This window comes from Heterodontus francisci, unplaced genomic scaffold (assembly GCF_036365525.1).
Source record: "Heterodontus francisci isolate sHetFra1 unplaced genomic scaffold, sHetFra1.hap1 HAP1_SCAFFOLD_208, whole genome shotgun sequence".
Taxonomy (NCBI): Eukaryota; Metazoa; Chordata; class Chondrichthyes; order Heterodontiformes; family Heterodontidae; genus Heterodontus; species Heterodontus francisci.
Window position 1 is genome coordinate 2,188,468 of NW_027140125.1, and position 144,179 is coordinate 2,332,646.

The window sequence follows — 144,179 nt, forward strand, 5'->3', positions numbered from 1 at the left end:
TCAGGATCCTACCAGGTGTGTATGGGGGTTTCACAGTTTATCAGGATCCTGCCAGGTGTGTATGTTGGTTTCACAGTTTATCAGGATCCCGGCAGGTGTGTGCGGGGGTTTCACAGTTTATCAGGATCCTGCCAGGTGTGTATAGGGTTTTCACAGTTTATCGGTATCCCTCCTGGTGTGTCTGGGGGTTTCACATTTTATCAGGAGCCTGCCAGGTGAGTATGTGGGTTTTACAGTTTATCAGGATCCTGCCAGATGTGAGTGGGGTTTTCACAGTGCATCAGGATCCTGCCAGATGTGTATGGGGTTTTCACAGTGCATCAGGATCCTTCCAGATGTGTATGGGTGTTTCACAGTGTATCAGGAGCCTACCACGTTTGTGTGGGGTTTCACAGTGTATCAGGCTCCTGCCTGGTGTTTATGTGGGTTTTGCAGTTTATCAGGATCCTGCCTGGTATGTATGGGGTTTTCACAGAGTATCAGGATCCTGCCAGGTGTGTATGGGGGTTTCACAGTTATCAGGATCCTGCCAGGTGTGTATGTATGTGTCACAGTTTATCAGGATCCTGCCAGATGTGTATGGGGGTTTCACAGTTTATCAGGATCCTGCCAGGTGTGCATGTGGGTTGCACAGTTTATCAGTATGCTGCCAGGTGTGTATGGGGGTTTCACAGTGTATCAGGATCCTGCCACGTGTGTATGGGTTTTTCACAGTGTATCAGGATCCTGCCAGGTGTGTATGGGGGTTTCACAGTTTATCAGGGTCCTGTCAGGTGTGTATCGGGTTTTCACAGTGTATCAGTATCCTGCCAGGTGTGCATGTGTGTTTCACAGTTTATCAGTATCCTGCCAGTTATGTATGGGGGTTTCACAGTTTATCAGGATCCTGCCAGGTGTGTATGGGTGATTCACAGTCTATCAGGATCCTGCCAGGTGTGTATGGGGTTTTTACAGTCTATCAGGATTCTGACAGGTGTGTCTGGGGTTTTCATAGTGTATCAGGATCCTGCCAGGTGTGTATGGGGTTTTCACAGTTTATCAGGATCCTTCCAGGTGTGTATGGGGGTTTCACAGTTTATCAGGATCCTGCCAGGTGTGTATGTGGGTTTCACAGTTTATCAGGATCGCGGCAGGTGTGTATGGGGGTTTCACAGTTTATCAGTATCCTGCCAAGTGTGTGTGGGGGGTTTTCACAGTTTATCGGTATCCTTCCTGGTGTGTCTGGGGGTTTCACAGTTTATCAGGATCCTGCCAGGTGAGTATGTGGGTTTCACAGTTCATCAGGATCCTGCCAGATGTGAGTGGGGTTTTCACAGTGCATCAGGATCCTGCCAGATGCGTATGGGGTTTTCACAGTGCATCAGGATCCTTCCAGATGTGTATGGGTGTTTCACAGTGTATCAGGATCCTGCCACGTGTGTATGCGGTTTCACAGTATATCAGGATCTGCAGGAGTGTATGTGGGTTTCAGAGTTTATCAGGCTCCTGCCTGTTGTTTATGTGGGTTTCACAGTTTATCAGGATCCTGCCTGGTGTGTATGGGGTTTTCACAGTTTATCAGGATCCTTCCAGGTGTGTATGGGGGTTTCACAGTTTATCAGGATCCTGCCAGGTGTGTATGTGGGTTTCACAGTTTATCAGGATCGCGGCAGGTGTGTATGGGGGTTTCACAGTTTATCAGTATCCTGCCAAGTGTGTGTGGGGGGTTTTCACAGTTTATCGGTATCCTTCCTGGTGTGTCTGGGGGTTTCACAGTTTATCAGGATCCTGCCAGGTGAGTATGTGGGTTTCACAGTTCATCAGGATCCTGCCAGATGTGAGTGGGGTTTTCACAGTGCATCAGGATCCTGCCAGATGCGTATGGGGTTTTCACAGTGCATCAGGATCCTTCCAGATGTGTATGGGTGTTTCACAGTGTATCAGGATCCTGCCACGTGTGTATGCGGTTTCACAGTATATCAGGATCTGCAGGAGTGTATGTGGGTTTCAGAGTTTATCAGGCTCCTGCCTGTTGTTTATGTGGGTTTCACAGTTTATCAGGATCCTGCCTGGTGTGTATGGGGTTTCACAGTGTATCAGGATCCATCCAGGTTTGTATGGGTGTTTCACAGTTATCAGGATCCTGCCAGGTGTGTATGTGGGTGTCACAGTTTATCAGGATCCTGCCAGGTGTGTTTGGGTGTTTCACAGTTTATCAGGATCCTGCCAGGTGTGTATGGGGGTTTCACATTTTATCAGTATCCTGTCTGGTGTTTCCGTCGGTTTCACAGTTTATCAGGTTTCTGCCAGATGTGAATGGGGTTTTCACAGTGCATCAGCATCATGCCAGATGTGTATGGGGTTTTCACAATGCATCAGGATCCTTCCAGATGTGTCTGAGGGTTTCACAGTGTATCAGGATCCTGCCAGGTGTGTATGGGGGTTTCACAGTGTATCAGGATCCTGCCTGGTGTGTCTGGGGGTTTCACAGTTTATCAGGATCCTGCCAGGTGTTTATATGGGTTACACAGTGTATCACGATCCTGCCAGGTGTGTATGGGTGTTTCACAGTTTATCAGGATCCTGCCAGGTGTGTATGGGGGTTTCACAGTTTATCAGGATCCTGCCTGGTGTGTCTGGGGTTTTCACAGATTATCAGGATCCTGCCAGGTGTGTATGGGGGTTTTACAGTGCATCAGGAACCTTCCAGATGTGTATGGGAGTTACACAGTGTATCAGGATTCTGCCAGATGTTTTTCGGGTATTCACAGTCCATCAGGACCCTTCCAGATGTGTTTGGGTGTTTCACAGTGTCCCAGGATCCTGCATCGTGTGTATGGGCTTTCACAGTTTATCAGGATCCTGCCAGGTGTGTATGGGGTTTTCACAGTGTATCAGTATCCTGCCAGGTGTGCATGTGTGTTTCACAGATTATCAGTAGCCTGCCAGGTGTGCATGGGTGTTTCACAGTTTATCAGGATCCTGCCTGGTGTGTATGGGTGTTTCACAGTCTATCAGGATCCTGCCAGGTGTATATGGGGTTTTCACAGTCTATCAGGATCCTGCCAGGTGTGTATGGGGTTTTCACTGTGTATCAGGATCCTGCCAGGTGTGTATGGGCTTTTCGCAGTTTATCAGGATCCTGCCAGGTGTGTATGGGGGTTTCACAGTTTATCAGGATCCTGCCAGGTGTGTATGGGGGTTTCACAGTTTATCAGGATCCTGCCAGGTGTGTATGTGGGTTGCACAGTTTATCAGTATGCTGCCAGGTGTGTATGGGGGTTTCACAGTGTATCAGGATCCTGCCAGGTGTGTATGGGTTTTTCACAGTGTATCAGGATTCTGCCAGGTGTGTATGGGGGTTTTACAGTTTATCAGGGTCCTGTCAGGTGTTTATGTGGGTTTCAAAGTTAATCAGGATCCTGCCAGGTGTGTATCGGGTTTTCACATTAATTCAGTATCCTGCCAGGTGTGCATGTGTGTTTCACAGTTTATCAGTATCCTGCCAGGTGTGTATGGGGGTTTCACAGTGTATCAGGATCCTGCCAGGTGTGTATGGGGTTTTCACAGTTTATCAGGATCCTACCAGGTGTGTATGGGGGTTTCACAGTTTATCAGGATCCTGCCAGGTGTGTATGTTGGTTTCACAGTTTATCAGGATCCCGGCAGGTGTGTGCGGGGGTTTCACAGTTTATCAGGATCCTGCCAGGTGTGTATAGGGTTTTCACAGTTTATCGGTATCCCTCCTGGTGTGTCTGGGGGTTTCACATTTTATCAGGAGCCTGCCAGGTGAGTATGTGGGTTTTACAGTTTATCAGGATCCTGCCAGATGTGAGTGGGGTTTTCACAGTGCATCAGGATCCTGCCAGATGTGTATGGGGTTTTCACAGTGCATCAGGATCCTTCCAGATGTGTATGGGTGTTTCACAGTGTATCAGGAGCCTACCACGTTTGTGTGGGGTTTCACAGTGTATCAGGCTCCTGCCTGGTGTTTATGTGGGTTTTGCAGTTTATCAGGATCCTGCCTGGTATGTATGGGGTTTTCACAGAGTATCAGGATCCTGCCAGGTGTGTATGGGGGTTTCACAGTTATCAGGATCCTGCCAGGTGTGTATGTATGTGTCACAGTTTATCAGGATCCTGCCAGATGTGTATGGGGGTTTCACAGTTTATCAGGATCCTGCCAGGTGTGCATGTGGGTTGCACAGTTTATCAGTATGCTGCCAGGTGTGTATGGGGGTTTCACAGTGTATCAGGATCCTGCCACGTGTGTATGGGTTTTTCACAGTGTATCAGGATCCTGCCAGGTGTGTATGGGGGTTTCACAGTTTATCAGGGTCCTGTCAGGTGTGTATCGGGTTTTCACAGTGTATCAGTATCCTGCCAGGTGTGCATGTGTGTTTCACAGTTTATCAGTATCCTGCCAGTTATGTATGGGGGTTTCACAGTTTATCAGGATCCTGCCAGGTGTGTATGGGTGATTCACAGTCTATCAGGATCCTGCCAGGTGTGTATGGGGTTTTTACAGTCTATCAGGATTCTGACAGGTGTGTCTGGGGTTTTCATAGTGTATCAGGATCCTGCCAGGTGTGTATGGGGTTTTCACAGTTTATCAGGATCCTTCCAGGTGTGTATGGGGGTTTCACAGTTTATCAGGGTCCTGCCAGGTGTGTATGTGGGTTTCACAGTTTATCAGGATCGCGGCAGGTGTGTATGGGGGTTTCACAGTTTATCAGTATCCTGCCAAGTGTGTGTGGGGGGTTTTCACAGTTTATCGGTATCCTTCCTGGTGTGTCTGGGGGTTTCACAGTTTATCAGGATCCTGCCAGGTGAGTATGTGGGTTTCACAGTTCATCAGGATCCTGCCAGATGTGAGTGGGGTTTTCACAGTGCATCAGGATCCTGCCAGATGCGTATGGGGTTTTCACAGTGCATCAGGATCCTTCCAGATGTGTATGGGTGTTTCACAGTGTATCAGGATCCTGCCACGTGTGTATGCGGTTTCACAGTATATCAGGATCTGCAGGAGTGTATGTGGGTTTCAGAGTTTATCAGGCTCCTGCCTGTTGTTTATGTGGGTTTCACAGTTTATCAGGATCCTGCCTGGTGTGTATGGGGTTTCACAGTGTATCAGGATCCTGCCACGTGTGTATGGGGTTTTCACAGAGTATCAGGATCCATCCAGGTTTGTATGGGTGTTTCACAGTTATCAGGATCCTGCCAGGTGTGTATGTGGGTGTCACAGTTTATCAGGATCCTGCCAGGTGTGTTTGGGTGTTTCACAGTTTATCAGGATCCTGCCAGGTGTGTATGGGGGTTTCACATTTTATCAGTATCCTGTCTGGTGTTTCCGTCGGTTTCACAGTTTATCAGGTTTCTGCCAGATGTGAATGGGGTTTTCACAGTGCATCAGCATCATGCCAGATGTGTATGGGGTTTTCACAATGCATCAGGATCCTTCCAGATGTGTCTGAGGGTTTCACAGTGTATCAGGATCCTGCCAGGTGTGTATGGGGGTTTCACAGTGTATCAGGATCCTGCCTGGTGTGTCTGGGGGTTTCACAGTTTATCAGGATCCTGCCAGGTGTTTATATGGGTTACACAGTGTATCACGATCCTGCCAGGTGTGTATGGGTGTTTCACAGTTTATCAGGATCCTGCCAGGTGTGTATGGGGGTTTCACAGTTTATCAGGATCCTGCCTGGTGTGTCTGGGGTTTTCACAGATTATCAGGATCCTGCCAGGTGTGTATGGGGGTTTTACAGTGCATCAGGAACCTTCCAGATGTGTATGGGAGTTACACAGTGTATCAGGATTCTGCCAGATGTTTTTCGGGTATTCACAGTGTATCAGGATCCTTCAAGGTGTGTATGGGGGCCTCACAGTGGATCAGGATCCTGCCAGGTGTGTATTGGGTTTCACAGTGTATCAGGATCCTCCCAGGTGTGTTTGGAGTTTTCACAGTGTATCATGATCCTTCCTGGTGTGTATGGGGGTTTCACAGTGGATCAGGATCCTTCCAGGTGTGTATGGGTTTTCGCAGTGTATCAGGATCCTGCCAGATGTGTTTGGGTATTTCACAGTGTATCAGGATCCTTTTAGGTGTGCATGAGTGTTTCACAGGGAATCAGGATCCTGCCAGGTGTGTATGGGGTTTCACAGTGTATCAGGATCCTCCCAGGTGTGTTTGGGGTTTTCACAGTGTATCAGGATCCTGCCAAATGTGAACGGGGTTTCACAGTAGATCAGGATCCTGCCAGGTGTGCTTGGGGTTTCACAGTGTATCAGGATCCTGCCAAATGTGAACGGGGTTTCACAGTGTATCAGGATCCTGCCAAATGTGAACGGGGTTTCACAGAGGATCAGGATCCTGCCAGGTGTGTATGGGTTTTCACAGTGTATCAGGAGCCTGCCAAATGTGAGGGGATTTCACATTATAACAAGATCCTGCCAGGTGTGGATGGGGGTTTTCACAGTGTATCAGGATCCTTCCAGGTGAGTATGGGCGTTTTCACAGTGTATCCGGATCCTTTCAGGTGTGTATGGGGGTTTCACAGTGTATCAGGATCCTCCCAGGTGTGTTTGGGCATTTCATAGTGTATCAGGATACTGCCAAATGTGAACGGGGTTTCACAGTGGATCAGGATCCTGCCAGGTGTGTATGGGGTTTCACAGTGTATCCGGATCCTGCCAAATGAGAAGGGGTTTCACAGTGCATCAGGATCCTGTCAAATGTGAACGGGGTTTCACAGCATAACAGGATCCTGCCAGGTGTGTATGGGGTTTTCACAGTGGATCAGGATCCTGCCAGGTGTGTATGGGGGTTTTCACAGTGTATCAGGATCCTTCCAGGTGTGTATGGGGGTTTTCTCAGTGTATCCGGATCCTTCCAGGTGTGTGTGGGGATTTCAAAGTGGATCAGGGTCCTGCCAGATGTGTATGTGGGTTTCACAGTTTATCAGGATCCTGCCTGGTGTGTATGGGGTTTTCACAGTTTATCAGGATCATGCCTGGTGTGTCTGGGGTTTCACAGAGGATCCGGATCCTGCCTGGTGTGTATGGGGTTTTCACAGTTTATCAGGATCATGCCTGGTGTGTCTGGGGTTTCACAGAGGATCCGGATCCTGCCAGGTGTGCATGTGGGATTCACAGTTTATCAGGATCCTGCCAGATGTGAATGGGGTTTCACAGTGGATCAGGATCCTGCCAGGTGTGTGTGGGGATTTCACAGAGTATCAGGATCTTGCCAGATGTGTATGGAGTTTTCACAGTGGATCAGGATCCTGCCAGGTGTGTATCGGGTTTTCACAGATGATCAGGAGCCTGCCTGGTGTGTCAGGGATTTCACAGATTATCAGGATCCTGCCAGGTGTGTATGTGGGTTTCACAGTTTATCAGGATCCTGCCAGATGTGAATGGAGCTTTAACAGTTCATCAGGATCCTGCCAGTGTGCATGGGGTTTTCACAGTGCATCAGGATCCTTCCAGATGTGTGTGAGCGTTTCACATTGTATCAGAATTCTGCCAGGTGTGTATGGGTATTTCACAGTGTATCAGGATCCTACCAGATGTGTTTCGGGTTTTCACAGTCTATCAGGTCCTTCCAGGTGTGTATGGTGGTTTCACAGTGGATCAGGATCCTGCCAGGTGTTTATGGGGTTTCACAGTGTATCAGGATCCTGCCAGATGTGTTTGGGGTTTTCACAGTGTATCAGGATCCTTCCAGGTGTGCATGAAGGTTTCACAGTGTATCAGGATCCTGCCAGGTGTGTATGGGGTTTCACAGTGTATCAGGATCCTCCCAGGTGTGTTTGGGGTTTTCACAGTGTATCGGGATCCTGCAAATGTGAACGGGATTTCACAGTGGATCAGGATCCTGCCAGGTGTGTCGGGGGTTTCACAGTGTATCAGGATGCTGCCAAATGTGAACGGGCTTTCACAGTGTATCAGGATCCTGCCAAATGTGAACGGGGTTTCACAGTGGATCAGGATCCTGCCAGGTGTGTATGGGGTTTCACAGTGTATCAGGATCCTGCCAAATGTGAAGGGGGTTTCACAGTATAACTGGATCCTGCCAGGTGTGTATGGGGTTTTCACAGTGGATCAGGATTCTGCCAGGTGACTTTGGGGGTTTTGACAGTGTATCAGGATCCTTCCAGCTGTCTATGGGGGTTTTCACAGTGTATCCGAATCCTTTCAGGTGTGTTTGGGCTTTTCACAGTGTATCAGGATCCTGCCAAATGTGAACGGGGTTTCACAGTGGATCAGGATCCTGCCAGGTGTGTATGGGGTTTCACAGTGTATCAGAATCCTGCCAAATGAGAACGGGGTTTCACAGTGTATCAGGATCCTGTCAAATGTCAACGGGGTTTCACAGCATAACAGGATCCTGCCAGGTGTGTATGGGGTTTTCACAGTGGATCAGGATCCTGCCAGGTGTGTATGGGGTTTCACAGTGTATCAGGATCCTGTCAAATGTCAACGGGGTTTCACAGCATAACAGGATCCTGCCAGGTGTGTATGGGGTTTTCACAGTGGATCAGGATCCTGCCAGGTGTGTATGGGGGTTTTCACAGTGTATCAGGATCCTTCCAGGTGTGTATGGGGGTTTTCTCAGTGTATCCGGATCCTTCCAGGTGTGTGTGGGGATTTCACAGTGGATCAGGATCCTGGCAGGTGTGTATGGGGTTGCACAGTGTATCAGTATCCTGCCGGATGCGAATGGGGTTTCACTGCGTATCAGGATCCTGCCAGATGTGAATGGAGATTTCACAGTTTATCAGGATCCTGCCAGGTGTGTCTGGGGTTTTCACAGTTTATCAGGATCCTGCCAGGTGTGCATGGGAGTTTCACAGTTTATCAGGACCCTGCCAGGTGTGTATGTGGGTTTCACAGTTTATCAGGATCCTGCCAGTTGTGAATGGGGTTTTCACGGTGCATCAGTATCCTGCCAGATGTGTATGGGGTTTTCACAGTCCAGCAGGACCCTTCCAGATGTGTTTGGGGTTTTCACAGTGTATCAGGATCCTTCCAGGTGTGTATGAAGGTTTCACAGTGTATCTGGATCCTGCCAGGTGTTTATGGGGTTTCACAGTGTATCAGGATCATCCCAGGTGTGTTTGGGGTTTTCACAGTGTATCAGGATCCTGCCAAATGTGAAGGGGGTTTCACAGTATAACAGGGTCCTGCCAGGTGTGTATGGGGTTTTCACAGTGGATCAGGATCCTGCCAGGTGTACCAGGATCCTGCATCGTGTGTATGGGTTTCCACAGTTTATCAGGATCCTGCCAGGTGTGTAAGGGGTTTTCACACTGTGTTAGGATCCTGCCAGGTGTGTATGGGGTTTTCACAGTGTATCAGGATCGTGCCAGATGTGTATGTGGGTTTCACAGTTATTCAGGGTCATGCCTGGTGTGTATGTGATTTTCACAGTTTATCAGGATCATGCCTGGTTTGTATGGGGTTTCACAGTGGATCAGGATCCTGCCAGGTGTGCATGTGGGTTTCACAGTTTATCAGGATCCTGCCAGATGTGAATGGGGTTTCACAGAGGATCAGGATACTGCCAGGTGTGTACGGGGTTTTCACAGAGTATCAGGATCTTGCCAGATGTGTATGGAGTTTTCACAGTGGATCAGGATCCTGTCAGGTGTGTATGGGGTTTTCACAGTGGATCAGGATCCTGCCTGGTGTGTCAGGGATTTCACAGATTATCAGGATCCTGCCAGGTGTGTATGTGGGTTTCACAGTTTATCAGGATCCTGCCAGATGTGAATGGAGCTTTAACAGTGCATCAGGATCCTGCCAGATGTGCATGGGGTTTTCACAGTGCATCAGGATCCTTCCAGATGTGTAAGGGGGTTACACAGTGTATCAGGATCCTGCCAGGTGTGTGTGAGCGTTTCACATTGTATCAGGATCCTGCCAGGTGTGTATGGGTTTTTCACAGTGTATCAGGATCTGCCAGGTGTGTGGGGGGTTTCACAGCATATCAGGATCCTGCCTGATGTGTTTCGGGTTTTCACAGTCTATCAGGTGCTTCCAGGTGTGTATGGTGGTTTCACAGTGGATCAGGATCCTTCCAGGTGTGTAATGGGGTTTCACAGTGTATCAGGATCCTGCCAGATGTGTTTGGGGTTTTCACAGTGTATCAGGATCCTTCCAGGTGTGCATGAAGGTTTCACAGTGTATCTGGATCCTGCCAGGTGTGTATGGGGTTTCACAGTGTATCAGGATCCTCCCAGGTGTGTACAGGGTTTTCACAGTGTATCAGTATCCTGCCAAATGTGAAGGGGGTTTCACAGTATAACAGGATCCTGCCAGGTGTGTATGGGGTTTTCACAGTGGATCAGGATCCTGCCAGGTGTGTATGGGGGTTTCACAGTGTATCAGGATCCTACCAGGTGTGTTTGGGTTTTCGCAGTGGATCAGGATCCTGCCAGGTGTGTATGGGGTTTCACAGTGTATCAGGATCCTGCCAAATGTGAAGGGGGTTTCACAGTATAACAGGATCCTGCCAGGTGTGTATGGGGGTTTTCACAGTGTATCAGGATCCTTCCAGGTGTGCTTGGGGGTTTTCACAGTGTATCCGGATTCTTCCAGGTGAGTATGGGGTTTTCACAGTGGATCAGGATCCTGCCAGGTGTATATGGGGTTTCACAGTGTATCTGGTTCCTGCTAGATGTGAATGGGGTTTCACTGCGGATCAGGATCCTGCCAGATATGAATGACATTTTCACAGTGCATCAGGATCCAGCCAGATGTGCATGGGGTTTTCACAGTGCATCAGGATCCTGCCAGGTGTGTATGGGGTTTCACAGTGTATCAGGATCCTGCCAGGTGTGTATGGGGTTTTCACAGTCTATCAGGTCCTTCCAGGTGTGCATGAAGGTTTCACAGTGTATCAGGATCCTGCCAGGTGTGTATGGGGTTTCACAGTGGATCAGGATCCTGCCAGGTGTGTCTGGGGTTTTCACAGTGTTTCAGGATCCTGCCAAATGTGAAGGGGGTTTCACAGTATAACATAATCCTGCCAGGTGTGTATGGGGTTTTCACAGTGGATCAGGATCCTGCCAGGTGTATATGGGGTTTCACAGTGTATCTGGTTCCTGCCAGATGTGAATGGGGTTTCACTGCGTATCAGGATCCTGCCAGATGTGAATGGGGTTTCACAGTGGATCAGGATCCTGCCAGGTGTGTACAGGGTTTTCACTGTGTATCAGGATCCTGCCAAATGTGTATGGAGATTTCACAGTGGATCAGGATCCTGCCAGATATGAATGAGATTTTCACAGTGCATCAGGATCCTGCCAGATGTGCATGGGGTTTTCACAGTGCATCAGGATCCTGCCAGGTGTGTATGGGGTTTTCACAGTCTATCAGGTCCTTCCAGGTGTGTATGGGGTTTCACAGTGTATCAGGATCCTGCCAGGTGTGTATGGGGTTTTCACAGTCTATCAGGTCCTTCCAGGTGTGTATGGTGATTTCACAGTGGTTCAGGATCCGTCCAGGTGTGTATGAAGTTTTCACAGTGTATCAGGATCCTGCCAGGTGTGTATGGGGTTTCACAGTGTATCAGGATCCTCCCAGGTGTGTTTGGGGTTTTCACAGTGTATCACGATCCTGCCAAATGTGAACGGGTTTTCACAGTGGATCAGGATTCTGCCAGGTGTGTAGGGGGTTTCACAGTGTATCAGGATCCTGCCAAATGTGAACGGGGTTTCACAATGGATCAGGATCCTGCCAGGTGTGTCTGGGATTTTCACAGTGTTTCAGGATCCTGCCAAATGTGAAGAGGGTTTCACAGTATAACATAATCCTGCCAGGTGTGTATGGGGTTTCACAGTTTATCAGGATCCTGCCAGGTGTGTATGGGGGTTTCACAGTGTATCAGGATCCTATCAGTTGTGTATGGGGTTTTCACAGTGGATCAGGATCCTGCCAGGTGTGCATGGCGTTTCACAGTGTATCAGGATCCTGCCAAATGTGAAGGGGGTTTCACAGTGTAACAGGATCCTGCCAGGTGTGTATGGGGGGTTTTCACAATGTATCAGGATCCTTCCAGGTGTGCTTGGGGGTTTTCACAGTGCATCCGGATACTTCCAGGTGTGTATGGGGTTTTCACAGTGGATCAGGATCCTGCCAGGTGTATATGGGGTTTCACAATACATCAGGATCCTGCCAGATGTCAATGGGGTTTCACAGTGGATCAGGATCCTGACAGGTGTGTATCGGGTTTTCAAAGGGTATCAGGATCCTGCCAGATGTGTATGGAGATTTCACAGTGGATCAGGATCCTGCCAGATGTGAATGAGTTTTTCACAGTGCATCAGGATCCTGCCAGATGTGCATGGGGTTTTCACAGTGCATCAGGATCCTTCCAGATGTGTATGGGTGTTTCACAGTGTATCAGGATCCTGCATCGTGTCTATGGGGTTTCACAGTTAATCAGGTTCCTGCCAGGTGTGTATGGGGTTTTCACTGTGTATCCATATCTTGCCAGGTGTGTAAGGGGCTTTTACAGTGTATCAGGATCCTGCTCGGTGTGTATTTGGGTTTCACAGTTTATCAGGATCCTGCCAGGTGTGTCAGGGGTTTTCACAGTTTCTCAGGATCCTGCAAGTTGTGTATGGGGGTCTCACAGTTTATCAGGATCCTGCCAGGTGTGTGTGTGGGTTTCACAGTTTATCAGGATCCTGCCAGATGTGCATGGGGTTTTCACAGTGCATCAGGATCCTTCCAGATGTGTATGGGTGTTTCACAGTGTATCAGGATCCTGCATCGTGTGTATGGGGTTTCACAGTTAATCAGGTTCCTGCCAGGTGTGTATGGGGTTTTCACTGTGTATCAGGATCCTGCCAGGTGTGTTCGGGGCTTTTACAGTGTATCAGGATCCTGCCTGGTGTGTATGGGGGTTTCACAGTTTATCAGCATCCTGCCAGGTGTGTATGTGGGTTTCACAGTTTATCAGGATCCTGCCAGATGTGTATGGGGTTTTCACAGTCCATCCGGCTCCTTACAGATGTGTATGAGTCTTTCACAGTGTTTCAGGATCCAGCATCGTGTTTATGGGTTTCACAGTTTATCAGGATCCTGCCAGGTGTGCATGGGGTTTTCACAGTGTATCAAGATCCTGCCAGCTGTGTAAGGGGTTTTCACAGTGTATCAGGATCCTGCCAGGTGTGTATGTGGGTTTCACAGTTTATCACGATCCTGCCTGGTGTGTATGGGGTTTTCACAGTGTATCAGGATCCTGCCAGGTGTGTATGGGGTTTCACAGTGGATCAGGATCCTGCCAGGTGTGCATGTGGGTTTCACAGTTTATCAGGAGCCTGCCAGGTGTGAATGGGGTTTCACAGTGGATCAGGATCCTGCCAGGTGTGTACGGGGTTTTCACAGTGTATCAGGATATTGCCAGATGTGTATGTGAGTTTTCACAGTGGATCAGGATCCTGTCAGGTGTGTATGGGGTTTTCACAGTTTATCAGGATCCTGCCTGGTGTGACAGGGATTTCACAGACTATCAGGATCCTGCCAGTTGTGTATGTGGGTTTCACAGTTTATCAGGATCCTTCCAGATGTGAATGGGGTTTTCACAGTGCATCAGGATCCTGCCAGATGTGCATGGCGTTTTCACAGTGCATCAGGATCCTTCCAGATGTGTATGGGCGTTACACAGTGTATCAGGATCCTGCCAGGTGTGCATGGGGTTTTCACAGTTTATCAGGATCCTGCCAGGTGTGTATGGGGGTTTCACAGCGGATCAGTATCCTGCCAGGTTTGCATGGGGTTTTCACAGTGGATCAGGATCCTGCCAGATGTGTTTCGGGTTTTCACAGTGTATCAGGTCCTTCCAGGTGTGTATTGGGGTTTCACATTGGATCAGGATCCTGCCAGGTGTGTATGGGGTTTCACAGTGGATCGGCATTCTGCCAGATGTGTTTGGGGTTTTCACAGTGTATCAGGATCCTTCCAGGTGTGTTTGAAGGTTTCACAGTGTATCAGGATCCTGCCAGGTGTGTATGGGGTTTCACAGTGTATCAGGATCCTCCCAGGTGTGTTTGGGTTTTCACAGTGCATCAGGATCCTGCCAAATGTGAACGGGGTTTCACAGTGGATCAGGAACCTGCCAGGTGTGTATGGCGTTTCACAGTATAACAGGATACTGCCAGGTGTGTATGGGGTTTTCGCAGTGGATCAGGATCCTGCCAGGTCTGTATTGGTGTTTTCACAGTGTATCAGGATCCCTCCAGGTGTGCTTGGGGGTTTTCACAGTGTATCAGGAACCTGCCAGGTGTGTATGGGCTTTCACAGTGTATCTGGATCCTGCCAGGTGTGTCCGGGTTTTTCACAGTTTATCTGGATCCTGCCAGGTGTGTATGGGTGTTTCAGCGTTTATCAGGATCCTGCCAGATGTGTACGTGGTTTTCACAGTTTATCAGGATCCTGCCAGATGTGAATGGGGTTTTCACAGTGCATCAGTATCCTGCCAGATGTGTACAGGGTTTTCACAGTCCATCAGGATCCTTCCAGATGTATATGGGTGTTTCACAGTGTATCAGGATCCTGCATGGTGTGTATGGGGTTTCACAGTTTATCAGGATCCTGCCAGGTGTGCATGGGGTTTTCATAGTGTATCAAGATCCTGCCAGGTGTGTATGGGGTTTTCACAGTGTATCAGGATCCTGCCAGGTGTGTATGTGGGTTTCACAGTTTATCAGGATCCTGCCTGGTGTGCATGGGTTTTCACAGTGGATCAGGATCCTGCCAGGTGTGCATGTGGGTTTCACAGATTATCAGGATATTGCCAGATGTGTATGGAGTTTTCACAGTGGATCAGGATCCTGCCAGGTGTGTATGGGGTTTTCACAGTGGATCAGGATCCTGCCTGGTGTGTCAGGGATTTCACAGAATATCAGGATCCTGCCAGGTGTGTATGTGGGTTTCACAGTTTATCAGGATCTTGCCAGATGTGAATGGGGTTTTTACAGTGCATCAGGATCCTGCCAGATGTGCATGGGGTTTTGACAGTGCATCAGGACCTTCCAGATGTGTGGGGGGTTACACAGTGTATCAGGATCCTTGCCTGGTGTGTTTGAGCGGTTCACAGTGTTTCAGGATCCTGACAGGTGTGTATGGGTTTTTCACAGTGTATCAGTATCTGCCAGGTGTGTATGGGGTTTCACAGTGTATCAGGATCCTGCCAGATGTGTTTCGGGTTTTCACAGTGTATCAGGATCCCACCAGGTGTGTATGGGTGTTTCACAGTTTATCAGGATCCTGCCAGGTGTGGATGGGGTTTCACTGTGTATCAGCATCCTGCCAGATGTGTTTGGGGTTTTCACAGTGTATCAGGATCCTGCCAGGTGTGTAGGGGTTTTCACAGTGTATCAGGATCCTGCCAAATGTGAACGGGGTTTCACAGTGTATTAGGATCCTGCCAAATGTGAACGGGGTTTCACAGTGGATCAGGATCCTGCCAGGTGTGTATGGGGTTTCACAGTGTATCAGGATCCTGCCCAATGTGAAGGGGGTTTCACAGTATAGCAGGATCCTGCCAGGTGTGTATGGGGGTTTTCACAGTGTATCAGGATCCTTCCAGGTGTGCTTGGTGGTTTTCACAGTGTATCCGGATTCTTCCAGGTGTGTATGGGGTTTTCACAATGGATCAGGATCCTGAAAGGTGTGTATGGGGTTTCACAGTGTATCAGGATCCTGCCAGATGTGAATGGGGTTTCACTGCGTATCAGGATCCTGCAAGAAGTGTATGGAGATTTCACAGTGGATCAGGACCCTGTCAGATGTGAATGTGGTTTTCACAGTGCATCAGGATCCTGCGAGATGTGTATGGGGTTTTCACAGTGCATCAGGATCCTTCCAGATGTGTATGGGTGTTTAACAGTGTATCAGGATCCTGCATCGTGTGTATGGGGTTTCATAGTTTTTCAGATTCCTGCCAGGTGTGTATGGGGTTTTCACAGTGTATCAGGATCCTGCCAGGTGTGTATGGGGTTTTCATAGTGTATCAGGATCCTGCCAGGGGTGTATGTGGGTTTCACAGTTTATCAGGTTTCTGCCATGTGTGTCTGGGGTTTTCACATTTTATCAGGATCCTGCCAGGTGTGTATGGGGGTTTCACAGTTTATCAGGATCCTGCCAGGTGTGTATGTGGGTTTCACAGTTTATCAGTATCCTGCCAGATGTGTATGGGGTTTTCACAGTGCATCAGTATCCTGCCAGATGTGTATGGGGATTTCACAGTCCATCAGGGTCCTTCCAGATGTGTATGGGTGTTTCACAGTGTATCAGGATCCTGCATCGTGTGTCCGGGGTTTCATGGTTTATCGGGATCCTGCCAGGTGTGTATGGGGTTTTCACAGTGTATCAGGATCCGGCCAGGAGTGTATGGGGTTTTCACTGTGTATCAGGATCCTGCGAGGTGTGCATGTGGGTTTCAAAGCTTATCAGCATCCTGCCTGGTGTGTATGGGTATTTCACAGTGCATCAGGATCCTGCCAGTTTTGTATGTGAGTTTCACAGTTTATCAGGATCCTGCCTGGTGTGTATGGGGTTTCACAGTGGATCAGGATCCTGCCAGGTGTGTATGTGGGTTTCACAGTTTATCAGTATCCTGCCAGATGTGTATGGAGATTTCACAGTGGATCAGCATCCTGCCAGGTGTGTATGGGGTTTTCACAGTGGATCAGGATCCTGCCAGGAGTGTCAGGGATTTCACAGTGTATCTGGATCCTGCCAGTTGTGTATGGGGTGTTCCCAGTTTATCAAGGTCCTGCCAGGCGTGTATGTAGTTTTCACAGTGGATCACGATCCTGCCAGGTGTGTATGGGGGTTTCACAATGTATCATGACACTGCCTGGTGTGTATGGGGTTTCACAGTGTATCAGGATCCTGCCTGGTGTGTATGGGGTTTCACAGTGAATCAGGATCCAGCCAGATGTGAATGGGGTTTCACTGTGCATCAGGAACCTGCCAGGTGTGTGCGGGGATTTCACAGTGCATCAGGCTCCTGCCAGGTGCGTATGGGGGTTTCACAGTATATCAGGATCCTACCAGGTATGTATGGGTTTTCACTGTATATCAGGATCCTGCCAGGTATGTTTGGGGGTTTCACAGTGTATCAGGTTCCCGCCAGGTGTGCATGGGGGTTTCACAATTTATCAGCATTCTGCCAGGTGCGGATGGGGTATATACAGTGGATCAGGATCCTGCCAGGTGTGTATGGTGTTTTCACAGTGTATCAGGATCCTGCCAGGTGTGTATGGGGTTTCACTGTGTATCAGGATCCTGCCAGGTGTGTATGGGGTTTCACTGTGTATCAGGATCCTGCCAAGTGTGTATGGGGTTTTCACAGTGGATCAGGATCCTGCCAGGTGTGTGTGGAGATTTCACAGTGGATCCGGATACTCTCAGATGTGAATGAGGTTTTCACAGGGCATCAGGATCCTGCCAGATGTGTATGGGGTTTTCACAGTGCATCAGGATCCTTCCAGATGTGTATGGGTGTTTCACAGTGTATCAGGATCCTGCCAGATGTGAATGGGGTTTCTCTGTGTATCAGCATCCTGCCAGATGTGAATGGGGTTTCACTGTGCATCAAGAACCTGCCAGGTGTGTGCGGGGATTTCACAGTGCATCAGGCTCCTGCCAGGTGTGTATGGGGGTTTCACAGTATATCAGGATCCTGCCAGGTGTGTATGGGTTTTCACTGTATATCAGGATCCTGCCAGGTATGTTTGGGGGTTTCACAGTGTATCAGGTTCCCGCCAGGTGTGCATGGGGGTTTCACAATTTATCAGCATTCTGCCAGGTGCGGATGGGGTATATACAGTGGATCAGGATCCTGCCAGGTGTATGTGGGTTTCACAGTTTATCAGGATCTTGCCAGATGTGAATGGGGTTTTTACAGTGCATCAGGATCCTGCCAGATGTGTGGGGGGTTACACAGTGTATCAGGATCCTTGCCTGGTGTGTTTGAGCGGTTCACAGTGTTTCAGGATCCTGACAGGTGTGTATGGGTTTTTCACAGTGTATCAGTATCTGCCAGGTGTGTATGGGGTTTCACAGTGTATCAGGATCCTGCCAGATGTGTTTCGGGTTTTCACAGTGTATCAGGATCCCACCAGGTGTGTATGGGTGTTTCACAGTTTATCAGGATCCTGCCAGGTGTGGATGGGGTTTCACTGTGTATCAGCATCCTGCCAGATGTGTTTGGGGTTTTCACAGTGTATCAGGATCCTGCCAGGTGTGTAGGGGTTTTCACAGTGTATCAGGATCCTGCCAAATGTGAACGGGGTTTCACAGTGTATTAGGATCCTGCCAAATGTGAACGGGGTTTCACAGTGGATCAGGATCCTGCCAGGTGTGTATGGGGTTTCACAGTGTATCAGGATCCTGCCCAATGTGAAGGGGGTTTCACAGTATAGCAGGATCCTGCCAGGTGTGTATGGGGGTTTTCACAGTGTATCAGGATCCTGAAAGGTGTGTATGGGGTTTCACAGTGTATCAGGATCCTGCCAGATGTGAATGGGGTTTCACTGCGTATCAGGATCCTGCAAGAAGTGTATGGAGATTTCACAGTGGATCAGGACCCTGTCAGATGTGAATGTGGTTTTCACAGTGCATCAGGATCCTGCGAGATGTGTATGGGGTTTTCACAGTGCATCAGGATCCTTCCAGATGTGTATGGGTGTTTAACAGTGTATCAGGATCCTGCATCGTGTGTATGGGGTTTCATAGTTTTTCAGATTCCTGCCAGGTGTGTATGGGGTTTTCACAGTGTATCAGGATCCTGCCAGGTGTGTATGGGGTTTTCATAGTGTATCAGGATCCTGCCAGGGGTGTATGTGGGTTTCACAGTTTATCAGGTTCCTGCCATGTGTGTCTGGGGTTTTCACATTTTATCAGGATCCTGCCAGGTGTGTATGGGGGTTTCACAGTTTATCAGGATCCTGCCAGGTGTGTATGTGGGTTTCACAGTTTATCAGTATCCTGCCAGATGTGTATGGGGTTTTCACAGAGCATCAGTATCCTGCCAGATGTGTATGGGGTTTTCACAGTCCATCAGGTTCCTTCCAGATGTGTATGGGTGTTTCACAGTGTATCAGGATCCTGCATCGTGTGTCCGGGGTTTCATGGTTTATCGGGATCCTGCCAGGTGTGTATGGGGTTTTCACAGTGTATCAGGATCCGGCCAGGAGTGTATGGGGTTTTCACAGTGTATCAGGATCCTGCGAGGTGTGCATGTGGGTTTCAAAGCTTATCAGCATCCTGCCTGGTGTGTATGGGTATTTCACAGTGCATCAGGATCCTGCCAGGTTTGTATGTGGGTTTCACAGTTTATCAGGATCCTGCCTGGTGTGTATGGGGTTTCACAGTGGATCAGGATCCTGCCAGGTGTGTATGTGGGTTTCACAGTTTATCAGTATCCTGCCAGATGTGAATGGGGTTTCACAGTGGATCAGGATCCTGCCAGGTGTGCACGGGCTTTTCACAGTGGATCAGGATCCTGCCAGATGTGTATGGAGATTTCACAGTGGATCAGTATCCTGCCAGGTGTGTATGGGGTTTTCACAGTGGATCAGGATCCTGCCAGGAGTGTCAGGGATTTCACAGTGTATCTGGATCCTGCCAGTTGTGTATGGGGTGTTCCCAGTTTATCAAGGTCCTGCCAGGCGTGTATGTAGTTTTCACAGTGAATCACGATCCTGCCAGGTGTGTATGGGGGTTTCACAATGTATCATGACACTGCCTGGTGTGTATGGGGTTTCACAGTGTATCAGGATCCTGCCTGGTGTGTATGGGGTTTCACAGTGAATCAGGATCCAGCCAGATGTGAATGGGGTTTCACTGTGTATCAGGATCCTGCCAGATGTGAATGGGGTTTCACTGTGCATCAGGAACCTGCCAGGTGTGTGCGGGGATTTCACAGTGCATCAGGCTCCTGCCAGGTGCGTATGGGGGTTTCACAGTATATCAGGATCCTACCAGGTATGTATGGGTTTTCACTGTATATCAGGATCCTGCCAGGTATGTTTGGGGGTTTCACAGTGTATCAGGTTCCCGCCAGGTGTGCATGGGGGTTTCACAATTTATCAGCATTCTGCCAGGTGCGGATGGGGTATATACAGTGGATCAGGATCCTGCCAGGTGTGTATGGTGTTTTCACAGTGTATCAGGATCCTGCCAAGTGTGTATGGGGTTTTCACAGTGGATCAGGATCCTGCCAGGTGTGTATGGGGTTTTCACAGTGGATCAGGATCCTGCCAGGTGTGTGTGGAGATTTCACAGTGGATCCGGATACTCTCAGATGTGAATGAGGTTTTCACAGTGCATCAGGATCCTGCCAGATGTGTATGGGGTTTTCACAGTGCATCAGGATCCTTCCAGATGTGTATGGGTGTTTCACAGTGTATCAGGATCCTGCCAGATGTGAATGGGGTTTCTCTGTGTATCAGCATCCTGCCAGATGTGAATGGGGTTTCACTGTGCATCAGGAACCTGCCAGGTGTGTGCGGGGATTTCACAGTGCATCAGGCTCCTGCCAGGTGTGTATGGGGGTTTCACAGTATATCAGGATCCTGCCAGGTGTGTATGGGTTTTCACTGTATATCAGGATCCTGCCAGGAATGTTTGGGGGTTTCACAGTGTATCAGGTTCCCGCCAGGTGTGCATGGGGGTTTCACAATTTATCAGCATTCTGCCAGGTGCGGATGGGGTATATACAGTGGATCAGGATCCTGCCAGGTGTATGTGGGTTTCACAGTTTATCAGGATCTTGCCAGATGTGAATGGGGTTTTTACAGTGCATCAGGATCCTGCCAGATGTGCATGGGGTTTTGACAGTGCATCAGGACCTTCCAGATGTGTGGGGGGTTACACAGTGTATCAGGATCCTTGCCTGGTGTGTTTGAGCGGTTCACAGTGTTTCAGGATCCTGACAGGTGTGTATGGGTTTTTCACAGTGTATCAGTATCTGCCAGGTGTGTATGGGGTTTCACAGTGTATCAGGATCCTGCCAGATGTGTTTCGGGTTTTCACAGTGTATCAGGATCCCACCAGGTGTGTATGGGTGTTTCACAGTTTATCAGGATCCTGCCAGGTGTGGATGGGGTTTCACTGTGTATCAGCATCCTGCCAGATGTGTTTGGGGTTTTCACAGTGTATCAGGATCCTGCCAGGTGTGTAGGGGTTTTCACAGTGTATCAGGATCCTGCCAAATGTGAACGGGGTTTCACAGTGTATTAGGATCCTGCCAAATGTGAACGGGGTTTCACAGTGGATCAGGATCCTGCCAGGTGTGTATGGGGTTTCACAGTGTATCAGGATCCTGCCCAATGTGAAGGGGGTTTCACAGTATAGCAGGATCCTGCCAGGTGTGTATGGGGGTTTTCACAGTGTATCAGGATCCTTCCAGGTGTGCTTGGTGGTTTTCACAGTGTATCCGGATTCTTCCAGGTGTGTATGGGGTTTTCACAATGGATCAGGATCCTGAAAGGTGTGTATGGGGTTTCACAGTGTATCAGGATCCTGCCAGATGTGAATGGGGTTTCACTGCGTATCAGGATCCTGCAAGAAGTGTATGGAGATTTCACAGTGGATCAGGACCCTGTCAGATGTGAATGTGGTTTTCACAGTGCATCAGGATCCTGCGAGATGTGTATGGGGTTTTCACAGTGCATCAGGATCCTTCCAGATGTGTATGGGTGTTTAACAGTGTATCAGGATCCTGCATCGTGTGTATGGGGTTTCATAGTTTTTCAGATTCCTGCCAGGTGTGTATGGGGTTTTCACAGTGTATCAGGATCCTGCCAGGTGTGTATGGGGTTTTCATAGTGTATCAGGATCCTGCCAGGGGTGTATGTGGGTTTCACAGTTTATCAGGTTCCTGCCATGTGTGTCTGGGGTTTTCACATTTTATCAGGATCCTGCCAGGTGTGTATGGGGGTTTCACAGTTTATCAGGATCCTGCCAGGTGTGTATGTGGGTTTCACAGTTTATCAGTATCCTGCCAGATGTGTATGGGGTTTTCACAGTGCATCAGTATCCTGCCAGATATGTATGGGGTTTTCACAGTCCATCAGGTTCCTTCCAGATGTGTATGGGTGTTTCACAGTGTATCAGGATCCTGCATCGTGTGTCCGGGGTTTCATGGTTTATCGGGATCCTGCCAGGTGTGTATGGGGTTTTCACAGTGTATCAGGATCCGGCCAGGAGTGTATGGGGTTTTCACAGTGTATCAGGATCCTGCGAGGTGTGCATGTGGGTTTCAAAGCTTATCAGCATCCTGCCTGGTGTGTATGGGTATTTCACAGTGCATCAGGATCCTGCCAGGTTTGTATGTGGGTTTCACAGTTTATCAGGATCCTGCCTGGTGTGTATGGGGTTTCACAGTGGATCAGGATCCTGCCAGGTGTGTATGTGGGTTTCACAGTTTATCAGTATCCTGCCAGATGTGAATGGGGTTTCACAGTGGATCAGGATCCTGCCAGGTGTGCACGGGCTTTTCACAGTGGATCAGGATCCTGCCAGATGTGTATGGAGATTTCACAGTGGATCAGTATCCTGCCAGGTGTGTATGGGGTTTTCACAGTGGATCAGGATCCTGCCAGGAGTGTCAGGGATTTCACAGTGTATCTGGATCCTGCCAGTTGTGTATGGGGTGTTCCCAGTTTATCAAGGTCCTGCCAGGCGTGTATGTAGTTTTCACAGTGGATCACGATCCTGCCAGGTGTGTATGGGGGTTTCACAATGTATCATGACACTGCCTGGTGTGTATGGGGTTTCACAGAGTATCAGGATCCTGCCTGGTGTGTATGGGGTTTCACAGTGAATCAGGATCCAGCCAGATGTGAATGGGGTTTCACTGTGTATCAGGATCCTGCCAGATGTGAATGGGGTTTCACTGTGCATCAGGAACCTGCCAGGTGTGTGCGGGGATTTCACAGTGCATCAGGCTCCTGCCAGGTGCGTATGGGGGTTTCACAGTATATCAGGATCCTACCAGGTATGTATGGGTTTTCACTGTATATCAGGATCCTGCCAGGTATGTTTGGGGGTTTCACAGTGTATCAGGTTCCCGCCAGGTGTGCATGGGGGTTTCACAATTTATCAGCATTCTGCCAGGTGCGGATGGGGTATATACAGTGGATCAGGATCCTGCCAGGTGTGTATGGTGTTTTCACAGTGTATCAGGATCCTGCCAAGTGTGTATGGGGTTTTCACAGTGGATCAGGATCCTGCCAGGTGTGTATGGGGTTTTCACAGTGGATCAGGATCCTGCCAGGTGTGTGTGGAGATTTCACAGTGGATCCGGATACTCTCAGATGTGAATGAGGTTTTCACAGGGCATCAGGATCCTGCCAGATGTGTATGGGGTTTTCACAGTGCATCAGGATCCTTCCAGATGTGTATGGGTGTTTCACAGTGTATCAGGATCCTGCCAGATGTGAATGGGGTTTCTCTGTGTATCAGCATCCTGCCAGATGTGAATGGGGTTTCACTGTGCATCAGGAACCTGCCAGGTGTGTGCGGGGATTTCACAGTGCATCAGGCTCCTGCCAGGTGTGTATGGGGGTTTCACAGTATATCAGGATCCTGCCAGGTGTGTATGGGTTTTCACTGTATATCAGTATCCTGCCAGGTATGTTTGGGGGTTTCACAGTGTATCAGGTTCCCGCCAGGTGTGCATGGGGGTTTCACAATTTATCAGCATTCTGCCAGGTGCGGATGGGGTATATACAGTGGATCAGGATCCTGCCAGGTGTATGTGGGTTTCACAGTTTATCAGGATCTTGCCAGATGTGAATGGGGTTTTTACAGTGCATCAGGATCCTGCCAGATGTGCATGGGGTTTTGACAGTGCATCAGGACCTTCCAGATGTGTGGGGGGTTACACAGTGTATCAGGATCCTTGCCTGGTGTGTTTGAGCGGTTCACAGTGTTTCAGGATCCTGACAGGTGTGTATGGGTTTTTCACAGTGTATCAGTATCTGCCAGGTGTGTATGGGGTTTCACAGTGTATCAGGATCCTGCCAGATGTGTTTCGGGTTTTCACAGTGTATCAGGATCCCACCAGGTGTGTATGGGTGTTTCACAGTTTATCAGGATCCTGCCAGGTGTGGATGGGGTTTCACTGTGTATCAGCATCCTGCCAGATGTGTTTGGGGTTTTCACAGTGTATCAGGATCCTGCCAGGTGTGTAGGGGTTTTCACAGTGTATCAGGATCCTGCCAAATGTGAACGGGGTTTCACAGTGTATTAGGATCCTGCCAAATGTGAACGGGGTTTCACAGTGGATCAGGATCCTGCCAGGTGTGTATGGGGTTTCACAGTGTATCAGGATCCTGCCCAATGTGAAGGGGGTTTCACAGTATAGCAGGATCCTGCCAGGTGTGTATGGGGGTTTTCACAGTGTATCAGGATCCTTCCAGGTGTGCTTGGTGGTTTTCACAGTGTATCCGGATTCTTCCAGGTGTGTATGGGGTTTTCACAATGGATCAGGATCCTGAAAGGTGTGTATGGGGTTTCACAGTGTATCAGGATCCTGCCAGATGTGAATGGGGTTTCACTGCGTATCAGGATCCTGCAAGAAGTGTATGGAGATTTCACAGTGGATCAGGACCCTGTCAGATGTGAATGTGGTTTTCACAGTGCATCAGGATCCTGCGAGATGTGTATGGGGTTTTCACAGTGCATCAGGATCCTTCCAGATGTGTATGGGTGTTTAACAGTGTATCAGGATCCTGCATCGTGTGTATGGGGTTTCATAGTTTTTCAGATTCCTGCCAGGTGTGTATGGGGTTTTCACAGTGTATCAGGATCCTGCCAGGTGTGTATGGGGTTTTCATAGTGTATCAGGATCCTGCCAGGGGTGTATGTGGGTTTCACAGTTTATCAGGTTCCTGCCATGTGTGTCTGGGGTTTTCACATTTTATCAGGATCCTGCCAGGTGTGTATGGGGGTTTCACAGTTTATCAGGATCCTGCCAGGTGTGTATGTGGGTTTCACAGTTTATCAGTATCCTGCCAGATGTGTATGGGGTTTTCACAGTGCATCAGTATCCTGCCAGATGTGTATGGGGTTTTCACAGTCCATCAGGTTCCTTCCAGATGTGTATGGGTGTTTCACAGTGTATCAGGATCCTGCATCGTGTGTCCGGGGTTTCATGGTTTATCGGGATCCTGCCAGGTGTGTATGGGGTTTTCACAGTGTATCAGGATCCGGCCAGGAGTGTATGGGGTTTTCACAGTGTATCAGGATCCTGCGAGGTGTGCATGTGGGTTTCAAAGCTTATCAGCATCCTGCCTGGTGTGTATGGGTATTTCACAGTGCATCAGGATCCTGCCAGGTTTGTATGTGGGTTTCACAGTTTATCAGGATCCTGCCTGGTGTGTATGGGGTTTCACAGTGGATCAGGATCCTGCCAGGTGTGTATGTGGGTTTCACAGTTTATCAGTATCCTGCCAGATGTGAATGGGGTTTCACAGTGGATCAGGATCCTGCCAGGTGTGCACGGGCTTTTCACAGTGGATCAGGATCCTGCCAGATGTGTATGGAGATTTCACAGTGGATCAGTATCCTGCCAGGTGTGTATGGGGTTTTCACAGTGGATCAGGATCCTGCCAGGAGTGTCAGGGATTTCACAGTGTATCTGGATCCTGCCAGTTGTGTATGGGGTGTTCCCAGTTTATCAAGGTCCTGCCAGGCGTGTATGTAGTTTTCACAGTGGATCACGATCCTGCCAGGTGTGTATGGGGGTTTCACAATGTATCATGACACTGCCTGGTGTGTATGGGGTTTCACAGAGTATCAGGATCCTGCCTGGTGTGTATGGGGTTTCACAGTGAATCAGGATCCAGCCAGATGTGAATGGGGTTTCACTGTGTATCAGGATCCTGCCAGATGTGAATGGGGTTTCACTGTGCATCAGGAACCTGCCAGGTGTGTGCGGGGATTTCACAGTGCATCAGGCTCCTGCCAGGTGCGTATGGGGGTTTCACAGTATATCAGGATCCTACCAGGTATGTATGGGTTTTCACTGTATATCAGGATCCTGCCAGGTATGTTTGGGGGTTTCACAGTGTATCAGGTTCCCGCCAGGTGTGCATGGGGGTTTCACAATTTATCAGCATTCTGCCAGGTGCGGATGGGGTATATACAGTGGATCAGGATCCTGCCAGGTGTGTATGGTGTTTTCACAGTGTATCAGGATCCTGCCAAGTGTGTATGGGGTTTTCACAGTGGATCAGGATCCTGCCAGGTGTGTATGGGGTTTTCACAGTGGATCAGGATCCTGCCAGGTGTGTGTGGAGATTTCACAGTGGATCCGGATACTCTCAGATGTGAATGAGGTTTTCACAGGGCATCAGGATCCTGCCAGATGTGTATGGGGTTTTCACAGTGCATCAGGATCCTTCCAGATGTGTATGGGTGTTTCACAGTGTATCAGGATCCTGCCAGATGTGAATGGGGTTTCTCTGTGTATCAGCATCCTGCCAGATGTGAATGGGGTTTCACTGTGCATCAGGAACCTGCCAGGTGTGTGCGGGGATTTCACAGTGCATCAGGCTCCTGCCAGGTGTGTATGGGGGTTTCACAGTATATCAGGATCCTGCCAGGTGTGTATGGGTTTTCACTGTATATCAGGATCCTGCCAGGAATGTTTGGGGGTTTCACAGTGTATCAGGTTCCCGCCAGGTGTGCATGGGGGTTTCACAATTTATCAGCATTCTGCCAGGTGCGGATGGGGTATATACAGTGGATCAGGATCCTGCCAGGTGTATGTGGGTTTCACAGTTTATCAGGATCTTGCCAGATGTGAATGGGGTTTTTACAGTGCATCAGGATCCTGCCAGATGTGCATGGGGTTTTGACAGTGCATCAGGACCTTCCAGATGTGTGGGGGGTTACACAGTGTATCAGGATCCTTGCCTGGTGTGTTTGAGCGGTTCACAGTGTTTCAGGATCCTGACAGGTGTGTATGGGTTTTTCACAGTGTATCAGTATCTGCCAGGTGTGTATGGGGTTTCACAGTGTATCAGGATCCTGCCAGATGTGTTTCGGGTTTTCACAGTGTATCAGGATCCCACCAGGTGTGTATGGGTGTTTCACAGTTTATCAGGATCCTGCCAGGTGTGGATGGGGTTTCACTGTGTATCAGCATCCTGCCAGATGTGTTTGGGGTTTTCACAGTGTATCAGGATCCTGCCAGGTGTGTAGGGGTTTTCACAGTGTATCAGGATCCTGCCAAATGTGAACGGGGTTTCACAGTGTATTAGGATCCTGCCAAATGTGAACGGGGTTTCACAGTGGATCAGGATCCTGCCAGGTGTGTATGGGGTTTCACAGTGTATCAGGATCCTGCCCAATGTGAAGGGGGTTTCACAGTATAGCAGGATCCTGCCAGGTGTGTATGGGGGTTTTCACAGTGTATCAGGATCCTTCCAGGTGTGCTTGGTGGTTTTCACAGTGTATCCGGATTCTTCCAGGTGTGTATGGGGTTTTCACAATGGATCAGGATCCTGAAAGGTGTGTATGGGGTTTCACAGTGTATCAGGATCCTGCCAGATGTGAATGGGGTTTCACTGCGTATCAGGATCCTGCAAGAAGTGTATGGAGATTTCACAGTGGATCAGGACCCTGTCAGATGTGAATGTGGTTTTCACAGTGCATCAGGATCCTGCGAGATGTGTATGGGGTTTTCACAGTGCATCAGGATCCTTCCAGATGTGTATGGGTGTTTAACAGTGTATCAGGATCCTGCATCGTGTGTATGGGGTTTCATAGTTTTTCAGATTCCTGCCAGGTGTGTATGGGGTTTTCACAGTGTATCAGGATCCTGCCAGGTGTGTATGGGGTTTTCATAGTGTATCAGGATCCTGCCAGGGGTGTATGTGGGTTTCACAGTTTATCAGGTTCCTGCCATGTGTGTCTGGGGTTTTCACATTTTATCAGGATCCTGCCAGGTGTGTATGGGGGTTTCACAGTTTATCAGGATCCTGCCAGGTGTGTATGTGGGTTTCACAGTTTATCAGTATCCTGCCAGATGTGTATGGGGTTTTCACAGTGCATCAGTATCCTGCCAGATGTGTATGGGGTTTTCACAGTCCATCAGGTTCCTTCCAGATGTGTATGGGTGTTTCACAGTGTATCAGGATCCTGCATCGTGTGTCCGGGGTTTCATGGTTTATCGGGATCCTGCCAGGTGTGTATGGGGTTTTCACAGTGTATCAGGATCCGGCCAGGAGTGTATGGGGTTTTCACAGTGTATCAGGATCCTGCGAGGTGTGCATGTGGGTTTCAAAGCTTATCAGCATCCTGCCTGGTGTGTATGGGTATTTCACAGTGCATCAGGATCCTGCCAGGTTTGTATGTGGGTTTCACAGTTTATCAGGATCCTGCCTGGTGTGTATGGGGTTTCACAGTGGATCAGGATCCTGCCAGGTGTGTATGTGGGTTTCACAGTTTATCAGTATCCTGCCAGATGTGAATGGGGTTTCACAGTGGATCAGGATCCTGCCAGGTGTGCACGGGCTTTTCACAGTGGATCAGGATCCTGCCAGATGTGTATGGAGATTTCACAGTGGATCAGTATCCTGCCAGGTGTGTATGGGGTTTTCACAGTGGATCAGGATCCTGCCAGGAGTGTCAGGGATTTCACAGTGTATCTGGATCCTGCCAGTTGTGTATGGGGTGTTCCCAGTTTATCAAGGTCCTGCCAGGCGTGTATGTAGTTTTCACAGTGGATCACGATCCTGCCAGGTGTGTATGGGGGTTTCACAATGTATCATGACACTGCCTGGTGTGTATGGGGTTTCACAGTATATCAGGATCCTGCCTGGTGTGTATGGGGTTTCACAGTGAATCAGGATCCAGCCAGATGTGAATGGGGTTTCACTGTGTATCAGGATCCTGCCAGATGTGAATGGGGTTTCACTGTGCATCAGGAACCTGCCAGGTGTGTGCGGGGATTTCACAGTGCATCAGGCTCCTGCCAGGTGCGTATGGGGGTTTCACAGTATATCAGGATCCTACCAGGTATGTATGGGTTTTCACTGTATATCAGGATCCTGCCAGGTATGTTTGGGGGTTTCACAGTGTATCAGGTTCCCGCCAGGTGTGCATGGGGGTTTCACAATTTATCAGCATTCTGCCAGGTGCGGATGGGGTATATACAGTGGATCAGGATCCTGCCAGGTGTGTATGGTGTTTTCACAGTGTATCAGGATCCTGCCAGGTGTGTATGGGGTTTCACTGTGTATCAGGATCCTGCCAGGTGTGTATGGGGTTTCACTGTGTATCAGGATCCTGCCAAGTGTGTATGGGGTTTTCACAGTGGATCAGGATCCTGCCAGGTGTGTATGGGGTTTTCACAGTGGATCAGGATCCTGCCAGGTGTGTGTGGGGTTTTCACAGTGCATCAGGATCCTGCCAGGTATGTATGGGGTTTTCACAGGGTATCAGGATCTTGCCAGATGTGAATGGGGTTTCACTGCGTATCAGGATCCTGCCAGATGTGAATGGTGTTTCACAGTGGATCAGGATCCTGCCAGGTATGTACGGGGTTTTCACAGTGTATCAGGATCCTGCCAGATGTGTATGGAGATTTCACAGTGGATTCGGATACTCTCAGATGTGAATGAGGTTTTCACAGGGCATCAGGATCCTGCCAGATGTGTATGGGGTTTTCACAGTGCATCAGGATCCTTCCAGATGTGTATGGGTGTTTCACAGTGTATCAGGATCCTGCCAGATGTGAATGGGGTTTCTCTGTGTATCAGCATCCTGCCAGATGTGAATGGGGTTTCACTGTGCATCAGGAACCTGCCAGGTGTGTGCGGGGATTTCACAGTGCATCAGGCTCCTGCCAGGTGTGTATGGGGGTTTCACAGTATATCAGGATCCTGCCAGGTGTGTATGGGTTTTCACTGTATATCAGGATCCTGCCAGGGATGTTTGGGGGTTTCACAGTGTATCAGGTTCCCGCCAGGTGTGCATGGGGGTTTCACAATTTATCAGCATTCTGCCAGGTGCGGATGGGGTATATACAGTGGATCAGGATCCTGCCAGGTGTGTGTGGTGTTTTCACAGTGTATCAGGATCCTGCCAGGTGTGTATGGGGTTTTCACTGTGTATCAGGATCCTGCCAAGTGTGTATGGGGTTTTCACAGTGGATCAGGATCCTGCCAGGTGTGTATGGGGTTTTCACAGTGGATCAGGATCCTGCCAGGTGTGTGTGGGGTTTTCACAGTGCATCAGGATCCTGCCAGGTATGTACGGGGTTTTCACAGTGTATCAGGATCCTGCCAGATGTGTATGGAGATTTCACAGTGGATCCGGATACTCTCAGATGTGAATGAGGTTTTCACAGTGCATCAGGATCTTGCCAGATGTGTATGGGGTTTTCACAGTGCATCAGGATCCTTCCAGATGTGTATGGGTGTTTCACAGTGTATCAGGATCCTGTCAGATGTGAATGGGGTTTCTCTGTGTATCAGGATCCTGCCAGATGTGAATGGGGTTTCACTGTGCATCAGGAACCTGCCAGGTGTGTACGGGGATTTCACAGTGCATCAGGCTCCTGCCAGGTGTGCATGGAGGTTTCACAGTTTATCAGCATCCTGCCAAGTGCGTATGGGGTATATACAGTGGATCAGGATCCTGCCAGATGTGTATGGTGTTTTCACAGTGTATCAGGATCCTGCCAGGTGTGTATGGGGTTTTCACAGTGTAACAGGATCCTGCCAAGTGTGTATGGGGTTTTCACAGTGGATCAGGATCCTGCCAGATGTGTATGGAGATTTCACAGTGGATCCGGATACTGCCAGATGTGAATGAGGTTTTCACAGTGCATCAGGATCCTGCCAGATGTGTATGGGGTTTTCACAGTGCATCAGGATCCTTCCAGATGTGTATGGGTGTTTCACAGTGTATCAGGATCCTGCATCGTTTGCATGGGGTTTCACAGTTTATCAGGTTCCTGCCAGATGTGAATGGGGTTTCACTGTGTATCAGGATCCTTCCAGATGTGAATGGGGTTTCACGGTGCATCAGGAACCTGCCAGGTGTGTACGGGGATTTCACAGTGCATCAGGCTCCTGCCAGGTGTGTATGGGGGATTCACAGTATGTCAGGATCCTGCCAGGTGTGTATGGGTTTTCACAGTATATCAGGATCCTGCCAGGTGTGTATGGGGTTTTCACAGTGTATCAGGATCCTGCCAGGTGTGTATGTGGGTTTCACAGATTATCAGGATCCCGCCAGGTGTGTCTGGGGTTTTCACAGTGCATCAGGATCCTTCCAGATGTGTATGGGTGTTTAACAGTGTATCAGGATCCTGCATCGTGTGTATGGGGTATCACAGTTTATCAGGTTCCTGCCAGGTGTGTATGGGGTTTTCACAGTATATCAGGATCCTGCCAGGTGTGTATGGGGTTTTCACAGTGTATCAGGATCCTGCCAGGTGTGTATGGGTTTTCACAGTATATCAGGATCCTGCCAGGTGTGTATGGGGGTTTCACAGTTTATCATGATCCCGGCAGATGTGTATGGTGTTTTCGCAGTGGATCAGGATCCTGCCAGGTGTGTATGGGGTTTTCCCAGTGTATCAGGATCCTGCCAGGTGTGTGTGGGGGTTTCACTGTGTATCAGGATCCTGCCAGGTGTGTATGGGATTTCAATGTGTATCAGGATTCTTTCAGGTGTGTATGGGGTTCCACAGTGTATCAGGATCCTGCCAGATGTGAATGGGGTTTCACTGCGTATCAGGATCCTGCCAGATGTGAATGGTGTTTCACAGTGTATCAGGATCCTGCCAGGTGTGTACGGGGTTTTCACAGTGTATCAGGATTCTGCCAGAAGTGGATGGAGATTTCACAGTGAATCAGGATACTGCCAGATGTGAATGTGTTTTTCACAGTGCATCAGTATCCTGCCAGATGTGTATGGGGTTTTCACAGTGCATCAGGATCCTTCCAGATGTGTATGGGTGTTTAACAGTGTATCAGGATCCTGCATCGTGTGCATGGGGTATCACAGTTTATCAGGTTCCTGCCAGGTGTGTATGGGGTTTTCACAGTTTATCAGGATCCTGCCAGGTGTGTATGTGGTTTTCACAGTGTATCAGGATCCTGCCAGGTGTGTATGTGGGTTTCACAGTTTTTCAGGATCCTGCCAGGTGTGTCTGGGGTTTTCACAGTTTATCAGGATCCTGCCAGGTGTGTATGGGGGTTCCACAGTTTATCAGGATCCTGCCAGGTATGTCTGGGGTTTTCACAGTTTATCAGGATCCTGCCAGGTGTGTATGTGGGTTTCACAGTTTATCAGGATACTGCCAGATGTGATTGGGGTTTTCACAGTGCATCAGGATCCTGCCAGATGTGTATGGGGTTTTCACAGACCATCAGGTTCCTTCCAGATGTGTATGGGTGTTTCATAGTGGATGAGGATCCTGCATCGTGTTTATAGGGTTTCACAGTTCATCAGGATCCTGCCAGGTGTGTATGGGGTTTTCACAGTGTATCAGGATCCTGCCAGGTGTGTATGGGGTTTTCCCAGTGTATCAGGATCCTGCCAGGTGTGTCTGTGGGTTTCACAGATTATCAGCATCCTGCCTGGTGTGTATGGGGATTTCACAGTGTATCAGGATCCTGCCAGGAGTGTATGTGGGTTTCACAGTTTATCAGCATCCTGCCTGGTGTGTATGGGGTTTCACAGTGGATCAGGGTCCTGCCAGGTGTGTATGTGGGTTTCACAGATTATCAGGATCCTGCCAGATGTGAATGGGGTTTCACGGTGGTTCAGGATCCTGCCAGGTGTGTACGGGGTTTTGACAGTGGATCAGGATCCTGCCAGATGTGTATGGAGTTTTCACAGTGGATCAGGATCCTGCCAGGTGTGTATGGGATTTTCACAGTATATCAGGATCCTGCCAGGAGTGTCAGGGATTTCACAGTGTATCAGGATCCTGCCAGGTGTGTTTGGGGTGTTCACTGTTTATCAAGGTCCTGCCAGGCGTGTATGGAGTTTTCACAGTGGATCAGGATCCTGCCAGGTGTGTTGGGGGTTTCACAGTGTACCAGGACCCTGCCAGGTGTGTATGGGGTTTCACAGAGTATCAGGATCCAGCCAGATGTGAATGGGGTTTCACTGTGTATCAGGATCCTGCCAGATGTGATTGGCGTTTCACAGTGGATCAGGATCCTGCCAGGTGTGTTTGAGCGGTTCACAGTGTTTCAGGATCCTGACAGGTGTGTATGGGTTTTTCACAGTGTATCAGGATCTGCCAGGTGTGTATGGAGTTTCACAGTGTATCTGGATCCTGCCAGATGTGTTTCGGGTTTTCACAGTGTATCAGGATCCCACCAGGTGTGTATGGGTGTTTGACAGTGGATCAGGATCCTGCCAGGTGTGCATGGAGTTTCACTGTGTATCAGAATCCTGCCAGATGTGTTTGGGGTTTTCACAGTGTATCAGGATCCTGCCAGGTGTGTAGGGGGTTTCACAGTGTATCAGGATCCTGCCAAATGTGAACGGGGTTTCACAGTGTATCAGGATCCTGCCAAATGTGAACGGGGTTTCACAGTGGATCAGGATCCTGCCAGGTGTGTATGGGGTTTCACAGTGTATCAGGATCCTGCCCAATGTGAAGGGGGTTTCACAGTATAGCAGGATCCTGCCAGGTGTGTATATGGTTTTCACTGTGGATCAGGATCCTGCCAGGTGTGTATGGGAGTTTTCACAGTGTATCAGGATCCTTCCAGGTGTGCTTGGTGGTTTTCACAGTGTATCCGGATTCTTCCAGGTGTGTATGGGGTTTTCACAATGGATCAGGATCCTGCCAGATGTGTATGGGGTTTCACAGTGTATCAGGATCCTGCCAGATGTGAATGGGGTTTCACTGCGTATCAGGATCCTGCAAGAAGTGTATGGAGATTTCACAGTGGATCAGGACCCTGCCAGATGTGAATGTGGTTTTCACAGTGCATCAGGATCCTGCCAGATGTGTATGGGGTTTTCACAGTGCATCAGGATCCTTCCAGATGTGTATGGGTGTTTAACAGTGTATCAGGATCCTGCATCGTGTGTATGGGGTTTCATAGTTTGTCAGATTCCTGCCAGGTGTGTATGGGTTTTCACAGTGTATCAGGATTCTGCCAGGTGTGTATGGGGTTTCACAGTGTATCAGGATCCTGCCAGGTGTGTATGTGGCTTTCACAGTTTATCAGGATCCTGCCAGGTGTGTCTGGGGTTTTCACATTTTATCAGGATCCTGCCAGGTGTGTATGGGGGTTTCACAGTTTATCAGTATCCTGCCAGATGTGTATGGGGTTTTCACAGTGCATCAGTATCCTGCCAGATGTGTATGGGGTTTTCACAGTGGATCCGGATACTCTCAGATGTGAATGAGGTTTTCACAGTGCATCAGGATCCTGCCAGATGTGTATGGGGTTTTCACAGTGCATCAGGATCCTTCCAGATGTGTATGGTTGTTTCACAGTGTATCAGGATCCTGCCAGATGTGAATGGGGTTTCTCTGTGTATCAGGATCCTGCCAGATGTGAATGGGGTTTCACTGTGCATCAGGAACCTGCCAGGTGTGTATAGGGATTTCACTGTGCATCAGGCTCCTGCCAGGTGTGCATGGAGGTTTCACAGTTTATCAGCATCCTGCCAGGTGCGTATGGGGTATATACAGTGGATCAGGATCCTGCCAGATGTGTATGGTGTTTTCACAGTGTATCAGGATCCTGCCAGGTGTGTATGGGGTTTTACAGTGTAACAGGATCCTACCAAGTGTGTATGGGGTTTTCACAGTGGATCAGGATCCTGCCAGATGTGTATGGAGATTTCACAGTGGATCCGGATACTGCCAGATGTGAATGAGGTTTTCACAGTGCATCAGGATCCTGCCAGATGTGTATGGGGTTTTCACAGTGCATCAGGATCCTTCCAGATGTGTATGGGTGTTTCACAGTGTATCAGGATCCTGCATCGTTTGCATGGGGTTTCACAGTTTATCAGGTTCCTGCCAGATGTGAATGGGGTTTCACTGTGTATCAGGATCCTTCCAGATGTGAATGGGGTTTCACTGTGCATCAGGAACCTGCCAGGTGTGTACGGGGATTTCACAGTGCATCAGGCTCCTGCCAGGTGTGTATGGGGGATTCACAGTATGTCAGGATCCTGCCAGGTGTGTATGGGTTTTCACAGTATATCAGGATCCTGCCAGATGTGTATGGGGTTTTTACAGTGCATCAGGATCCTTCCAGATGTGTATGGGTGTTTATCAGTGTATCAGGATCTTGCATCGTGTGTATGGGGTATCACAGTTTATCAGGTTCCTGCCAGGTGTGTATGGGGTTTTCACAGTTTATCAGGAACCTGCCAGGTGTGTATGGTGTTTTCACAGTGTATCAGGATCCTGCCAGGTGTGTATGTGGGTTTCACAGTTTATCAGGATCCCGCCAGGTGTGTCTGGGGTTTTCACAGTGCATCAGGATCCTTCCAGATGTGTATGGGTGTTTAACAGTGTATCAGGATCCTGCATCGTGTGTATGGGGTATCACAGTTTATCAGGTTCCTGCCAGGTGTGTATGGGGTTTTCACAGTATATCAGGATCCTGCCAGGTGTGTCTGGGGTTTTCACAGTGTATCAGGATCCTGCCAGGTGTGTTTGGGTTTTCACAGTATATCAGGATCCTGCCAGGTGTGTATGGGGGTTTCACAGTTTATCATGATCCCGCCAGATGTGTATGGTGTTTTCACAGTGGATCAGGATCCTGCCAGGTGTGTATGGGGTTTCACAGTGGATCAAGAACCTGCCAGGTGTGTGTGGAGTTTTCACAGTGGATCAGGATCCTGCCAGGTGTGTGTGGGGGTTTCACTGTGTATCAGGATCCTGCCAGGTGTGTATGGGATTTCAATGTGTATCAGGATTCTTTCAGGTGTGTATGGGGTTCCACAGTGTATCAGGATCCTGCCAGATGTGAATGGGGTTTCACTGCGTATCAGGATCCTGCCAGATGTGAATGGTGTTTCACAGTGTATCAGGATCCTGCCAGGTGTGTACGGGGTTTTCACAGTGTATCAGGATTCTGCCAGAAGTGTATGGAGATTTCACAGTGGATCAGGATACTGCCAGATGTGAATGTGTTTTTCACAGTGCATCAGTATCCTGCCAGATGTGTATGGGGTTTTCACAGTGCATCAGGATCCTTCCCGATGTGTATGGGTGTTTAACAGTGTATCAGGATCCTGCATCGTGTGCATGGGGTATCACAGTTTATCAGGTTCCTGCCAGGTGTGTATGGGGTTTTCACAGTTTATCAGGATCCTGCCAGGTGTGTATGTGGTTTTCACAGTGTATCAGGATCCTGCCAGGTGTGTATGTGGGTTTCACAGTTTTTCAGGATCCTGCCAGGTGTGTCTGGGGTTTTCACAGTTTATCAGGATCCTGCCAGGTGTGTATGGGGGTTCCACAGTTTATCAGGATCCTGCCAGGTGTGTCTGGGGTTTTCACAGTTTATCAGGATCCTGCCAGATGTGTATGTGGGTTTCACAGTTTATCAGGATACTGCCAGATGTGATTGGGGTTTTCACAGTGCATCAGGATCCTGCCAGATGTGTTTGGGGTTTTCACAGACCATCAGGTTCCTTCCAGATGTGTATGGGTGTTTCATAGTGGATGAGGATCCTGCATCGTGTTTATAGGGTTTCACAGTTTATCAGGATCCTGCCAGGTGTGTATGGGGTTTTCACAGTGTATCAGGATCCTGCCAGGTGTGTATGGGGTTTTCCCAGTGTATCGGGATCCTGCCAGGTGTGTCTGTGGGTTTCACAGATTATCAGCATCCTGCCTGGTGTGTATGGGGATTTCACAGTGTATCAGGATCCTGCCAGGAGTGTATGTGGGTTTCACAGTTTATCAGCATCCTGCCTGGTGTGTATGGGGTTTCACAGTGGATCAGGATCCTGCCAGGTGTGTATGTGGGTTTCACAGATTATCAGGATCCTGCCAGATGTGAATGGGGTTTCACGGTGGTTCAGGATCCTGCCAGGTGTGTACGGGGTTTTGACAGTGGATCAGGATCCTGCCAGATGTGTATGGAGTTTTCACAGTGGATAAGGATCCTGCCAGGTGTGTATGGGATTTTCACAGTATATCGGGATCCTGCCAGGAGTGTCAGGGATTTCACAGTGTATCAGGATCCTGCCAGGCGTGTTTGGGGTGTTCACTGTTTATCAAGGTCCTGCCAGGCGTGTATGGAGTTTTCACAGTGGATCAGGATCCTGCCAGGTGTGTTGGGGGTTTCACAGTGTACCAGGACCCTGCCAGGTGTGTATGGGGTTTCACAGTGTATCAGGATCCAGCCAGATGTGAATGGGGTTTCACTGTGTATCAGGATCCTGCCAGATGTGATTGGCGTTTCACAGTGGATCAGGATCCTGCCAGGTGTGTTTGAGCGGTTCACAGTGTTTCAGGATCCTGACAGGTGTGTATGGGTTTTTCACAGTGTATCAGGATCTGCCAGGTGTGTATGGAGTTTCCCAGTGTATCTGGATCCTGCCAGATGTGTTTCGGGTTTTCACAGTGTATCAGGATCCCACCAGGTGTGTATGGGTGTTTGACAGTGGATCAGGATCCTGCCAGGTGTGCATGGGGTTTCACTGTGTATCAGAATCCTGCCAGATGTGTTTGGGGTTTTCACAGTGTATCAGGATCCTGCCAGGTGTGTAGGGGGTTTCACAGTGTATCAGGATCCTGCCAAATGTGAACGGGGTTTCACAGTGTATCAGGATCCTGCCAAATGTGAACGGGGTTTCACAGTGGATCAGGATCCTGCCAGGTGTGTATGGGGTTTCACAGTGTATCAGGATCCTGCCCAATGTGAAGGGGGTTTCACAGTATAGCAGGATCCTGCCAGGTGTGTATATGGTTTTCACTGTGGATCAGGATCCTGCCAGGTGTGTATGGGGGTTTTCACAGTGTATCCGGATTCTTCCAGGTGTGTATGGGGTTTTCACAATGGATCAGGATCCTGAAAGGTGTGTCTGGGGTTTCACAGTGTATCAGGATCCTGCCAGATGTGAATGGGGTTTCACTGCGTATCAGGATCCTGCAAGAAGTGTATGGAGATTTCACAGTGGATCAGGACCCTGCCAGATGTGAATGTGGTTTTCACAGTGCATCAGGATCCTGCCAGATGTGTATGGGGTTTTCACAGTGCATCAGGATCCTTCCAGATGTGTATGGGTGTTTAACAGTGTATCAGGATCCTGCATCGTGTGTATGGGGTTTCATAGTTTGTCAGATTCCTGCCAGGTGTGTATGGGTTTTCACAGTGTATCAGGATTCTGCCAGGTGTGTATGGGGTTTCACAGTGTATCAGGATCCTGCCAGGTGTGTATGTGGCTTTCACAGTTTATCAGGATCCGGCCAGGTGTGTCTGGGGTTTTCACATTTTATCAGGATCCTGCCAGGTGTGTATGGGGGTTTCACAGTTTATCAGGATCCTGCCAGGTGTGTATGTGGGTTTCACAGTTTATCAGTATCCTGCCAGATGTGTATGGGGTTTTCACAGTGCATCAGTATCCTGCCAGATGTGTATGGGGTTTTCACAGTCCATCAGGTTCCTTCCAGATGTGTATGGGTGTTTCACTGTGTATCAGGATCCTGCATCGTGTGTATGGGTTTTCACGGTTTATCGGGATCCTGCCAGGTGTGTATGGGGTTTTCACAGTGTATCAGGATCCGGCCAGGTGTGTATGGGTTTTTCACAGTGTATCAGGATCCTGCGAGGTGTGCATGTGGGTTTCAAAGATTATCAGCATCCTACCTGGTGTGTATGGGTATTTCACAGTGCATCAGGATCCTGCCAGGTTTGTATGTGGGTTTCACAGTTTATCAGGATCCTGCCTGGTGTGTATGGGGTTTCACAGTGGATCAGGATCCTGCCAGGTGTGTATGTGGGTTTCACAGTTTATCAGTATCCTGCCAGATGTGAATGGGGTTTCACAGTGGATCAGGATCCTGCCAGGTGTGCACGGGCTTTTCACAGTGGATCAGGATCCTGCCAGATGTGTATGGAGATATCACAGTGGATCAGTATCCTGCCAGGTGTGTATGGGGTTTTCACAGTGGATCAGGATCCTGCCATGAGTGTCAGGGATTTCACAGTGTATCTGGATCCTGCCAGTTGTGTATGGGGTGTTCCCAGTTTATCAAAGTCCTGCCAGGCGTGTTTGGAGTTTTCACAGTGGATCACGATCCTGCCAGGTGTGTATGGGGGTTTCACAGTGTATCATGACCCTGCCTGGTGTGTATGGGGTTTCACAGTGTATCAGGATCCTGCCTGGTGTGTATGGGGTTTCACAGTGAATCAGGATCCAGCCAGATGTGAATGGGGTTTCACTGTGTATCAGGATCCTGCCAGATGTGAATGGGGTTTTACTATGCATCAGGAACCTGCCAGGTGTGTACGGGGATTTCACAGTGCATCAGGCTCCTGCCATGTGTGTATAGGGGTTTCACAGTGCATCAGGATCCTGCCAGGTGTGTTTGGGTTTTCACAGTATATCAGGATCCTGCCAGGTGTGTATGGGGGTTTCACAGTTTATCATGATCCCGCCAGGTGTGAATGGGAGTTTCACAGTTTATCAGCATCCTGCCAGGTGCGTATGGGGTATATACAGTGGATCAGGATCCTGCCAGATGTGTATGGTGTTTTCACAGTGTATCAGGATCCTGCCAGGTGTGTATGGGGTTTTCACAGTGTGGCAGGATCCTGCCAAGTGTGTATGGGGTTTTCACAGTGGATCAGGATCCTGCCAGGTGTGTATGGGGTTTTCACAGTGGATCAGGATCCTGCCAGGTGTGTGTGGGGATTTCACAGTGTATCAGGAGCCTGCCAGGTATGTATGGGGTTTTCACAGTGTATCAGGATCCTGCCAGACGTGCATGGGGTTTCACTGCGTATCAGGATCCTGCCAGATGTGAATGGTGTTTCACAGTGGATCAGGATCCTGCCAGGTATGTACGGGGTTTTCACAGTGTATCAGGATCCTGCCAGATGTGTATGGAGATTTCACTGTGGTTCCGGATACTCTCAGATGTGAATGAGGTTTTCACAGTGCATCAGGATCCTGCCAGATGTGTATGGGTGTTTCACAGTGTATCAGGATCCTGCCAGATGTGAATGGGGTTTCTCTTTGTATCAGGTTCCTGCCAGATGTGAATGGGGTTTCTCTGTGTATCAGTTTCCTGCCAGATGTGAATGGGGTTTCACTGTGCATCAGGAACCTGCCAGGTGTGTACGGGGATTTCACAGTGCATCAGGCTCCTGCCAGGTGTGTATGGGTGTTTCACAGTATATCAGGATCCTGCCAGGTGTGTATGGGTTTTCACAGTATATCAGGATCCTGCCAGGTATGTTTGGGGGTTTCACAGTTTATCAGGATCCCGCCAGGTGTGTATGGGAGCTTCACAGTTTCTCAGCATCCTGCCAGGTGCGTATGGGGTATATACAGTGGATCAGGATCCTGCCAGATGTGTATGGTGTTTTCACAGTGTATCAGGATCCTGCCAGGTGTGTATGGGGTTTTCACAGTATATCAGGATCCTGCCAGGTGTGTATGGGGTTTTCACAGTTTATCATGATCCCGCCAGGTGTGAATGGGAGTTTCACAGTTTATCAGCATCCTGCCAGGTGCGTATGGGGTATATACAGTGGATCAGGATTCTGCCAGATGTGTATGGTGTTTTCACAGTGTATCAGGATCCTGCCAGGTGTATATGGGGTTTTCACAGTGTAACAGGAACCTGCCAAGTGTGTATGGGGTTTTCACAGTGGATCAGGATCCTGCCAGGTGTGTATGGGATTTCACAGTGAATCAAGATCCTGCCAGGTGTGTGTGGGGTTTTCACAGCGTATCAGGATCCAGCCAGGTGTGTATGGGGTTTTCACAGTGTAGCAGGATCCTGCCAGATGTGAATGGGGTTTCACTGCGTATCAGGATCCTGCCAGATGTGAATGGTGTTTCACAGTGGATCAGGATCCTGCCAGGTGTGTACGGGGTTTTCACAGTGTATCAGGATCCTGCCAGATGTGTCAGGAGATTTCACAGTGGATCAGGATCCTGCCAGATGTGAATGAGGTTTTCACAGTGCATCAGGATCCTGCCAGATGTATATGGGGTTTTCACAGTGCATCAGGATCCTTTCAGATGTGTATGTGTGTTTCACAGTGTATCAGGATCCTGAATCGTGTGTATGGGGTTTCACAGTTTATCAGGATCCTGCCAGGTGTGTATGGGGTTTTCACAGTGTATCAGGATCCTGCCAGGTGTGTATGGGCTTTTCACAGTGTATCAGGATCCTGCCAGGTGTGTATGTGGGTTTCACAGATTATCAGCATCCTGCCTGCTGTGTATGGGGATTTCACAGTGTATCAGTATCCTGCCAGGTGTGTATGTGGGTTTCACAGTTTATCAGGATCCTGCCTGGTGTGTATGGGGTTTCACAGTGGATCAGGATCCTGCCAGGTGTGTATGTGGGTTTCACAGTTTATCAGGATCCTGCCAGATGTGAATGGGGTTTCACAGTGCATCAGGATCCTGCCAGGTGTGTACGGGGTTTTCACAGTGAATCAGGATCCTGCCAGATGTGTATGGAGTTTTCACAGTGGATCAGGATCCTGCCAGGTGTGTATGGGGTTTACACAGTGGATCAGGATCCTGCCAGGTGTGTCAGGGATTTCACAGTGTATCAGGATCCTGCCAGGTGTGTATGGGGTGTTTACAATTTATCAAGGTGCTGCCAGGCGTGTATGGAGTTTTTTCACAGTGGATCAGCATCCTGCCAGGTGTGTATGGGGGTTTCACTGTGCATCAGGATCCTGCCAGGTGTGCATGGGATTTCAATGGTATAAGGATTCTTTCAGGTGTGTATGGTGTTTCACAGTGTATCAGGATCCTGCCAGATGTGAATGGGGTTTCACTGCGTATCAGGATCCTGCCAGATGTGAATGGTGTTTCACAGTGTATCAGGATCCTGCCAGGTGTGTACGGGGTTTTCACAGTGTGTCAGGATTCTGCCAGAAGTGTATGGAGATTTCACAGTGGATCAGGATACTGCCAGATGTGAATGTGTTTTTCACAGTGCATCAGTATCCTGCCAGATGTCTATGGGGTTTCCACAGTGCATCAGGATCCTTCCAGATGTGTATGGGTGTTTAACAGTGTATCAGGATCCTGCATCGTGTGCATGGGGTATCACATTTTATTAGGTTCCTGCCAGGTGTGTATGGGGTTTTCACAGTTTATCAGGATCCTGCCAGGTGTGTATGGGGTTTTCACAGTGTATCAGGATCCTGCCAGGTGTGTATGTGGGTTTCACAGTTTATCAGGATCCTGCCAGGTGTGTCAGGGGTTTTCACAGTTTATCAGGATCCTGCCAGGTGTGTATGGGGGTTCCACAGTTTATCAGGATCCTGCCAGGTGTGCATGTGGGTTTCACAGTTTATCAGGATACTGCCAGATGTGAATGGGGTTTTCACAGTGCATCAGGATCCTGCCAGATGTGTCTGGGTTTTTCACAGTCCATCAGGTTCCTTCCAGATGTGTATGGGTGTTTCATAGTGTATGAGGAACCTGCATCGTGTTTTTGGGGTTTCACAGTTTATCAGGGTCCTGCCAGGTGTGTACGGGGTTTTCACAGTGTATCAGGATCCTGCCAGGTGTGTATGTGGGTTTCACAGATTATCAGCATCCTGCCTGGTGTGTATGGGGATTTCACAGTGTATCAGGATCCTGCCAGGAGTGTATGTGGGTTTCACAGTTTATCAGCATCCTGCCTGGTGTGTATGGGGTTTCACAGTGCATCAGGATCCTGCCAGGTGTGTATGTGGGTTTCACAGATTATCAGGATCCTGCCAGATGTGAATGGGGTTTCACGGTGGTTCAGGTTCCTGCCAGATGTGAATGGGGATTCTCTGTGTATCAGGTTCCTGCCAGATTTGAATGGGGTTTCACTGTGCATCAGGAACCTGCCAGGTGTGTACGGGGATTTCACAGTGCATCAGGCTCCTGCCAGGTGTGTATGGGGGTTTCACAGTATATCAGGATCCTGCCAGGTGTGTATGGGTTTTCACAGTATATCAGGATCCTGCCAGGTATGTTTGGGGGTTTCACAGTTTATCAGGATCCCGCCAGGTGTGTATGGGAGTTTCACAGTTTATCAGCATCCTGCCAGGTGCGTATGGGGTATATCCAGTGGATCAGGATCCTGCCAGATGTGTATGGTGTTTTCACAGTGTATCAGGATCCTGCCAGGTGTGCATGGGGTTTTCACAGTATATCAGGATCCTGCCAGGTGTGTATGGGGTTTTCACAGTTTATCATGATCCCGCCAGGTGTGAATGGGAGTTTCACAGTTTATCAGCATCCTGCCAGGTGCGTATGGGGTATATACAGTGGATCAGGATTCTGCGAGATGTGTATGGTGTTTTCACAGTGTATCAGGATCCTGCCAGGTGTGTATCGGGTTTTCACAGTGTAACAGGATCCTGCCAAGTGTGTATGGGGTTTTCACAGTGGATCAGGATCCTGCCTGGTTTGCATGGGATTTCACAGTGGATCAAGATCCTGCCAGGTGTGTGTGGGGTTTTCACAGTGTATCAGGATCCTGCCAGGTGTGTATGGGTTTTCACAGTATATCAGGATCCTGCCAGGTATGTTTGGGGGTTTCACAGTTTATCAGGATCCCGCCAGGTGTGTATGGGAGTTTCACAGTTTATCAGCATCCTGCCAGGTGCGTATGGGGTATATCCAGTGGATCAGGATCCTGCCAGATGTGTATGGTGTTTTCACAGTGTATCAGGATCCTGCCAGGTGTGCATGGGGTTTTCACAGTATATCAGGATCCTGCCAGGTGTGTATGGGGTTTTCACAGTTTATCATGATCCCGCCAGGTGTGAATGGGAGTTTCACAGTTTATCAGCATCCTGCCAGGTGCGTATGGGGTATATACAGTGGATCAGGATTCTGCGAGATGTGTATGGTGTTTTCACAGTGTATCAGGATCCTGCCAGGTGTGTATCGGGTTTTCACAGTGTAACAGGATCCTGCCAAGTGTGTATGGGGTTTTCACAGTGGATCAGGATCCTGCCTGGTTTGCATGGGATTTCACAGTGGATCAAGATCCTGCCAGGTGTGTGTGGGGTTTTCACAGTGCATCAGGATCCAGCCAGGTGTGTATGGGGTTTTCACAGTGTATCAGGATCCTGCCAGATGTGAATGGGGTTTCACTGCGTATCAGGATCCTGCCAGATGTGAATGGTGTTTCACAGTGGATCAGGATCCTGCCAGGTGTGTACGGGTTTTTCACAGTGTATCAGGATCCTGCCAGATGTGTCAGGAGATTTCACAGTGGATCAGGATCCTGCCAGATGTGAATGAGGTTTTCACAGTGCATCAGGATCCTGCCAGATGTATATGGGGTTTTCACAGTGCATCAGGATCCTTTCAGATGTGTATGTGTGTTTCACAGTGTATCAGGATCCTGAATCGTGTGTATGGGGTTTCACAGTTTATCAGGATCCTGACAGGTGTGTATGGGGTTTTCACAGTGTATCAGGATCCTGCCAGGTGTGTATGGGGTTTTCACAGTGTATCAGGATCCTGCCAGGTGTGTATGTGGGTGTCACAGATTATCAGCATCCTGCCTGCTGTGTATGGGGATTACACAGTGTATCAGTATCCTGCCAGGTGTGTATGTGGGTTTCACAGTTTATCAGGGTCCTGCCTGGTGTGTATGGGGTTTCACAGTGGATCAGGATCCTGCCAGGTGTGTATGTAGGTTTCACAGTTTATCAGGATCCTGCCAGATGTGAATGGGGTTTCACAGTGGATCAGGATCCTGCCAGGTGTGTACGGGGTTTTCACAGTGGATCAGGATCCTGCCAGATGTGTATGGAGTTTTCACAGTGGATCAGGATCCTGCCAGGTGTGCATGGGGTTTTCACAGTGGATCAGGATCCTGCCAGGTGTGTCAGGGATTTCACAGTATATCAGGATCCTGCCAGGTGTGTATGGAGTGTTTACAATTTATCAAGGTGCTGCCAGGTATGTATGGAGTTTTCACAGTGGATCAGGATCCTGCCAGGTGTGTATGGGGGTTTCACTGTGTATCAGGATCCTGCCAGGTGTGCATGTGATTTCAATGGTATAAGGATTCTTTCAGGTGTATATGGGGTTTCACAGTGTATCAGGATCCTGCCAGATGTGAATGGGGTTTCACTGCGTATCAGGGTCCTGCCAGATGTGAATGGTGTTTCACAGTGTATCAGGATCCTGCCAGGTGTGTACGGGGTTTTCACAGTGTGTCAGGATTCTGCCAGAAGTGTATGGAGATTTCACAGTGGATCAGGATACTGCCAGATGTGAATGTGTTTTTCACAGTGCATCAGTATCCTGCCAGATGTGTATGGGGTTTTCACAGTGCATCAGGATCCTTCCAGATGTGTATGGGTGTTTAACAGTGTATCAGGATACTGCATCGTGTGCATGGGGTATCACAGTTTATCAGGTTCCTGCCAGGTGTGTATGGGGTTTTCACAGTTCATCAGGATCCTGCCAGGTGTGTATGGGGTTTTCACAGTGTATCTGGATCCTGCCAGGTGTGTATGTGGGTTTCACAGTTTATCAGGATCCTGCCAGGTGTGTCTGGGGTTTTCACAGTTTATCAGGATCCTGCCAGGTGTGTATGGGGGTTCCACAGTTTATCAGGATCCTGCCAGGTGTGCATGTGGGTTTCACAGTTTATCAGGATACTGCCAGATGTGAATGGGGTTTTCACAGTGCATCAGGATCCTGCCAGATGTGTATGGGGTTTTCACAGTCCATCAGGTTCCTTCCAGATGTGTATGGGTGTTTCATAGTGTATGAGGATCCTGCATCGTGTTTTTGGGGTTTCACAGTTTATCAGGATCCTGCCAGGTGTGTATGGGGTTTTCACAGTGTATCAGGATCCTGCCAGGTGTGTATGTGGGTTTCCGCAGATTATCAGCATCCTGCCTGGTGTGTATGGGTATTTTACAGTGTATCAGGATCCTGCCAGGAGTGTATGTAGGTTTCACAGTTTATCAGCATCCTGCCTGGTGTGTATGGGGTTTCACAGTGGATCAGGATCCTGCCAGGAGTGTATGTGGGTTTCAAAAATTATCAGGATCCTGCCAGATGTGAATGGGGTTTCACGGTGGTTCAGGATCCTGCCAGGTGTGTACGGGGTTTTCACAGTGGATCAGGATCCTGCCAGGTGTGTATGGAGTTTTCACAGTGGATCAGGATCCTGCCAGGTGTGTATGGGATTTTCACAGTATATCAGGATCCTGCCAGGAGTGTCAGGGATTTCACAGTGTATCAGGATCCTGCCAGGTATGTTTGGGGTGTTCACAGTTTATCAAGGTCCTGCCAGGCGTGTATGGAGTTTTCACAGTGGATCAGGATCCTGCCAGGTATGTTTGGGGGTTTCACAGTGTACCAGGACCCTGCCAGGTGTGTATGGGGTTTCACAGTGTATCAGGATCCTGCCAGGTGTGTTTGGGGTTTCACAGTGTATCAGGATCCAGCCAGATGTGAATGGGGTTTCACTGTGTATCAGGATCCTGCCAGATGTGATTGGCGTTTCACAGTGGATCAGGAACCTGCCAGGTGTGTACGGGGTTTTCACAGTGTATCAGGATCCTGCCAGATCTGAATGAGGTTTTCACAGTGCATCAGGATCCTGCCAGATGTGTATGGGGTTTTCACAGTGCATCAGGATCCTTCCAGATGTGTATGGGTGTTTCACAGTGTATCAGGATCCTGCATCGTGTGTATGGGGTTTCACAGTTTATCTGGTTCCTGCCAGGTGTGTATGGGGTTTTCACAGTTTATCAGGATCCTGCCAGGTGTGTATGGGGTTTGCACAGTGTATCAGGATCCTGCCAGGTGTGTATGTGGGTTTCACAGTTTATCAGGATCCTGCCAGGTGTGTCTGGGGTTTTCACAGTTTATCAGGATCCTGCCAGGTGTGTATGGGGGTTTCACAGTTTATCAGGATACTGCCAGATGTGAATGGGGTTTTCACAGTGCATCAGGATCCTGCCAGATGTGTATGGGGTTTTCACAGTCCATCAGGTTCCTTCCAGATGTGTATGGGTGTTTCATAGTGTATGAGGATCCTGCATCGTGTGTATGGGGTTTCACAGTTTATCAGGATCCTGCCAGGTGTGTATGGGGTTTTCACAGTGTATCAGGATCCTGCCAGGTGTGTATGGGGTTTTCGCAGTGTATCAGGATCCTGCCAGGTGTGTATGTGGGTTTCACAGATTATCAGCATCCTGCCTTGTGTGTATGGGCATTTCGCAGTGTATCAGGATCCTGCCAGGAGTGTATGTGGGTTTCACAGTTTATGAGCATCCTGCCTGGTGTGTATGGGGTTTCACAGTGGATCAGGATCCTGCCAGGTGTGTATGTGGGTTTCACAGATTATCAGGATCCTGCCAGATGTGAATGGGGTTTCACGGTGGTTCAGGATCCTGCCAGGTGTGCATGGGGTTTTCACAGTGTAGCAGGATCCTGCCAGTTGTGTATGGGGTTTTCACAGTGTATCACGGTCCTGCCAGGTGTGTATGGGGTTTTCACAGTGTATCAGGATCCTGCCAGGTGTGAATGGGGTTTTCTGAGTGTATCAGGATCCTCCCAGGTGTGTATGATGTTTACACAGTGTATCAGTGTCCCGCCAGGTGTGTATGGGGTTTTCCCAGTGTATCAGTATCCTGCCAGGTGTTTATGGGATTTTCACAGTGTATCAGGGTCCTTCCAGGTGTGTATGGGTTTTTCACAAGTGTATCAGAATCCTGCCATTTGTGTATGTGTTTTTCACAGTGTATCGGGGTCCTGCCAGGTGTGTATGGAGTTTTCACAGTGTATCAGGGTCCTTCCAGGTGTGTATGGGGTTTTCACAAGTGTATCAGAATCCTGCCAGGTGTGTATGGGTTTTTCACAGTGTATCGGGGTCCTGCCAGGTGTGTATGGTGTTTTCACCGTGTATCAGGGTCCTTACAGGTGTGTATGGGGTTTTCACAGTGGATCAGGGTCCTGCCAGGTGTGTATGGGTTTTTCACAGTGTTTCAGTATCCTGCCAGGTGTGTATGGGCATTCACAGTGTATCAGGGTCCTGCCAGGTGTGTATGGGGTTTTCACAGTGTATCAGGATCCTGCCAGGTGTGTAAGGGGATTCACAGTGTATCAGAGTCCTGCCAGGTGTGTATGGGCTTTTCACAGTGTATCAGGATCCTGCCAGGTGTGTATGGGGTGTCACAGTGTATCAAGATCCTGCCAGGTGTGTATGGGGGTTTCACAGTGGATCAGGATCCTGCCAGGTGCATATGGGGATTTCACAGTGTATCAGGGCCCTGCAAGGTGTGTATGGGGTTTTCACAGTGCATCAGGATCCTGCCAGATGTGTCTGGGGTTTCACAGTGTATCAGGATCCTGCCAGATGTGTATGGGGTTTCACAGTGGATTAGGATCCTGCCAGTTGTGTATGGGGCTTTCACAGTGGATCAGGATCCTGCCAGGGGCATATGGGGATTTCACAGTGTATCAGGGCCCCGCAAGGTGTGTATGGGGTTTTCACAGTGCATCAGGATCCTGCCAGATGTGTCTGGGCTTTCACAGTGTATCAGGATCCTGCCAGGTGTGTATGGGGTTTCACAGTGTATCAGGATCCTGCCAAATGTGTTTGGTGGTTTCACAGTGGATCAGGATCCTGCCAGATGTGTCTGGGGTTTCACAGTGTATCAGGATCCTGCCAGGTGTGTAAGGGGTTTTCACAGTGTATCAGGATCCTGCCAGGTGTGTATGGGGTTTTCACAGTGTATCAGGATCCTGCCAGGTGTGAATGGGGTTTTCTGAGTGCATCAGGATCCTCCCAGGTGTGTATGAGGTTTACACAGTGTATCAGTGTCCCGCCAGGTGTGTATGGGGTTTTCCCAGTGTATCAGTATCCTGCCAGGTGTGTATGGGGTTTTCACAGTGTATCAGGGTCCTTCCAGGTGTGCATGGGGTTTTCACAAGTGTATCAGAATCCTGCCAGGTGTGTATGGGTTTTTCACAGTGTATCGGTGTCCTGCCAGGTGTGTATGGAGTTTTCACATTGTATCGGGATCCTGCCTGGTGTGTATGCGGTTTCACCGTGTATCAGGGTCCTTACAGGTGTGTATGGGGTTTTCACAGTGGATCAGGGTCCTGCCAGGTGTGTATGGGTTTTTCACAGTGTATCAGTATCCTGCCAGGTGTGTATGGGCATTGACAGTGTATCAGGGTCCTGCCGGGTGCGTATGGGGTTTTCACAGTGTATCAGGATCCTGCCAGGTGTGTAAGGGGATTCACAGTGTATCAGAGTCCTGCCAGGTGTGTATGGGCTTTTCACAGTGTATCGGGATCCTGCCAGGTGTGTATGGGGTGTCACAGTCTATCAAGATCCTGCCAGGTGTGTATGGGGGTTTCCCAGTGGATCAGGATCCTGCCAGGTGCATATGGGGATTTCACAGTGTATCAGGGCCCTGCAAGGTGTGTATGGGGTTTTCACAGTGCATCAGAATCCTGCCAGATGTGTATGGGGTTTCACAGTGTATCAGGATCTTGCCAGATGTGTTTGGGGGTTTCACAGTGGATCAGGATCCTGCCAGTTGTGTATGGGGGTTTCACAGTGGATCAGGATCCTGCCTGGGGCATATGGGGATTTCACAGTTTATCAGGGCCCTGCAAGGTGTGTATGGGGTTTTCACAGTGCATCAGGATCCTGCCAGATGTGTCTGGGGTTTCACAGTGTATCAGGATCCTGCCAGATGTGTATGGGGTTTCACAGTGTATCAGGATCCTGCCAGATGTGTTTGGGGGTTTCACAGTGGATCAGGATCCTGCCAGATGTGGCTGGGGTTTCACAGTGTTTCAGGATCCTGCCAGGTGTGTAAGGGGATTCACAGTGTATCAGAGTCCTGCCAGGTGTGTATGGGCTTTTCACAGTGTATCAGGATCCTGCAAGGTGTGTATGGGGTGTCACAGTGTATCAAGATCCTGCCAGGTGTGTATGGGGGTTTCACAGTGGATCAGGATCCTGCAAGGTGTGTATGGGGTCTTCACAGTGTATCAGGATCCTGCCAGATGTGTCTGGGGTTTCACAGTGTATCAGGATCCTGCCAGATGTGTATGGGGTTTCACACTGGATCAGGATCCTGCCAGGAGTGTTTGGGGTTTTCACAGTGTATCAGGTTCCTGACAGTTGTGTATGGGGTTTTCACAGTGTATCAGGTTCCTGCCAGGAGGGTATGGGGTTTTCACAGTGTATCAGGGTCCTGCCCGGTGTGTGTTGGATTTTCACAGTTTATCAGCGTCCTGCCAGATGTGTATGGAGTTTTCACAGTGGATCAGGATCCTGCCAGGTGTGTATGGGGGTTTCACAGTGTATCAGTATCCTGCCAGATGTGAATGGGGTTTCACTGTGCATCAGGATCCTGCCAGATGTGTATGGGGGTTTCACAGTGTATCAGTATCCTGCCAGATGTGAATGGGGTTTCACTGTGCATCAGGATCCTGCCAGATGTGATTGGGGTTTCACTATGCATCAGGAATCTGCCAGGTTTGTACGGGGTTTTCACAGTGTATCAGGCTCCTGCCGGGTGTGTATGGGGGTTTCACAGTGTATCAGTATCCTGCCAGGTTTGTATGGGGTTTTCAGACTTTATCAGCATCCTGCCAGGTGTGTTTGTGGGTTTCACAGTTTATCAGCATCCTGCTTGGTGTGTATGGGGTTTTCACAGTGGATCAGGATCCTGCCAGGTGTGTGTGGGGTTTTCACAGTAGATCAGGATCCTGCCAGGTGTGTATGGGGTTTTCAGAGTGGATCAGGTTCCTGCCAGGTGTGTATGGTGTTTTCACAGTGTATCAGCATCCTGCCTGGTCTGTATGGGGTTTCACAGTGGATCAGGATCCTGCCACGTGTGTGTGGGGTTTTCACAGTGAATCAGGATCCATCCTGGTGTGTATGGGGGTTTCACAGTTCATCAGGATCCTGCCACGTGTGTGTGGGGTTTTCACAGTGTATCAGGATTCGGCCTTGTGTGTATGGTGGTTTCACCGTTTATCAGGATCCTGCCAGGAGTGTATGGGGGATTCACAGTTTATCAGCATCCTGCCAGGTGTGTATGCGGTTTTCACAGTGGATCAGTGTCCTTCCAGGTGTGAATGGGGTTTTCACAGTGTATCAGGATCCTGCCAGGTGTGTATGGCGTTTTCACAGTGCATCAGGATCCTGCCAAGTGTGTATGGGGTTTGCACAGTGGATCAGGATCCTGCCAGCTGTGTATGGGGTTTTCACAGTGGATCAGGATCCTGCCAGGTGTGTATGGGGTTTTCACAGTGTATCAGGATCCTGCCACGTGTGTATGGGGTTTCACAGTTTATCAGGATCCTGCCTGGTCTTTTTGGGGTTTCACAGTGGATCAGGATCCTGCCAGGTGTGTATGTGGGTTTCACAGTTTATCAGGATCCTGCCTGGTGTGCATGGGGTTTTCACAGTGTATCAGTATCCTGCCAGGTGTGTATGTGGGTTTCACAGTTTATCAGGATTCTGCCTGGTCTGTATTTGGTTTCACAGTGGATCAGGATCCTGCCACGTGTGTGTGGGGTTTTCACAGTGTATCAGGATCCTGCCTGGTGTGTATGGGTGTTTCACAGTTCATCAGGATCCTGCCACGTCTGTTTGGGGTTTTCACAGTGTATCAGGATCCTGCCAGGTGTGTATGGGGTTTTCAGAGTGGATCAGGATCCTGCCAGTTGTGTATGGGGTTTTCACAGTGTATCAGGATGCTCCCACTTCTGTATGGGGTTTCACAGTTTATTAGTATCCTGCCACGTGTGTATGGGGTTTTCACAGTGTATCAGGAACCTGCCAGGTGTGTATGTTGGTTTCACAGTGTATCAGGATCCTGCCAGGTGTGTATGTGGGTTTCACAGTTTATCAGGATCCTGCCTGGTCTGGATGGGGTTTCACAGTGTAGCAGGATCCTGCCAGGTGTGTATGGGTTTTTCACAGTGTATCAGTATCCTGCCAGGTGTGTATGGGCATTCACAGTGTATCAGGGTCCTGCCAGGTGTGTATGGGGTTTTCACAGTGTATCAGGATCCTGCCAGGTGTGTAAGGGGATTCACAGTGTATCAGTGTCCTGCCAGGTGTGTATGGGCTTTTCACAGTGTATCAGGATCCTGCCAGGTGTGTATGGGGTGTCACAGTGTATCAAGATCCTGCCAGGTGTGTATGGGGGTTTCACAGTGGATCAGGATCCTGCCAGGTGCATATGGGGATTTCACAGTTTATCAGGGCCCTGCATGGTGTGTATGGGGTTTTCACAGTGCATCAGGATCCTGCCAGATGTGTCTGGGGTTTCACAGTGTATCAGGATCCTGCCAGATGTGTATGGGGTTTGACAGTGTATCAGGATCCTGCCAGATGTGTTTGGGGGTTTCACAGTGGATCAGGATCCTGCCAGTTGTGTATGGGGGTTTCACAGTGTATCAGGATCTGCCAGGTGAATATGTGGTTTCACAGTGGATCAGGATACTGCCAGGTGTGTATGGGGTTTCACACTGGATCAGGATCCTGCCAGGAGTGTATGGGGTTTCACAGTGTATCAGGGTCCTGCCAGGTGTGTATGGGGTTTTCACAGTGTATCAGTTTCCTGCCAGGAGGGTATGGGGTTTTCACAGTGTATCAGGGTCCTGCCCGGTGTGGATGGGATTTTCACTGTTTATCAGCGTCCTGCCAGGTGTGTATGGAGTTTTCACAGTGGATCAGGATCCTGCCAGGTGTGTATGGGGGTTTCACAGTGTATCAGTATCCTGCCAGATGCGAATGGGGTTTCACTGAGCATCAGGTTCCTGCCAGATGTGATTGGGATTTCACTGTGCATCAGGAACCTTTCAGGTTTGTACGGGGTTTTCACAGTGCATCGGGTTCCTGCCAGGTGTGTATGGGGGTTTCATAGTGTAACAGGATCCTGCCAGGTGTGTAAGGGGTTTTCACAGAGTATCAGGGGCCTGCCAGGTGTGTGGGGATTTCCCAGTGCATTCGGATCCTGCCAGGTGTGTATGGGGCATTGACAGTGTATCAGGGTCCTGCCAGGTGTGTATGGGTTTTCACAGTGGATCATGATCCTGCCAGGGGTGCATGTGGTTTTCTGGTGTATCAGGATCCTGCCATGTGTGTACGGCATTTCACAGTGGATCAGGATCCTGCCTGGAGTGCATGGGGCTTTCACAGTGTATCAGGACCAGACAGATGTGTACGGGGTTTTCACATTGTATCAGGGTCCTGTGAGGTGTGCATGGGGTTTCACAGTGTATCAGGTTCCTGCCAGGTGTGTATGGGGTTTTCACAGTGTATCAGGGTCCTGCCAGGTGTGTATGGGGTTTTCACAGTGTATCAGGATCCTACCAGGTGTGTATGAGGGTTTCACAGAGCATCAGGATCCTGCCAGGTGTGTATGGGGTTTTCACAGTGTATCAGGGACCTGCCTGGTGTTTTTGGGTTTTTCACAGTGTAACAGGATCCTGCCAGGTGTGAATGGGGTTTTCACAGTGCATCAGGGTCCTGCCAGGTGTGTATGGGGTTTTCACAGTGTAGCAGGATCCTGCCAGTTGTGTATGGGGTTTTCACAGTGTATCAGGGTCCTGACAGGTGTGTATGGGGTTTTCACAGTGTATCAGGATCCTGCCAGGGGTGAATGGGGTTTTCTGAGTGTATCAGGATCCTCCCAGGTGTGTACGAGGTTTACACAGTGTATCAGGGTCCTTCCAGGTGTGTATGGGGTTTTCACAAGTGTATCAGAATCCTGCCAGGTGTGTATGGGTTTTTCACAGTGTATTGGGGTCCTGCCAGGTGTGTATGGGGTTTTCACAGTGTATCGGGATCCTGCCTGGTGTGTATGCGGTTTCACCGTGTATCAGGGTCCTTACAGGTGTGTATGGGGTTTTCGCAGTGGATCAGGGTCCTGCCAGGTGTGTATGGGTTTTTCACAGTGTATCAGTATCCTGCCAGGTGTGTATGGGCATTCACAGTGTATCAGGGTCCTGCCAGGTGTGTATGGGGTTTTCACAGTGTATCAGGATCCTGCCTGGTGTGTAAGGGGATTCACAGTGTATCAGAGTCCTGCCAGGTGTGTCTGGGCTTTTCACAGTGTATCAGGATCCTGCCAGGTGTGTATGGGGTGTCACAGTGTATCAAGATCCTGCCAGGTGTGTATGGGGGTTTCACAGTGGATCAGGATCCTGCCAGGTGCATATGGGGATTTCACAGTGCATCAGGGCCCTGCAAGGTGTGTATGGGGTTTTCACAGTGCATCAGGATCCTGCCAGATGTGTCTGGTGTTTCACAGTGTATCAGGATCCTGCCAGATGTGTATGGGGTTTCACAGTGTATCAGGATCCTGCCAGATGTGTTTGGGGGTTTCACAGTGGATCAGGATCCTGCCAGTTGTGTATGGGGGTTTCACAGTGGATCAGGGTCCTGCCAGGTGTGTATGGGGTTTTCACAGTGTATCAGGATCCTACCAGGTGTGTATGAGGGTTTCACAGAGCATCAGGATCCTGCCAGGTGTGTATGGGGTTTTCACAGTGTATCAGGGTCCTGCCAGGTGTGTTTGGGTTTTTCACAGTGTAACAGGATCCTGCCAGGTGTGAATGGGTTTTTCACAGTGTATCAGGGTCCTGCCAGGTGTGTATGGGGTTTTCACAGTGTAGCAGGATCCTGCCAGTTGTGTATGGGGTTTTCACAGTGTATCAGGGTCCTGCCAGGTGTGTATGGGGTTTTCACAGTGTATCAGGATCCTGCCAGGTGGGAATGGGGTTTTCTGAGTGTATCAGGATCCTCCCAGGTGTGTATGAGGTTTACACAGTGTATCAGTGTCCCGCCAGGTGTGTATGGGGTTTTCCCAGTGTATCAGTATCCTGCCAGGTGTTTATGGGGTTTTCACAGTGTATCAGGGTCCTTCCAGGTGTGTATGGGGTTTTCACAGTGCATCAGGATCCTGCCAGATGTGTCTGGGGTTTCACAGTGTATCAGAATCCTGCCAGGTGTGTATGGGTTTTTCACAGTGAATCGGTGTCCTGCCAGGTGTGTTTGGAGTTTTCACAGTGTATCGGGATCCTGCCTGGTGTGTATGCGGTTTCACCGTGTATCAGGGTCCTTACAGGTGTGTATGGGGTTTTCACAGTGGATCAGGGTCCTGCCAGGTGTGTATGGGTTTTTCACAGTGTATCAGTATCCTGCCAGGTGTGTATGGGGTTTTCACAGTGTATCAGGATCCTGCCAGGTGTGTAAGGGGATTCACAGTGTATCAGAGTCCTGCCAGGTGTGTATGGGCTTTTCACATTGTATCAGGATCCTGCCAGGTGTGTATGGGGTGTCACAGTGTAACAAGATCCTGCCAGGTGTGTATGGGGGTTTCACAGTGGATCAGGATCCTGCCAGGTGCATATGGGGATTTCACAGTGCATCAGGGCCCTGCAAGGTGTGTATGGGGTTTTCACAGTGCATCAGGATCCTGCCAGATGTGTCTGGGGTTTCACAGTGTATCAGGATCCTGCCAGATGTGTTTGGGGGTTTCACAGTGGATCAGGATCCTGCCAGTTGTGTATGGGGGTTTCACAGTGGATCAGGGTCCTGCCAGGTGTGTATGGGGTTTTCACAGTGTATCAGGATCCTACCAGGTGTGTATGAGGGTTTCACAGAGCATCAGGATCCTGCCAGGTGTGTATGGGGTTTTCACAGTGTATCAGGGTCCTGCCAGGTGTGTTTGGGTTTTTCACAGTGTAACAGGATCCTGCCAGGTGTGAATGGGGTTTTCACAGTGTATCAGGGTCCTGCCAGGTGTGTATGGGGTTTTCACAGTGTAGCAGGATCCTGCCAGTTGTGTATGGGGTTTTCACAGTGTATCAGTGTCCTGCCAGGTGTGTATGGGGTTTTCACAGTGTATCAGGATCCTGCCAGGTGTGAATGGAGTTTTCTGAGTGTATCAGTATCCTCCCAGGTGTGTATGAGGTTTACACAGTGTATCAATGTCCCGCCAGGTGTGTATTCGGTTTTCCCAGTGTATCAGTATCCTGCCAGGTGTGTATGCGGTTTCACCGTGTATCAGGGTCCTTACAGGTGTGTATGGGGTTTTCACAGTGGATCAGGGTCCTGCCAGGTGTGTATGGGTTTTTCACAGTGTATCAGTATCCTGCCAGGTGTGTATGGGCATTCACAGTGTATCAGGGTCCTGCCAGGTGTGTATGGGGTTTTCACAGTGTATCAGGATCCTGCCAGGTGTGTATGGGGTGTCACAGTGTATCAAGATCCTGCCAGGTGTGTATGGGGGTTTCACAGTGGATCAGGATCCTGCCAGGTGCATATGGGGATTTCACAGTGCATCAGGGCCCTGCAAGGTGTGTATGGGGTTTTCACAGTGCATCAGGATCCTGCCAGATGTGTCTGGGGTTTCACAGTGTATCAGGATCCTGCCAGATGTGTATGGGGTTTCACAGTGTATCAGGATCCTGCCAGATGTGTTTGGGGGTTTCACAGTGGATCAGGATCCTGCCAGTTGTGTATGGGGGTTTCACAGTGGATCAGGGTCCAGCCAGGTGTGTATGGGGTTTTCACAGTGTATCAGGATCCTACCAGGTGTGTATGAGGGTTTCACAGAGCATCAGGATCCTGCCAGGTGTGTATGGGGTTTTCACAGTGTATCAGGCTCCTGCCAGGTGTGCTTGGGTTTTTCACAGTGTAACAGGATCCTGCCAGGTGTGAATGGGGTTTTCACAGTGTATCAGGGTCCTGCCAGGTGTGTATGGGGTTTTCACAGTGTAGCAGGATCCTGCCAGTTGTGTATGGGGTTTTCACAGTGTATCAGGGTCCTGCCAGGTGTGTATGGGGTTTTCACAGTGTATCAGGTTCCTGCCAGGTGTGAATGGGGTTTTCTGAATGTATCAGGATCCTCCCAGGTGTGTATGAGGTTTACACAGTGTATCAGTGTCCCGCCAGGTGTGTATGGGGTTTTCCCAGTGTATCAGTATCCTGCCAGGTGTTTATGGGGTTTTCACAGTGTATCAGGGTCCTTCCAGGTGTGTATGGGTTTTTCACAAGTGTATCAGAATCCTGCCAGGTGTGTATGGGTTTTTCACAGTGTATCGGGGTCCTGCCAGGAGTGTATGGAGTTTTCACAGTGTATCAGGGTCCTTCCAGGTGTGTATGGGGTTTTCACAAGTGTATCAGAATCCTGCCAGGTGTGTATGGGCATTGACAGTGTATCAGGGTCCTGCCGGGTGTGTATGGGGTTTTCACAGTGTATCAGGATCCTGCCAGGTGTGTAAGGGGATTCACAGTGTATCAGAGTCCTGCCAGGTGTATATGGGCTTTTCACAGTGTATCGGGATCCTGCCAGGTGTGTATGGGGTGTCACAGTGTATCAAGATCCTGCCAGGTGTGTATGGGGTTTTCACAGTGGATCAGGATCCTGCCAGGTGCATATGGGGATTTCACAGTGTATCAGGGCCCTGCAAGGTGTGTATGGGGTTTTCACAGTGCATCAGGATCCTTCCAGGTGTGTATGGGTTTTTCACAAGTGTATCAGAATCCTGCCAGGTGTTTATGGGTTTTTCACAGTGTATCGGGGTCCTGCCAGGTGTGTATGGAGTTTTCACAGTGTTTCAGGGTCCTTCCAGGTGTGTATGGGGTTTTCACAAGTGTATCAGAATCCTGCCAGGTGTGTATGGGTTTTTCACAGTGTATCGGGGTCCTGCCAGGTGTGTATGGAGTTTTCACCGTGTATCAGGGTCCTTACAGGTGTGTATGGGGTTTTCACACTGGATCAGGGTCCTGCCAGGTGTGTATGGGTTTTTCACAGTGTATCAGTATCCTGCCAGGTGTGTATGGGCATTCACAGTGTATCAGGGTCCTGCCACGTGTGTATGGGGTTTTCACAGTGTATCAGGATCCTGCCAGGTGTGTAAGGGGATTCACAGTGTATCAGAGTCCTGCCAGGTGTGTATGGGCTTTTCACAGTGTATCAGGATCCTGCCAGGTGTGTCTGGGGTGTCACAGTGTATCAAGATCCTGCCAGGTGTGTATGGCGGTTTCACAGTGGATCAGGATCCTGCCAGGTGCATATGGGGATTTCACAGTGTATCAGGGCCCTGCAAGGTGTGTATGGGGTTTTCACAGTGCATCAGGATCCTGCCAGATGTGTCTGGGGTTTCACAGTGTATCAGGATCCTGCCAGATGTGTATGGGGTTTCACAGTGTATCAGGATCCTGCCAGATGTGTTTCGGGGTTTCACAGTGGATCAGGATCCTGCCAGTTGTGTATGGGGTTTCACAGTGGATCAGGATCCTGCCAGGGGCATATGGGGATTTCACAGTGTATCAGGGCCCTGCAAGGTGTGTATGGGGTTTTCACAGTGCATCAGGATCCTGCCAGATGTGTCTGGGGTTTCACAGTGTATCAGGATACTGCCAGATGTGTATGGGGTTTCACAGTGTATCAGGATCCTGCCAGATGTGTTTGGGGGTTTCACAGTGGATCAGGATCCTGCCAGATGTGTCAGGGGTTTCACAGTGTATCAGGATCCTGCCAGGTGTGTAAGGGGTTTTCACAGTGTATCAGGATCCTGCCAGGTGTGTATGGGGTTTTCACAGTGTATCAGGATCCTGCCAGGTGTGAATGTGGTTTTCTGAGTTTATCAGGATCCTCCCAGGTGTGTATGAGGTTTACACAGTGTATCAGTGTCCCGCCAGGTGTGTATGGGGTTTTCCCAGTGTATCAGTATCCTGCCAGGTGTGTATGGGGTTTTCACAGTGTATCAGGGTCCTTCCAGGTGTATATGGGGTTTTCACAAGTGTATCAGAATCCTGCCAGGTGTGTATGGGTTTTTCACAGTGTATCGGTGTCCTGCCAGGTGTGTATGGAGTTTTCACAGTGCATCGGGATCCAGCCTGGTGTGTATGCGGTTTCACCGTGTATCAGGGTCCTTACAGGTGTGTATGGGGTTTTCACAGTGGATCAGGGTCCTGCCAGGTGTGTATGGGTTTTTCACAGTGTATCAGTATCCTGCCAGGTGTGTATGGGCATTGACAGTGTATCAGGGTCCTGCCGGGTGTGTATGGGGTTTTCACAGTGCATCAGGATCCTGCCAGGTGTGTATGGGGTGTCACAGTGTATCAAGATCCTGCCAGGTGTGTATGGGGTTTTCACAGTGGATCAGGATCCTGCCAGGTGCATATGGGGATTTCACAGTGTATCAGGGCCCTGCAAGGTGTGTATGGGGTTTTCACAGTGCATCAGGATCCTGCCAGATGTGTATGGGGTTTCACAGTGTATCAGGATCCTGCCAGATGTGTTTCGGGGTTTCACAGTGGATCAGGATCCTGCCAGTTGTGTATGGGGGTTTCACAGTGGATCAGGATTTTGCCAGGGGCATATGGGGATTTCACAGTGTATCAGGGCCCTGCAAGGTGTGTATGGGGTTTTCACAGTGCATCAGGATCCTGCCAGATGTGTCTGGGCTTTCACAGTGTATCAGGATCCTGCCAGATGTGTATGGGGTTTCACAGTGTATCAGGATCTTGCCAGATGTGTTTGGGGGTTTCACAGTGGATCAGGATCCTGCCAGATGTGTCTGGGGGTTCACAGTGTATCAGGATCCTGCCAGGTGTGAATGTGGTTTTCTGAGTTTATCAGGATCCTCCCAGGTGTGTATGAGGTTTACACAGTGTATCAGTGTCCCGCCAGGTGTGTATGGGGTTTTCCCAGTGTATCAGTATCCTGCCAGGTGTGTATGGGGTTTTCACAGTGTATCAGGGTCCTTCCAGGTGTATATGGGGTTTTCACAAGTGTATCAGAATCCTGCCAGGTGTGTATGGGTTTTTCACAGTGTATCGGTGTCCTGCCAGGTGTGTATGGAGTTTTCACAGTGCATCGGGATCCAGCCTGGTGTGTATGGGTTTTTCACAGTGTATCAGTATCCTGCCAGGTGTGTATGGGCATTGACAGTGTATCAGGGTCCTGCCGGGTGTGTATGGGGTTTTCACAGTGCATCAGGATCCTGCCAGGTGTGTATGGGGTGTCACAGTGTATCAAGATCCTGCCAGGTGTGTATGGGGTTTTCACAGTGGATCAGGATCCTGCCAGGTGCATATGGGGATTTCACAGTGTATCAGGGCCCTGCAAGGTGTGTATGGGGTTTTCACAGTGCATCAGGATCCTGCCAGATGTGTATGGGGTTTCACAGTGTATCAGGATCCTGCCAGATGTGTTTCGGGGTTTCACAGTGGATCAGGATCCTGCCAGTTGTGTATGGGGGTTTCACAGTGGATCAGGATTTTGCCAGGGGCATATGGGGATTTCACAGTGTATCAGGGCCCTGCAAGGTGTGTATGGGGTTTTCACAGTGCATCAGGATCCTGCCAGATGTGTCTGGGCTTTCACAGTGTATCAGGATCCTGCCAGATGTGTATGGGGTTTCACAGTGTATCAGGATCTTGCCAGATGTGTTTGGGGGTTTCACAGTGGATCAGGATCCTGCCAGATGTGTCTGGGGTTTCACAGTGTATCAGGATCCTGCCAGGTGTGTAAGGGGATTCACAGTGTATCAGAGTCCTGCCAGGTCTGTATGGGCTTTTCACAGTGTATCAGGATCCTGCCAGGTGTGTATGGGGTGTCACAGTGTATCAAGATCCTGCCAGGTGTGTATGGGGGTTTCACAGTGGATCAGGATCCTGCAAGGTGTGTATGGGGTCTTCACAGTGTATCAGGATCCTGCCAGATGTGTCTGGGGTTTCACAGTGTATCAGGATCCTGCCAGATGTGTATGGGGTTTCACACTGGATCAGGATCCTGCCAGGAGTGTTTGGGGTTTTCACAGTGTATCAGGGTCCTGACAGTTGTGTATGGGGTTTTCACAGTGTATCAGGTTCCTGCCAGGAGGGTATGGTGTTTTCACAGTGTATCAGGGTCCTGCCCGGTGTGTGTTGGATTTTCACAGTTTATCAGCGTCCTGCCAGATGTGTATGGAGTTTTCACAGTGGATCAGGATCCTGCCAGGTGTGTATGGGGGTTTCACAGTGTATCAGTATCCTGCCAGATGTGAATGGTGTTTCACTGTGCATCAGGATCCTGCCAGATGTGATTGGGGTTTCACTATGCATCAGGAATCTGCCAGGTTTGTACGGGGTTTTCACAGTGTATCAGGCTCCTGCCGGGTGTGTATGGGGGTTTCACAGTGTATCAGTATCCTGCCAGGTTTGTATGGGGTTTTCAGACTTTATCAGCATCCTGGCAGGTGTGTTTGGGGGTTTCACAGTTTATCAGCATCCTGCTTGGTGTGTATGGGGTTTTCACAGTGGATCAGGATCCTGCCAGGTGTGTGTGGGGTTTTCACAGTAGATCAGGATCCTGCCAGGTGTGTATGGGGTTTTCAGTGTGGATCAGGTTCCTGCCAGGTGTGTATGGTGTTTTCACAGTGTATCAGCATCCTGCCTGGTCTGTATGGGGTTTCACAGTGGATCAGGATCCTGCCACGTGTGTGTGGGGTTTTCACAGTGTATCAGGATCCTTCCTGGAGTGAATGGGGGTTTCACATTTCATCAGGATCCTGCCACGTGTGTGTGGGGTTTTCACAGTGTATCAGGATTCGGCCTGGTGTGTATGGTGGTTTCACCGTTTATCAGGATCCTGCCAGGTGTGTATGGGGGATTCACAGTTTATCAGCATCCTGCCAGGTGTGTATGCGGTTTTCACAGTGGATCAGTGTCCTTCCAGGTGTGAATGGAGTTTTCACAGTGTATCAGGATCCTGCCAGGTGTATATGGGGTTTTCACAGTGCATCAGGATCCTGCCAAGTGTGTATGGGGTTTGCACAGTGGATCAGGATCCTGCCAGCTGTGTATGGGGTTTTCACAGTGGATCAGGATCCTGCCAGTTGTGTATGGGGGTTTCACAGTGGATCAGGATCCTGCCAGGGGCATATGGGGATTTCACAGTGTATCAGGGCCCTGCAAGGTGTGTATGGGGTTTTCACAGTGCATCAGGATCCTGCCAGCTGTGTCTGGGGTTTCACAGTGTAACAGGATCCTGCCAGATGTGTTTGGGGGTTTCACAGTGGATCAGAATCCTGCCAGATGTGGCTGGGGTTTCACAGTGTATCAGGATCCTGCCAGGTGTGTAAGGGGATTCACAGTGTATCAGAGTCCTGCCAGGTCTGTATGGGCTTTTCACAGTGTATCAGGATCCTGCCAGGTGTGTATGGGGTGTCACAGTGTATCAAGATCCTGCCAGGTGTGTATGGGGGTTTCACAGTGGATCAGGATCCTGCAAGGTGTGTATGGGGCCTTCACAGTGTATCAGGATCCTGCCAGATGTGTCTGGGGTTTCACAGTGTATCAGGATCCTGCCAGATATGTATGGGGTTTCACACTGGATCAGGATCCTGCCAGGAGTGTATGGGGTTTTCACAGTGTATCAGGGTCCTGACAGTTGTGTATGGGGTTTTCACAGTGTATCAGGTTCCTGCCAGGAGGGTATGGGGTTTTCACAGTGTATCAGGGTCCTGCCCGGTGTGTGTTGGATTTTCACAGTTTATCAGCGTCCTGCCAGATGTGTATGGAGTTTTCACAGTGGATCAGGATCCTGCCAGGTGTGTATGGGGGTTTCACAGTGTATCAGTATCCTGCCAGATGTGAATGGGGTTTCACTGTGCATCAGGATCCTGCCAGATGTGATTGGGGTTTCACTATGCATCAGGAATCTGCCAGGTTTGTACGGGGTTTTCACAGTGTATCAGGCTCCTGCCGGGTGTGTATGGGGGTTTCACAGTGTATCAGTATCCTGCCAGGTTTGTATGGGGTTTTCAGACTTTATCAGCATCCTGGCAGGTGTGTTTGGGGGTTTCACAGTTTATCAGCATCCTGCTTGGTGTGTATGGGGTTTTCACAGTGGATCAGGATCCTGCCAGGTGTGTGTGGGGTTTTCACAGTAGATCAGGATCCTGCCAGGTGTGTATGGGGTTTTCAGAGTGGATCAGGTTCCTGCCAGGTGTGTATGGTGTTTTCACAGTGTATCAGCATCCTGCCTGGTCTGTATGGGGTTTCACAGTGGATCAGGATCCTGCCACGTGTGTGTGGGGTTTTCACAGTGTATCAGGATCCTTCCTGGTGTGTATGGGGGTTTCACAGTTCATCAGGATCCTGCCACGTGTGTGTGGGGTTTTCACAGTGTATCAGGATTCGGCCTGGTGTGTATGGTGGTTTCACCGTTCATCAGGATCCTGCCAGGTGTGTATGGGGGATTCACAGTTTATCAGCATCCTGCCAGGTGTGTATGCGGTTTTCACAGTGGATCAGTGTCCTTCCAGGTGTGAATGGGGTTTTCACAGTGTATCAGGATCCTGCCAGGTGTGTATGGGGTTTTCAAAGTGCATCAGGATCCTGCCAAGTGTGTATGGGGTTTGCACAGTGGATCAGGATCCTGCCAGCTGTGTATGGGGTTTTCACAGTGGATCAGGATCCTGCCAGGTGTGTATGGGGTTTTCACAGTGTATCAGGATCCTGCCACGTGTGTATGGGGTTTCACAGTTTATCAGGATCCTGCCTGGTCTTTTTGGGGTTTCACAGTGGATCAGGATCCTGCCAGGTGTGTATGTGGGTTTCACAGTTTATCAGGATCCTGCCTGGTGTGCATGGGGTTTTCACAGTGTATCAGTATCCTGCCAGGTGTGTCTGTGGGTTTCACAGTTTATCAGGATTCTGCCTGGTCTGTATGGGGTTTCACAGTGGATCAGGATCCTGCCACGTTTGTGTGGGGTTTTCACAGTGTATCAGGATCCTGCCTGGTGTGTATGGGGGTTTCACAGTTCATCAGGATCCTGCCACGTCTCTTTGGGGTTTTCACAGTGTATCAGGATCCTGCCAGGTGTGTATGGGGTTTTCACAGTGGATCAGGATCCTGCCAGTTGTGTATGGGGTTTTCACAGTGTATCAGGATGCTCCCACTTCTGTATGGGGTTTCACAGTTTATTAGTATACTGCCACGTGTGTATGGGGTTTTCACAGTGTATCAGGATCCTGCCAGGTGTGTATGTTGGTTTCACAGTGTATCAGGATCCTGCCAGGTGTGTATGTGGGTTTCACAGTTTATCTGGATCCTGCCTGGTCTGTATGGGGTTTCACAGTGGATCAGGATCCTGCCACGTGTGTGGGGGGTTTTCACAGTGTATCAGGATCCTGCCTGGTGTGTATGGGGGTTTCACAGTTCATCAGGATCCTGCCACCTGTGTGTGGGGTTTTCACAGTGTATCAGGATACAGCCTGGTGTGTATGGGGATTTCACCGTTTATCAGGATCATGCCAGGTGTGTATGGGGGATTCACAGTTTATCAGCATCCTGCAAGGTGTGTATGGGGTTTTCACAGTGTATCAGGATCCTGCCAGGTGTGTTATGGGTTTTCACAGTGCATCAGGATCCTGCCAAGTGTGTATGGGGTTTGCACACTGGGTCAGGATCCTGCCAGGTGTGCATGGGGATTTCACAGTGGATCAGGATCCTGACAGGTGTGTATGGGGTTTTCACAGTGTATCAGGATCCTGCCACGTGTGTCTGGGGTTTCACAGTTTATCAGGATCCTGCCTGGTGTGTATGGGGTTTTCACTGTTTCTCAGGATCCTGCCAGGTGTGTCTGTGGGTGTCACAGTTTATCAGGATCCTGCCTGGTGTGCATGGGGATTTCACAGTGTATCAGGATCCTGCCAGGTGTGTATGTGGGTTTCACAGTGTATCAGGATCCTGCCAGGTGTGTATGTGGGATTTCACAGAGTATCACGATCCTGCCAGGTGTGTATGGGGTTATCACAGTGCATCAGGATCCTGCCAAGTGTGTATGGGTTTTGCACAGTGGATCAGGATCCTGCCAGGTGTGTATGGGGTTTTCACAGTGGATCAGGATCCTGCCATGTGTGTATGGGGTTTTCACAGTGTATCAGGATCCTGCCACGTGTGCCTGGGGTTTCACTGTTTATCAGGATCCTGCCTGGTGTGCATGGTGTTTTCACAATGTATCAGGATCCTGACAGGTGTGTATGTGGGTGTCACTGTTTATCAGGATCCTGCCTGGTGTGCTTCGGGTTTTCACAGTGCTTCAGGATCCTGCCAGGTGAGTATGTGGGTTTCACAGTGTATCAGGATCCTGCCAGGTGTGTATGTGGGTTTCGCAGTTTATCAGGATCCTGCCTGGTCTGTATGGGGTTTCACAGTGGATCAGGATCCTGCCACCTGTGTGTGGGGATTTCACAGTGTATCAGGATCCTGCCTGGTGTGTCTGGGGGTTTCACAGTTCATCAGGATCCTGCCACGTGTGTATGGGGTTTTCACAGTGTATCAAGATCCGGCCTGGTGTGCATGGGGGTTTCACCGTTTATCAGGATCCTGCCACGTGTGTTTGGGGTTTTCACAGTGCATCAGGATCCTGTCAGATGTGTATGGGGTTTTCACAGTGTATCAGGATCCTTCCAGGTGTGTATGGGGTTTTCACAGCGTATCAGGGTCCTGCCAGGTGTGTATGGGGTTTTCACAGTGTATCAGGATCCTACCAGGTGTGTATGGGGGTTTCACAGTTCATCAGGATCCTGCCACGTGTGTATGGGGTTTTCACAGTGTATCAGGATTCGGCCTGGTGTGTATGGTGGTTTCACCGTTTATCAGGATCCTGCCAGGTGTGTATGGGGGATTCACAGTTTATCAGCATCCTGCCAGGTGTGTAAGGGGTTTTCACAGTGGATCAGTGTCCTTCCAGATGTGAATGGGGTTTTCACAGTGTATCAGGATCCTGCCAGGTGTGTATGGGGTTTTCACAGTGCATCAGGATCCTGCCAAGTGTGTATGGGGTTTGCACAGTGGATCAGGATCCTGCCAGGTGTGTATGGGGTTTGCACAGTGGATCAGGATCCTGCCAGCTGTGTATGGGGTTTTCACAGTGTATCAGGATCCTGCCACGTGTGTATGGGGTTTCGCAGTTTATCAGGATCCTTCCTGGTGTGTATGGGGTTTTCACACTGTATCAGTATCCTGCCAGGTGTGCATGTGGGTTTCACAGTTTATCAGGATCCTGCCTGGTGTGCATGGGGTTTTCACAGTGTATCAGTATCCTGCCAGGTGTGTCTGTGGGTTTCACAGTTTATCAGGATTCTGCCTGGTCTGTATGGGGTTTCACAGTGGATCAGGATCCTGCCACGTGTGTGTGGGGTTTTCACAGTGTATCAGGATCCTGCCTGGTGTGTATGGGGGTTTCACAGTTCATCAGGATCCTGACACGTCAGTTTGGGGTTTTCACAGTGTATCAGGATCCTTCCAGGTGTGTTTGGATTTTCACAGAGTATCAGAATCCTGCCAATTGTGTATGGGGTTTTCACAGTGGATCAGGATCCTGCCAGTTGTGTATGGGGTTTTCACAGTGTATCAGGATGCTCCCACTTCTGTATGGGCTTTCACAGTTTATTAGTATCCTGCCACGTGTGTATGGGGTTTTCACAGTGTATCAGGATCCTGCCAGGTGTGTATGTTGGTTTCACAGTGTATCAGGATCCTGCCAGGTGTGTATGTGGGTTTCACAGTTTATCAGGATCCTGCCTGGTCAGTATGGGGTTTCACAGTGGATCAGGATCCTGCCACGTGTGTGGGGGGTTTTCACAGTGTATCAGGATCCTGCCTGGTGTGTATGGGGGTTTCACAGTTCATCAGGATCCTGCCACCTGTGTGTGGGGTTTTCACAGTGTATCAGGATACGGCCTGGTGTGTATGTGGATTTCACCGTTTATCAGGATCATGCCAGGTGTGTATGGGGGATTCACAGTTTATCAGCACCCTGCAAGGTGTGTATGCGGTTTTCACAGTGTATCAGGATCCTGCCAGGTGTGTATGGGGTTTTCACAGTGCATCAGGATCCTGCCAAGTGTGTATGGGGTTTGCACACTGGATCAGGATCCTGCCAGGTGTGCATAGGGATTTCACAGTGGATCAGGATCCTGCCAGGTGTGTATGGGGTTTTCACAGTGTATCAGGATCCTGCCACGTGTGTCTGGGGTTTCACAGTTTATCAGGATCCTGCCTGGTGTGTATGGGGTTTTCACTGTTTATCAGGATCCTGCCAGGTGTGTATGTGGGTGTCACAGTTTATCAGGATCCTGCCTGGAGTGCATGGGTATTTCACAGTGTATCAGGATCCTGCCAGGTGTGTATGTGGGTTTCACAGTGTATCAGGATCCTGCCAGGTGTGTATGTGGGATTTCACAGTGTATCAGGATCCTGCCAGGTGTGTATGGGGTTATCACAGTGCATCAGGATCCTGCCAAATGTGTATGGGTTTTGCACAGTGGATCAGGATCCTTCCAGGTGTGTATGGGGTTTTCACAGTGGATCAAGATCCTGCCAGGTGTGTATGGGGTCTTCACAGTGTGTCAGGACCCTGCCACGTGTGCCTGGGGTTTCACTGTTTATGAGGATCCTGCCTGGTGTGTATGGTGTTTTCACAGTGTCTCAGGATCCTGACAGGTGTGTATGTTGGTGTCACTGTTTATCAGGATCCTGCCTGGTGTGCTTGGGGTTTTCACAGTGTATCAGGATCCTGCCAGGTGAGTATGTGGGTTTCACAGTGTATCAGGATCCTGCCAGGTGTGTATGTGGGTTTCGCAATTTATCAGGATCCTGCCTGGTCTTTTTGGGGTTTCACAGTGGATCAGAATCCTGCCACGTGTGTGTGGGGATTTCAGAGTGTATCAGGATCCTGCCTGGTGTGTATGGGGGTTTCATAGTTTATCAGGATCCTGCCTGGTCTGTATGGGGTTTCACAGTGGATCAGGATCCTGCCACGTGTGTGTGGGGTTTTCACAGTGTATCAGGATCCTGCCTGGTGTGTATGGGGGTTTCACAGTTCATCAGGATCCTGCCACGTCTGTTTGGGGTTTTCACAGTGTATCAGGATCCTTCCAGGTGTGTTTGGATTTTCACAGAGTATCAGGATCCTGCCAGGTGTGTATGGGGTTTTCACAGTGGATCAGGATCCTGCCAGTTGTGTATGGGGTTTTCACAGTGTATCAGGATGCTCCCACTTCTGTATGGGGTTTCACAGATATTAGTATCCTGCCACGTGTGTATGGGGTTTTCAAAGTGTATCAGGATCCTGCCAGGTGTGTATGTTGGTTTCACAGTGTATCAGGATCCTGCCAGGTGTGTATGTGGGTTTCACAGTTTATCAGGATCCTGCCAGGTCTGAATGGGGTTATCACAGTGCATCAGGATCCTGCCAAGTGTGTCTGGGTTTTGCACAGTGGATCAGGATCCTGCCAGGTGTGTATGGGGTTTTCACAGTGGATCAAGATCCTGCCAGGTGTGTATGGGGTTTTCACAGTGTATCAGGATCCTGCCACGTGTGCCTGGGGTTTCACTGTTTATCAGGATCCTGCCTGGTGTGTATGGTGTTTTCACTGTGTATCAGGATCCTGACAGGTGTGTATGTGGGTGTCACTGTTTATCAGGATCCTGCCTGGTGTGCCTGGGGTTTTCACAGTGTATCAGGATCCTGCCAGGTGAGTATGTGGGTTTCACAGTGTATCAGGATCCTGCCAGGTGTGTAAGTGGGTTTCACAGTTTATCAGGATCCTGCCTGGTCTTTTTGGGGTTTCACAGTGGATCAGGATCCTGCCACGTGTGTGTGGGGATTTCACAGTGTATCAGGATCCTTCCTGGTGTGTATGGGGGTTTCTCAGTTCATCAGGATCCTGCCACGTTTGTCTGGGGTTTTCACAGTGTATCAGGATCCGGCCTGGTGTGCATGGGGGTTTCACCGTTTATCAGGATCCTGCCAAGTGTGTTTGGGGTTTTCACAGTGCATCAGGATCCTGTCAGATGTGTATGGGGTTTCAGAGCGTATCAGGATATTGCCAGGTGTGCATGGGGTTTTCACAGTGCATCAGCATCCGGCCAGATGTGTATGGGGTTTCACAGTGTCGCATGATCCTGCCAGGTGTGTATGGGGTTTTCACAGTGTATCAGGATCCTTCCAGGTGTGTATGGGGTTTTCACAGCGTATCAGGGTCCTGCCAGGTGTGTATGGGGTTTTCACAGTGTATCAGGGTCCTACCAGGTGTGTATGAGTGTTTCATCAGTGCATCAGGATCCTGCCAGCTTTGGATGTGGATTTCACAGTGTATCAGGGTCCTGCCAGGTGTGTATGGGTTTTTCACACTGTAACATTATCCTGCCAGGTGTGAATGGGGTTTTCACAGTGTATCAGTGTCCTGCCAGGTGTGCATGGGGTTTTCACAGTGTATCAGGATCCTGCCAGGTGTGTATGGGGTTTTTACAGTGTAAAAGAGTCCTGCCAGTATTGTGTGGGGTTTTCACAGTGTATCAGTTTCCTGCCAGGTGTGAATTGGGTTTTCAGAGTGTATCAGGATCCTACTGTGTGTGTGGGCTTTACACAGTGTATCAAGGTCCCGCCAGGTGTGTATGGGGTTTTCCCAGTGTATCAGGATCCTGCCAGGTGTGTATGGTGTTTTCACAGTGTATCAGGGTCCTGCCAGGTGTGTATGGGGTTTTCACAAGTGTATCAGGATCCTGCCAGGTGTGTATGGGGTTTTCACAGTGTATCAGAGTCCTGCCAGGTGTGTTTGGGGTTTTCACAGTGTATCAGGATTCTGCCAGGTGTGTGGGGTTTTCACAGTGTATCAGGGCCCTGCCAGGTGTGTATGGTGTTTTCACAGTCTATCGGGATCCTGCCTGGTTTGTATGCGGTTTCACATTGTATCAGGATCCTTACAGGTGTGCATGGGGTTTTCACAGTGTGTCAGGATCATGACAGTTGTGTACGGGGGTTTACAGTGTATCAGGGTCCTGCCAGGAGTGCATGGGGTTTTCACAGTGTATCAGGATGGTGCCAGGTGTGTATGGGGTTTCACAGTGTATCAGGGACCTGCCAGGTGTGTATGGGGTTTTCACAGTGTATCAGGAACCTGCCAGGTGTGTACGGGGATTCAAAGTGTATCAGGATCCTGCCAGGTGTGTATGGGGTTTCACAGTGTATCAAGATCCTGCCAGGTGTGTATGGGGGTTTCATAGTGGATCAGGATCCTGCCAGGTGCATATGGGGTTTTCACAGTGTATCAGTGTCCTGCCAGGTGTGTATGGGGTTTTCACAGTGCATCAGGATCCTGCCAGATGTGTCTGGGGTTTCACAGTGTATCAGGATCCTGCCAGGTGTGTATGGGGTTTCACAGTGTATCACGATCCTGCCAGATGTGTTGTGGGTGTTTCACAGTGGATCAGGAACCTGCCAGTTGAGTATGGGGTTTTCACAGTTTATCAGGATACTGCCAGGTGTGCATGGGGTTTCACAGTGTATCAGTGTCCTGCCAGGTGTGTATGGGTTTTTCACAGTGTATCAGGTTCCTGCCAGGAGGGTATGGGATTTTCACAGTGTATCAGGGTCCTGCCAGGTGTGTATGGGGTTTTCACAGTTTATCAGCGTCCAGCCAGGTGTGTATGGCGTTTTCACAGTGCATCAGAATCCTGCCAGGTGTGCACAGGGATTTCACAGTGTATCAGGGTCCTGGAAGGTGTGTATGGTGTTTTCACAGTGTATCGGCTACCTGCCAGGTGTGTATGGGGTTTCACAGTGTCTCAGGGTCCTGCCATGTGATTATTGGGTTTTCACAGCGTATCAGGCTCCTGCCAGGTGTGGACGGGGATTCACAGTGTATCAGGGTCCTGCCAGGTGTGTGTGGGGTTTTCACAGTGTTTCAGGATCCTGCCAATGTGTATGGGTTTTCACAGTACATCAGGATCCTGCCAGGTGTGTATGGGGTTTTCAGAGCTTATCAGGATTCTGCCAGGTGTGTATGGGGGTTTCACAGTTTATTAGCATCCTGCCAGGTGTGTATGGGGTTTTAACATTGCATCAGGATCCTTCCAGATGTGTATGGGGGTTGCACAGTGTATCAGAATCCTACCAGGTGTGTATGGGCTTTTCACAGCGGATCAGGATCCTGCCAGGTGTGTATGGGGTTTTCACAGTGTATCTGGATCCTGCCAGGTATGTATGGGGATTTCACATTGCATCAGGATCCTTCCAGATGTGTTTGGGAGTTGCACAGTGCATCAGAATCCTGCCAGGAGTGTATGGGGTTTCAGAGTGTATCAGGATCCTGCTAGGTGTGTATGGGGTTTTCACAGTGTATCAGGATCCTGCCAGGTGTGTATGGGGATTTCACATTGCACCAGAATCCTTCCAGATGTGTATGGGGGTTGCACTGTGTATCAGAATCCGGCCAGGAGTGTATGGGGTTTCAGAGTGTATCAGGATCCTGCCAGGTGTGTATGGGGTTTTCACAGTGGATCAGGATCCTTCCAGGTGTGTTTGGGTTTTCACAGTGTATCAGGATCCTGCCAGATGTGTATGGGGTTTCACAGTGGATCAGGATCCTGCCAGGTGTTTATGGGGTTTTCACAGTGTAGCAGGATCCTGCCAGGTGTGTATGGGGTTCAACAGTGTATCAGGATCCTGCCAGGTGTGCATGGGGGTTTCACAGCGGATCAGGATCCTGCCAGTTGTGTATGGGGTTTTCACAGTGTATCAGGATCCTGACAGGTGTGTATGGGGTTTTCACAGTGTATCGGTTTCCTGCCAGGTTTGTATGGGGTTTCACAGTGGATCATGATCCTGCCAGGAGTGCATTTGGTTTTCACAGTGCATCAGGATCCTGCCAGGTGTGTATGGGGTTATAACAGTGTAACAGGTTCCTGCCAGGTGTGTATGGGGTTTTACAGTGTATCAGGGCCCTGCCAGGTGTGTATGGTAATTTCACAGTGTATCAGGGTCCTGCCAGGTGTGTATGGGGTTTCACAGTGGATCGTGATCCTGCCAGGAGTGCATGTGGTTTTCACAGTGTCTCAGGATCCTGCCAGGTGTGTATGGCGTTTCACAGTGGATCAGAATCCTGCCTGGAGTGCATGGGGTTTTCAGAGTGTATCTGGATCCTGCCAGGAGTGTATGGGGTTTCACAGTGTATCAGGAGACAGACAGGTGTGTACGGGGTTTTCACAGTGTATCAGGGTCCTGCCAGGTGTGTATGGGATTCCACAGTGTATCAGGATCCTGCCAGATGTGTATGGATGGGGTTTTCACAGCGTATCAGGGTCCTGCCAGGTGTGTATGGGGTTTTCACAGTGCATCAGGATTCTACCAGGTGTGTATGGGGTTTTCAGAGCTTATCAGGATTCTGCCTGGTGTGTATGGGGGTTTCACAGTTTATTAGCATCCTGCCAGGTGTGTATGGGGTTTTAACATTGCATCAGGATCCTTCCAGATGTGTATGGGGGTTGCACAGTGTATCAGAATCCTGCCAGGTGTGTATGGGCTTTTCACAGCGGATCAGGATCCTGCCAGGTGTGTATGGGGTTTTCACAGTGTATCTGGATCCTGCCAGGTATATATGGGGATTTCACATTGCATCAGGATCCTTCCAGATGTGTTTGGGAGTTGCACAGTGCATCAGAATCCTGCCAGGAGTGTATGGGGTTTCAGAGTGTATCAGGATCCTGCTAGGTGTGTATGGGGTTTTCACAGTGTATCAGGATCCTGCCAGGTGTGTATGGGGATTTCACATTGCATCAGGATCCATCCAGATGTGTATGGGGGTTGCACAGTGTATCAGGATCCTGCCAGGTGTGTATGGGGTTTCACAGTGTATCACGATCCTGCCAGATGTGTTGTGGGTGTTTCACAGTGGATCAGGAACCTGCCAGTTGAGTATGGGGTTTTCACAGTGTATCAGGATACTGCCAGGTGTGCATGGGGTTTCACAGTGTATCAGTGTCCTGCCAGGTGTGTATGGGTTTTTCACAGTGTATCAGGTTCCTGCCAGGAGGGTATGGGATTTTCACAGTGTATCAGGGTCCTGCCAGGTGTGTATGGGGTTTTCACAGTTTATCAGCGTCCAGCCAGGTGTGTATGGCGTTTTCACAGTGCATCAGAATCATGCCAGGTGTGCACAGGGATTTCACAGTGTATCAGGGTCCTGGAAGGTGTGTATGGTGTTTTCACAGTGTATCGGCTACCTGCCAGGTGTGTATGGGGTTTCACAGTGTCTCAGGGTCCTGCCATGTGATTATTGGGTTTTCACAGCGTATCAGGCTCCTGCCAGGTGTGGACGGGGATTCACAGTGTATCAGGGTCCTGCCAGGTGTGTGTGGGGTTTTCACAGTGTTTCAGGATCCTGCCAATGTGTATGGGTTTTCACAGTACATCAGGATCCTGCCAGGTGTGTATGGGGTTTTCAGAGCTTATCAGGATTCTGCCAGGTGTGTATGGGGGTTTCACAGTTTATTAGCATCCTGCCAGGTGTGTATGGGGTTTTAACATTGCATCAGGATCCTTCCAGATGTGTATGGGGGTTGCACAGTGTATCAGAATCCTGCCAGGTGTGTATGGGCTTTTCACAGCGGATCAGGATCCTGCCAGGTGTGTATGGGGTTTTCACAGTGTATCTGGATCCTGCCAGGTATGTATGGGGATTTCACATTGCATCAGGATCCTTCCAGATGTGTTTGGGAGTTGCACAGTGCATCAGAATCCTGCCAGGAGTGTATGGGGTTTCAGAGTGTATCAGGATCCTGCTAGGTGTGTATGGGGTTTTCACAGTGTATCAGGATCCTGCCAGGTGTGTATGGGGATTTCACATTGCATCAGGATCCTTCCAGATGTGTATGGGGGTTGCACAGTGTATCAGAATCCGGCCAGGAGTGTATGGGGTTTCAGAGTGTATCAGGATCCTGCCAGGTGTGTATGGGGTTTTCACAGTGGATCAGGATCCTTCCAGGTGTGTTTGGGTTTTCACAGTGTATCAGGATCCTGCCAGATGTGTATGGGGTTTCACAGTGGATCAGGATCCTGCCAGGTGTTTATGGGGTTTTCACAGTGTAGCAGGATCCTGTCAGGTGTGTGTGGGGTTCAACAGTGTATCAGGATCCTGCCAGATGTGTATGGGGTTTCACAGTGGATCAGGATCCTGCCAGGTGTTTATGGGGTTTTCACAGTGTAGCAGGATCCTGCCAGGTGTGTATGGGGTTCAACAGTTTATCAGGATCCTGCCAGGTGTGCATGGGGGTTTCACAGCGGATCAGGATCCTGCCAGTTGTGTATGGGGTTTTCACAGTGTATCAGGATCCTGACAGGTGTGTATGGGGTTTTCACAGTGTATCGGTTTCCTGCCAGGTTTGTATGGGGTTTCACAGTGGATCATGATCCTGCCAGGAGTGCATTTGGTTTTCACAGTGCATCAGGATCCTGCCAGGTGTGTATGAGGTTATAACAGTGTAACAGGTTCCTGCCAGGTGTGTATGGGGTTTTCACAGTGTATCAGGGCCCTGCCAGGTGTGTATGGTGATTTCACAGTGTATCAGGGTCCTGCCAGGTGTGTATGGGGTTTCACAGTGGATCGTGATCCTGCCAGGAGTGCATGTGGTTTTCACAGTGTCTCAGGATCCTGCCAGGTGTGTATGGCGTTTCACAGTGGATCAGGATCCTGCCTGGAGTGCATGGGGTTTTCAGAGTGTATCTGGATCCTGCCAGGTGTGTATGGGGTTTCACAGTGTATCAGGAGACAGACAGATGTGTACGGGGTTTTCACAGTGTATCAGGGTCCTGCCAGGTGTGTATGGGGTTCCACAGTGTATCAGGATCCTGCCAGATGTGTATGGGGTTTTCACAGCGTATCAGGGTCCTGCCAGGTGTGTATGGGGTTTTCACAGTGCATCAGGATTCTACCAGGTGTGTATGAGGGTTTCACAGTGCATCAGGATACTGCCAGGTGTGTATGGGGATTTCGCAGTGTATCAGGGTCCTTCCAGGTGTGTATGGGCTTTTCACACTGGAACAGGATCCTGCCAGGTGTGAATGGGGTTTTCACAGTATATCAGGGTCCTGCCAGGTGTGCATGGGGTTTTCACAGTGTATCAGGATCCTGCCAGGTGTGTATGGGGTTTTCACAGTGTATCAGTGTCCTGCCAGTATTGTATGGGGTTTTCACAGTGTATCAGGATCCTGCCAGGTGTTAATTGTGTTTTTAAAGTGTATCAGGATCCTGCCAGGTGTGTGTTGGGTTTCACAGTGTATCAGGATCCTGCCAGGTGTGCATGGGGGTTTCACAGTGGATCAGGATCCTGCCAGTTGTGTATGGTGTTTTCACAGTGTATCAGGATCCTGACAGGTGTGTAAGGGGTTTTCACAGTGTATCGGGTTCCTGCCAGGTATGTATGGGGTTTCACAGTGGATCATGATCCTGCCTGGAGTGCATGTGGTTTTCACAGTGTATCAGGATCCTGCCTGGTGTGTATGGGGTTATTACAGTGTAACAGGATCCTGCCAGGTGTGTATGGGGTTTTCACAGTGTATCCGGGCCCTGCCACGTTTGTATGGTGATTTCACAGTGCACCAGGATCCTGCCAGGTGTGTATGGGGTTTCACAGTGCATCAGGGTCCTGCCAGGTGTGTATGGGGTTTCACAGTGGATCATGATCCTGCCAGGAGTGCATGTGGTTTTCACAGTGTATCAGGATCCTGCCAGGTGTGCATGGGGTTTCACAGTGCATCAGGGTCCTGCCAGGTGTGTATGGGGTTTCACAGTGGATCATGATCCTGCCAGGAGTGCATGTGGTTTTCACAGTGTATCAGGATCCTGCCAGGTGTGTATGGGGTTATAACAGTGTATCAGGATCCTGCCAGGTGTGTATGGGGTTTCACAGTGCATCATGATCCTGCCAGGAGTGCATGTGGTTTTCACAGTGAATTAGGATCCTGCCAGGTGTGTATGGCGTTTCACTGTGGATCAGGATCCTGCCTGGAGTGCATGGGGTTTTCACAGTGTATCAGGATCCTGCCAGGTGTGTATGGGGTTTTCACAGTGTATCAGGATTCTACCAGGTGTGTATGAGGGTTTCACAGTGCATCAGGATCCTGCCAGGTGTGTATGGGGATTTCGCAGTGTATCAGTGTCCTGCCAGGTGTGTATGGGCTTTTCACAATATAACAGGACCCTGCCAGGTGTGAATGGGGTTTTTCCAGTATATCAGGGTCCTGCCAGGTGTGCATGGGGTTTTCACAGTGTATCAGGATCCTGCCAGGTGTGTATGGGGTTTTCACAGTGTATCAGGGTCCTGCCAATATTGTATGGGGTTTTCACAGTGTATCAGGATCCTGCCAGGTGTGAATTGGGTTTTTAGAGTGTACCAGTATCCTGCCAGGTGTGTATAGGCTTTACACAGTGTATCAGGGTCCCGCCAGGTGTGTATGGGGTTTTCCCAGTGTATCAGGATCCTGCCAGGTGCGTATGGGGTTACACAGTGTATCAGGATTCTGCCAGGTGTGCTTGGGGGTTTCACAGTGGATCAGGATCCTGCCAGTTGTGTATGGGGCTTTCACAGTGTATCAGGATCCTGACAGGTGTGTATGGGGTTTTCACAGTGTATCGGGTTCCTGCCAGGTGTGTATGGGATTTCACAGTGGATCATGATCCTGCCAGGAGTGCATGTGGTTTTCACAGTGTATCAGGATCCTGCCTGGTGTGTATGGGGTTATAACAGTGTAACAGGATCCTGCCAGGTGTGTATGGGGTTTTCACAGTGTATCCGGGCCCTGCCCGGTGTGTATGGTGATTTCACAGTGCATCAGTATCCTGCCAGGTGTGTATGGGATTTCACAGTGTATCAGTGTCGTGCCAGGTGTGTATGGGGTTTCACAGTGGATCATGATCCTGCCAGGAGTGCATGTGGTTTTCACAGTGTATCAGGATCCTGCCAGGTGTGTATGGCGTTTCACAGTGGTCAGGATCCTGCCTGGAGTGCATGGGGTTTTCATAGTGCATCAGGATCCTGCCAGGTGTGTATGCGGTTTCACAGTATATCAGGAAACAGACAGGTGTGTACGGGGTTTTCACAGTGTATCAGGGTCCTGCAAGGTGTGTGTGGGGCTCCACAGCGTATCAGTGTCCTGCCAGGTGTGTATGGGGTTTTCACAGTGTATCAGGATCCTGCCAGTTGTGTATGAGGGTTTCACGCTGCATCAGGATCCTGCCAGGTGTGTATGGGGATTTCACAGTGTATCAGGGTCCTGCCAGGTGTGTATGTGTTTTTCACATTGCAACAGGATCCTTCCAGGTGTGAATGGGGTTTTCACAGTGTATCAGGGTCCTGCCAGTATTGTATGGGGTTTTCACAGTGTATCAGGATCCTGCCAGGTGTGAATTGGGTTTTTAGAGTGTATCAGGATCCTGCCAGGTGTTCTGGGGCTTTCCCAGTGTATCAGGATCCTGCCAGGTGTGTATGGGGTTTTCACAGTGTATCAGGGTCCCGCCAGGTGTGTTTGGGGTTTTCCCAGTGTATCAGGCTCCTGCCAGGTGTGTATGGGGTTTTCACAGTGTATCAGGTTCCTGCCAGGTGTGTATGGGGTTTTCACAATTGTATCAGGATCCAGCCAGGTGTGTATGGGGTTTTCACAGTGTATCAATGTCCTGCCAGGTGTGCATGGTGTTTTCACAGTGTATCGGGATCCTGCCAGGGGTGTATGGGGTTCACAGAGTGTCAGTGTCCTGCCAGGTGTGTATGGGTTTTTCAAAGTGTATCAGGATCCTGCCAGGTGTGTATGGGGTTTTCACAGTGTATCAGGGAACTGGCAGGTGTGTATGGTGTTTTCACAGTGTATCGGGATCCTGCCTGGTGTGTATGCGGTTTCACTGTGTATCAGGGTCCTTCCAGGTGTGTATGGGGTTTTCACAGTGTATCAGGATCATGCCAGGTGTGTACGGGGATTCACAGTGTATCAGGGTCCTGCCAGGTGTGCATGGGGTTTTTCACAGTGTATCAGGATCCTGCCAGGTGTGTATGGGTTTCACAGTGTATCAGGGACCTGCCAGGTGTGTATGGGGTTTTCACAGTGTATCAGGAACCTGCCAGGTGTTTACGGGGATTCACAGTGTATCAGAGTCCTGCCAGGTGTGTATGGGGTTTTCACAGGGTATCAGGATCCTGCCAGGTGTGTATGGGGTTTCACAGTGTATCAAGATCCTGCCAGGTGTGCATGGGGGTTTCACAGTGGATTAGGATCCTGCCAGGTGCATATCGGGTTTTCACAGTGTATCAGGGTCCTGCCAGGTGTGTATGGGGTTTTCACAGTGCATCAGGATCCTGCCAGATGTGTCTGGGGTTTCACAGTGTCTCAGGAGCCTGCCAGGTGTGTATGGGGTTTCACAGTGTATCAGAATCCTGCCAGATGTGTATGGGGTTTTCACAGTGTATCAGGATCCTGCCAGGTGTGAATTGGGTTTTTAGAGTGTACCAGTATCCTGCCAGGTGTGTATAGGCTTTACACAGTGTATCAGGGTCCCGCCAGGTGTGTATGGGGTTTTCCCAGTGTATCAGGATCCTGCCAGGTGCGTATGGGGTTACACAGTGTATCAGGATTCTGCCAGGTGTGCTTGGGGGTTTCACAGTGGATCAGGATCCTGCCAGTTGTGTATGGGGCTTTCACAGTGTATCAGGATCCTGACAGGTGTGTATGGGGTTTTCACAGTGTATCGGGTTCCTGCCAGGTGTGTACGGGATTTCACAGTGGATCATGATCCTGCCAGGAGTGCATGTGGTTTTCACAGTGTATCAGGATCCTGCCTGGTGTGTATGGGGTTATAACAGTGTAACAGGATCCTGCCAGGTGTGTATGGGGTTTTCACAGTGTATCCGGGCCCTGCCAGGTGTGTATGGTGATTTCACAGTGCATCAGTATCCTGCCAGGTGTGTATGGGGTTTCACAGTGTATCAGTGTCCTGCCAGGTGTGTATGGGGTTTCACAGTGGATCATGATCCTGCCAGGAGTGCATGTGGTTTTCACAGTGTATCAGGATCCTGCCAGGTGTGTATGGCGTTTCACAGTGGTCAGGATCCTGCCTGGAGTGCATGGGGTTTTCATAGTGCATCAGGATCCTGCCAGGTGTGTATGCGGTTTCACAGTATATCAGGAAACAGACAGGTGTGTACGGGGTTTTCACAGTGTATCAGGGTCCTGCAAGGTGTGTGTGGGGCTCCACAGCGTATCAGTGTCCTGCCAGGTGTGTATGGGGTTTTCACAGTGTATCAGGATCCTGCCAGTTGTGTATGAGGGTTTCACGCTGCATCAGGATCTTGCCTGGTGTGTATGGGGATTTCACAATGTATCAGGATCCTGCCAGTTGTGTATGAGGGTTTCACGCTGCATCAGGATCCTTCCAGGTGTGAATGGGGTTTTCACAGTGTATCAGGGTCCTGCCAGTATTGTATGGGGTTTTCACAGTGTATCAGGATCCTGCCAGGTGTGAATTGGGTTTTTAGAGTGTATCAGGAGCCTGCCAGGTGTTCTGGGGCTTTCCCAGTGTATCAGGATCCTGCCAGGTGTGTATGGGGTTTTCACAGTGTATCAGGGGCCCGCCAGGTGTGTTTGGGGTTTTCCCAGTGTATCAGGATCCTGCCAGGTGTGTATGGGGTTTTCACAGTGTATCAGGTTCCTGCCAGGTGTGTATGGGGTTTTCACAATTGTATCAGGATCCAGCCAGGTGTGTATGGGGTTTTCACAGTGTATCAATGTCCTGCCAGGTGTGCATGGTGTTTTCACAGTGTATCGGGATCCTGCCAGGTGTGTATGGGGTTCACAGTGTGTCAGTGTCCTGCCAGGTGTGTATGGGTTTTTCAAAGTGTATCAGGATCCTGCCAGGTGTGTATGGGGTTTTCACAGTGTATCAGGGAACTGGCAGGTGTGTATGGTGTTTTCACAGTGTATCGGGATCCTGCCTGGTGTGTATGCGGTTTCACTGTGTATCAGGGTCCTTCCAGGTGTGTATGGGGTTTTCACAGTGTATCAGGATCATGCCAGGTGTGTACGGGGATTCACAGTGTATCAGGGTCCTGCCAGGTGTGCATGGGGTTTTTCACAGTGTATCAGGATCCTGCCAGGTGTGTATGGGTTTCACAGTGTATCAGGGACCTGCCAGGTGTGTATGGGGTTTTCACAGTGTATCAGGAACCTGCCAGGTGTTTACGGGGATTCACAGTGTATCAGAGTCCTGCCAGGTGTGTATGGGGTTTTCACAGGGTATCAGGATCCTGCCAGGTGTGTATGGGGTTTCACAGTGTATCAAGATCCTGCCAGGTGTGCATGGGGGTTTCACAGTGGATTAGGATCCTGCCAGGTGCATATCGGGTTTTCACAGTGTATCAGGGTCCTGCCAGATGTGTATGGGGTTTTCACAGTGCATCAGGATCCTGCCAGATGTGTCTGGGGTTTCACAGTGTCTCAGGAGCCTGCCAGGTGTGTATGGGGTTTCACAGTGTATCAGAATCCTGCCAGATGTGTGGTGGGGGTTTCACAGTGGATCAGGATCCTGCCAGTTGTGCATGGGGTTTTCACAGCGTATCAGGATCCTGCTAGGTGTGTATGGGGTTTCACAGTGTATCAGGATACTGCCAGGTGTGTATGGGGTTTCACAGTGTATCAGGATCCTCCCAGGAGTGTATGGGGTTTTCACAGTGTATCAGTGTCCTGCCAGCGATGTACGGGGTTTTCACAGTGTATCAGGTTCCTGCCAGGAGGGTATGGGGGTTTACACAGTGTATCAGGGTCCTGATTGGTGGGTTTTTCACTGTTTGTCAGCGTCCTGCCAGGTGTGTATGGCGTTTTCACAGTGGATCAGTATCCTGCCTGGTGTGCATGGGGTTTTCACAGTTCATCAGGATCCTGCCAGGTGTTTATGGGGTTTCACAGTATATCAGGTTTTTGCCAGGTGTGTATGGGGTTTCACAGTGTATCAGGATCCTGCCAGGTGTCTATGGGGTTTCACAGTGTATCAGGATCCTGACAGGTGTGTAAGGGGTTTTCACAGTGTATCGGGTTCCTGCCAGGTGTGTATGGGATTTCACAGTGGATCATGATCCTGCCAGGAGTGCATGTGGTTTTCACAGTGTATCAGGATCCTGCCTGGTGTGTATGGGGTTATAACAGTGTAACAGGATCCTGCCAGGTGTGTATGGGGTTTTCACAGTGTATCCGGGCCCTGCCCGGTGTGTATGGTGATTTCACAGTGCATCAGTATCCTGCCAGGTGTGTATGGGATTTCACAGTGTATCAGTGTCGTGCCAGGTGTGTATGGGGTTTCACAGTGGATCATGATCCTGCCAGGAGTGCATGTGGTTTTCACAGTGTATCAGGATCCTGCCAGGTGTGTATGGCGTTTCACAGTGGTCAGGATCCTGCCTGGAGTGCATGGGGTTTTCATAGTGCATCAGGATCCTGCCAGGTGTGTATGCGGTTTCACAGTATATCAGGAAACAGACAGGTGTGTACGGGGTTTTCACAGTGTATCAGGGTCCTGCAAGGTGTGTGTGGGGCTCCACAGCGTATCAGTGTCCTGCCAGGTGTGTATGGGGTTTTCACAGTGTATCAGGATCCTGCCAGTTGTGTATGAGGGTTTCACGCTGCATCAGGATCCTGCCAGGTGTGTATGGGGATTTCACAGTGTATCAGGGTCCTGCCAGGTGTGTATGTGTTTTTCACATTGCAACAGGATCCTTCCAGGTGTGAATGGGGTTTTCACAGTGTATCAGGGTCCTGCCAGTATTGTATGGGGTTTTCACAGTGTATCAGGATCCTGCCAGGTGTGAATTGGGTTTTTAGAGTGTATCAGGATCCTGCCAGGTGTTCTGGGGCTTTCCCAGTGTATCAGGATCCTGCCAGGTGTGTATGGGGTTTTCACAGTGTATCAGGGTCCCGCCAGGTGTGTTTGGGGTTTTCCCAGTGTATCAGGCTCCTGCCAGGTGTGTATGGGGTTTTCACAGTGTATCAGGTTCCTGCCAGGTGTGTATGGGGTTTTCACAATTGTATCAGGATCCAGCCAGGTGTGTATGGGGTTTTCACAGTGTATCAATGTCCTGCCAGGTGTGCATGGTGTTTTCACAGTGTATCGGGATCCTGCCAGGGGTGTATGGGGTTCACAGAGTGTCAGTGTCCTGCCAGGTGTGTATGGGTTTTTCAAAGTGTATCAGGATCCTGCCAGGTGTGTATGGGGTTTTCACAGTGTATCAGGGAACTGGCAGGTGTGTATGGTGTTTTCACAGTGTATCGGGATCCTGCCTGGTGTGTATGCGGTTTCACTGTGTATCAGGGTCCTTCCAGGTGTGTATGGGGTTTTCACAGTGTATCAGGATCATGCCAGGTGTGTACGGGGATTCACAGTGTATCAGGGTCCTGCCAGGTGTGCATGGGGTTTTTCACAGTGTATCAGGATCCTGCCAGGTGTGTATGGGTTTCACAGTGTATCAGGGACCTGCCAGGTGTGTATGGGGTTTTCACAGTGTATCAGGAACCTGCCAGGTGTTTACGGGGATTCACAGTGTATCAGAGTCCTGCCAGGTGTGTATGGGGTTTTCACAGGGTATCAGGATCCTGCCAGGTGTGTATGGGGTTTCACAGTGTATCAAGATCCTGCCAGGTGTGCATGGGGGTTTCACAGTGGATTAGGATCCTGCCAGGTGCATATCGGGTTTTCACAGTGTATCAGGGTCCTGCCAGGTGTGTATGGGGTTTTCACAGTGCATCAGGATCCTGCCAGATGTGTCTGGGGTTTCACAGTGTCTCAGGAGCCTGCCAGGTGTGTATGGGGTTTCACAGTGTATCAGAATCCTGCCAGATGTGTATGGGGTTTTCACAGTGTATCAGGATCCTGCCAGGTGTGAATTGGGTTTTTAGAGTTTACCAGTATCCTGCCAGGTGTGTATAGGCTTTACACAGTGTATCAGGGTCCCGCCAGGTGTGTATGGGGTTTTCCCAGTGTATCAGGATCCTGCCAGGTGCGTATGGGGTTACACAGTGTATCAGGATTCTGCCAGGTGTGCTTGGGGGTTTCACAGTGGATCAGGATCCTGCCAGTTGTGTATGGGGCTTTCACAGTGTATCAGGATCCTGACAGGTGTGTATGGGGTTTTCACAGTGTATCGGGTTCCTGCCAGGTGTGTACGGGATTTCACAGTGGATCATGATCCTGCCAGGAGTGCATGTGGTTTTCACAGTGTATCAGGATCCTGCCTGGTGTGTATGGGGTTATAACAGTGTAACAGGATCCTGCCAGGTGTGTATGGGGTTTTCACAGTGTATCCGGGCCCTGCCAGGTGTGTATGGTGATTTCACAGTGCATCAGTATCCTGCCAGGTGTGTATGGGGTTTCACAGTGTATCAGTGTCCTGCCAGGTGTGTATGGGGTTTCACAGTGGATCATGATCCTGCCAGGAGTGCATGTGGTTTTCACAGTGTATCAGGATCCTGCCAGGTGTGTATGGCGTTTCACAGTGGTCAGGATCCTGCCTGGAGTGCTTGGGGGTTTCACAGTGGATCAGGATCCTGCCAGTTGTGTATGGGGCTTTCACAGTGTATCAGGATCCTGACAGGTGTGTATGGGGTTTTCACAGTGTATCGGGTTCCTGCCAGGTGTGTATGGGATTTCACAGTGGATCATGATCCTGCCAGGAGTGCATGTGGTTTTCACAGTGTATCAGGATCCTGCCTGGTGTGTATGGGGTTATAACAGTGTAACAGGATCCTGCCAGGTGTGTATGGGGTTTTCACAGTGTATCCGGGCCCTGCCCGGTGTGTATGGTGATTTCACAGTGCATCAGTATCCTGCCAGGTGTGTATGGGATTTCACAGTGTATCAGTGTCGTGCCAGGTGTGTATGGGGTTTCACAGTGGATCATGATCCTGCCAGGAGTGCATGTGGTTTTCACAGTGTATCAGGATCCTGCCAGGTGTGTATGGCGTTTCACAGTGGTCAGGATCCTGCCTGGAGTGCATGGGGTTTTCATAGTGCATCAGGATCCTGCCAGGTGTGTATGCGGTTTCACAGTATATCAGGAAACAGACAGGTGTGTACGGGGTTTTCACAGTGTATCAGGGTCCTGCAAGGTGTGTGTGGGGCTCCACAGCGTATCAGTGTCCTGCCAGGTGTGTATGGGGTTTTCACAGTGTATCAGGATCCTGCCAGTTGTGTATGAGGGTTTCACGCTGCATCAGGATCCTGCCAGGTGTGTATGGGGATTTCACAGTGTATCAGGGTCCTGCCAGGTGTGTATGTGTTTTTCACATTGCAACAGGATCCTTCCAGGTGTGAATGGGGTTTTCACAGTGTATCAGGGTCCTGCCAGTATTGTATGGGGTTTTCACAGTGTATCAGGATCCTGCCAGGTGTGAATTGGGTTTTTAGAGTGTATCAGGATCCTGCCAGGTGTTCTGGGGCTTTCCCAGTGTATCAGGATCCTGCCAGGTGTGTATGGGGTTTTCACAGTGTATCAGGGTCCCGCCAGGTGTGTTTGGGGTTTTCCCAGTGTATCAGGCTCCTGCCAGGTGTGTATGGGGTTTTCACAGTGTATCAGGTTCCTGCCAGGTGTGTATGGGGTTTTCACAATTGTATCAGGATCCAGCCAGGTGTGTATGGGGTTTTCACAGTGTATCAATGTCCTGCCAGGTGTGCATGGTGTTTTCACAGTGTATCGGGATCCTGCCAGGTGTGTATGGGGTTCACAGAGTGTCAGTGTCCTGCCAGGTGTGTATGGGTTTTTCAAAGTGTATCAGGATCCTGCCAGGTGTGTATGGGGTTTTCACAGTGTATCAGGGAACTGGCAGGTGTGTATGGTGTTTTCACAGTGTATCGGGATCCTGCCTGGTGTGTATGCGGTTTCACTGTGTATCAGGGTCCTTCCAGGTGTGTATGGGGTTTTCACAGTGTATCAGGATCATGCCAGGTGTGTACGGGGATTCACAGTGTATCAGGGTCCTGCCAGGTGTGCATGGGGTTTTTCACAGTGTATCAGGATCCTGCCAGGTGTGTATGGGTTTCACAGTGTATCAGGGACCTGCCAGGTGTGTATGGGGTTTTCACAGTGTATCAGGAACCTGCCAGGTGTTTACGGGGATTCACAGTGTATCAGAGTCCTGCCAGGTGTGTATGGGGTTTTCACAGGGTATCAGGATCCTGCCAGGTGTGTATGGGGTTTCACAGTGTATCAAGATCCTGCCAGGTGTGCATGGGGGTTTCACAGTGGATTAGGATCCTGCCAGGTGCATATCGGGTTTTCACAGTGTATCAGGGTCCTGCCAGGTGTGTATGGGGTTTTCACAGTGCATCAGGATCCTGCCAGATGTGTCTGGGGTTTCACAGTGTCTCAGGAGCCTGCCAGGTGTGTATGGGGTTTCACAGTGTATCAGAATCCTGCCAGATGTGTATGGGGTTTTCACAGTGTATCAGGATCCTGCCAGGTGTGAATTGGGTTTTTAGAGTTTACCAGTATCCTGCCAGGTGTGTATAGGCTTTACACAGTGTATCAGGGTCCCGCCAGGTGTGTATGGGGTTTTCCCAGTGTATCAGGATCCTGCCAGGTGCGTATGGGGTTACACAGTGTATCAGGATTCTGCCAGGTGTGCTTGGGGGTTTCACAGTGGATCAGGATCCTGCCAGTTGTGTATGGGGCTTTCACAGTGTATCAGGATCCTGACAGGTGTGTATGGGGTTTTCACAGTGTATCGGGTTCCTGCCAGGTGTGTACGGGATTTCACAGTGGATCATGATCCTGCCAGGAGTGCATGTGGTTTTCACAGTGTATCAGGATCCTGCCTGGTGTGTATGGGGTTATAACAGTGTAACAGGATCCTGCCAGGTGTGTATGGGGTTTTCACAGTGTATCCGGGCCCTGCCAGGTGTGTATGGTGATTTCACAGTGCATCAGTATCCTGCCAGGTGTGTATGGGGTTTCACAGTGTATCAGTGTCCTGCCAGGTGTGTATGGGGTTTCACAGTGGATCATGATCCTGCCAGGAGTGCATGTGGTTTTCACAGTGTATCAGGATCCTGCCAGGTGTGTATGGCGTTTCACAGTGGTCAGGATCCTGCCTGGAGTGCATGGGGTTTTCATAGTGCATCAGGATCCTGCCAGGTGTGTATGCGGTTTCACAGTATATCAGGAAACAGACAGGTGTGTACGGGGTTTTCACAGTGTATCAGGGTCCTGCAAGGTGTGTGTGGGGCTCCACAGCGTATCAGTGTCCTGCCAGGTGTGTATGGGGTTTTCACAGTGTATCAGGATCCTGCCAGTTGTGTATGAGGGTTTCACGCTGCATCAGGATCTTGCCTGGTGTGTATGGGGATTTCACAATGTATCAGGGTCCTGCCAGGTGTGTATGGGTTTTTCACACTGCAACAGGATCCTTCCAGGTGTGAATGGGGTTTTCACAGTGTATCAGGGTCCTGCCAGTATTGTATGGGGTTTTCACAGTGTATCAGGATCCTGCCAGGTGTGAATTGGGTTTTTAGAGTGTATCAGGATCCTGCCAGGTGTTCTGGGGCTTTCCCAGTGTATCAGGATCCTGCCAGGTGTGTATGGGGTTTTCACAGTGTATCAGGGGCCCGCCAGGTGTGTTTGGGGTTTTCCCAGTGTATCAGGATCCTGCCAGGTGTGTATGGGGTTTTCACAGTGTATCAGGTTCCTGCCAGGTGTGTATGGGGTTTTCACAATTGTATCAGGATCCAGCCAGGTGTGTATGGGGTTTTCACAGTGTATCAATGTCCTGCCAGGTGTGCATGGTGTTTTCACAGTGTATCGGGATCCTGCCAGGTGTGTATGGGGTTCACAGTGTGTCAGTGTCCTGCCAGGTGTGTATGGGTTTTTCAAAGTGTATCAGGATCCTGCCAGGTGTGTATGGGGTTTTCACAGTGTATCAGGGAACTGGCAGGTGTGTATGGTGTTTTCACAGTGTATCGGGATCCTGCCTGGTGTGTATGCGGTTTCACTGTGTATCAGGGTCCTTCCAGGTGTGTATGGGGTTTTCACAGTGTATCAGGATCATGCCAGGTGTGTACGGGGATTCACAGTGTATCAGGGTCCTGCCAGGTGTGCATGGGGTTTTTCACAGTGTATCAGGATCCTGCCAGGTGTGTATGGGTTTCACAGTGTATCAGGGACCTGCCAGGTGTGTATGGGGTTTTCACAGTGTATCAGGAACCTGCCAGGTGTTTACGGGGATTCACAGTGTATCAGAGTCCTGCCAGGTGTGTATGGGGTTTTCACAGGGTATCAGGATCCTGCCAGGTGTGTATGGGGTTTCACAGTGTATCAAGATCCTGCCAGGTGTGCATGGGGGTTTCACAGTGGATTAGGATCCTGCCAGGTGCATATCGGGTTTTCACAGTGTATCAGGGTCCTGCCAGATGTGTATGGGGTTTTCACAGTGCATCAGGATCCTGCCAGATGTGTCTGGGGTTTCACAGTGTCTCAGGAGCCTGCCAGGTGTGTATGGGGTTTCACAGTGTATCAGAATCCTGCCAGATGTGTGGTGGGGGTTTCACAGTGGATCAGGATCCTGCCAGTTGTGCATGGGGTTTTCACAGCGTATCAGGATCCTGCTAGGTGTGTATGGGGTTTCACAGTGTATCAGGATACTGCCAGGTGTGTATGGGGTTTCACAGTGTATCAGGATCCTGCCAGGAGTGTATGGGGTTTTCACAGTGTATCAGTGTCCTGCCAGCGATGTACGGGGTTTTCACAGTGTATCAGGTTCCTGCCAGGAGGGTATGGGGGTTTACACAGTGTATCAGGGTCCTGATTGGTGGGTTTTTCACTGTTTGTCAGCGTCCTGCCAGGTGTGTATGGCGTTTTCACAGTGGATCAGTATCCTGCCTGGTGTGCATGGGGTTTTCACAGTTCATCAGGATCCTGCCAGGTGTTTATGGGGTTTCACAGTATATCAGGTTTTTGCCAGGTGTGTATGGGGTTTCACAGTGTATCAGGATCCTGCCAGGTGTCTATGGGGTTTCACAGTGTATCAGGATCCTGCCAGATGTGAATGGGGTTTCACTGTGCATCAGGATCATGACAGATGTGAATGGGGTTTCACAGTGTATCAGGCTCCTGCCGGGTGTGTATGGGGGTTTCACAGTGTATCAGGATCATGCCAGGTGTGTACGGGGATTCACAGTGTATCAGGGTCCTGCCAGGTGTGCATGGGGTTTTTCACAGTGTATCAGGATCCTGCCAGGTGTGTATGGGTTTCACAGTGTATCAGGGACCTGCCAGGTGTGTATGGGGTTTTCACAGTGTATCAGGAGCCTGCCAGGTGTTTACGGGGATTCACAGTGTATCAGAGTCCTGCCAGGTGTGTATGGGGTTTTCACAGGGTATCAGGATCCTGCCAGGTGTGTATGGGGTTTCACAGTGTATCAAGATCCTGCCAGGTGTGCATGGGGGTTTCACAGTGGATTAGGATCCTGCCAGGTGCATATCGGGTTTTCACAGTGTATCAGGGTCCTGCCAGATGTGTATGGGGTTTTCACAGTGCATCAGGATCCTGCCAGATGTGTCTGGGGTTTCACAGTGTCTCAGGAGCCTGCCAGGTGTGTATGGGGTTTCACAGTGTATCAGAATCCTGCCAGATGTGTGGTGGGGGTTTCACAGTGGATCAGGATCCTGCCAGTTGTGCATGGGGTTTTCACAGCGTATCAGGATCCTGCCAGGTGTGTATGCGGTTTCACAGTGTATCAGGATACTGCCAGGTGTGTATGGGGTTTCACAGTGTATCAGGATCCTGCCAGGAGTGTATGGGGTTTTCACAGTGTATCAGTGTCCTGCCAGCGATGTACGGGGTTTTCACAGTGTATCAGGTTCCTGCCAGGAGGGTATGGGGGTTTACACAGTGTATCAGGGTCCTGATTGGTGGGTTTTTCACTGTTTGTCAGCGTCCTGCCAGGTGTGTATGGCGTTTTCACAGTGGATCAGTATCCTGCCTGGTGTGCATGGGGTTTTCACAGTTCATCAGGATCCTGCCAGGTGTTTATGGGGTTTCACAGTATATCAGGTTTTTGCCAGGTGTGTATGGGGTTTCACAGTGTATCAGGATCCTGCCAGGTGTCTATGGGGTTTCACAGTGTATCAGGATCCTGCCAGATGTGAATGGGGTTTCACTGTGCATCAGGATCCTGACAGATGTGAATGGGGTTTCACAGTGTATCAGGCTCCTGCCGGGTGTGTATGGGGGTTTCACAGTGTATCAGGATCATGCCAGGTGTGTACGGGGATTCACAGTGTATCAGGGTCCTGCCAGGTGTGCATGGGGTTTTTCACAGTGTATCAGGATCCTGCCAGGTGTGTATGGGTTTCACAGTGTATCAGGGACCTGCCAGGTGTGTATGGGGTTTTCACAGTGTATCAGGAACCTGCCAGGTGTTTACGGGGATTCACAGTGTATCAGAGTCCTGCCAGGTGTGTATGGGGTTTTCACAGGGTATCAGGATCCTGCCAGGTGTGTATGGGGTTTCACAGTGTATCAAGATCCTGCCAGGTGTGCATGGGGGTTTCACAGTGGATTAGGATCCTGCCAGGTGCATATCGGGTTTTCACAGTGTATCAGGGTCCTGCCAGGTGTGTATGGGGTTTTCACAGTGCATCAGGATCCTGCCAGATGTGTCTGGGGTTTCACATTGTCTCAGGAGCCTGCCAGGTGTGTATGGGGTTTCACAGTGTATCAGAATCCTGCCAGATGTGTGATGGGGGTTTCACAGTGGATCAGGATCCTGCCAGTTGTGCATGGGGTTTTCACAGCGTATCAGGATCCTGCCAGGTGTGTATGGGGTTTCACAGTGTATCAGGATACTGCCAGGTGTGTATGGGGTTTCACAGTGTATCAGGATCCTGCCAGGAGTGTATGGGGTTTTCACAGTGTATCAGTGTCCTGCCAGCGATGTACGGGGTTTTCACAGTGTATCAGGTTCCTGCCAGGAGGGTATGGGGGTTTACACAGTGTATCAGGGTCCTGATTGGTGGGTTTTTCACTGTTTGTCAGCGTCCTGCCAGGTGTGTATGGCGTTTTCACAGTGGATCAGTATCCTGCCTGGTGTGCATGGGGTTTTCACAGTTCATCAGGATCCTGCCAGGTGTTTATGGGGTTTCACAGTATATCAGGATTTTGCCAGGTGTGTATGGGGTTTCACAGTGTATCAGGATCCTGCCAGGTGTGTATGGGGTTTCACAGTGTATCAGGATCCTGCCAGATGTGAATGGGGTTTCACTGTGCATCAGGATCCTGACAGATGTGAATGAGGTTTCACAGTGTATCAGGCTCCTGCCGGGTGTGTATGGGGGTTTCACAGTGTATCAGGATCCTGCCAGGTGTGCATGGGGTTTCACAGTGTCTCAGGATCCTACCAGGTGTGTATGAGGGTTTCACAGTGCATCAGGACCCTGCCAGGTGTGTTTGGGGATTTCACAGTGTATCAGGGTCCTGCCAGGTGTGTATGGGTTTTTCACACTGTAACAGGATCCTGCCAGGTGTGAATGGGGTTTTCACAGTGTATCAGGGCCCTGCCAGGTGTGCATGGGGTTTTCACAGTGTATCAGGATCCTGCCAGGTGTGTATGGGGTTTTCACAGTGTATCAGGGTCCTGCCAGTATTGTATGGGGTTTTACCAGTGTATCAGGATCCTACCAGGTGTGTATGGTGTTTTCACAGTGCATCAGGGACCTGCCAGGTGTGTATGGGGTTTTCACAAGTGTATCAGGATCCTGCCAGGTGTGTTTGGCGTTTTCACAGTGTATCAGGGTCCTGCCAGGTGTGTATGGTGTTTTCACAGTGTATCCGGATCCTGCCAGGTGTGTATGGGGTTTCAAAGTGTATCAGGATCCTGCCAGGTGTGTATGGGGTTTTCACAGTGTATCAGGATCCTGCCAGGTGTGTATGGGGTTTTCACAGTGTGTCAGGTTCCTGCCAGGTGTGTATGCTGTTTTCACAGTGTATCGGGATCCTGCCTGTTGTGTATGCGGTTTCACAGTGCATCAGGGTCCTTACAGGTGTGCATGGGGTTTTCACAGTGTGTCAGGATCCTGCCAGGTGTGTATGGGATTTCACAGTGTATCAGGGACCTGCCAGGTGTGTATGGGGTTTTCACAGTGTATCAGGAACCTGCCAGGTGTGTACGGGGATTCACAGTGTATCAGAGTCCTGCCAGGTGTGTATGGGGTATTCACAGTGTATCAGGATCCTGCCAGGTGTGTATGGGGTTTCACAGTGTATCAAGATCCTGCCAGGTGTGTATGGGGGTTTCACAGTGGATCAGGATCCTGCCAGGTGCATATGGGGTTTTCACAGTGTATCAGGGTCCTGCCAGGTGTGTATGGGGTTTTCACAGTGCATGAGGATCCTGCCTGATGTGTCTGGGGTTTCACAGTGTGTCAGGATCCTGCCAGGTGTGTATGGAATTTCACAGTGTATCAGGATCCTGCCAGATGTGTTGTGGGTGTTTCACAGTGGATCAGGATCCTGTCAGTTGTGTATGGGGTTTTCACAGTGTATCAGGATCGTGCCAGGTGTGTATGGGGTTTCACAGTGGATCAGGATACTGCCAGGTGTGTATGGGGTTTCACAGTGTTTCAGGATCCTGCCAGGAGTGTTTGGGGTTTTCACAGTGTATCAGTGTCCTGCCAGGTGTGTATGGGGTTTTCACAGTGTATCAGGTTCCTGCCAGGAGGGTTTGGTGTTTTCACAGTGTATCAGGGTCCTGCCAGGAGTGTAGGGGGTTTCACAGTGTATCGGGATCCTGCCAGATGTGAATGGGGTTTCACTGTGCATCAGGATCCTGCCAGATGTGAATGGGGTTCCACTGTGCATCAGGATCCTGCCAGATGTGAATGGGGTTCCACTGTGCATCAGGAAACTGACAGGTGTGTACGGGGTTTTCACAGTGTATCTGGCTCCTGCCGGTTGTGAATGGGGGGTTCACAGTGAATCAGTGTCCTGCCAGGTGTGTATGGTGTTTTCACAGTGTATCGGGATCCTGCCAGGTGTGTATGGGGTTCACAGTGTATCAGGGTCCTGCCAGGTGTGTATGGGTTTTTCAAAGTGTATCAGGATCCTGCCAGGTGTGTAAGGGGTTTTCACAGTGTATCAGGGTCCTGCCAGGTGTGTATGGTGTTTTCACAGTGTATCGGGATCCTGCCTGGTGTGTATGCGGTTTCACAGTGTATCAGAGTCCTGCCAGGTGTGTATGGGGTTTTCACAGGGTATCAGGATCCTGCCAGGTGTGTATGGGGTTTCACAGTGTATCAAGATCCTGCCAGGTGTGCATGGGGGTTTCACAGTGGATTAGGATCCTGCCAGGTGCATATCGGGTTTTCACAGTGTATCAGGGTCCTGCCAGATGTGTCTGGGGTTTTCACAGTGCATCAGGAGCCTGCCAGGTGTGTATGGGGTTTCACAGTGTATCAGAATCCTGCCAGATGTGTGGTGGGGGTTTCACAGTGGATCAGGATCCTGCCAGTTGTGCATGGGGTTTTCACAGCGTATCAGGATCCTGCCAGGTGTGTACGGGGTTTCACAGTGTATCAGGATACTGCCAGGTGTGTATGGGGTTTCACAGTGTATCAGGATCCTGCCAGGAGTGTATGGGGTTTTCACAGTGTATCAGTGTCCTGCCAGCGATGTACGGGGTTTTCACAGTGTATCAGGTTCCTGCCAGGAGGGTATGGGGGTTTACACAGTGTATCAGGGTCCTGATTGGTGGGTTTTTCACTGTTTATCAGCGTCCTGCCAGGTGTGTATGGCGTTTTCACAGTGGATCAGTATCCTGCCTGGTGTGCATGGGGTTTTCACAGTTCATCAGGATCCTGCCAGGTGTTTATGGGGTGTCACAGTATATCAGGTTTTTGCCAGGTGTGTATGGGGTTTCACAGTGTATCAGGATCCTGCCAGGTGTGTATGGGGTTTCACAGTGTATCAGGATCCTGCCAGATGTGAATGGGGTTTCACTGTGCATCAGGATCCTGACAGATGTGAATGGGGTTTCACAGTGTATCAGGCTCCTGCCGGGTGTGTATGGGGGTTTCACAGTGTATCAGGATCCTGCCAGGTGTGCATGGGGTTTCACAGTGTCTCAGGATCCTACCAGGTGTGTATGAGGGTTTCACAGTGCATCAGGACCCTGCCAGGTGTGTATGGGGATTTCACAGTGTATCAGGGTCCTGCCAGGTGTGTATGGGTTTTTCACACTGTAACAGGATCCTGCCAGGTGTGAATGGGGTTTTCACAGTGTATCAGGGCCCTGCCAGGTGTGCATGGGGTTTTCACAGTGTATCAGGATCCTGCCAGGTGTGTATGGGGTTTTCACAGTGTATCAGGGTCCTGCCAGTATTGTATGGGGTTTTCCCAGTGTATCAGGATACTACCAGGTGTGTATGGTGTTTTCACAGTGTATCAGGGTCCTGGCAGGTGTGTATGGGGTTTTCACAAGTGCATCAGGATCCTGCCAGGTGTGTTTGGCGTTTTCACAGTGTATCAGGGTCCTGCCAGGTGTGTATGGTGTTTTCACAGTGTATCCGGATCCTGCCAGGTGTGTATGGGGTTTCAAAGTGTATCAGGATCCTGCCAGGTGTGTATGGGGTTTTCACAGTGTATCAGGATCCTGCCAGGTGTGTATGGGGTTTTCACAGTGTGTCAGGTTCCTGCCAGGTGTGTTTGCTGTTTTCACAGTGTATCGGGATCCTGCCTGTTGTGTATGCGGTTTCACAGTGCATCAGGGTCCTTACAGGTGTGCATGGGGTTTTCACAGTGTGTCAGGATCCTGCCAGGTGTGTATGGGATTTCACAGTGTATCAGGGACCTGCCAGGTGTGTATGGGGTTTTCACAGTGTATCAGGAACCTGCCAGGTGTGTACGGGGATTCACAGTGTATCAGAGTCCTGCCAGGTGTGTATGGGGTATTCACAGTGTATCAGGATCCTGCCAGGTGTGTATGGGGTTTCACAGTGTATCAAGATCCTGCCAGGTGTGTATGGGGGTTTCACAGTGGATCAGGATCCTGCCAGGTGCATATGGGGTTTTCACAGTGTATCAGGGTCCTGCCAGGTGTGTATGGGGTTTTCACAGTGCATGAGGATCCTGCCTGATGTGTCTGGGGTTTCACCGTGTGTCAGGATCCTTCCAGGTGTGTATGGAATTTCACAGTGTATCAGGATCCTGCCAGATGTGTTGTGGGTGTTTCACAGTGGATCAGGATCCTGTCAGTTGTGTATGGGGTTTTCACAGTGTATCAGGATCGTGCCAGGTGTGTATGGGGTTTCACAGTGGATCAGGATACTGCCAGGTGTGTATGGGGTTTCACAGTGTTTCAGGATCCTGCCAGGAGTGTTTGGGGTTTTCACAGTGTATCAGTGTCCTGCCAGGTGTGTATGGGGTTTTCACAGTGTATCAGGTTCCTGCCAGGAGGGTTTGGTGTTTTCACAGTGTATCAGGGTCCTGCCAGGTGTGTAGGGGGTTTCACAGTGTATCGGGATCCTGCCAGATGTGAATGGGGTTTCACTGTGCATCAGGATCCTGCCAGATGTGAATGGGGTTCCACTGTGCATCAGGATCCTGCCAGATGTGAATGGGGTTCCACTGTGCATCAGGAACCTGACAGGTGTGTACGGGGTTTTCACAGTGTATCTGGCTCCTGCCGGTTGTGAATGGGGGGTTCACAGTGTATCAGTGTCCTGCCAGGTGTGTATGGTGTTTTCACAGTGTATCGGGATCCTGCCAGGTGTGTATGGGGTTCACAGTGTATCAGGGTCCTGCCAGGTGTGTATGGGTTTTTCAAAGTGTATCAGGATCCTGCCAGGTGTGTAAGGGGTTTTCGCAGTGTATCAGGGTCCTGCCAGGTGTGTATGGTGTTTTCACAGTGTATCGGGATCCTGCCTGGTGTGTATGCGGTTTCACAGTGTATCAGGGTACTTCCAGGTGTGTATGGGCTTTTCACAGTGTATCAGGATCATGCCAGGTGTGTACGGGGATTCACAGTGTATCAGGGTCCTGCCAGGTGTGCATGGGGTTTTTCACAGTGTATCAGGATCCTGCCAGGTGTGTATGGGTTTCACCCTGTATCAGGGTCCTTACAGGTGTGTATGGGGTTTTCACAGTGTATCCGGGCCCTGCCAGGTGTGTATGGGGTTTCACAGTGTATCAGTGTCCTGCCAGGTGTGTATGGGGTTTCACAGTGGATCATGATCCTGCCAGGAGTGCATGTGGTTTTCACAGTGTATCAGGATCCTGCCAGGTGTGTATGGCGTTTCACAGTGGTCAGGATCCTGCCTGGAGTGCATGGGGTTTTCATAGTGCATCAGGATCCTGCCAGGTGTGTATGCGGTTTCACAGTATATCAGGAAACAGACAGGTGTGTACGGGGTTTTCACAGTGTATCAGGGTCCTGCAAGGTGTGTGTGGGGCTCCACAGCGTATCAGTGTCCTGCCAGGTGTGTATGGGGTTTTCACAGTGTATCAGGATCCTGCCAGTTGTGTATGAGGGTTTCACGCTGTATCAGGGTCCTGCCAGGTGTGTATGGGTTTTTCACACTGCAACAGGATCCTTCCAGGTGTGAATGGGGTTTTCACAGTGTATCAGGGTCCTGCCAGTATTGTATGGGGTTTTCACAGTGTATCAGGATCCTGCCAGGTGTGAATTGGGTTTTTAGAGTGTATCAGAATCCTGCCAGGTGTTCTGGGGCTTTCCCAGTGTATCAGGATCCTGCCAGGTGTGTTTGGGGTTTTCCCAGTGTATCAGGATCCTGCCAGGTGTGTATGGGGTTTTCACAGTGTGTCAGGTTCCTGCCAGGTGTGTATGGGGTTTTCACAATTGTATCAGGATGCAGCCAGGTGTGTATTGGTTTTTCGCAGTGTATCAATGTCCTGCCAGGTGTGCATGGTGTTTTCACAGTGTATCGGGATCCTGCAAGGTGTGTATGGGGTTCACAGTGTGTCAGTGTCCTGCCAGGTGTGTATGGGTTTTTCAAAGTGTATCAGGATCCTGCCAGGTGTGTATGGGGTTTTCACAGTGTATCAGGGACCTGGCAGGTGTGTATGGTGTTTTCACAGTGTATCGGGATCCTGCCTGGTGTGTATGCGGTTTCACTGTGTATCAGGGTCCTTCCAGGTGTGTATGGGGTTTTCACAGTGTATCAGGATCATGCCAGGTGTGTATGGGGATTCACAGTGTATCAGGGTCCTGCCAGGTGTGCATGGGGTTTTTCACAGTGTATCAGGATCCTGCCAGGTGTGTATGGGTTTCACAGTGTATCAGGGACCTGCCAGGTGTGTATGGGGTTTTCACAGTGTATCAGGAACCTGCCAGGTGTTTACGGGGATTCACAGTGTATCAGAGTCCTGCCAGGTGTGTATGGGGTTTTTACAGGGTATCAGGATCCTGCCAGGTGTGTATGGGGTTTCACAGTGTATCAAGATCCTGCCAGGTGTGCATGGGGGTTTCACAGTGGATTAGGATCCTGCCAGGTGCATATCGGGTTTTCACAGTGTATCAGGGTCCTGCCAGGTGTGTATGGTGTTTTCACAGTGCATCAGGATCCTGCCAGATGTGTCTGGGGTTTCACAGTGTCTCAGGAGCCTGCCAGGTGTGTATGGGGTTTCACAGTGTATCAGAATCCTGCCAGATGTGTGGTGGGGGTTTCACAGTGGATCAGGATCCTGCCAGTTGTGCATGGGGTTTTCACAGCGTATCAGGATCCTGCCAGGTGTGTATGGGGTTTCACAGTGTATCAGGATACTGCCAGGTGTGTATGGGGTTTCACAGTGTATCAGGATCCTGCCAGGAGTGTATGGGGTTTTCACAGTGTATCAGTGTCCTGCCAGCGATGTACGGGGTTTTCACAGTGTATCAGGTTCCTGCCAGGAGGGTATGGGGGTTTACACAGTGTATCAGGGTCCTGATTGGTGGGTTTTTCACTGTTTATCAGCGTCCTGCCAGGTGTGTATGGCGTTTTCACAGTGGATCAGTATCCTGCCTGGTGTGCATGGGGTTTTCACAGTTCATCAGGATCCTGCCAGGTGTTTATGGGGTGTCACAGAATATCAGGTTTTTGCCAGGTGTGTATGGGGTTTCACAGTGTATCAGGATCCTGCCAGGTGTGTATGGGGTTTCACAGTGTATCAGGATCCTGCCAGATGTGAATGGGGTTTCACTGTGCATCAGGATCCTGACAGATGTGAATGGGGTTTCACAGTGTATCAGGCTCCTGCCGGGTGTGTATGGGGGTTTCACAGTGTATCAGGATCCTGCCAGGTGTGCATGGGGTTTCACAGTGTCTCAGGATCCTACCAGGTGTGTATGAGGGTTTCACAGTGCATCAGGACCCTGCCAGGTGTGTATGGGGATTTCACAGTGTATCAGGGTCCTGCCAGGTGTGTATGGGTTTTTCACACTGTAACAGGATCCTGCCAGGTGTGAATGGGGTTTTCACAGTGTATCAGGGCCCTGCCAGGTGTGCATGGGGTTTTCACAGTGTATCAGGATCCTGCCAGGTGTGTATGGGGTTTTCACAGTGTATCAGGGTCCTGCCAGTATTGTATGGGGTTTTCCCAGTGTATCAGGATACTACCAGGTGTGTATGGTGTTTTCACAGTGTATCAGGGTCCTGGCAGGTGTGTATGGGGTTTTCACAAGTGTATCAGGATCCTGCCAGGTGTGTTTGGCGTTTTCACAGTGTATCAGGGTCTTGCCAGGTGTGTATGGTGTTTTCACAGTGTATCCGGATCCTGCCAGGTGTGTATGGGGTTTCAAAGTGTATCAGGATCCTGCCAGGTGTGTATGGGGTTTTCACAGTGTATCAGGATCCTGCCAGGTGTGTATGGGGTTTTCACAGTGTGTCAGGTTCCTGCCAGGTGTGTATGCTGTTTTCACAGTGTATCGGGATCCTGCCTGTTGTGTATGCGGTTTCACAGTGCATCAGGGTCCTTACAGGTGTGCATGGGGTTTTCACAGTGTGTCAGGATCCTGCCAGGTGTGTATGGGATTTCACAGTGTATCAGGGACCTGCCAGGTGTGTATGGGGTTTTCACAGTGTATCAGAAACCTGCCAGGTGTGTACGGGGATTCACAGTGTATCAGAGTCCTGCCAGGTGTGTATGGGGTATTCACAGTGTATCAGGATCCTGCCAGGTGTGTATGGGGTTTCACAGTGTATCAAGATCCTGCCAGGTGTGTATGGGGGTTTCACAGTGGATCAGGATCCTGCCAGGTGCATATGGGGTTTTCACAGTGTATCAGGGTCCTGCCAGGTGTGTATGGGGTTTTCACAGTGCATGAGGATCCTGCCTGATGTGTCTGGGGTTTCACCGTGTGTCAGGATCCTTCCAGGTGTGTATGGAATTTCACAGTGTATCAGGATCCTGCCAGATGTGTTGTGGGAGTTTCACAGTGGATCAGGATCCTGTCAGTTGTGTATGGGGTTTTCACAGTGTATCAGGATCGTGCCAGGTGTGTATGGGGTTTCACAGTGGATCAGGATACTGCCAGGTGTGTATGGGGTTTCACAGTGTTTCAGGATCCTGCCAGGAGTGTTTGGGGTTTTCACAGTGTATCAGTGTCCTGCCAGGTGTGTATGGGGTTTTCACAGTGTATCAGGTTCCTGCCAGGAGGGTTTGGTGTTTTCACAGTGTATCAGGGTCCTGCCAGGTGTGTAGGGGGTTTCACAGTGTATCGGGATCCTGCCAGATGTGAATGGGGTTTCACTGTGCATCAGGATCCTGCCAGATGTGAATGGGGTTCCACTGTGCATCAGGATCCTGCCAGATGTGAATGGGGTTCCACTGTGCATCAGGAACCTGACAGGTGTGTACGGGGTTTTCACAGTGTATCTGGCTCCTGCCGGTTGTGAATGGGGGGTTCACAGTGTATCAGTGTCCTGCCAGGTGTGTATGGTGTTTTCACAGTGTATCGGGATCCTGCCAGGTGTGTATGGGGTTCACAGTGTATCAGGGTCCTGCCAGGTGTGTATGGGTTTTTCAAAGTGTATCAGGATCCTGCCAGGTGTGTAAGGGGTTTTCGCAGTGTATCAGGGTCCTGCCAGGTGTGTATGGTGTTTTCACAGTGTATCGGGATCCTGCCTGGTGTGTATGCGGTTTCACAGTGTATCAGGGTACTTCCAGGTGTGTATGGGCTTTTCACAGTGTATCAGGATCATGCCAGGTGTGTACGGGGATTCACAGTGTATCAGGGTCCTGCCAGGTGTGCATGGGGTTTTTCACAGTGTATCAGGATCCTGCCAGGTGTGTATGGGTTTCACCCTGTATCAGGGTCCTTGCAAGTGTGTATGGGGTTTTCACAGTGTATCCGGGCCCTGCCAGGTGTGTATGGGGTTTCACAGTGTATCAGTGTCCTGCCAGGTGTGTATGGGGTTTCACAGTGGATCATGATCCTGCCAGGAGTGCATGTGGTTTTCACAGTGTATCAGGATCCTGCCAGGTGTGTATGGCGTTTCACAGTGGTCAGGATCCTGCCTGGAGTGCATGGGGTTTTCATAGTGCATCAGGATCCTGCCAGGTGTGTATGCGGTTTCACAGTATATCAGGAAACAGACAGGTGTGTACGGGGTTTTCACAGTGTATCAGGGTCCTGCAAGGTGTGTGTGGGGCTCCACAGCGTATCAGTGTCCTGCCAGGTGTGTATGGGGTTTTCACAGTGTATCAGGATCCTGCCAGTTGTGTATGAGGGTTTCACGCTGTATCAGGGTCCTGCCAGGTGTGTATGGGTTTTTCACACTGCAACAGGATCCTTCCAGGTGTGAATGGGGTTTTCACAGTGTATCAGGGTCCTGCCAGTATTGTATGGGGTTTTCACAGTGTATCAGGATCCTGCCAGGTGTGAATTGGGTTTTTAGAGTGTATCAGAATCCTGCCAGGTGTTCTGGGGCTTTCCCAGTGTATCAGGATCCTGCCAGGTGTGTTTGGGGTTTTCCCAGTGTATCAGGATCCTGCCAGGTGTGAATGGGGTTCACAGTGTGTCAGTGTCCTGCCAGGTGTGTATGGGTTTTTCAAAGTGTATCAGGATCCTGCCAGGTGTGTATGGGGTTTTCACAGTGTATCAGGGACCTGGCAGGTGTGTATGGTGTTTTTACAGTGTATCGGGATCCTGCCTGGTGTGTATGCGGTTTCACTGTGTATCAGGGTCCTTCCAGGTGTGTATGGGGTTTTCACAGTGTATCAGGATCATGCCAGGTGTGTATGGGGATTCACAGTGTATCAGGGTCCTGCCAGGTGTGCATGGGGTTTTTCACAGTGTATCAGGATCCTGCCAGGTGTGTATGGGTTTCACAGTGTATCAGGGACCTGCCAGGTGTGTATGGGGTTTTCACAGTGTATCAGGAACCTGCCAGGTGTTTACGGGGATTCACAGTGTATCAGAGTCCTGCCAGGTGTGTATGGGGTTTTCACAGGGTATCAGGATCCTGCCAGGTGTGTATGGGGTTTCACAGTGTATCAAGATCCTGCCAGGTGTGCATGGGGGTTTCACAGTGGATTAGGATCCTGCCAGGTGCATATCGGGTTTTCACAGTGTATCAGGGTCCTGCCAGGTGTGTATGGGGTTTTCACAGTGCATCAGGATCCTGCCAGATGTGTCTGGGGTTTCACAGTGTCTCAGGAGCCTGCCAGGTGTGTATGGGGTTTCACAGTGTATCAGGATACTGCCAGGTGTGTATGGGGTTTCACAGTGTATCAGGATCCTGCCAGGAGTGTATAGGGTTTTCACAGTGTATCAGTGTCCTGCCAGCGATGTACGGGGTTTTCACAGTGTATCAGGTTCCTGCCAGGAGGGTATGGGGGTTTACACAGTGTATCAGGGTCCTGATTGGTGGGTTTTTCACTGTTTATCAGCGTCCTGCCAGGTGTGTATGGCGTTTTCACAGTGGATCAGTATCCTGCCTGGTGTGCATGGGGTTTTCACAGTTCATCAGGATCCTGCCAGGTGTTTATGGGGTTTCACAGTATATCAGGTTTTTGCCAGGTGTGTATGGGGTTTCACAGTGTATCAGGATCCTGCCAGGTGTGTATGGGGTTTCACAGTGTATCAGGATCCTGCCAGATGTGAATGGGGTTTCACTGTGCATCAGGATCCTGACAGATGTGAATGGGGTTTCACAGTGTATCAGGCTCCTGCCGGGTGTGTATGGGGGTTTCACAGTGTATCAGGATCCTGCCAGGTGTGCATGGGGTTTCACAGTGTCTCAGGATCCTACCAGGTGTGTATGAGGGTTTCACAGTGCATCAGGACCCTGCCAGGTGTGTTTGGGGATTTCACAGTGTATCAGGGTCCTGCCAGGTGTGTATGGGTTTTTCACACTGTAACAGGATCCTGCCAGGTGTGAATGGGGTTTTCACAGTGTATCAGGGCCCTGACAGGTGTGCATGGGGTTTTCACAGTGTATCAGGATCCTGCCAGGTGTCTATGGGGTTTTCACAGTGTATCCTGGTCCTGCCAGTATTGTATGGGGTTTTCCCAGTGTATCAGGATCCTACCAGGTGTGTATGGTGTTTTCACAGTGTATCAGTGTCCTGCCAGGTGTGTATGGGGTTTTCACAAGTGTATCAGGATCCTGCCAGGTGTGTTTGGCGTTTTCACAGTGTATCAGGGTCCTGCCAGGTGTGTATGGTGTTTTCACAGTGTATCCGGATCCTGCCAGGTGTGTATGGGGTTTCAAAGTGTATTCAGGATCCTGCCAGGTGTGTATGGGGTTTTCACAGCGTATCAGGATCCTGCCAGGTGTGTATGGGTTTTTCACAGTGTGTCAGGATCCTGCCAGGTGTGTATGGGGTTTTCACAGTGTGTCAGGTTCCTGCCAGGTGTGTATGCTGTTTTCACAGTGTATCGGGATCCTGCCTGTTGTGTATGCGGTTTCACAGTGCATCAGGGTCCTTACAGGTGTGCATGGGGTTTTCACAGTGTGTCAGGATCCTGCCAGGTGTGTATGGGATTTCACAGTGTATCAGGGACCTGCCAGGTGTGTATGGGGTTTTCACAGTGTATCAGGAACCTGCCAGGTGTGTACGGGGATTCACAGTGTATCAGAGTCCTGCCAGGTGTGTATGGGGTATTCACAGTGTATCAGGATCCTGCCAGGTGTGTATGGGGTTTCACAGTGTATCAAGATCCTGCCAGGTGTGTATGGGGGTTTCACAGTGGATCAGGATCCTGCCAGGTGCATATGGGGTTTTCACAGTGTATCAGGGTCCTGCCAGGTGTGTATGGGGTTTTCACAGTGCATGAGGATCCTGCCTGATGTGTCTGGGGTTTCACAGTGTGTCAGGATCCTGCCAGGTGTGTATGGAATTTCACAGTGTATCAGGATCCTGCCAGATGTGTTGTGGGTGTTTCACAGTGGATCAGGATCCTGTCAGTTGTGTATGGGGTTTTCACAGTGTATCAGGATCGTGCCAGGTGTGTATGGGGTTTCACAGTGGATCAGGATACTGCCAGGTGTGTATGGGGTTTCACAGTGTTTCAGGATCCTGCCAGGAGTGTTTGGGGTTTTCACAGTGTATCAGTGTCCTGCCAGGTGTGTATGGGGTTTTCACAGTGTATCAGGTTCCTGCCAGGAGGGTTTGGTGTTTTCACAGTGTATCAGGGTCCTGCCAGGTGTGTAGGGGGTTTCACAGTGTATCGGGATCCTGCCAGATGTGAATGGGGTTTCACTGTGCATCAGGATCCTGCCAGATGTGAATGGGGTTCCACTGTGCATCAGGATCCTGCCAGATGTGAATGGGGTTCCACTGTGCATCAGGAACCTGACAGGTGTGTACGGGGTTTTCACAGTGTATCTGGCTCCTGCCGGTTGTGAATGGGGGGTTCACAGTGTATCAGTGTCCTGCCAGGTGTTTATGGTGTTTTCACAGTGTATCGGGATCCTGCCAGGTGTGTATGGGGTTCACAGTGTATCAGGGTCCTGCCAGGTGTGTATGGGTTTTTCAAAGTGTATCAGGATCCTGCCAGGTGTGTAAGGGGTTTTCACAGTGTATCAGGGTCCTGCCAGGTGTGTATGGTTTTTTCACAGTGTATCGGGATCCTGCCTGGTGTGTATGCGGTTTCACAGTGTATCAGGGTACTTCCAGGTGCGTATGGGCTTTTCACAGTGTATCAGGATCATGCCAGGTGTGTACGGGGATTCACAGTGTATCAGGGTCCTGCCAGGTGTGTAATGGTTTCACAGTGTATCAGGGACCTGCCAGGTGTGTATGGGGTTATCACAGTGTATCAGGAACCTGCCAGGTGTGTACGGGGATTCACAGTGTATCAGAGTCCTGCCAGGTGTGTTTGGGGTTTTCACAGTGTATCAGGATCCTGCCAGGTGTGTATGGGGTTTCACAGTGTATCAAGATCCTGCCAGGTGTGTATGGGTGTTTCACAGTGGATCAGGATCCTGCCAGGTGCATATGGGGTTTTCACAGTGTAAAAGGGTCCTGCCAGGTGTGTATGGGGTTTTCACAGTGCATCAGGACCCTGCCAGATGTGTCTGGGGTTTCACAGTGTATCAGGATCCTGCCAGATGTGTTCTGAAGGTTTCACAGTGGATCAGGATCCTGCCAGTTGTGTATGGGGTTTTCACAGTGTATCAGGATCGTGCCAGATGTGTATGGGGTTTCACAGTGGATCAGGATACTGCCAGGTGTGTATGGGGTTTCACTGTGTATCAGGATCCTGCCAGGAGTGTTTGGGGTTTTCACAGTGTATCAGTGTCCTGCCAGGTGTGTATGGGGTTTTCACAGTGTATCAGGTTCCTGCCAGGAGGGCTTGGGGTTTTCACAGTGTTTCAGGGTCCTGCCAGGTGTGTATGGGGTTTTCACAGTTTATCAGCGTCCTGCCAGGTGTGTATGGCGTTTTCGCAGTGGATCAGGATCCTTCCAGGTGTGCATGGGGGTTTCACAGTGTATCAGGATCCTGCCAGGTGTGTATGGGGTTTCACAGTTTATCAAGATCCTGCCAGGTGTGTATGGGATTTTCAAAGTGTATCAGGATCCTGCCAGGTGTGTATGGGGTTTTCACAGTGTATCAGGGTCCTGCCAGGTGTGTATGGTGTTTTCACAGTGTATCGGTATCCTGCCTGGTGTGTATGCGGTTTCACTGTGTATCAGGGTCCTTCCAGGTGTGTATGGGGTTTTCACAGTGTATCAGGAACATGCCAGGTGTGTACGGGGATTCACAGTGTATCAGGGTCCTGCCAGGTGTGCATGGGGTTTTTCACAGTGTATCAGGATCCTGCCAGGTGTGTATGGGTTTCACAGTGTATCAGGGACCTGCCAGGTGTGTATGGGGTTTTCACAGTGGATCAGGATCCTGCCAGGTGTGTATGGGGTTTCACAGTGCATCAAGATCCTGCCAGGTGTGTATGGGGGTTTCACAGTGGATCAGGATCCTGCCAGGTGCATATGGGGTTTTCACAGTGTAGCAGGGTCCTGCCAGGTGTGTATGGGGTTTTCACCGTTCATTAGGATCCTGCAAGATGTGTCTGGGGTTTCACAGTGTATCAGGATCCTCCCAGGTGTGTATGGGGTTTCACAGTGTATCAGGATCCTGCCAGATATGTGGTGGGGGTTTCACAGTGGATTAGGATCCTCCCAGTTGTGCATGGGGTTTTCACAGCGTATCAGGATCTTGCCAGGTGTGTATGGGGTTTCACAGTGGATCAGGATACTGCCAGGAGGGTATGGGGTTTACACAGTGTATCAGGGTCCTGTCAGGTGTGTATGGGTTTTTCACAGTTTATCAGCGTCCTGCCAGCTGTGCATGGCGTTTTCACAGTGGATCTGGATCCTGCCTGGTGTGCATGGGGGTTTCACAGTGTATCAGGATCCTGCCAGGTGTTTCTGGGGTTTCACAGTGTATCAGGATCCTGCCAGGTGTGTATGGGGATTCACAGTGTATCAGGATCCTGCCAGGTGTGTATGGGGTTTCACAGTGTATCAGGATCCTGCCAGATGTGAATGGGGTTTCACTGTGCATCAGGATCCTGACAGATGTGAATGGGGTTCCACCGTGCATCAGGAACCTGCCACGTGTGTATGGGGTTTTCACAGTGTATCAGGCTCCTGCCGGGTGTGTATGGGGGTTTCACAGTGTATCTGAATCCTGCCAGGTGTGTATGGGGTTTCACAGTGTATCTCGATCCTACCAGGTGTGTATGAGGGTTTCACATTGCATCAGGATCCTGCCAGGTGTGTATGGGGATTTCACAGTGTATCAGGGTCCTGCCAGGTGTGTATGGGTTTTTCACACTGTAACAGGATCCTGCCAGGTGTGAATGGGGTTTTCACAGTGTATCAGTGTCCTTCCAGGTGTGCATGGGGTTTTCACTGTGTATCAGGATCCTGCCAGGTGTGTATGGGGTTTTCACAGTGTATCAGGGTCCTGCCAGTATTGTATGGGGTTTTCACAGTGTATCAGGATCCTGCCAGTTGTGAATTGGATTTTCAGAGTGTATCAGAATCCTGCCAGTTGTGTATGGGCTTTACACAGTGTATCAGTGTCCCGCCTGGTGTGTATGTGGTTTTCCCAGTGTATCAGGATCCTGCCAAGTGTGTATGGGGTTTTCACAAGTGTATCAGGATCCTGCCAGGTGTGTTTGGGGTTTTCACAGTGTATCAGGGTCCTGCCAGGTGCGTATGGTGTTTTCACAGTGTATCGGGATCCTGCCAGGTATGTATGGGTTTTCACAGTGTATCAGGATCCTGCCAGGTGTGTATGGGGTTTTCACAGTGTATCAGGATCCTGCCAGGTGTGTATGGGGTTTTCATAGTGTATCAGGATCCTGCCAGATGTGTTGTGGGGGTTTCACAGTGGATCAGGATCCTGCCAGTTGTGTATGGGGTTTTCACAGTGTATCAGGATCGTGCCAGGTGTGTATGGGGTTTCACAGTGGATCAGGATACTGCCAGGTGTGTATGGAGTTTCACAGTGTATCAGGATCCTGCCAGGAGTGTTTGGGGTTTTCACAGTGTATCAGTGTACTGCCAGGTGTGTATGGGGTTTTCACAGTGTTTCAGGTTCCTGCCAGGAGGTTTTGGGGTTTTCACAGTGTATCAGGGTCCTGCCAGGTGTGTATGGGGTTCACAGTGTATCAGGGTCCTGCCAGGTGTGTATGGGTTTTTCAAAGTGTATCAGGGACCTGCCAGATGTGTATGGTGTTTTCACAGTGTATCGGGATCCTGCCTGGTGTGTATGCGGTTTCACTGTGTATCAGGGTCCTTCCAGGTGTGTATGGGGTTTTCACAGTGTATCAGGATCATGCCAGGTGTGTACGGGGATTCACAGTGTATCAGGGTCCTGCCAGGTGTGCATGGGGTTTTTCACAGTGTATCAGGATGCTGCCAGGGGTGTATGGGTTTCACAGTGTATCAGGGACCTGCCAGGTGTGTATGGGGTTTTCCCAGTGTATCAGGAACATGCCAGGTGTGTACGGGGATTCACAGTGTATCAGAGTCCTGCCAGGTGTGTTTGGGGTTTTCACAGTGTATCAGGATCCTGCCAGGTGTGCATGTGGTTTCACAGTGTATCAAGATCCTGCCAGGTGTGTATGGGGGTTTCACAGTGGATCAGGATCCTGCCAGGTGCATATGGGGTTTTCACAGTGTATCAGGGTCCTGCCAGGTGTGTATGGGTTTTTCACAGTGCATCAGGACCCTGCCAGATGTGTCTGGGATTTCACAGTGTATCAGGATCCTGCCAGAAGTGTTGTGGGGGTTTCACAGTGGATCAGGATCCTGCCAGTTGTGTATGGGGTTTTCGCAGTGTATCAGGATCGTGCCAGGTGTGTATGGGGTTTCACAGTGGATCAGGATACTGCCAGGTGTGTATGGGGTTTCACTGTGTATCAGGATCCTGCCAGGAGTGTTTGGGGTTTTCACAGTGTATCAGTGTCCTGCCAGGTGTGTATGGGGTTTTCACAGTGTATCAGGTTCCTGCCAGGAGGGCTTGGGGTTTTCACAGTGTTTCAGGGTCCTGCCAGTTGTGTGTGGCGTTTTCACAGTGGATCAGGATCATGCCAGGTGTGTATGGGGTTTCACAGTATATCCGGATCATGCGAGGTGTGTATGGGGTTTCACAGTATTTCAGGATCCTGCCAGGTGTCTATGGGGTTTCACAGTGTATCAGGGTCCTGCCAGGTGTGTATGGGGGTTTCACAGTACAACAGGGTCCTGCCGGTTGTGTATGTGGTTTTCACAGTGTATCAGGGTCCTGCCAGGTGTGTATGGGGTTTTCACAGTTGATCAGGATCCTGCCAGGTGTGTATGGGGTTTCACAGTGTATCAGGATCCTGGCAGGTGTGTATGCGGTTTCACAGTGGATCAGGATCCTGTCAGGTGTGTCTGTGGTTTCACTGTGTATCAAGATCCTGCCAGGTGTGCATGGGGGTTTCACGGGGTATCAGGATCCTGCCAGGTGTATATGGGGGCTACACAGTATATCAGGATCCTGCCAGGTGTGTATGGGGTTTCACAGTTTATCAGGATCCTGCCAGGTGTGTATGGGAGTTTCACAGTTTATCAGGATCCTGCCAGGTGTGTATGGGGGTTTCACAGTTTCTCAGGATCCTGCAAGGTGTGTCTGGGGTTTTCACAGTGTATCAGGGTCCTGCCAGGTGTGTATGGGGGTTTCACAGTGTATCAGGAGTCTGCCCGGTGTGTATGGGGTTTCACAGTGTATCAGGTGCCTGCCAGGTGTGTATGGCGGTTTCACATTTTATCAGTATCCTGCCAGGTGTGTATGGGGTTTTCACAGTGTATAAGGGTCCTGCCAGGTGTGTATGGGGGTTTCACTGTGTATCAGGATCCTGCCAGGTGAGTATGGGGTTATCACAGTGTATCAGGGTCCTGCCAGGTGTGTATGCGGGTTTCACAATTTATCAGGATCCTGCCAGGTGTGTATGGGGTTTTCATTGTGTATCAAGATCCTGCCAGGTGTGTAAGGGATTTTCACAGTTTATCAGGATCCTGCCAGGTGTATATGGGTTTTCACAGTGGATCAAGATCCTGCAAGGTGTGTATGGGGGTTTCATAGTTTATCAGGATCCTGCCAGTTGTGTATGGGGGTTTCACAGTATATCAGGATCCTGCCAGGTGTGTATGGGTTTTCACAGTGGATCAAGATCCTGCAAGGCGTTTATGGGGGTTTCATAGTTTATCAGGATCCTGCCAGGAGTGTCTGGGGTTTTCACAGATCATCAGGATCCTGCCAGGTGCGTATGGGTGTTTCATAGTTTATCAGGATACTGCCAGGTGTGTATGGGGTTTTCACATTGTTTCAGGATCCTGTCAGGTTTGTTTGGGGTTTTCACAGTGTATCAGAATGCTGCCAGGTGTGTATGGGGTTTACACAGTGTATCAGGAACCTGCCAGGTGTGTGTGGGGTTTTCACAGTGCATCAGGATCCTGCCAGGTGCGCATGGGGTTTCCACAGTGTATCAGGATCCTGCCGGGTGTGTATGGCGGTTTAGCAGCGGATCAGGATCCTGACAGATGTGTTTGGGGTTTTCACAGTGGATCAGGATCCTGCCAGGTGTGTCTCGGATTTTCACAGTGCATCAGGATCCTGCCGGGTTTGTATGGGGTTTTCACAGTATATCAGGATCTGCCAGGTGTGTATGGGGGTTTTCACAGAGTATCAGGATCCTGCCCGGTGTGCATGGGTTTTTCATAGTTTATCAGGATCCTGCCAGGTGTGTGTGGGGTTTTCACAGTTTATCAGGATCCTGCCAGGTGTTTATGGGGTTTTCACAGTTTATCAGGATCCTGCCAGGTGTATATGGGGTTTTCACAGTGCATCAGGACCCTGCCTGGTGTGTATGGGTTTTTCACAGTCTATCAAGATCATGCCAGGTGTGTATGGAGTTTCACAGTGGATCAGGGTCCTGCCAGGTGTGTATCTGGGTTTCACAGTGAATCAGGATGCTGCCAGGTGTGTATCTGGGTTTCACAGTGTATCAGGATGCTGCCAGGTGCGTATGGGGTTTTCACAGTGGATCAGGATCCTGCCAGTTGTGTATGGCATTTTCACAGTTTATCTGGATCCTGCCGGGTGTGCACGGGGTTTTCACAGTTTATCAGGATCCTGCCAGGTGTGTATGGGGGTTTCATAGTTTATCAGGATCCTGCCAGGTGTGTATGGGGGTTTCATAGTTTATCAGGATCCTGCCAGGTGTGTATCGGGGTTTCACATTTTATCAGGATCCTGCCAGGTGTGTTTGGGGGTCTCATAGTTTATCAGGATCCTGCCAGGTGTGTATGGGGTTTTCACAGTGTATCAGGATCCTGCCAGGTGTGTGCGGGGATTTCACAGTGTATCAGGATCCTGCCAGGTGTGTATCGGGGTTTCACATTTTATCAGGATCCTGCCAGGTGTGTTTGGGGGTCTCATAGTTTATCAGGATCCTGCCAGGTGTGTATGGGGTTTTCACAGTTTATCAGGATGCTGCCAGGTGTGTATGTGGGTTTCACAAATTATCAAGATCCTGCCAGGTGTGCATGTGGTTTTCACCGTTTATCAGGATCCTGCCAGGTGTGTATGGGGTTTTCACAGTTCATCAGGATCCTGCCAGATGTGTATGGGGTTTCACAGTGTATCAGGATCCTGCCAGATGAGAATGGTCTTTCTGTGTATCAGCATCCTGCCAGATGTGAATGGGCTTTCACAGTGTATCAGGATCCTGCCAGATGTTTATGGGGTTTCACAGTGCATCAGAATCATGCCAGATGTGTATGGGGTTTCACAGTGTATCAGGATCCTGACAGCTGTGTTTGTGGTTTGCACAGTGTATCATAATCCTGCCAGGTGTCAGTGGGGTTTCACTGTGTATCAGGTTCCTGCCAGATGTGAATGGGGTTTCACTGTGTATCAGGATCCTGCCAGGTGTGCATGGTGTTGCACAGTGGATCAGGATCCTGCCATGTGTGTATGGGGTTTCACAGTGTATCAGGATCCTGCCAGATGTGAATGGGGTTTCACTGTGTATCAGGATCCTGCCAAGTGTGCATGGTGTTCCACAGTGGATCAGGATCCTGCCAGGTGTGTATGGGGTTTCACAGTGTATCAGGATCCTGCCAGGTGTGTATGGGGATTTCACAGTGTATCAGGATCCTGCCAGGTGTGTTTGGGGATTTCACAGTGGATCAGGATACTGCCAAGTGTGTATGGGGTTTCACAGTGTATCAGGAACCTGCCAGGTGTGTATGGGTTTTCACTGTGTATCAGGATCCTGCCAGGTGTGCATGGTGTTGCACAGTGGATCAGGATCCTGCCATGTGTGTATGGGGTTTCACAGTGTATCAGCATCCTGCCAGGTGTGTATGGGGTTTTCACAGTGTATCAGGATCCTGCCAGGTGTGTATGGGGTTTCACAGTGTATCCGGATCATGCGAGGTGTGTATGGGGTTTCACAGTATATCAGGATCCTGCCAGGTGTGTATGGGGTTTCACAGTGTATCAGGGTCCTGCCAGGTGTGTATGGGGGTTTCACAGTATAACAGGGTCCTGCCAGTTGTGTATGTGTATTTGACAGTGGATCAGGATCCTGCCAGGTGTGTTTGCGGTTTCACAGTGTATCAGGATCCTGGCAGGTGTGTATGGGGTTCCACAGTGGATCAGGATCCTGTCAGGTGTGTCTGTGGTTTCACAGTGTCGCAGGATCCTGCCAGGTGGGTATGGGGATTCACAGTGGATCAGGATCCTGCCAGGTGTGTCTGGCGTTTCACAGTGTATCAGGATCCTGCCAGGTATGTATGAGGTTTCACAGTGCAGCAGGATCCTGCCAGGTGTGTATGGGGTTTCACATTGTATCAGGATCCTGCCAGATGTGAATGGGGTTTCAGTGTTTCAGGATCCTGCCAGTTGTGTGTGGGGTTTTCACAGTGTACAGCATCCTGCCAGATGTGAATGGGGTTTCACTGTGCATCAGGAACCTGCCAGATGTGTACGGGGTTTTCACAGTGTATCAGGATCCTGCCAGATGTGAATGGGGTTTCACTGTGCATCAGGATCCTGCCAGGTGTGTCTGGGGGTTTCACAGTGTATCAGGATGCTGCCAGGTGTGTATGGGGATTTCACAGTGTATCAGGATGCTGCCAGGTGTGAATGGGGGTTTCACCGTGTTTCAGGATCCTGCCAGGTGTGTCTGGGGGTTTCACAATTTATCAGTATCCTGCCAGATGTGAATGGGGTTTCACAGTGTATCAGGATCCTGCCAGGTGTGTATGGGTTTTTCACAGTGTATCAGTATCCTGCCAGATGTGAATGGGGTTTCACAGTTGTTCAGGATCCTGCCAGATGTGAATGGGGTTTCACAGTGTATCAGGATCCTGCCAGGTGTGTATGGTGTTTCACAGGGTATCAGGATCCTGCCGGTGTGTATGGGGTTTCACAGTGTATCAGGATCCTGCCAGGTGCGTATGGGGTTTTCACAGTGTATCAGGATTCTGCCAGGTGTGCATGGGGGTTTCACAGTCTATCAGGAACTTGCCAGGTGTGTATGGGGTTTTCACAGTGCATCAGGATCCTGCCAGGTGTGTGTAGGGTTTTCACAGTGGATCAGCATCCTGCCAGGTGTTTATGGGGTTTCACAGAAAATCAGGATCCTGCCAGGTCTGTATGGGGTTTTCACAGTGGATCAGGATCCTGCTACGTGTGTATGGGGTTTTCACAGTGTATCAGGATCCTGCCAGGTGTGTATGGGGTTTTCAGAGTGTATCAGGTTCCTGCCAGGTGTGTATGGGGTTTTCACAGTGGATCCGGATCCTGCCAGGTGTGTATGGGGTTTCACAGTGTATCAGGATCCTGCCAGGTGTGTATGGGGTTTCTCAGTGTATCAGAATTCTGCCAGGTATGTATGGGGTTTCACAGTGTCTCAGGATCCTGCCAGATGTGAATGGGGTTTCACAGTGTATCAGGATCCTGCCAGAAGTGAATGGGGTTTCACAGTGTATCAGGATCCTGCCAGTTGTATATGGGGTTTTCACGGTGTACAGGATCCTTCCAGATGTGAATGGGATTTCACTGTGCATCAGGAACCTGCCAGCTTTGAACGGGGTTTTCACTGTGTATCAGGATCCTGCCAGATGTGAATGGGGTTTCACTGTGCATCAGGATCCTGCCAGGTGTGTCTGGGGGTTTCACAATGTATCAGGATCCTGCCAGGTGTGCATAGGGGTTTCACAGTGTATCAGGATCCTGCCAGGTGTGTATGGGGTTTCACAGTGTATCAGGATCCTGCCAGGTGTGTATGGGGTTTCACGCTGTATCAGGATTCTGCCAGGTGTGTTTGTGGGTTTCACAGTGTATCAGGATCCTGCCAGGTGTGTTTGTGGGTTTCACAGTGTATCAGGATTCTGCCAGGTGTTTATGGGGTTTCACAGAAAATCAGGATCCTGCCAGGTCTGGATGGGGTTTTCTTTTTTTTTAGAATATTACAGCGCAGTACAGGCCCTTCGGTCCTCGATGTTGCGCCGATCATCTGACCTACACTATTCCATTTCCATCCATATGTCTATCCAATGACCACTTAAATGCCCTTAAAGTTGGCGAGTCTGCTACTGTTGCAGGCATGGCGTTCCACGCCCCTACTACTCTCTGCGTAAAGAAACTACCTCTGACATCTGTCCTATATCTATCACCCCTCAACTTAAAGCTATGTCCCCTCGTGTTTGCCATCCTCATCCGAGGAAAAATACTCTCACTATCCACCCGATCTAACCCTCTGATTATCTTGTATGTCTCTATTTAGTCACCTCTCCTCCTCCTTCTCTCCAACGAAAACAACCCCAAGTCCCTCAGCCTTTCCTCATAAGACCTTCCTTCCATACCAGGCAACATCCTAGTAAATCTCCTCTGCACCCTTTCCAAAGCTTCCACATCCTTAATATAATGCGGTGACCAGAACTGCACGCAATACTCAAGGTGCGGTCTCACCAGAGTTTTGTACAGCTGCATCATGACCTCGTGGCTCCGAAACTCGATCCCCCTACTATAAAGGCTAACACATCATTTGCCTTCTTAACAGCCCTATTAACCTGGGTAGCAACTTTCAGGGATTTATGTACCTGGACACCAAGATCTCTCTGCTCATCTACACTACCAAGAATCTTCCCATTAGCCCAGTACTCTGCATTGCTGTTACTCCTTCCAAAGTGAATCACCTCACACTTCTCCGCATTAAACTCCATTTGCCATCTCTCAGCCCAGCTCTGCAGCCTATCTATGTCCCTCTGTACCCTACAACACCCTTCGTCACTATCCACAACTCCACCGACCTTCGTGTCATCCGCAAATTTACTAACCCACCCTTCTACACCCTCATCCAGGTCGTTTATAAAAATGACAAACAGCAGTGGCCCCAAAACAGAACCTTGCGGTACACCACTAGTAACTAAACTCCAGGATGAACATTTGCCATCAACCACCACCCTCTGTCTTCTTTCAGCTAGCCAATTTCTGATCCAAAGCTCTAAATCACCTTCAACCCCATACTTCCGTATTTTCTGCAATAGCCTACCGTGGGGAACCTTATCAAACGCCTTACTGAAATCCATATAGACCACATCCACGGCTTTACCCTCATCCACCTGTTTGGTCACCTTCTCGAAAAACTCAATAAGGTTTGTGAGGCACGACCTACCTTTCACAAAACCGTGCTGACTATCGCAAATGAACTTATTCTTTTCAAGATGATTATAAATCCTGTCTCTTATAACCTTTTCCAACATTTTACCCACAACCGAAGTAAGGCTCACAGGTCTATTATAATTACCAGGGCTGTCTCTACTCCCCTTCTTGAACAAGGGGACAACATTTGCTATCCTCCAGTCTTCCGGCACTACTCCTGTCGACAATGACGACATAAAGATCAACAACAACGGCTCTGCAATCTCCTCCCTGGCTTCCCAGAGAATCCTAGGATAAATCCCATCTGTCCCAGGGGACTTATCTATTTTCACTCTTTCCAAAATTGCTAACACCTCCTCCTTGTGAATCTCAATCCCATCTAGCCTAGTAGGCTGTATCTCAGTAATCTCCTCGGCAACATTTTCTTTTTCTACTGTAAATACTGACGAAAAATATTCATTTAACGCTTCCCCTATCTCCTCTGATTCCGCACACAACTTCCCACTACTATCCTTGATTGGCCATGTTCTAACTCTTATCATTCGTTTATTCCTGATATACCTATAGAAAGCCTTAGGGTTTTCTTTGATCCTATCCGCCAATGACTTCTCGTGTCCTCTCCTTGCTCTTCTTCGCCCTCCCTTTAGATCCTTCCTGGCTAGCTTGTAACTCTCAAGCGCCCTAACTGAGCCTTCACATCTCATCCTAACATAAGCCGCCCTCTTCCTCTTGACAAGCGCTTCAACTTCTTGAGTAAACCACGGCTCCCTCGCTCGACAACTTCCTCCCTGCCTGACAGGTACATACTTATCAAGGACACGCATTAGCTGCTCCTTGAATAAGCTCCACATTTCGTTTGTGCCCATCCCCAGCAGTTTCCTTCCCCATCCTACACATCCTAAATCTTGCCTAATCGCGTCATAATTTCCTTTCCCCCAGCTATAATTCTTGCCCTGCGGTATATACCTGTCCCTGCCCATCGCTAAGGTAAACCTAACCGAATTGTGATCACTATCGCCAAAGTGCTCACCTCCATCTAAATCGAACACCTGGCCGGGTTCATTACCCAGTACCAAATCCAATGTGGCATCGCCCCTGGTTGGCCTGTCCACATACTGTGTCAGAAAACCCTCCTGCACACACTGGACAAAAACAGACCCATCTAAAGTACTCGAACTATAGTATTTCCAGTCAATATTTGGAAAGTTAAAGTCCCCCATAACCACTACCCTGTTACTCTCGCTCCTGTCGAGAATCATCTTCGCTATCCTTTCCTCTACATCTCTGGAACTATTCGGAGGTCTATAGAAAACTCCCAACAGGGTGACCTCTCCTCTCCTGTTTCTAACCTCGGCCCATACTACCTCAGTAGACGAGTCCTCAAACGTCCTTTCTGCCGCTGCAATACTTTCCTTGATTAACAATGCCACACCCCCCCCCCCCCCCCTCTTTTACCCTCTTCTCTGTTCTTACTGAAACATCTAAATCCCGGAACCTGCAACATCCATTCCTGCCCCTGCTCTACCCATGTCTCTGAAATGGCCACAACATCAGGATCCCAGGTACCAACCCATGCTGCAAGCTCACCCACCTTATTCCGGATGCTCCTGGCGTTGAAGTAGACACACTTTAAACCAAGTTCTTGCTTGCCAGTGCCCTCTTGCGTCCCTGTAACCTTATCCCCTACCTCACTACTCTCAACAGCCTGTACACTGGAACTACAATTTAGGTTCCCATTCCCCTGCTGATTTAGTTTAAACCCCCCCGAAGAGCACTAACAAATCTCCCCCCCAGGATATTGGTACCCCTCTGGTTCAGGTGAAGACCATCCTGTTTGTAGAGGTCCCACCTACCACAGAAAGAGCCCCAATTATCCAGGAAACCAAAACCCTCCCACCTACACCATTCCTGCAGCCACGTGTTCAACTCCTCTCTCTCCCTATTCCTCTCTTCGCTAGCACGTGGCACAGGCAACAACCCAGAGATAACAACTCTGGTTGTTCTCGCTCTAAGCTTCCACCCTAGCTCCCTGAATTTCTGCCTTAAATCCCCATCTCTCTTCCTACCTATGTCGTTGGTGCCTATGTGGACCACGACTTGGGGGTGCTCCCCCTCCCCCTTAAGGATCCCAAAAACACGATCGGAGACATCACGTACCCTGGCACCTGGGAGGCAACACACCAACCGTGAGTCTCTCTCGTTCCCACAGAACCTCCTATCTGTTCCCCTAACTATGGAGTCCCCAATGACTAATGCTCTGCTCCTCGTCCCTTTTCCCTTCTGAGCAACAGGGACAGACTCTGTGCCAGAGACCTGCACCCCATTGCTTACCCCAGGTAAGTCCCCCCCCCTCCCCCAACAGTATCCAAAACGGTATCCCTGTTGTTGAGGGAAACGGCCACAGGGAATCCCTGCACTGCCTGCTGGTTCCCTTTCCTTCCCCTGATGGTAACCCATCTACCTACTTCTTTTACCTGAGGTGTGACTGCCTCCCTATAACTCCTGTCAATAATCCCCTCTGCCTCCCGAATGATCCGAAGTTCATCCAGCTCCAGTTCCCTAACGCGGTCTGCGAGGAGTTGGAGTTGGGTGCACTTCCCGCAGATGCAGTCAGCAGGGACACTCTTGGCGACCCCTACCTCCCACATTCTGCAGGAGGAACATACAACTGCCTTTACCTCCATTCCCACTATTCTAGATTCCCAACAAATCGACTGAAAAACCAAACGAAAAAAAAAGTCAAAAACTTGTTCGCTTCGCAATCCGACGGACTGAACTTTTTAAATAAAAAGCTTACCTTATCAACACACCAGAGTCCTTTTTTTTTTGGTTAGAGGAGGAGGGTGGGTGGGAGACACTACACGTGTAGTGTCTCTGGTACTGCCACTGCCCAAATAAATAGTTTTCCCGTACCCAGCAGTCCCCTGGTCCTCTGAAACAAAAGGGGATTAACTTGTAACTTACAGAAATTGACCGCTCAGCTGAAAGTCCGCTCCGCACCTCGTTCTGTCAAGGCTGCTCCTCGCAAAAGACAAAGATTTTAAAACTGCCCAAATAAATAGTTTTCACAGTGTATCAGGATCCTGCCAGTTGTGTATGGAGTTTTCACAGTGTTTCAGGTTCCTGCCAGGTGTGTATGGGGTTTTCACAGTGGATCCGGATCCTGCCAGGTGTGTATACGGTTTCACAGTGTATCAGGATCCTGCCAGGTGTGTATGGGGTTTCACAGTGCATCAGGATTCTGCCAGGTGTGTATGGGGTTTCACAGTGTCTCAGGATCCTGCCAGATGTGAATGGGGTTTCACAGTGTATCAGGATCCTGCCAGATGTGAATGGGGTTTCAAAGTGTATCAGGATCCTGCCAGTTGTGTAAGGGGTTTTCACAGTGTATCAGGATCCTGCCAGACGAGAATGGGGTTTCAGTGGGCATCAGGAACCTGCCAGGTGTGAATGGGGTTTCACAGTGCATCAGGATCCTGACAGGTGTGTCTGGGGGTTTCACACTGTATCAGGATCCTGCCAGGTGTGTATGGGGGTTTCACAGTTTATCAGGACCCTGCCAGGTGTGTATGGGGGTTTCACAGCGTATCAGGATCCTGCCAGGTGTGTATGGGGGTTTCACAGTGGATCAGGATCCTGCCAGGTGTGTATGGGGTTTCAGTGTATCAGGATCCTGCCAGGTGTGTATGGGGTTTCAGTGTATCAGGATCCTGCCAGTTGTGTATGGGGTTTACACAGTGCACAGGATCCTGCCAGATGTGAATGGGGTTTCACTGTGCATCAGGAACCTGCCAGATGTGTACGGGGTTTTCACAGTGTATCAGGATCCTGTCAGATGTGAATGGGGTTTTACTGTACATCAGGATACCTGCCAGATGTGTCTGGGGGTTTCACAGTGTATCAGGATCCTGCCAGGTGAGTATGGGGGTTACACAGTGTATCAGGATCCTGCCAGGTGTGTACGGGGTTTTCACAGTTTGTCAGGATCCTGCCAGATGTGAATGGGGTTTCACGGTGCTTCAGGAACCTGCCAGGTGTGTACGGGGTTTTCACAGTGTATCAGAATCCTGCCAGGTGTGTATGTGGTTTTCACAGTGTATCAGGATCCTGCCAGGTGTGTTTGGGGTTCCACAGTGTATCAGTATCCTGCCAGATGTGAATGGGGTTTCACAGTTGTTCAGGATCCTGCCAGGTGTGTATGGGGTTTCACAGTGTATCAGGATCCAGCCAAATGTGAACGGGGTTTCACAGTGTATCAGGAACCTGCCAGTTGTGCATGGGGTTTTCACAGTGTATCAGTATCCTGCCAGATGTGAGTGGTGTTTCACAGTGCATCAGGATCCAGCCAGGTGTGAAAGGGGCTTTCACTGTGCATCAGGATCCTGCCAGATGAGAATGGGTTTTCTGTGTATCAGGATCCTGCCAGATGTGAATGAGGTTTCACAGTGTATCAGCATCCTGCCAGATGTGTATGGGGTTTCACAGTGTATCAGGATCCTGCCAGATGTGTATGGGGTTTCACAGTGTATCAGGATCCTGCCAGGTGTGTTTGGGGTTTCACAGTGTATCAGTATCCTGCCAGATGTGAATGGGGTTTCACAGTTGTTCAGGATCCTGCCAGGTGTGTATGGGGTTTCACAGTGTATCAGGATCCAGCCAAATCTGAACGGGGTTTCACAGTGGATCAGGATCCTGCCAGGTGTGTATGGGGTTTTCACAGTGTATCAGTATCCTACCAGATGTGACTGGTGTTTCACAGTGCATCAGGATCCAGCTAGGTGCGAAAGGGGCTTTCACTGTGCATCAGGATCCTGCCAGATGAGAATGGGTTTTCACAGTGTATCAGGATCCTGCCAGATGTGTATGGGGTTTCACAGTGTATCAGGATCCTGCCAGGTGTGTTTGTGGTTTTCACAGTGTATCATAATCCTGCCAGGTGTGAGTGGGGTTTCACTGTGTATCAGGATCCTGCCATATGTGAATGGGGTCTCACTGTGTATCAGGATCCTGACAGGTGTGCATGGTGTTCCACAGTGGATCAGGATCCTGCCAGGTGTGTATGGGGTTTCACAGTGTATCAGGATCCTGCCAGGTGTGTATGGGGATTTCACAGTGTATCAGGATCCTGCCAGGTGTGTATGGGGTTTTCACAGTGTATCAGGATCCTGCCAGGTGTGTATGGGGTTTTCACAGTGTATCAGGATCCTGACAGGTGTGTTTGGGGTTTTCACAGTGTATCAGGATCCTGCCAGGTGTGATTGGGGTCTTCACAATGTCTCAGGTTCCTGCCAGGTGTGTTTGGGGTTTTCACAGAGTATCAGGATACTGCCAGGCCTGTCTGGGGTTTTCACAGTATATCAGGATCATGCCAGGTGTGTATGGGGTTTCACAGTATATCCGGATCATGCGAGGTGTGTATGGGGTTTCACAGTATATCAGGATCCTGCCAGGTGTGTTTGGGGTTTCACAGTATATCAGGGTGCTGCCAGGTGTGTAAGGGGGTTTCACAGTATAACAGGGTCCTGCCAGTTGTGTATGTGGTTTTCACAGTGTATCAGGGACTTGCCAGGTGTGTATGGTGTTTTAACAGTGGATCAGGATCCTGCCAGGTGTGTATGGGGTTTCACAGTGTATCAGGATCCTGGCAGGTGTTTATGGGGTTTCACAGTGGATCAGGATCCTGTCAGGTGTGTATGTGGTTTCACAGTGTATCACGGTCCTGCCAGGTGGGTATGGGGTTTCAAAGTGTATCAGGATCCTGCCAGTTGTGTAAGGGGTTTTCACAGTGTATCAGGATCCTGCCAGACGAGAATGGGGTTTCAGTGGGCATCAGGAACCTGCCAGGTGTGAATGGGGTTTCACAGTGCATCAGGATCCTGACAGGTGTGTCTGGGGGTTTCACACTGTATCAGGATCCTGCCAGGTGTGTATGGGGGTTTCACAGTTTATCAGGACCCTGCCAGGTGTGTATGGGGGTTTCACAGCGTATCAGGATCCTGCCAGGTGTGTATGGGGGTTTCACAGTGGATCAGGATCCTGCCAGGTGTGTATGGGGTTTCAGTGTATCAGGATCCTGCCAGGTGTGTATGGGGTTTCAGTGTATCAGGATCCTGCCAGTTGTGTATGGGGTTTACACAGTGCACAGGATCCTGCCAGATGTGAATGGGGTTTCACTGTGCATCAGGAACCTGCCAGATGTGTACGGGGTTTTCACAGTGTATCAGGATCCTGTCAGATGTGAATGGGGTTTTACTGTACATCAGGATACCTGCCAGATGTGTCTGGGGGTTTCACAGTGTATCAGGATCCTGCCAGGTGAGTATGGGGGTTACACAGTGTATCAGGATCCTGCCAGGTGTGTACGGGGTTTTCACAGTTTGTCAGGATCCTGCCAGATGTGAATGGGGTTTCACGGTGCTTCAGGAACCTGCCAGGTGTGTACGGGGTTTTCACAGTGTATCAGAATCCTGCCAGGTGTGTATGTGGTTTTCACAGTGTATCAGGATCCTGCCAGGTGTGTTTGGGGTTCCACAGTGTATCAGTATCCTGCCAGATGTGAATGGGGTTTCACAGTTGTTCAGGATCCTGCCAGGTGTGTATGGGGTTTCACAGTGTATCAGGATCCAGCCAAATGTGAACGGGGTTTCACAGTGTATCAGGAACCTGCCAGTTGTGCATGGGGTTTTCACAGTGTATCAGTATCCTGCCAGATGTGAGTGGTGTTTCACAGTGCATCAGGATCCAGCCAGGTGTGAAAGGGGCTTTCACTGTGCATCAGGATCCTGCCAGATGAGAATGGGTTTTCTGTGTATCAGGATCCTGCCAGATGTGAATGAGGTTTCACAGTGTATCAGCATCCTGCCAGATGTGTATGGGGTTTCACAGTGTATCAGGATCCTGCCAGATGTGTATGGGGTTTCACAGTGTATCAGGATCCTGCCAGGTGTGTTTGGGGTTTCACAGTGTATCAGTATCCTGCCAGATGTGAATGGGGTTTCACAGTTGTTCAGGATCCTGCCAGGTGTGTATGGGGTTTCACAGTGTATCAGGATCCAGCCAAATCTGAACGGGGTTTCACAGTGGATCAGGATCCTGCCAGGTGTGTATGGGGTTTTCACAGTGTATCAGTATCCTACCAGATGTGAGTGGTGTTTCACAGTGCATCAGGATCCAGCTAGGTGCGAAAGGGGCTTTCACTGTGCATCAGGATCCTGCCAGATGAGAATGGGTTTTCACAGTGTATCAGGATCCTGCCAGATGTGTATGGGGTTTCACAGTGTATCAGGATCCTGCCAGGTGTGTTTGTGGTTTTCACAGTGTATCATAATCCTGCCAGGTGTGAGTGGGGTTTCACTGTGTATCAGGATCCTGCCATATGTGAATGGGGTCTCACTGTGTATCAGGATCCTGACAGGTGTGCATGGTGTTCCACAGTGGATCAGGATCCTGCCAGGTGTGTATGGGGTTTCACAGTGTATCAGGATCCTGCCAGGTGTGTATGGGGATTTCACAGTGTATCAGGATCCTGCCAGGTGTGTATGGGGTTTTCACAGTGTATCAGGATCCTGCCAGGTGTGTATGGGGTTTTCACAGTGTATCAGGATCCTGCCAGGTGTGTTTGGGGTTTTCACAGTGTATCAGGATCCTGCCAGGTGTGATTGGGGTCTTCACAGTGTCTCAGGTTCCTGCCAGGTGTGTTTGGGGTTTTCACAGAGTATCAGGATACTGCCAGGCCTGTCTGGGGTTTTCACAGTATATCAGGATCATGCCAGGTGTGTATGGGATTTCACAGTATATCCGGATCATGCGAGGTGTGTATGGGGTTTCACAGTATATCAGGATCCTGCCAGGTGTGTTTGGGGTTTCACAGTATATCAGGGTGCTGCCAGGTGTGTATGGGGGTTTCACAGTATAACAGGGTCCTGCCAGTTGTGTATGTGGTTTTCACAGTGTATCAGGGACTTGCCAGGTGTATATGGTGTTTTAACAGTGGATCAGGATCCTGCCAGGTGTGTATGGTGTTTCACAGTGTATCAGGATCCTGGCAGGTGTTTATGGGGTTTCACAGTGGATCAGGATCCTGTCAGGTGTGTATGTGGTTTCACTGTGTATCAGGGTCCTGCTAGGTGGGTATGGGGTTTCACAGTGGATCAGGATCCTGCCAGGTGTGTATGTGGTTTCACAGTGTATCAGGATCCTGCCAAGTATGTAGGAGGTTTCACAGTCCATCAGGATCCTGCCAGGTGTGTATGGGGTTTCACAGTGTATCAGGATCCTGCCAGATGTGAATGGGGTTTCACTGTGTCGGGATCCTGCCAGTTGTGTATGGGGTTTTCACAGTGTACAGCATCCTGCCAGATGTGAATGGGGTTTCACAGTGCATCAGGAACCTGCCAGATGTGTACGGGGTTGTCACAGTGTATCAGGATCCTGCCAGATGTGAATGGGGTTTCACTGTGCATCAGGATCCTGCCAGGTGTGTCTGGGGGTTTCACAGTGTATCAGGATGCTGCCACGTGTGTGGGGGGGTTTCACAGTATATCAGGATGCTGTCAGGTGTGTATGGGGGTTTCACCGTGTATCAGGATCCTGCCAGATGTGAATGGGGTTTATCAGTGTATCAGGATCCTGCCAGGTGTGTATGGGGTTTTCACAGTGTATCAGTATCCTGCCAGGTGTGTATGGGGTTTTCACAGTGTATCAGGATGCTGCCAGGTGTGTATGGGGTTTCACAGGGTATCAGGATCCTGACAGGTGTGTATGGGGTTTCACAGTGTATCAGGACCCTGCCAGGTGCGTATGGGGTTTTCACAGTGTATCAGGATTCTGCCAGGTGTGTATGGGGGTTTCACAGTGTATCAGGAACTTGCCAGGTGTGTATGGGGTTTTCGCAGTGTATCAGGATCCTGCCAGGTGTGTGTGGGGTTTTCACAGTGGATCAGCATCCTGCCAGGTGTTTATGGTGTTTCACAGAAAATCAGGATCCTGCCAGGTCTGCATGGGGTTTTCACAGTGTATCAGGATCCTGCCAGGTGCGTATGGGGTTTTCAGAGTGTATCAGGTTCCTGCCAGGTGTGTATGGGGTTTTCACAGTGGATACGGATCCTGCCAGGTGTGTATGGGGTTTCACAGTGTATCAGGATCCTGCCAGGTGTGTATGGGGTTTCACTGTGTATCAGGATTCTGCCAGGTGTGTATGGGGTTTCACAGTGTCTCAGGATCCTGCCAGATGTGAATGGGGTTTCACAGTGTATCAGGATCCTGCCAGATGTGAATGGGGTTTCACAGTGTATCAGGATCCTGCCAGTTGTGTATGGGGATTTCACGGTGTACAGGATCCTTCCAGATGTGAACGGGGTTTCACTGTGCATCAGGAACCTGCCAGATTTGTACGGGGTTTTCACAGTGTATCAGGATCCTGCCAGATGTGAATGGGGTTTCACTGTGCATCAGGATCCTGCCAGGTGTTTCTGGGGGTTTCACAATGTATCAGGATCCTGCCAGGTGTGCATAGGGGTTTCACAGTGTATCACGATCCTGCCAGGTTTGTATGGGGGTTTCACAGTTTATCAGGATCCTGCGAGATGTGAATGGGGTTTCACTGTGCATCAGGAACCTGCCAGGTGTGTACGGGGTTTTCACAGTGTATCAGGATCCTGCCAGGTGTGTATGGGGTTTTCACTGTGTATCAGGATCCTGCCAGGTATGTTTGGGGTTTCGCAGTGTATCAGTATCCTGCCAGATGTGAATGGGGTTTCACAGTTGTTCAGGATCCTGCCTGATGTGAATGGGGTTTCACAGTGTATCAGGATCCTGCCAGGTGTGTATGGGGTTTCACAGTGTATCAGGATTCTGCCAGGTGTGTATGGGGTATCATGCTGTATCAGGATTCTGCCAGGTGTGTATGGGGGTTTCACAGTGTATCAGGATCCTGCCAGGTGTGTTTGGGGTTTTCACAGTGTATCAGGATCCTGCCGTGTGTGTAGGGTTTTCACAGTGGATCAGGATCCTGCCAGGTATTTATGGGATTTCACAGAAAATCAGGATCCTGCCAGGTTTGAATGGAGTTTTCACAGTGTTTCAGGTTCCTGCCAGGTGTGTATGGGGTTTTCACAGTGGATCCGGATCCTGCCAGGTGTGCATCGGGTGTCACAGTGTATCAGGATCCAGCCAGGTGTGTATGGGGTTTCGCAGTGTATCAGGATTCTGCCAGGTGTGTATGGGGTTTCACAGTGTCTCAGGATCCTGCCAGATGTGAATGGGGTTTCACTGTGTATCAGGATCCTGCCAGATGTGAATGGGGTTTCACAGTGTATCAGGATCCTGCCAGTTGTGTCAGGGGTTTTCACTGTGTCTCAGGATCCTGCCAGATGTGAATGGGGTTTCACTGTGCATCAGGAACCTGCCAGGTGTGAATGGGGTTTCACAGTGCATCAGGATCCTTCCAGGTGTGTATGGGGGTTTCACAGCGTATCAGGATCCTGCCAGGTGTATATGGGGGTTTCACAGAGGAATTGGATCCTGCCAGGTGTGTCTGGGGTTTCACAGTGTATCAGGATCCTTCCAGGTATATATGAGGTTTCACAGTGTATCATGATCCTGCCAGGTGTGTATGCGGTTTCAGTATATCAGGATCCTGCCAGTTGTGTATGGTGTTTTCACAGTGCACAGGATCCTGCCAGATGTGAATGGGGTTTCACTGTGCATCAGGAACCTGCCAGATGTGTACGGGGTTTTCACAGTGTATCAGGAGCCTGCGAGGTGTGTATGGGGTTTACACAGTGTATCAGGATTCTGCCAGGTGTGTATGGGGGTTTCACTGTGTATCAGTATCCTGCCAGGTGTGTATGGGGTTTTCACAGTGTATCAAGATCCTGCCAGATGTGTATAGGGTTTCCACAGTGGATCAGAATCCTGCCAGTTGTGTATGGGGTTTTCACGGTGTACAGGATCCTTCCAGATGTGAATGGGGTTTCACTGTGCATCAGGAACCTGCCAGATTTGTACGGGGTTTTCACAGTGTATCAGGATCCTGCCAGATGTGAATGGGGTTTCACTGTGCATCAGGATCCTGCCAGGTGTGTCTGGGGGTTTCACAATGTATCAGGATCCTGCCAGGTGGGCATAGGGGTTTCACTGTGTATCAGGATGCTGCCAGGTGTGTATGGGGGTTTCACAGTTTATCAGGATCCTGCCAGATGTGAATGGTGTTTCACTGTGCATCAGGAACCTGCCAGGTGTGTACGGGGTTTTCACAGTGTATCAGTATCCTGCCAGGTGTGTATGGGGTTTTCACAGTGTATCAGGATCCTGCCAGGTATGTTTGGGGTTTTGCAGTGTATCAGTATCTGGCCAGATGTGAATGGGGTTTCACAGTTGTTCAGGATCCTGCCAGATGTGAATGGGGTTTCACAGTGTATCAGGATCCTGCCAGGTGTGTATGGGGTTTCACAGTGTATCAGGATCCTGCCAGGTGTGTTTGGGGTTTCACGCTGTATCAGGATTCTGCCAGGTGTGTATGGGGGTTTCACAGTGTATCAAGATCCAGCCAGGTGTGTCTGGGGTTTTCACAGTGTATCAGGATCCTGCCAGGTGTGTATAGTGTTTTCACAGTGGATCTGGATCCTGCCAGGTGTTTATGGGGTTTCACAGAAAATCAGGATCCTGCCAGGTCTGTATGGGGTTTTCACAGTGGATCAGGATCCTGCTAGGTGTGTATGGGGTTTTCACAGTGTATCAGGATCCTGCCAGTTGTGTATGGAGTTTTCACAGTGTTTCAGGTTCCTGCCAGGTGTGTATGGGGTTCTCACAGTGGATCCGGATCCTGCCAGGTGTGTATCGGGTTTCACAGTGTATCAGGATCCTGCCAGGTGTGTATGGGGTTTCACAGTGTATTAGGATTCTGCCAGGTGTGTATGGGGTTTCACAATGTCTCAGGATCCTGCCAGATGTGAATGGGGTTTCACAGTGTATCAGGATCCTGCCAGATGTGAATGGGGTTTCACAGTGTATCAGGATCCTGCCAGTTGTGTAAGGGGTTTTCACTGTGTATCAGGATCCTGCCAGACGTGAATGGGGTTTCACTGTGCATCAGGAAACTGCCAGGTGTGAATGGGGTTTCACAGTGCATCAGGATCCTGCCAGGTGTGTCTGGGGGTTTCACAGTGTATCAGGATCCTGCCAGGTGTGTATGGGGGTATCACAGTTTATCAGGATCCTGCCAGGTGTGTATGGGGGTTTCACAGCGTCTCAGGATCCTGCCAGGTGTGTATGGGGGTTTCACAGTGGATCAGGATCCTGCCAGGTGTGTATGGGGTTTCACAGTGTATCAGGATCCTTCCAGGTATGTATGAGGTTTCACAGTGTATCTTGATCATGCCAGGTGTGTATGGGGTTTCAGTGTATCAGGATCCTGCCAGTTGTGTATGGGGTTTTCACAGTGTACTGGATCCAGCCAGATGTGAATGGGGTTTCACTGTGCATCAGGAACCTGCCAGATGTGTACGGGGTTTTCACAGTGTTACAGAATCCTGCCAGATGTGAATGGGGTTTTACTGTGCATCAGGATACCTGCCAGATGTGTCTGGGGGTTTCACAGTGTATCAGGATCCTGCAAGGTGTGTATGGGGTTTCACAGTGTATCAGGATCCTTCCAGGTGTGTATGGGGTTTTCACAGTGTATCAAGATTCTGCCAGGTGTGTATGGGGGTTTCCCTGTGTATCAGTATCCTGCCAGGTGTGTATGGGGTTTTCGCAGTGTATCAGGATCCTGCCAGATGTGTATAGGGTTTTCACAGTGGATCAGGATCCTGCCAGGTGTTTATGGGGTTTCACAGATAATCAGGAACCTGCCAGGTCTGTATGGGGTTTTCACAGTGGATCAGGATCCTGCTCGGTCTGTATGGGGTTTTCACAGTGTATCAGGATCCTGCCAGGTGTGTATGGGCTTTTCACAGAGTATCAGGTTCCTGCCAGGTGTGTGTGGGGTTTTCACAGTGGATCCGGATCCTGCCAGGTGTGTATGGGGTTTCACAGTGTATCAGGATCCTGCCAGGTGTGTATGGGGTTTCACAGTGTATCAGGATCCTGCCAGGTGTTTATGGGGTTTCACAGATAATCAGGAACCTGCCAGATCTGTATGGGGTTTTCACAGTGGATCAGGATCCTGCTTGGTCTGTATGGGGTTTTCACAGTGTATCAGGATCCTGCCAGGTGTGTATGGGCTTTTCACAGAGTATCAGGTTCCTGCCAGGTGTGTATGGGGTTTTCACAGTAGATCCGTATCCTGCCAGGTGTGTATGGGGTTTCACAGTGTATCAGGATCCTGCCAGGTGTGTATGGGGTTTCACAGTGTCTCAGGATCCTGCCAGATTAAAATGGGGTTTCGCAGTGTATCAGGATCCTGCCAGATGTGAATGGGGTTTTCACAGTGTACAGGATACTGCCAGATGTGAATGGGGTTTCACTGTGCATCAGGAACCTGCCAGATGTGAATGGGGTTTCACAGTACATCAGGATCCTGCCAGGTGTGTATGGGGGTTTCACAGTTTATCAGGATCCTGCCAGGTGTGTTTGGGGTTTCACAGTGTATCACTATCCTGCCAGATGTGAATGGGGTTTCACAGTTGTTCTGGAGCCTGCCAGATGTGAATGGGGTATTCACAGTGGATCAGGATCCTGCCAGGTTTTTATGGGGTTTCACAGAAAATCAGGATCCTGCCAGGTCTGTATGGGGTTTTCACAGTGTATCATGATCCTGCCTGGTGTGTTTGGGGGTTTCACAGTGTATCATGTTCCTGCCAGGTGCGTATGGGGGTTTCACAGTGTATCAGAATCCTGCCAGGTGTGTATGGGGATTCACAGTGTATCAGTATCCTGCCAGGTGTGTTTGGGGTTTTCACAGTGCATCAGGATTCTGCCAGGTATGTTTGGGGGTTTCACAGTGTATCAGGATCCTGCCAGGTGTGTTTGGGGTTTTCACAGTGTATCAGTTTCCTGCCAGGTGTGTATCGGGTTTTCACAGTGTATCAGGATCCTGCCTGGTTTTTATGGGGTTTCACATAAAATCTGGATCCTGCCAGGTCGGTATGGGGTTTTCACATTGGATCAGGATCCTGCTAGGTGTGTATGGGGTTTTCACAGTGTATCAGGATCCTGCCAGGTGTGTATGGGGTTTCACGCTGTATCAGGATTCTGCCAGGTGTGTATGGGGGTTTCACAGTGTATCAAGATCCAGCCAGGTGTGTCTGGGGTTTTCACAGTGTATCAGGATCCTGCCAGGTGTGTATAGTGTTTTCACAGTGGATCTGGATCCTGCCAGGTGTTTATGGGGTTTCACAGAAAATCAGGATCCTGCCAGGTCTGTATGGGGTTTTCACAGTGGATCAGGATCCTGCTAGGTGTGTATGGGGTTTTCACAGTGTATCAGGATCCTGCCAGTTGTGTATGGAGTTTTCACAGTGTTTCAGGTTCCTGCCAGGTGTGTATGGTGTTCTCACAGTGGTCCCGGATCCTGCCAGGTGTGTATCGGGTTTCACAGTGTATCAGGATCCTGCCAGGTGTGTATGGGGTTTCACAGTGTATTAGGATTCTGCCAGGTGTGTATGGGGTTTCACAATGTCTCAGGATCCTGCCAGATGTGAATGGGGTTTCACAGTGTATCAGGATCCTGCCAGATGTGAATGGGGTTTCACAGTGTATCAGGATCCTGCCAGTTGTGTAAGGGGTTTTCACTGTGTATCAGGATCCTGCCAGACGTGAATGGGGTTTCACTGTGCATCAGGAAACTGCCAGGAGTGAATGGGGTTTCACAGTGCATCAGGATCCTGCCAGGTGTGTCTGGGGGTTTCACAGTGTATCAGGATCCTGCCAGGTGTGTATGGGGGTATCACAGTTTATCAGGATCCTGCCAGGTGTGTATGGGGGTTTCACAGCGTCTCAGGATCCTGCCAGGTGTGTATGGGGGTTTCACAGTGGATCAGGATCCTGCCAGGTGTGTATGGGGTTTCACAGTGTATCAGGATCCTTCCAGGTATGTATGAGGTTTCACAGTGTATCTTGATCATGCCAGGTGTGTATGGGGTTTCAGTGTATCAGGATCCTGCCAGTTGTGTATGGGGTTTTCACAGTGTACTGGATCCAGCCAGATGTGAATGGGGTTTCACTGTGCATCAGGAACCTGCCAGATGTGTACGGGGTTTTCACAGTGTTACAGAATCCTGCCAGATGTGAATGGGGTTTTACTGTGCATCAGGATACCTGCCAGATGTGTCTGGGGGTTTCACAGTGTATCAGGATCCTGCAAGGTGTGTATGGGGTTTCTCAGTGTATCAGGATCCTTCCAGGTGTGTATGGGGTTTTCACAGTGTATCAAGATTCTGCCAGGTGTGTATGGGGGTTTCCCTGTGTATCAGTATCCTGCCAGGTGTGTATGGGGTTTTCGCAGTGTATCAGGATCCTGCCAGATGTGTATAGGGTTTTCACAGTGGATCAGGATCCTGCCAGGTGTTTATGGGGTTTCACAGATAATCAGGAACCTGCCAGGTCTGTATGGGGTTTTCACAGTGGATCAGGATCCTGCTCGGTCTGTATGGGGTTTTCACAGTGTATCAGGATCCTGCCAGGTGTGTATGGGCTTTTCACAGAGTATCAGGTTCCTGCCAGGTGTGTGTGGGGTTTTCACAGTGGATCCGGATCCTGCCAGGTGTGTATGGGGTTTCACAGTGTATCAGGATCCTGCCAGGTGTGTATGGGGTTTCACAGTGTATCAGGATCCTGCCAGGTGTTTATGGGGTTTCACAGATAATCAGGAACCTGCCAGATCTGTATGGGGTTTTCACAGTGGATCAGGATCCTGCTTGGTCTGTATGGGGTTTTCACAGTGTATCAGGATCCTGCCAGGTGTGTATGGGCTTTTCACAGAGTATCAGGTTCCTGCCAGGTGTGTATGGGGTTTTCACAGTAGATCCGTATCCTGCCAGGTGTGTATGGGGTTTCACAGTGTATCAGGATCCTGCCAGGTGTGTATGGGGTTTCACAGTGTCTCAGGATCCTGCCAGATTAAAATGGGGTTTCGCAGTGTATCAGGATCCTGCCAGATGTGAATGGGGTTTTCACAGTGTACAGGATACTGCCAGATGTGAATGGGGTTTCACTGTGCATCAGGAACCTGCCAGATGTGTACGGGGTTTTCACAGTGTATCAGGATCCTGCCACATGTGAATGGGGTTTCACAGTACATCAGGATCCTGCCAGGTGTGTATGGGGGTTTCACAGTTTATCAGGATCCTGCCAGGTGTGTTTGGGGTTTCACAGTGTATCACTATCCTGCCAGATGTGAATGGGGTTTCACAGTTGTTCTGGAGCCTGCCAGATGTGAATGGGGTATTCACAGTGGATCAGGATCCTGCCAGGTTTTTATGGGGTTTCACAGAAAATCAGGATCCTGCCAGGTCTGTATGGGGTTTTCACAGTGTATCATGATCCTGCCTGGTGTGTTTGGGGGTTTCACAGTGTATCATGTTCCTGCCAGGTGCGTATGGGGGTTTCACAGTGTATCAGAATCCTGCCAGGTGTGTATGGGGATTCACAGTGTATCAGTATCCTGCCAGGTGTGTTTGGGGTTTTCACAGTGCATCAGGATTCTGCCAGGTATGTTTGGGGGTTTCACAGTGTATCAGGATCCTGCCAGGTGTGTTTGGGGTTTTCACAGTGTATCAGTTTCCTGCCAGGTGTGTATCGGGTTTTCACAGTGGATCAGGATCCTGCCTGGTTTTTATGGGGTTTCACATAAAATCTGGATCCTGCCAGGTCGGTATGGGGTTTTCACATTGGATCAGGATCCTGCTAGGTGTGTATGGGGTTTTCACAGTGTATCAGGATCCTGCCAGGTGTGTATGGGTTTTTCACAGTGTATCAGGTTCCTGCCAGGTGCATATTTTTTTTCAACAGTGGATCCGGATCCTGCCAGGTTTGTATGGGGTTTCACAGTGTATCAGGATCCTGCCAGGTGTGTGGGGATTTCACAGTGTATCAGGAACCTACTAGATGTGAATGGGGTTTCACAGTGCATCAGGATCCTGCCAGGTGTGTCTGGGGGTTTCACAGTGTATCAGGATCCTGCCAGGTGTGTATGGGGGTTTCACAGTTTATCAGGATCCTGCCAGGTGTGTATGGGGTTTCACAGTGTATCAGGATCCTGCCAGTTGTGTATGGGGTTTTCACATTGTACAGGATCCTGCCAGATGTGAATCGGGTTTCACTGTGCATCAGGAACCTGCCAGATGTGTACGGGGTTTTCACAGTGTATCAGGATCCTGCCAGATGTGAATGGGGTTTCACAGTGCATCAGGATTTTGCCAGGTGCGTCTTGGGGTTTCACAGTGTATCATGATCCTGCCAGGTGTGTATGGGGGTTTCACAGTGTACCAGGATTCTGCCAGGTGTGTATGGGGGTTTCAAAGTTTATCAGGATCCTGCCAGATGTGCATGGGGTTTCACTGTGCATCAGGAACCTGCCAGGTGTGTTTGGGGTTTCACAGTGTATCAGTATCCTGCCAGATGTGAATGGGGTTTCACAGTTGTTCAGGATACTGCCAGATGTGAATGGGGTTTCACAGTGTATCAGGATTCTTCCAGGTTTCAATGGAGTTTTCACAGTGTTTCAGGTTCCTGCCAGGTGTGTATGGGGTTTTCACAGTAGATCCGGATCCTGGCAGGTGTGTATCGGGTTTCACAGTGTATCAGGATCCAGCCAGGTGTGTATGGGGTTTCACAGTGTATCAGGATTCTGCCAGGTGTGTGTGGGGTTTCACAGTGTCTCAGGATCCTGCCAGATGTGAATGGGGTTTCACTGTGTATCAGGATCCTGCCAGATGTGAATGGGGTTTCACAGTGTATCAGGATCCTGCCAGTTGTGTCAGGGGTTTTCACTGTGTATCAGGATCCTGCCAGATGTGAATGGGGTTTCACTGTGCATCAGGAACCTGCCAGGTGTGAATGGGGTTTCACAGTGCATCAGGATCCTGCCAGGTGTGTATGGGGGTTTCACAGTTTATCAGGATCCTGCCAGGTGTGTATGGGGGTTTCACAGCGTATCAGGATCCTGCCCGGTGTGTATGGGGGTTTCACAGAGGCATTGGATCCTGCCAGGTGTGTCTGGGGTTTCACAGTGTATCAGGATCCTTCCAGGTATATATGAGGTTTCACAGTGTATCATGATCCTGCCAGGTGTGTTTGGGATTTCAGTGTATCAGGATACTGCTAGTTGTGTATGGTGTTTTCACAGTGCACAGGATCCTGCCAGATGTGAATGGGGATTCACTGTGCATCAGGAACCTGCCAGATGTGTACGGGGTTTTCACAGTGTATCAGGATCCTGCCAGGTGTGTATGGGGTTTTCACAGTGTATCAGGATTCTGCCAGGTGTGTATGGGGGTTTCACTGTGTATCAGTATCCTGCCAGGTGTGTATGGGGTTTTCACAGTGTATCAGGATCCTGCCAGATGTGTATAGGGTTTTCACAGTGGATCAGAATCCTGCCAGTTGTGTATGGGGTTTTCACGGTGTACAGGATCCTTCCAGATGTGAATGGGGTTTCACTGTGCATCAGGAACCTACCAGATTTGTACGGGGTTTTCACAGTGTATCAGGATCCTGCCAGATGTGAATGGGGTTTCACTGTGCATCAGGATCCTGCCAGGTGGGCATAGGGGTTTCACTGTGTATCAGGATGCTGCCAGGTGTGTATGGGGGTTTCACAGTTTATCAGGATCCTGCCAGGTGTGTATGGGGGTTTCACAATGTATCAGGATCCTGCCAGGTGGGCATAGGGGTTTCACTGTGTATCAGGATGCTGCCAGGTGTGTATGGGGGTTTCACAGTTTATCAGGATCCTGCCAGGTGTGTATGGGGTTTTCACAGTGTATCAGGATCCTGCCAGGTATGTTTGGGGTTTTGCAGTGTATCAGTATCTGGCCAGATGTGAATGGGGTTTCACAGTTGTTCAGGATCCTGCCAGATGTGAATGGGGTTTCACAGTGTATCAGGATCCTGCCAGGTGTGTATGGGGTTTCACAGTGTATCAGGATCCTGCCAGGTGTGTATGGGGTTTCACGCTGTATCAGGATTCTGCCAGGTGTGTATGGGAGTTTCACAGTGTATCAGGATCCAGCCAGGTGTGCATAGTATTTTCACAGTGGATCTGGATCCTGCCAGGTGTTAATGGGGTTTCACAGAAAATCAGGATCCTGCCAGGTCTGTATGGGGTTTTCACAGTGGATCAGGATCCTGCTAGGTGTGTATGGGGTTTTCACAGTGTATCAGGATCCTGCCAGTTGTGTATGGAGTTTTCACAGTGTTTCAGGTTCCTGCCAGGTGTGTATGGGGTTTTCACAGTGGATCCGGATCCTGCCAGGTGTGTATCGGGTTTCACAGTGTCTCAGGATCCTGCCAGGTGTGTATGGGGTTTCACAGTGTATTAGGATTCTGCCAGGTGTGTATGGGGTTTCACAGTGTCTCAGGATCCTGTCAGATGTGAATGGGGTTTCACAGTGTCTCAGGATCCTGCCAGATGTGAATGGGGTTTCACAGTGTATCAGGATCCTGCCAGTTGTGTCAGGGGTTTTCACAGTGTATCAGGATCCTGCCAGATGTGAATGGGGTTTCACTGTGCATCAGGAAACTGCCAGGTGTGAATGGGGTTTCACAGTGCATCAGGATCCTGACAGGTGTGTCTGGGGGTTTCACAGTGTATCAGGATCCTGCCAGGTGTGTATGGGGGTATCACAGTTTATCAGGATCCTGCCAGGTGTGTATGGGGGTTTCACAGCGTCTCGGGATCCTGCCAGGTGTGTATGGGGGTTTCACAGTGGATCAGGATCCTGCCAGGTGTGTATGGGGTTTCACAGTGTATCAGGATCCTTCCAGGTATGTATGAGGTTTCACAGTGTATCTTGATCATGCCAGGTGTGTATGGGGTTTCAGTGTATCAGGATCCTGCCAGTTGTGTATGGGGTTTTCACAGTGTACTGGATCCTACCAGATGTGAATGGGGTTTCACTGTGCATCAGGAACCTGCCAGATGTGTACGGGGTATTCACAGTGTTACAGGATCCTGCCAGATGTGAATGGGGTTTTACTGTGCATCAGGATACCTGCCAGATGTGTCTGGGGGTTTCACAATGTATCAGGATCCTGCCAGGTGTGTATGGGGTTTCACAGTGTATCTGGATCCTTCCAGGTGTGTATGGGGTTTTCACAGTGTATCAAGATTCTGCCAGGTGTGTATGGGGGTTTCACTGTGTATCAGTATCCTGCCAGGTGTGTATGGGGATTTCGCAGTGTATCAGGATCCTGCCAGATGTGTATAGGGTTTTCACAGTGGATCAGGATCCTGCCAGGTGTTTATGGGGTTTCACAGAATTTCAGGAACCTGCCAGGTCTGTATGGGGTTTTCACAGTGGATCAGGATCCTGCTCGGTCTGTATGGGGTTTTCACAGTGTATCAGGATCCTGCCAGGTGCGTATGGGCTTTTCACAGAGTATCAGGTTCCTGCCAGGTGTGTATGGGGTTTCACAGTGTATCAGGATTCTGCCAGGTGTGTATGGGGTTTCACAGTGTCTCAGTATCCTGCCAGATTTAAATGGGGCTTCGCAGTGTATCAGGATCCTGCCAGATGTGAATGGGGTTTCACAGCGTATCAGGATCCTGCCAGTTGTTTATGGGGTTTTCACAGTGTACAGGATCCTGCCAGATGTGAATGGGGTTTCACTGTGCATCAGGAACCTGCCAGGTGTGAATGGGGTTTCACAGTTGTTCTGGAGCCAGCCAGATGTGAATGGGGTATTCACAGTGGATCAGGATCATGCCAGGTTTTTTATGGGGTTTCACAGAAAATCAGGATCCTGCCAGGTCTGTATGGGGTTTTCACAGTGTATCATGATCCTGCCTGGTGTGTTTGGGGGTTTCACAGTGTATCATGATCCTGCCAGGTGTGCATGGGGGTTTCACAGTGTATCAGAATCCTGCCAGGTGTGTATGGGGATTCACAGTGTATCAGGATCCTGCCAGGTGTGTTTGGGGTTTCACAGTGTATCAGTATCCTGCCAGATGTGAATGGGGTTTCACAGTTGTTCTGGAGCCTGCCAGATGTGAATGGGGTATTCACAGTGGATCAGGATCCTGCCAGGTTTTTATGGGGTTTCACAGAAAATCAGGATCCTGCCAGGTCTGTATGGGGTTTTCACAGTGTATCATGATCCTGCCTGGTGTGTTTGGGGGTTTCACAGTGTATCATGTTCCTGCCAGGTGTGTATGGGGGTTTCACAGTGTATCAGAATCCTGCCAGGTGTGTTTGGGGGTTTCACAGTGTATCAGGATCCTGCCAGGTGTGTTTGGGGTTTTCACAGTGTATCAGTTTCCTGCCAGGTGTGTATCGGGTTTTCACAGTGGATCAGGATCCTGCCTGGTTTTTATGGGGTTTCACATAAAATCTGGATCCTGCCAGGTCGGTATGGGGTTTTCACATTGTTTCAGGATCCTGCTAGGTGTGTATGGGGTTTTCACAGTGTATCAGGATCCTGCCAGGTGTGTATGGGGTTTTCACAGTGTATCAGGTTCCTGCCAGGTGCATATTGGTTTTCAACAGTGGATCCGGATCCTGCCAGGTTTGTATGGGGTTTCACAGTGTATCAGGATTCTGCCAGGTGTGTATGGGGTTTCACAGTGTCTCAGTATCCTGCCAGATTTAAATGGGGCTTCGCAGTGTATCAGGATCCTGCCAGATGTGAATGGGGTTTCACAGCGTATCAGGATCCTGCCAGTTGTTTATGGGGTTTTCACAGTGTATCAGGATCCTGCCACATGTGAATGGGGTTTCACAGTGCATCAGGATCCTGCCAGGAGTGTATGGGGGTTTCACAGTTTATCAGGATCCTGCCAGATGTGAATGGGGTTTCACTGTGCATCAGGAACCTGCCAGGTGTGTTTGGGGTTTCACAGTGTATCAGTATCCTGCCAGATGTGAATGGGGTTTCACAGTTGTTCTGGAGCCAGCCAGATGTGAATGGGGTATTCACAGTGGATCAGGATCCTGCCAGGTTTTTATGGGGTTTCACAGAAAATCAGGATCCTGCCAGGTCTGTATGGGGTTTTCACAGTGTATCATGATCCTGCCTGGTGTGTTTGGGGGTTTCACAGTGTATCATGATCCTGCCAGGTGTGTATGGGGGTTTCACAGTGTATCAGAATCCTGCCAGGTGTGTATGGGGATTCACAGTGTATCAGGATCCTGCCAGGTGTGTTTGGGGTTTCACAGTGTATCAGTATCCTGCCAGATGTGAATGGGGTTTCACAGTTGTTCTGGAGCCTGCCAGATGTGAATGGGGTATTCACAGTGGATCAGGATCCTGCCAGGTTTTTATGGGGTTTCACAGAAAATCAGGATCCTGCCAGGTCTGTATGGGGTTTTCACAGTGTATCATGATCCTGCCTGGTGTGTTTGGGGGTTTCACAGTGTATCATGTTCCTGCCAGGTGTGTATGGGGGTTTCACAGTGTATCAGAATCCTGCCAGGTGTGTATGGGGATTCACAGTGTATCAGTATCCTGCCAGGTGTGTTTGGGGTTTTCACAGTGCATCAGGATTCTGCCAGGTGTGTTTGGGGGTTTCACAGTGTATCAGGATCCTGCCAGGTGTGTTTGGGGTTTTCACAGTGTATCAGTTTCCTGCCAGGTGTGTATCGGGTTTTCACAGTGGATCAGGATCCTGCCTGGTTTTTATGGGGTTTCACATAAAATCTGGATCCTGCCAGGTCGGTATGGGGTTTTCACATTGTTTCAGGATCCTGCTAGGTGTGTATGGGGTTTTCACAGTGTATCAGGATCCTGCCAGGTGTGTATGGGGTTTTCACAGTGTATCAGGTTCCTGCCAGGTGCATATTGGTTTTCAACAGTGGATCCGGATCCTGCCAGGTTTGTATGGGGTTTCACAGTGTATCAGGATCCTGCCAGGTGTGTGGGGATTTCACAGCGTATCAGGAACCTACTAGATGTGAATGGGGTTTCACAGTGCATCAGGATCCTGCCAGGTGTGTCTGGGGGTTTCACAGTGTATCAGGATCCTGCCAGGTGTGTATGGGGGTTTCACAGTTTATCAGGATCCTGCCAGGTGTGTATGGGCTTTCACAGTGTATCAGGATCCTGCCAGTTGTGTATGGGGTTTTCACATTGTACAGGATCCTGCCAGATGTGAATGGGGTTTCACTGTGCATCAGGAACCTGCCAGATGTGTACGGGGTTTTCACAGTGTATCAGGATCCTGCCACATGTGAATGGGGTTTCACAGTGCATCAGGATCCTGCCAGGAGTGTATGGGGGTTTCACAGTTTATCAGGATCCTGCCAGATGTGAATGGGGTTTCACTGTGCATCAGGAACCTGCCAGGTGTGTTTGGGGTTTCACAGTGTATCAGTATCCTGCCAGATGTGAATGGGGTTTCACAGTTGTTCTGGAGCCAGCCAGATGTGAATGGGGTATTCACAGTGGATCAGGATCCTGCCAGGTTTTTATGGGGTTTCACAGAAAATCAGGATCCTGCCAGGTCTGTATGGGGTTTTCACAGTGTATCATGATCCTGCCTGGTGTGTTTGGGGGTTTCACAGTGTATCATGATCCTGCCAGGTGTGTATGGGGGTTTCACAGTGTATCAGAATCCTGCCAGGTGTGTATGGGGATTCACAGTGTATCAGGATCCTGCCAGGTGTGTTTGGGGTTTCACAGTGTATCAGTATCCTGCCAGATGTGAATGGGGTTTCACAGTTGTTCTGGAGCCTGCCAGATGTGAATGGGGTATTCACAGTGGATCAGGATCCTGCCAGGTTTTTATGGGGTTTCACAGAAAATCAGGATCCTGCCAGGTCTGCATGGGGTTTTCACAATGTATCATGATCCTGCCTGGTGTGTTTGGGGGTTTCACAGTGTATCATGTTCCTGCCAGGTGTGTATGGGGGTTTCACAGTGTATCAGAATCCTGCCAGGTGTGTCTGGGGATTCACAGTGTATCAGTATCCTGCCAGGTGTGTTTGGGGTTTTCACAGTGCATCAGGATTCTGCCAGGTGTGTTTGGGGGTTTCACAGTGTATCAGGATCCTGCCAGGTGTGTGTGGGGTTTTCACAGTGTATCAGTTTCCTGCCAGGTGTGTATCGGGTTTTCACAGTGGATCAGGATCCTGCCTGGTTTTTATGGGGTTTCACATAAAATCTGGATCCTGCCAGGTCGGTATGGGGTTTTCACATTGTTTCAGGATCCTGCTAGGTGTGTATGGGGTTTTCACAGTGTATCAGGATCCTGCCAGGTGTGTATGGGGTTTTCACAGTGTATCAGGTTCCTGCCAGGTGCATATTGGTTTTCAACAGTGGATCCGGATCCTGCCAGGTTTGTATGGGGTTTCACAGTGTATCAGGATCCTGCCAGGTGTGTGGGGATTTCACAGCGTATCAGGAACCTACTAGATGTGAATGGGGTTTCACAGTGCATCAGGATCCTGCCAGGTGTGTATGGGGGTTTCACAGTTTATCAGGATCCTGCCAGGTGTGTATGGGGTTTCACAGTGTATCAGGATCCTGCCAGTTGTGCATGGGGTTTTCACATTGTACAGGATCCTGCCAGATGTGAATCGGGTTTCACTGTGCAGCAGGAAACTGCCAGATGTGTACGGGGTTTTCACAGTGTATCAGGATCCTGCCAGATGTGAATGGGGTTTCACAGTGCATCAGGATTTTGCCAGGTGCGTCTTGGGGTTTCACAGTGTATCATGATCCTGCCAGGTGTGTATGGGAGTTTCACAGTGTATCAGGATTCTGCCAGGTGTGTATGGGGGTTTCAAAATTTATCAGGATCCTGCCAGATGTGCATGGGGTTTCACTGTGCATCAGGAACCTGCCAGGTGTGTTTGGGGTTTCACAGTGTATCAGTATCCTGCCAGATGTGAATGGGGTTTCACAGTTGTTCAGGATCCTGCCAGATGTGATTGGGGTTTCACAGTGTATCAGGATTCTTCCAGGTTTCAATGGAGTTTTCACAGTGTTTCAGGTTCCTGCCAGGTGTGTATGGGGTTTTCACAGTAGATCCGGATCCTGGCAGGTGTGTATCGGGTTTCACAGTGTATCAGGATCCTGCCAGGTGTGTATGGGGTTTCACAGTGTATCAGGATTCTGCCAGGTGTGTATGGGGTTTCACAGTGTCTCAGGATCCTGCCAGATGTGAATGGGGTTTCACTGTGTATCAGGATCCTGCCAGATGTGAATGGGGTTTCACAGTGTATCAGGATCCTGCCAGTTGTGTCAGGGGTTTTCACTGTGTATCAGGATCCTGCAGATGTGAATGGGGTTTCACTGTGCATTAGGAACCTGCCAGGTGTGAATGGGGTTTCACAGTGCATCAGGATCCTGCCAGGTGTGTATGGGGGTTTCACAGTTTATCAGGATCCTGCCAGGTGTGTATGGGGGTTTCACAGCGTATCAGGATCCTGCCAGGTGTGTATGGGGGTTTCACAGAGGCATTGGATCCTGCCAGGTGTGTCTGGGGTTTCACAGTGTATCAGGATCCTTCCAGGTATATATGAGGTTTCACAGTGTATCATGATCCTGCCAGGTGTGTATGGGGTTTCAGTGTATCAGGATACTGCCAGTTGTGTATGGTGTTTTCACAGTGCACAGGATCCTGCCAGATGTGAATGGGGTTTCACTGTGCATCAGGAACCTGCCAGATGTGTACGGGGTTTTCACAGTGTATCAGGATCCTGCCAGGTGTGTATGGGGTTTTCACAGTGTATCAGGATTCTGCCAGGTGTGTATGGGGGTTTCACTGTGTATCAGTATCCTGCCAGGTGTGTATGGGGTTTTCACAGTGTAGCAGGATCCTGCCAGATGTGTATAGGGTTTTCACAGTGGATCAGAATCCTGCCAGTTGTGTATGGGGTTTTCACGGTGTACAGGATCCTTCCAGATGTGAATGGGGTTTCACTGTGCATCAGGAACCTACCAGATTTGTACGGGGTTTCACAGTGTATCAGGATCCTGCCAGATGTGAATGGGGTTTCACTGTGCATCAGGATCCTGCCAGGTGTGTCTGCGGGTTTCACAATGTATCAGGATCCTGCCAGGTGGGCATAGGGGTTTCACTGTGTATCAGGATGCTGCCAGGTGTGTATGGGGGTTTCACAGTTTATCAGGATCCTGCCAGGTGTGTATGGGGTTTTCATAGTGTATCAGGATCCTGCCAGGTATGTTTGGGGTTTTGCAGTGTATCAGTATCTGGCCAGATGTGAATGGGGTTTCACAGTTGTTCAGGATCCTGCCAGATGTGAATGGGGTTTCACAGTGTATCAGGATCCTGCCAGGTGTGTATGGGGTTTCACAGTGTATCAGGATCCTGCCAGGTGTGTATGGGGTTTCACGCTGTATCAGGATTCTGCCAGGTGTGTATGGGGGTTTCACAGTGTATCAGGATCCAGCCAGGTGTGTATGGGGTTTTCACAGTGTATCAGGATCCTGCCAGGTGTGTATAGTGTTTTCACAGTGGATCTGGATCCTGCCAGGTGTTTATGGTGTTTCACAGAAAATCAGGATCCTGCCAGGTCTGTATGGGGTTTTCACAGTGGATCAGGATCCTGCTAGGTGTGTATGGGGTTTTCACAGTGTATCAGGATCCTGCCAATTGTTTATGGAGCTTTCACAGTGTTTCAGGTTCCTGCTCGGTGTGTATGGGGTTTTCACAGTGGATGCGGATCCTGCCAGGTGTGTATCGGGTTTCACAGTGTATCAGGATCCTGCCAGGTGTGTATGGGGTTTCACAGTGTATTAGGATTCTGCCAGGTGTGTATGGGGTTTCACTGTGTCTCAGGATCCTGTCAGATGTCAATGGGGTTTCACAGTGTATCAGGATCCTGCCAGATGTGAATGGGGTTTCACAGTGTATCAGGATCCTGCCAATTGTGTAAGGGGTTTTCACAGTGTATCAGGTTCCTGCCAGATGTGAATGGGGTTTCACTGTGCATCAGGAAACTGCCAGGTGTGAATGGGGTTTCACAGTGCATCAGGATCCTGCCAGGTGTGTCTGGGGGTTTCACAGTGTATCAGGATCCTGCCAGGTGTGTATGGGGGTATCACAGTTTATCAGGATCCTGCCAGGTGTGTATGGGGGTTTCACAGCGTCTCAGGATCCTGCCAGGTGTGTATGGGGGTTTCACAGTGGATCAGGATCCTGCCAGGTGTGTATGGGGGTTTCAGTGTATCAGGATCCTGCCAGTTGTGTATGGGGTTTTCACAGTGTACTGGATCCTACCAGATGTGAATGGGGTTTCACTGTGCATCAGGAACCTGCCAGATGTGTACGGGGTTTTCACAGTGTTACAGGATCCTACCAGATGTGAATGGGGTTTTACTGTGCATCAGGATACCTGCCAGATGTGTCTGGGGGTTTCACAATGTATCAGGATCCTGCCAGGTGTGTATGGGGTTTCACAGTGTATCAGGATCCTTCCAGGTGTGTATGGGGTTTTCACAGTGTATCAAGATTCTGCCAGGTGTGTATGGGGGTTTCACTGTGTATCAGTATCCTGCCAGGTGTGTATGGGGTTTTCACAGTGGATCAGGATCCTGCCAGGTGTTTATGGGGTTTCACAGAATTTCAGGATCCTGCCAGGTCTGTATGGGGTTTTCACAGTGGATCAGGATCCTGCTCGGTCTGTATGGGGTTTTCACAGTGTATCAGGATCCTGCCAGGTGAGTATGGGCTTTTCACAGAGTATCAGGTTCCTGCCAGGTGTGTATGGGGTTTCACAGTGTATCAGGATTCTGCCAGGTGTGTATGGGGTTTCACAGTGTCTCAGTATCCTGCCAGATTTAAATGGGGCTGCGCAGTGTATCAGGATCCTGCCAGATGTGAATGGGGTTTCACAGTGTATCAGGATCCTGCCAGTTGTTTATGGGGTTTTCACAGTGTACAGGAACCTGCCAGATGTGAATGGGGTTTCACTGTGCATCAGGAACCTGCCAGATGTGTACGGGGATTTCACAGTGTATCAGGATCCTGCCACATGTGAATGGGGTTTCACAGTGCATCAGGATCCTGCCAGGAGTGTATGGGGGTTTCACAGTTTATCAGGATCCTGCCAGATGTGAATGGGGTTTCACTGTGCATCAGGAACCTGCCAGGTGTGTTTGGGGTTTCACAGTGTATCAGTATCCTGCCAGATGTTAATGGGGTTTCACAGTTGATCTGGAGCCTGCCAGATGTGAATGGGGTATTCACAGTGGATCAGGATCCTGCCAGGTTTTAATGGGGTTTCACAGAAAATCAGGATCCTGCCAGGTCTGTATGGGGTTTTCACAGTGTATCATGATCCTGCCTGGTGTGTTTGGGGGTTTCACAGTGTATCATGTTCCTGCCAGGTGTGTATGGGGGTTTCACAGTGTATCAGAATCCTGTCAGGTGTGTATGGGGATTCACAGTGTATCAGTATCCTGCCAGGTGTGTTTGGGGTTTTCACAGTGTATCAGGATTCTGCCAGGTGTGTATGGGGGTTTCACAGTGTATCAGGATCCTGCCAGGTGTGTTTGGGGTTTTCACAGTGTATCAGTTTCCTGCCTGGTTTTTATGGGGTTTCACATAAAATCTGGATCCTGACAGGTCGGTATGGGGTTTTCACTTTGGATCAGGATCCTGCTAGGTGTGTATGGGGTTTTCACAGTGTATCAGGATCCTGCCAGGTGTGTATGGGTTTTTCACAGTGTATCAGGTTCCTGCCAGGTGCATATTGGTTTTTCACAGTGGATCCGGATCCTGCCAGGTTTGTATGGGGTTTCACAGTGTATCAGGATCCTGCCAGGTGTGTATGGGGTTTCACAGTGTATCAGGATTCTGCCAGATGTGAATGGGGTTTCACAGTGTATCAGGACCCTGCCAGATGTGAATGGGGTTTCACAGTGTATCAGTATACTGCCAGTTGTGTGTGGGGTTTTCACTGTGTATCAGGATCCTGCCAGACTTGAATCGGGTTTCACTGTGTCTCAGGAACCTGCCAGGTGAGTACGGGGATTTCACAGTGTATCAGGAACCTGCCAGATGTGAATGGGGTTTCACAGTGCATCAGGATCCTGCCAGGTGCGTCTGGGGGTTTCACAGTGTATCAGGATCCTGCCAGGTGTGTATGGGGGTTTCACAGTTTATCAGGATCCTGCCAGGTGTGTATGGGGTTTCACAGTGTATCAGGATCCTGCCAGTTGTGTGTGGGGTTTTCATATTGTACAGGATCCTGCCAGATGTGAATCGGGTTTCACTGTGCATCAGGAACCTGCCAGGTGTGTTTGGGGTTTCACAGTGTATCAGTATCCTGCCAGATGTGAATGGGGTTTCACAGTTGATCTGGAGCCTGCCAGATGTGAATGGGGTATTCACAGTGGATCAGGATCCTGCCAGGTTTTTATGGGGTTTCACAGAAAATCAGGATCCTGCCAGGTCTGTCTGGGGTTTTTACAGTGTATCATGATCCTGCCTGGTGTGTTTGGGGGTTTCACAGTGTATCATGTTCCTGCCAGGTGTGTATGGGGGTTTCACAGTGTATCAGAATCCTGCCAGGTGTGTATGGGGATTCACAGTGTATCAGTATCCTGCCAGGTGTGTTTGGGGTTTTCACAGTGTATCAGGATTCTGCCAGGTGTGTATGGGGGTTTCACAGTGTATCAGGATCCTGCCAGGTGTGTTTGGGGTTTTCACAGTGTATCAGTTTCCTGCCTGGTTTTTATGGGGTTTCACATAAAATCTGGATCCTGACAGGTCGGTATGGGGCTTTCACTTTGGATCAGGATCCTGCTAGGTGTGTATGGGGTTTTCACAGTGTATCAGGATCCTGCCAGGTGTGTATGGGTTTTTCACAGTGTATCAGGTTCCTGCCAGGTGCATATTGGTTTTTCACAGTGGATCCGGATCCTGCCAGGTTTGTATGGGGTTTCACAGTGTATCAGGATCCTGCCAGGTGTGTATGGGGTTTCACAGTGTATCAGGATTCTGCCAGATGTGAATGGGGTTTCACAGTGTATCAGGACCCTGCCAGGTGTGTATGGGGTTTCACAGTGTATCAGGATCCTGCCAGTTGTGTATGGGGTTTTCATATTGTACAGGATCCTGCCAGATGTGAATCGGGTTTCACTGTGCATCAGGAACCTGCCAGATGTGTACGGGGTTTTCACAGTGTATCAGGATCCTGCCAGGTGTGTATGGGGGTTTCACAGTGTACCAGGATCCTGCCAGGTGTGTATGGGGGTTTCAAAGTTTATCAGGATCCTGCCAGATGTGCATGGGGTTTCACTGTGCATCAGGAACCTGCCAAGTGTGTTTGGGGTTTCACAGTGTATCAGTATCCTGCCAGATGTGAATGGGGCTTCACAGTTGTTCAGGATCCTGCCAGATGTGAATGGGGTTTCACAGTGTATCACGATT